Source organism: Diabrotica virgifera, chromosome 6, assembly GCF_917563875.1.
Source record: "Diabrotica virgifera virgifera chromosome 6, PGI_DIABVI_V3a".
In the NCBI taxonomy this organism is placed as follows: Eukaryota; Metazoa; Arthropoda; class Insecta; order Coleoptera; family Chrysomelidae; genus Diabrotica; species Diabrotica virgifera.
In genome coordinates this window covers 124,933,536-125,063,907 of record NC_065448.1, presented here as the reverse complement: position 1 = coordinate 125,063,907, position 130,372 = coordinate 124,933,536, and the positions used below count along the sequence as shown (strand labels likewise).

Below are 130,372 nucleotides of genomic sequence, written 5' to 3'. Positions count from 1 at the left end.
TAACTTTAGAACCACCTTGTATATTTTTTTGATATTTGGTACACACATATCTCCTGCAAAACCCAAACGACTGACATACTAACCATAAGAAAAATCCAGGCCCGGATTAACAAAAAATTATAAAGTAATTGTGACCTTAAAACAACACCCTGTATATTCAAATTTTGAAAATTTGTTTGCATATTTGAAAAGAGCACAAAAAAGTAAGTTTAATGGTTCGCTTCAATTTTTCGGCCAGACAATTTTATGACTTTAACTTTGAAATTATATTGAATTTTTTAAGAACTCTGACATTAAAAGCAGACATTATTAACTTTTAGTTATAAATTATTAAAGATAATAAATAAATACTCATTTTAAAAATGATCAATACTTATTTACCACGTTGAAACGACCCAAAAATCTAGGTCCGGATTAACCAAAAAAATATAAAGTAATTGTGCCCTTGAAACAACACCCTGTATATTGAAATTTTGAAAATTTGTTTCCGTATTTTAAAAGAGCATAAAAACTGCGTTAAAATGTGCATGTCCAATTTTTGCGCAGATTATTTAATTACGGCAATTTTGGAATCAAATTGATTAATTCTGTCAAGGTGACACGAAGCTGCCAGAAAAATTAAGAACAATCCCAATGTAATAAGAAAATCGATTCGAAATCTTTTAAATCGAGCAAGGAAATGCATCGAACAAAATGGCGGACATTTTGAGCAACTGTTATAGTTTAAATATTTTTAATTTATGTTAAATTGTTGAATTGTTTAAACGAATTTTTTTTACTAAATCATTAAAATTTCCCAATTCTAATTTTTAATGATATGCATACAGCTACAAATCCAGAGAATCCATCAAGCCAGCGTAGTAAATAAGCATTAAGTATTTTTAAAGTAAGTATTGATTCATTAACATTAAATTATTAAAAGTTAATAACACCTAGTTTTTAATCTCAGACTTCTTTAAAATTTCAATATAATTTCAAAATTGATGAAATTAAATCAACGACGCAAAAAATTAAAATAAATCTTTAATCACAGTGTTTTATGCTCTTTAAGGTCACAATTATTTTATATTTTTTTGTTAATCCGGGCCTGGATTTTTCTTGTCATTAGTAATTGGGTCGTTCCAATGTGGTAAATAAGTATTGATTATTTTTAAAATGAATATTTATTCATTAACTTTAATAATTTATAACTAAAAGTTAATAATATCTGCTTTTTAATGACAGAGTTCTTAAAAAATTCGATATAATTTCAAAATTAAAGTCATAAAATTGTCTGGCCGAAAAATTGAAGCGAACCATTAAACTTACTTTTTTGTGCTCTTTTCAAATATGCAAACAGATTTTCAAAAGTTGAATATACAGGGTGTTGTTTTAAGGTCACAATTACTTTATTATTTTTTGTTAATCCGGACCTGGATTTTTCTTATGGTTAGTATGTCGGTCGTTTGGGTTTTGAATGAGACATTTGTGTACCAAATATCAAAAAAATATACAGGGTGGTTCTAAAGTTATGGCTTAGGAAAAAATGGGCAAAATCGATTAAACACACTGTAACTCGGTTATAAAAATCGGTAGGGCAAAAAATGTAGTATATCTAAAACCGGCTCGGTGACCTCTATTCACCGTTAAAGTATTTCCGTTTCCCAATGAAACACCCTGTATAATAAGTAGAATCTGGATTATACCGTAATGGTCAAAATATGCATGCAACATGTACTTAAAACTAACCAAATATTTCTTTATTACATATATGCAATATATTCATTCATGCATATATATACGCATTTATACAGGGTGTCCCGAAAAGATTGGTCATAAATTATACCACACATTCTGGAATAAAACATAGTTCGACTGAACCTAAATTACCATAGTACAAATGTGCTCATAAAAAAGTTACAGCCTTTTGAAGTTACAAAATGAAAATGGATTTTTTTCAATATATCGAAAACTATTAAAGATTTTTATTGTAAATGGACACGTATCATTCTTATGGCAGGATCGTCTTAAAACAATATTATAGCGAGATTTGTCCACCCCATAAAAATTTTATGGGGTTTTGGTCCCTTAATCCCCCTCCCCAAACTTTTGTTTACGTTCCAATTAATTCATTATTGTGGTACTATTAGTTAAACACAACGTATTTAAAACTTTTTTGCCTCTTGTATTTTTTGATAAAAGAGTTTTTATAAAGATGCGGCTTCATTTTTAATATATTTACATAAAAATTTTATGGGAGTTTTATTCCTTTAAACCCCCCAAATGTTTGTGTACGTTCCAATTAAACTATTATTGTGGTACCATTAGCTAAACACAGTATTTTTAAAACTTTTTTACCTCTTAGTCTTTTTTTTGATAAGTCACCTTTTATCGAGATGTGGCTTCTTTTTTAAAATATACCTAAAAATGTAAATTATAATGGTTATTTATGATATATAAGTGTTACGTTTAAGTCACACATGTGAAAGTTTGCAGAATGAGCGATAGCGAGTTCTGCAATTCACATGAGTGCCTTAAAAATGTACCTTTTAACACGCATATTATACAATATTTTTTCTACAAACGTAATTACAGGACAATATCTACAAAAACTTTTACTTGTACTTGACTGACATTCCATTTTTATATTTTTTTTGACATTACATCAAAATTGCATATACGGTCAATACGAACTGCAGTGCCTTAAAAATATTTTAAAGCACTAGTGCCTTAAAGTAGCATTTTTAAGGCTCGTATGGAGTGCTAAAAATTGCATTTTTAACACGGTTGTAGAAAAATACATTTTCAGATTATCAACAGGTCTCTATCTCTAGAATCGTACTTAGACATATACAAATATGTGGTGGATTCGATAAATATCCAAAATATCTCGATAAACACTGGCTTATCGAAAAAGTCCTAAGAGGCAAAATGTTTTAAAAACAGTGTGTTTAACTAATGGTACCTACCACGCTAATAATTAAATTGGACGTACACAAAAGTTTGGGGGGTGGGTTTAAGGGAACAAAACCCATATAAAATTTTTACGGGGTACACAAAGTTCACTGTATTTTTATTTAGGATGCTGCTGTCATCAGAATGCCACATGTCCATTTTCAATGAAAAATCTCCAAAAGTTTTCGATATAATATGAAAAAAAAATTGATTTTCATTTTGTAAATTCAAGGGGCTGTAACTTTTTTTGTGTGCACTATTGTATATATGTAAGTCAGGTTCGATCAACCTATTTTTGACCCCAGAATCTGTGGTATAATTTATGACCAATATTTTCGGGACACCCTGTAGAATATGCATCTTAGGAAAAATATTTTGCAATTTTCAAAGCTAAGAATTGGTGAGAAATAAAATTATAGTATAAGTTAGAGAGAGAGTGTTTATTCATTACTACATTTTAATAATAAAATATAAATGAAAATTCACAAGAAAATGTCATCGTTTCTGCTGTTACAGTATATATGTAGATAATCATAAAATGTTAAATATTTTCCAAAGTAATGCTATGCCTCCTATCAGTAAATATGTGTTTATATTAATTCTAAAGCAATTCTAAAGTTTAACAACTTCGTCAAAGCTTCCATTTATTATGTTATTTATTGATCGCAATAAAGAAAAGTCTTCATTTCTGTTTAAAACTTTACTATCTTAAATTTTCTTTCAATTGTTACCTAAGAGGTTTATTACGCTTCCTTTAACAAAATCAACAATGAAAATGCTATTAAAGATCATTTTTACTCTCTAACTGGTTAATTCCAAGAACCTATTAAGTTAATATGTATATAAAACTATTTTATTTATGTTATATCTTCAAATACATCAAAATATGCAGCAATATAATCTTAATCTTAATCTCTTAATCAAGTAAATATGAATAGCCTATGCATTTATAAAGAAACCCAAAAATATACTGTATGTCGTATTATGCACATGCATTTGGATATAATCCAGGCTCTAGCTCGAAGTCATAAAATTCGTGCACCTGGCTACTTGCTCCGAATGAGCAATGAAAGAATTAACAAAAATATTACCGATTGGAGTCCTGCTGAAAATAGACCACGAGGCCGCCCCAAAAAGCTTTGGCTAGAGAGTTCATTAAATTGAGGAAGAGTCATTAAGGGCGGAAGGGATTTAAATGTAATTGTTCAACAGGCCAAAACCCATAAAGGATTGTAGCGCTAGAGAAAACGGATATTTCCAAAAAGTTAGCTTCTGTCTTAGACTAAAGGTATTGGGATATCCTTTTCTCTTTACTATAAAAAAGAAACTCGATTCATCCTTGTGGTAGGTTTTAGGTGTTGCGGTTTCTTCTATTTTTTTTTTCTTCGCGTTTTTCCCATTATGAGTTTTTTCGTCCCCCACAGCGCTCTATTCTCCGAATCACCTTCTCTGGGGTCTCAGTATATATCATGGCATATCTTGTGTAAGTTTCCCGTCTCATAGCAGGTCTTCCTCTTGGTCTTTTTCCCGGCGTGGCGACTACCAGTCCAATACTCTTTTCGGTCACCTGTGCTCCGACATTCTTTGTACATGCCCGTACCACTGTAGGGCTGTGCTTCCCAACTTTCTTGTAATTGAGCGTTTTAATTCCATTCTGTTCCATATTTTCTCTGACCATATTCTATTCTCTCTGGTGATTTATAAACATCTTATCATAATGTCCAATTGAATTGTTCGTATTTTATTTCGTGTTTTAGTTTTCATTGGCCATACTTTCGCTCTATTTAGGGTAATAATCAGCACTATACTCTGAAAAATACTTTTTTTTTGTTTCCTTTGGTTAGTGTTGTTCCGTATCAAGCCATGAAGTGCTTTCGTGGTTTGTTTGTCCCGTGCTATTTTAAGTCCTATATCTTTGATACAAGTACTATCTCGGCTTATCATTGACCCTAAAAACTTAATAAAAGTCTTACAATCCTTAATATGTAGTCTCTTCTGATCTTAAGTTCAAATCTGCAACCTCGGATCCAATACAAATATTTTTCTTGAGTCCTCATAGTGCATATTCTTTCTTTAATTTCCTTATCATTTACTCCACGTCCTCCCTGTCTTATGCAAAAATTACTTGGTCATCGAAGAAGAGTAGTAAATGTACTATATTCGGTATTCCGGTTGATCCGTCTCCTAATAGTTTTGTTAATTTTGTTTTTCGATTTTATTTTACGATGTAAATTTATATGAGTAATTCTTAAAGTTTGGGTAAATTAGTATCCAAAAATCTCTTAAAAGATTAAAATACATTCATTTTTACCTATATTTCTGGGTAACATTTGTTATTTGTATCATAATCCTTCTTTAGAAAGTAGGTATTTGTAAATTAACAGTTAGGCGCGTCAAGCGTTTATTGTCAGCTTCTGAGAAGGACAGTGATGACGATTTTGTAATTACATTTTTTCCAAGGTGAAATTGTGTAGGACATTTTTGTGTTCCCAACATGAGGGATTTCTGGTGGGGAGTCGTTTTGTAATTTTAGTAGTATTCAGTAGCCAGCGAAAATTAGATCTGTAAACACGTATAGTACTCAATAAATAGTTATATCCAAATTTGTCGTCGAGTACTATTTTAATTTGCTAAAGCAATATTTTATAGCACATATACTTACGGTAAACTAATCGTGGATCAAGATATCGATTTTAAGTAAATTTGTAGTATGACCATTGATCATAGATAAAAAATATCACTTTATAATCACATAAAAAATCATGTAAGGGAAGAATCTAAAGAGATATACATTTGTTATTTTGGTATGCTTTCTTGAAAAAATTATGCAGACACACAAAGACTATCTAGACTATATTTTTTTAGCAAGTACCTACTAGATGTGTTATTGAACATAAAACCTCTACCCATTTTCAATAAACACAGCATCCTATTCGAGTAGCACATTTATAGTAGCACATATTTCAAGAACTTTCTTTTAAAGCAAAAATAGTAAAAAAATTCTCCATTATACATATTTTAAATAAAATTATTTTTTAATTTATCTTTCAGCAAATTAAATAAAAAATGTTTAATTTGTTTTTTGTAGCATATTTTAAACTGCACCTTAAAAATTCAATAATGATATCTTTATAAATTTTACTTTAATATATTTTTTATAGTCTATAATTTGGTAGATAGTGTAATAAAATTGTGAAATACGAACCAAATTATTGATATAATTCTAATTATTGATAAACTGGACTATAGTTCAAATAGTGTATGACTGTAGATTATGGTGTTATTTATTACATTATAAAGATTTGATATTTCACTTTTTCATTATCAATTTTTTAAAAGATAAGTTATTTTATTTTAATTTACAAATAAACAATTTCAGTTTTTGTGAGGAATTAGAATTTACTACGCATCTATTGCAATTATTAGACTAAGAGCCGGTATAGGTGAAATTTGCTAATAATGTTAGGCACGATAAGATCCTATAACTCAGTGGCGTACTGATAGATCAGCAGGCCCTGGTTCCAGTTGGGATGCGGACCCTCGCCCAAAACATTAAATATAAATCATTATATTATAGCATAAAATATATCATAAAATCTCAAGCTAATTTACTCATGGTTGTTGCTGTAAATTTTAAAGAACTGCTCGAATTGAGATGAAATTTGGCATAGGTACACGTAGCTAACATATCAAACAAAAAAGTGATACCTATTGTGCTGAACGTGCGCCTCTGCCCTAGGGGTGTTTCGCCCCTTCTCGGGTGAAAAACATACGTTCAAAATAAGTCCGGAATTGGATAAACTGACTAATTCTAAGCAACCTTTAAGTTCTAATAAAATCTGAACAATATGTTCATTTTTCAAAAAATATGTTCATTTTTCAGAAATTATCATGAACAATATGTTCATTTTTCAAAAACAAACATGTTTTGAGACGGTTTCTAGCAAATATCTAAAATAGTAAGTATGTTATCGAAAAAAATATTCTTAATAAAAATATAACTTAAAAAAAAGTGAAAATTATGGTGTATACACGAAGTCTTCAAACCCAGTAGGTCATGAAATGTAGTTCTTATTCGTCAAATTCTAACTCGAATATTTCAACGTGAAATAACCAAAAATAAAGCACTTTTCGAGAAAAAGTCATCATAACTTTTTTATAGTTTTTAAAAAGCTATATTTTGGTTATTTTTTAGTTTATAGCATCAATATTAACTATGTAACGCTCAAAATAAAGTTGGACACTTTTTTTTGGTAAAAAAGTCGTAAAAATCACCCCCTAATCTGCATCCCAAATAATAAATAAAATCAATCGTTACCGCTTCACAAGTTACTTGACGTATGTATTGCTTATATAATCTGTAAGTTTTACCGCTTCAAAGTGCTCATTTTTGAAAGCAATTTGGTTTTAAATTAAATAAAAATTAAAATTTTGAAATTTTTTTTTAAAGAACTTATTAATTATTGGTGATACTAAAAATCTCAACTAGTACCTCTAACAACTATAGGTTTTTCTATTGTGAATATTTTGGACTTTTTGTTTTCCTGAAGACAAAAATTGGTTATAAGATATATCTGTTCAAAATTTGCATACACTCGTGATTACTGACTCGTTTAAGCCCATTTGATTACAGCCTTTTCAAAAATAAGCACTTTGAACCAACGAATCTTACATATCTTATAAACAATAAGTAAAGTAATTTGTGAAGAGGTAACGATTAATATCTTTTCGGATGCTAATATAAAATACCAACCAAAAAAAAAAGATCTTGCTAATATAAAAAAATACAAGTGTTTGAGTTATCACGTGTAGGCAGGCCCTGGCGGTTAGTCTTTACAAGTGTTGAAACATGGGCTTTGAAAAGTCGGTAAAACGAGTAAGGAACCTTACAACAGTGTTCACTGTATTTCAATAAATTTTATTTTCAAATTTTTTGAGGAATAAGTATTCTTCGTTTTTATTTATAAGTACCTACACAAAAGTTAAAATCTATTAAGCAGTTACATTTCCAATGAGTGTACTTGTGTAGTTAAAAATGTCCCCATCAAATTAGAAACAAATGAAGCAAAAAGCGCGTTAAAGCGGGCCCCTGCGGGGCCCGGGCCCTGGTTCCGCGGAACCCGCGGAACCATGCTCAGTACGCCACTGCTATAACTTAAATAGTAGAACCTAAAAGAAAACGTATGAACACTGTGTCGTCAGTTTTAGTGGCACATGCAACGACAGTGGTGCATCAAACTTTCCACTTATAGACGGGATAAATAAATTAAAATGTCGTCCCTCACTACCAGAATTCATTTTTTTTTTCATTTTTTTTTAAGTTCTATGTGATTAACAAATACGAAAGCCTAATTTTAACCCACCACCCCTTTTTCCTATCCCCCACCATCAAAAATTTCATTTTTCGTTTTTTTTTATGGAGAATGCAATCAATTTTAAAATTTCACAAAATTTCACAAAATTTACACTCATAATTGGGGCTTTTACAAAACATGTCTAATTTTTTTGGCACCATAAGTTCAGTGTACTTAACCTCAAAAACAAAATAAAGTACAAAAACTCAAAGAAGTACCACAAAGTTTTATATTAAAGGGTCATAAAAGGACACGTTTCGGCTCAGCACGAGCCATCATCAGCTTAAAATACAGGAGCACAAACAACAAAGGACTGACCAGAAACAGGAAGGAGGAAGCATCAACTAGTTTACATTATATCTATAGTGCTAAAAACTTCATTATTAGGTGTTAAGTTATTTTTAGAATTTTTGTTACAATTTGATTGTAAAAATTGTGTAAAATTTCTACATGGGGAGGAAACATATTTTCGACTGTCCACAATCAAATCAATGTTTCTTTATAGGTTATATGAAAATAGAAAATAACTGAGTCCTTTAGAACAGTGCTTCTCAACCTGTGGGGCGCGCCCCCCTAGGGGGGCGCGCTTTTAGCAATGAGGGGGCGTGAAAATATAAAAAAAAACACCTAAAACATTGACTAATGTACTAAAATGGCCTCTTTTCTTCTTCTAGAAAAATGGCGATTCCATGTCTTAATTCAAAACACGTTGTAAAAATTTCCCACGTAATAACCAGCTTGCCTTACAATAAAATAATAATGCTGAATGTACCGCATCCATGTCTTTGCAAAGTACAGAAAAGATTCTAGTTTTCAAAGGTCTCATTTTTATGTAGATAATTAGCTATTTTTACAACCGTAGTTTGCACAATATTCAAGCCAGAGCTTCTCTGTTGATCATACAGTCTCTCTATTTTTGCTTCATCTATATAATCATTTACTTACTTACTATAATCATTTAACATAGCAAATAATGCAAGCGACTTTGCTATCAATTATATTGGTTTGCAGAAAAGTAGTTCTGCTACTGATCTGCCATCACAAAATCGAACGTAGGCAATAAAATGAGCATATTTATTGCTACTGTTGCCTCATCAAGCTGAATCGAAAACGGCTTTCCACGCAACTTCCTGATTAGCTGATCCTGTACATATTCAGCTATATCACCAATTCGGCGGGCAACAGTATCATTTGATAGAGGTATAAACTCCAATTTTTTAGCAAAATTATCTCCAAACACAGTTTCTACAATTTTGATTGCAGTTGGTAATATAAGATCTTCACCAATAGTGTTAGGCTTTTTGGATCTGGCTATTTAATATCAGACTTTATAAGAGGCAAGTAAAGCTATTTCATTCACAGTCAAAGTTTTTATTAAACCTAATTTTTGCTTTTCACGCCATTTTAATTTTAACTCGAAGAATTCTCGGGGTTTGTTAATGAACTCACTATGAAGCGTTTCCCAATGTCTTTTTAGTTTATTAGGTTTCATGCTGCTCAAGGTATATTATTATTGCACAGATATATTGTTATTGAACGAGGGGGGCGCGGTGAAAATAATTATGGAATATTGGGGCGCAAATAGTAAAACGTTGAGAAACGCTGCTTTAGAACATTTAAAAATGGGATAAAAACGTTCAATCCTCAAAAAATCTCATAAATAACAGTTGTTTAAATTTTTGAAGGTGGCGAACGTTACGAAAATATCTGAAAAAAATTAGAAATATATTATTTAATAAAATACATTTTAAAAAAATTAGAGCTGCAGCCATTTCCAAAAAAAAGGTATAGGATTTTTTCCGAAAAAAAAATTTAAAAAATAAAAAATTAATAACCATTTTCAATTTCGTTGCAACACTAAACTACAGCCGCATCATTATTCCAGTTCAATCAGAGAGTGCAGCAAGCACCTCTACCGGTCTCGAAACTTATTAGTCTATCATCAGGAGGCACATATTCTGCTCTCTCTGACCCAACTAGGACAAACCCCAGCGTGCAGTCACGGATTAAAACGAACGAAATGGCAGGGATACCCTAGCGGCAACTGCTATCAAAAAACTAAGTTTTTAATCTAATAGCACATAAAACAACACCCAAAAATGTTATTCTACATTATACCACACTGAAAACAATTGGAACCTTCTCTGGTAACACCTCCGAGGCTTCTACAATTTGCAAGCAATAACGGATGCTGAGACTAAGGAAGATGAGGCAATTTTACAATTTTTAATTCACGTCCTGCTCAGCGCGGTAAAGTTCCAACGAGAATGGTTCCGTTCGTATCCCAATCGGAGTAAACATGTAAATCAAAAATGAATAACCATTTTCAATTTCATTGCAACACGAAACTACAGCCGCATCATTATTCCAGTTCAATCAGAGAGTGCAGCAAGCACCTCTACCGGTTTCGAAACTTATTAGTCTCTCATCAGGAGGCACATATGCTGCTCTCTCTGACCCAACTACGAATTGCAACGAACGAAATGGCAGGGATGCCCTAGCAGCAACTGCTATAAAAAAACTAAGTTTTCAATCTAATAGCACATAAAACAACAACCAAAAATGTTATTATACATCCTATCAGACTGAAAACAATGGGAACCTTCTCTGGTAACACCTCCGAGGCTTCTACAATTTGCAAGCCATAACGGATGCTGAGACTAAGAACGATGAGTAAATTTTACAATTTTTAATTCACGTCCCATCTGCTCAGCGCGGTAAAGTTCCAACGAGAATGGTTCCGTTCGTATCCCAATCGGAGTAAACATGTAAATCAAAAATGAATAACCATTTTCAATTTCATTGCAACACGAAACTACAGCCGCATCATTATTCCAGTTCAATCAGAGAGTGCAGCAAGCACCTCTACCGGTTTCGAAACTTATTAGTCTCTCATCAGGAGGCACATATGCTGCTCTCTCTGACCCAACTACGAATTGCAACGAACGAAATGGCAGGGATGCCCTAGCAGCAACTGCTATAAAAAAACTAAGTTTTCAATCTAATAGCACATAAAACAACAACCAAAAATGTTATTATACATCCTATCAGACTGAAAACAATGGGAACCTTCTCTGGTAACACCTCCGAGGCTTCTACAATTTGCAAGCCATAACGGATGCTGAGACTAAGAACGATGAGTAAATTTTACAATTTTTAATTCACGTCCCATCTGCTCAGCGCGGTAAAGTTCCAACGAGAATGGTTCCCTTCGTACTCCAATCGTAGTAAACATGTAAATCATAAATAACATTTTTGGGTGTTGTCTTATGTGCTAATATATTGGAAACTTAGTTTTTTGATAGCATTTTCCGCTGGGGCATCCCTGCCATTTCGTTCGTTGCAATCTGTGACTGCACGCCGGGGTTTGTCCTAGTTGGGTCAGGGAGAGCAGCATATGTGTCTCCTGATGAGAGACTAATAAGTTTCGAAACCGGTAGAGGTGCTTGCTGCACTCTCTGATTGAACTGGAATAATTATGCGGCTGTAGTTTCGTGTTGCAACGAAATTGAAAATGGTTGTTCATTTTTTATTTACATGCTTACTCCGATTGCAGTACGAATGGAACCATTCTCGTTGGAACTTTTCCGCGCTAAGCAGATGGGACATGAATTAAAAATTGTAAAATTCCCTCATCTTCCTTAGTCTCAGCATCCGTTATGTCTTGCAAATTGTAAAAGCTTCGTAGGTGTTACCAGAGAAAGTTCCCATTGTTTTCAGTCTGGTAGGATGTAGAATAACATTTTTGGGTGTTGTTTTATGTGCTATTAGATTGAAAACTTAGTTTTTTGATAGCAGTTACCACTAGGGAATCCCTGCCATTTCGTTCGTGGCAATCCGTGGCTGCACGACGGGGTTTGTCCTAGTTGGGTCAGAGAGAGCAGCATATGTGCCTCCTGATGAGAGACTAAGAAGTTTTGAAACCGGTAGAGGTGCTTGCTGCACTCTCTGATTGAACTGGAATTATAATGCGGCTGTAGTTTCGTGTTGTAATGAAATTGAAAATGGTTATTCATTTTTGATTTACATGTTTACTCCAATTGGAGTACGAAGGGAACCATTCTCGTTGGAACTTAACCGCGCTGAGCAGGTGGGACGTGAATTAAAAATTGTAAAATTCCCTCAGATTGCTTAGTCTCAGCATCCGTTTTGGCTTGCAAATTGTAGAAGCCTCTGAGGTGTTACCAGAGAAGGTTCCCGTTTTTTTTTTCAGTCTGGTAGGATGTAGAATAACATTTTTGGGTGTTGTTCTATGTGCTATTAGATTGAAAACTTAGTTTTTTTTATTAAAAAAATTATTTGAGGTTGTGTACACTCAATCCACGGATCCATAAAAATAAACATGTTTTATAAAGGCCTCAACTATACGTGTAAATTTTTGAAATTTTAAAATTGATTGAATCTTACCTAAAAAAATAAAAACGAAATATTAAGTTATTGAATGTGGGGGAAGGTGAAAGGGGTTGGTGGGTTAAAATTGCGCTGTGACTTATTTGTTAATTACATAGACCTTAAAAAATCAAAAAAATGGAATTCTGGTAGTGAGGGAGGCTACCTTTTAATTTATTTATCCCGTCCATAAGTGGAAAGTTTGATGCGCCACTGTCGATGCATGTGCCACTAAAAATTGACGGCTCAGTGTTAATACATTTGCTTTTAGGTTCTGCCATTTAAGTTATAGACTCTTATCGTGCCTAAAATGATTAGTAAATTTCACCTATACCTACCGACTATTAGTGTTATAAGTTATAATTATATTATGTACTAGAATATCATACTGGCCGGCACTACATGTTTAGTTAATTTATTTCCGAATTATCATCTGGTGCAGAATATACAAATGGCAAGAGGAACGATGTTGTGATCGCAATATTTCTGCAAGTCAGTATTCGACGGATTGCGTCAAGTTGTTTGTAGTGCCGCGCTGGATTAACCATAAGGCGGTGGTCTCCAATACACGCTGTACGCAGCTTACGGCGTCTATTGGATATGGATAGCACCGGCTAAGTCGGTGGTCACTACAATTCACTCCATAATTTGAATTTGTTTTAGAATTACTCTTTTTTAACTATTTTCGGTTGTAAGATGGTTTTTGTCCTTCAAAGTTTATTAAAAGTATCGAAAATGAACAATTTTCCTACGGTGTGACGCTGTACGCAGCCTACAGCGTCTATTGGAAACATTCGCCTTAGGAAGACTAGGCGGCAGCCTAGGGCCCGCGCGTTTGATGTGGCCCGCGCCCCGCGCTAGTACATAAATTAATCTTGAATTATTTAAGTAGTAATATGAAAAAATATCAAATGTTAAATGAATCAAATAATTTATCACAAACATTAACATTTAATAATATGTGAATGAAATCTTAGACTTAACACATTAAGCTGTTAAGCTGTATTTGTGGCCACATTTTACTGATTCAGAGTACAATGACCTTATAATTTATAATTCTACCGCGATCTATGATCAGTCAGTTTTTTTTTAGATATAATATTATTTTCAAGGATCAAAATCTATATGATTTGGAAAGGCGCTTTTACGATGGGGGTGGTTGCCACCCCATCTTGGAGGTGGAAATTTTTTATTATATTTTGACCACAAAAGTTGATAAAAACGTTCATTCTAAGCAAAAAATGTCATATACATTTTTTTTATAAAATTGACAGTTTTCGATTTATTCACTATCGAAAGTGTTAGTTTTGTATACAAAAAATCAATATTTTTCGATATACTTACTCATTTACGATTCACTCAATTTTTGCCGTAGAAATAATATTTTTAGACCAAGTTCTTGGGAACTAAATAATCTACAATTTTATATTTAAACATTTTTTCGTATTTCTGATGCTAATCTTTCTATTCTGAAGAAAATGGCATTTTTTACAAAACTAGAAAAATTCGTTATTCGTTTTAACTTCAGTTTTTTAAAAACTAATCATTCTAAGCCAGCCAAATTTCTAGAATCTATTAATAATACATATAGGTCTGGATCCAGCGTATGAAAAAAAAGTTGATTAATAGCAAGCTGAAAATTTGTTAATAGCTTAAGGGTGTCTAGTCGGAGAAACTTTGATATATGGGAACACTGGAACAGGGGAAGTTTTAATTGTGGAACAGGTCAAAAATTTGGAAAAGTCAGACCACGAAAACGGCATATGTATTTTGTCCGACAGAACAGACTTAAACTCTCCGAACAGAGATTAAACTCTCATGCAAAAATCAGACTGCTATGTATCACCAAATGGGCGTTTTAACGAGTGGAACATGTAGAATATGTCAAATGACAGGAATTATGACCGGTGATAAATAGCAGTCTGATTTTTGCATGAGAGTTTAATATCTGTTCGGAGAGTTTAAGTCTGTTCTGTGGGACAAAATAAATGTGCCGTTTTCGTGGTCTGACCGTTCCAAATTTTTAACCTGTTCCACAATTAAAACTTCCCCTGTTCCAGTGTTCCCATATATCAAAGTTTCTCCGACTAGACACCTTTAAGCTATTAACAAATTTTCAGCTTGCTATTTATCAACTTTTTTTCATACGCGGGATCCAGACCTAATAAGTTTAGTAAATACGAATGAATAAGGCCAATGACTAAAAACACCGCTAATTTACATTATTATGCTTCCAATTGGATTTCTCCTTTTTTTTTTTCAAAAAAATATATTTATTTTTTTAACGTAACTTTTTTATTTTTTATCTTAGAAAGTTTGGTAAAAAATAATTTTGTAGGTTTTTACAAGATCTATAAGCCAATTAGTATTAAATCTTTTTAAAATCCTTAGTTGCAAAAAGAGGTGACTTTGAAAGGGTTGGTAAAGGTGGTTTTTGCATGTTATTACAAGTTTTAATTGTCAATAGTTCACACAATTTTTGCCGTACAAAAAATTTTTGCAAACCAAGTTATTGGGAATTAAATAAGCTACAATTTCATATTGAACTATTTTTTCGTATCTCTGATGCTAATCTTGCTATTCTGAAGAAAAAGCCATTTTTTTTAAATACAAAAATTCGTTATTTATTAACTCCATTTTTTTTTAAACTAATCATTCGCCGGTCAAACTTCTAGAACCTATTAATAATTCATAAATAAAAAAGACCAAATAAAGTCAATGCCTAATTTTAATTAGGGTGGTGATTAGGGGGTTGCTTTACATCATTTTTACGCTGAAAGAAAAATAAGGACTGACATTCTTTTCATTATAAATCACTTAAATTTTGAGCTAGATAATTTTTTTTTATTCTGGAGATAGATATTTTTAAGTACTTTAAATTAGTTTGAACAAGTTATCCTCGAAAAATGCACAGTTATCCCGTCTTTTGACTTTGAAACTACAATATTTAGCATTTGACGAAGAAGAGCCAACATATAATACAGTATAGCTCGATTACTATTAGTCTTAGAGACAATTTAAAAAAAACGGTTTTGTTTATTTTTTCAAAAGGTACATTTTTGTTAAGTAAAGTTGTTTTGATAATACGAATACTTTTGGAGTTATTAAAGAAAACTTATTAAAAACATTGATTTTTTCGATATAAAATTAATACTTTCGATAGCGAATAAATCGAAAACTATCAATTTTATCAAAAAAATGTATGAAACGTTTTTTGTTTAGAATGAACGTTTTTACCAACTTTTGTGATTAAAATATAAGAAAAGATTTGCACCCTCGAGATGGGGTGGCAACAACCCTCGTGGTAAAAGCGCCTTTTGGAATGATATAGATTTTGATCTTTGGACTATCCACGACTTATTCTCAAATTTTCAAGCAAATCGATCCATTCTGTAAAAATTGCGAGGTTTTTTCCTATTTTAATCTTCATTACTTGGACTACAAGTTTATTAAACTAATTTTATTCTACTACTACTACTACACTACATGTCGGTTTATAACGTTCTCCGCCTTTTTTCGACTTCCAATGGGAACTTCGTCCGATTGTTGAATAGGTCCTCTTATTTGTTTCTTTCTCTCAGTTGTTTGTCTATTCCTTCGCTCCAACTTTTTCTCGGTCTACCTCGTTTTCTTTTTCCTTCTGGTTGCTATTTTAGTATTACCTTTGGTGTTCGTTGTTCATCAATTATTTGTATATGTCCGAACTAAATAAGTTGATTTGGTGACAAATTTTATTTTATTTTTCTTTTCAATTTTCTAAATATTATTTAACTTTTCTAAAAGCGATAATCTTAAGAAGAATCAAAAAATATATTATAAAGATAATAAACAAATCTATAGTCGGAGAGATAGAAGCGGATTTTGTGCGTGATAAGTAATATGGAAAAACTATACGGGGATATGTTGAATTAGTTGTGTACATGACTTTCACCAACTACCGGAAACCAGAGTTGGGGCCGAGGGTAGTTGTAAGGGGTCAAAGTCGCGGATTTTATAATTTTTTTTATGACGCTCATGATCGAGATAGTGCACCAAAATTTGGGAATAAGTAGGTCATGACATAACTAAGTAAAATCTCTAGGGGCGGAACGCTGCGTGGCCGACAAAGGGTGGGGGTAGGAGGGGTGGATATAAAAAATATAAAGGGTTTTTTGCGACGTTCGTGAGCACGCGGAATAATGAGTAGGTCTAGTGCCGACCACTGGACTGGTAACACGCGTGCGAGCGGAGCGGAGCAGAGAAGCAGCGAAGAGAAGCCAACGAGTAGTGGGGATTGCTCGGCTGGGGACTTATTAGTCCTACCTTGAATGTAAGCGAGGTAACAGTTGAGCGTTTTCACTCTCCGAGGCGAGAAGACGCGGACGACAAGAAGCCAGACGGTGAAAAGGTTGTTTTCAGCTAGCAGGAATTCTCATTCCATCACGAATGTAAGCGTGATAGCGAAACCGTAACACTTTTTCGCCTTAGGCAAGAAGGTGAGGCAAAAGCCGTTCGTCTGGATGTGGTGAAACTTAGGGAATTTCTATTGAGTTCTCTGAGACGCCACAGCTAGAGATCGGCTAGCGGAAAAAGAAATAGCGGGCTCGACGAGAGCCCGCTACGGGATATCTACTGTGCCTCCGTAAGGGAAGGGTGTAGTTTAAAACACTGCACCTCGACACTGCAGGGTGTAGCTTTTGAGAATCTACATTGATGCAGCCCCGGCCCCTAGGTCAGTAGATCGAGAAACTCAAGTGGAACCCGTACTCAGTTCTGTCTGGGTACGTGAACAACCGCGCTTGGTGCAGGGAGCCAACCCTGAAGTCGAGCTGGCGTCGGGCCAGTCGGCAGAAAAAAAGGCTTCATCAAAAATTAGGACCGTTCGCCCCCAACCCAAGACGATTGATCGAGCTAGGTCTCGATCACGCCCCCGATCCATGGCGCAATCCCCGCCAATCTATGAGGGCTCACGCAAAGTGGGCCCAAACCTGTTTCAGGAATTAAGTTCCGACACCGACGACTGCTCATCCATGGATGAAAATGGGTTCAAGAAACCTAGAAGCGAGAGGAAGAAGGAGAAATCCAAAAAGAAGAAAGAGGAGAAATCGAAGAACGACGCAGAAGCGAAGAAGGACGGAGAAAATCCAATAACAGAGCCCATGGATGATGAGGCAGAGCAGGCAGTCAGAGGCACCACCAAACAAGCGAAACCGAAAGAGAGTGAAGCCGACGAAAACAAGAAAGAGAAGGTACTCAAGACGAATGAGCAAGAAGAGATGAGGAAGATGCTAGAGGCGATGACGGCAGAGAGAGACCAACAAAGAGCCGAAAACGAGAAACTAAGGATCGTAATCCAAGAACAAAAGGAACAGATGAAGGAAATGTCAACCCGATTGAATGATCTGATAGATCAACAAAGAACAATGACAGAACAACAAATAAAGATGAACGGACTCTTACAGAATCTCCAACAGAAGCCAGTCTCTGAAGTCGAGAAAACGCAGCCAATCCCTGAAGCCAAAAAGTCACCCGCAGAGGAGAGACTAAGGAAAATCCGAGAGACACCAAAAAATAAAGAAGATTTCCCAAAACTGAAGACACCCATCTCAAAAGACGAGACATCATGGGAAAACCAAGCAAGAAACGCCATGAGAGCTGCTTCACCCCCACCAGAAGAATCCTACAACCTACCCCGAGGAAAAGCCCCACCAATGCATCCATCTACGAGCACGGGTGGAGATACGCCTGCCGCACGGCATCCCAAGGATTCAGAGTCGAACCAAATGGAGACGAACCAACAAGAAGAAGCTGCCGCGTTACCTGAACAACAGGTAACCCGTCAACGAAAGCCGCCTGTAATTAAATTACAGAGCGTGAGCGAGACAGGGGCTCTCCTCAGTATAGCCCAGAAACAAGGCGTAATCACGACAAATAAGATCTCCAGAAGCGGAAGGGAAACCCTCATCCAGGCGAAAAGCCCGGAAGATTATCGAAAGATGACCCACATTATTGAGGATTACGCAAAGAACATGACCCTAAAAGATCCCAAGAAGAGACTACAATGGATAGCCTTCCCATTCGAGGAAGAAGTAAAACCTAAAATGGTAATAAGAGGGCTACCAACGAATACCAAAGAGGAAGAGATCAAGAATGACATGGCAGATCAATATAACATTGACTGCCAAGCAGCAAAGAACATGTCAACAAGAGCCGGCCCAAGAAGACAGCTACCTATGTTCGTCATAACTCTGGATCAGGGGGACATCGAGGCGGCGAGGCGCATAACCAACCTGTGCCACATGAAGGTCGTGGTAGAGGATCTCCGAAAAGCGACAGGACCCACGCAGTGTTTCAACTGCCAAGGCTACCACCACGCCCAGAACGCGTGCCACAAGGACCCCAGGTGTGTCAAATGCGGTGAGGATCACCCCACTAAGATGTGCAAAAGGGCCAAAGAAGTTAAAGCTACATGTGCCAACTGTAAAGGCAGCCATCCAGCCAGCTACAGAGGATGCCCTAGATGCCCTACGTGGGGAAGACCCCCACCAAGGAGGCCGCAACAACAACAACCACAGGCAAGAAGACCACAAGCCACCGGCACCACCTACGCCCAGGCCACGCAAAACAACCAACACCAAACAGCGATCCCTGATGAAGACTACATAGTCAGAATAGTGACTAGGGTAGTTAGAGAAGTTATACAAGGCACCAGGGAGCGCAGAAGTAATGCTGACAGATAGGGGATATTTGAGGATAGGCTCCTGGAATCCGGGCGGTATATCAACGAACCAAAACATCATGGATGAAATCGCCAATAGATATGAGATGGACATCGTAGCAATCCAGGAAACCAAGCTAACAAACAACTTCAACCTAAAGTTCCCTGGGTACGATGAATATAGGAACGACCTCAATAGAAGATCAGGAGGAACGGCCATCCTAGTTAAGAAGGGAATCACTCACACCAGATTCACGACTACACCACTAGTTAACATGGAGGCAACAACAGTCGAAGTGAAAATGAGTCAAGGCGCAGTCAGAATAACATCAGCCTCTGTAAGACCGCAACACCCATTAATGGACGATGACCTAGACGCGTTCCTTAACATCGCTGAAACATCCATCATAATAGGAGACCTGAATGCAAGATCCCCCAACTGGAACGATAGAGCTACGAACAGAAATGGAAGACTACTAAATAGCTATATAGAAAATAATGAAGATACAGTGGCGATGGGCCCAGAAGAACCAACACACTTCCCAGGAAATGGACTTCCCACCCATATCGACATAGTTGTGGCCAAAAACCTAGGACTACAATCAGAACTAATCACGCTGGACGAAGGATCAACAGACCACAACCCCATTCTTCTAGAAATTGGAACATGGGAAGAGACAAACCCACCGAAAAGAACAAAAAAGAAAACAAAGTGGACGAATTATAAAAGATTAGTGAGTGAAAGAATAAACATAGTGCCAGTTATAAATAACCCTGAAGAAATAGAAGTAAAAGTCCTAGAGCTTGAAAACATCATCCAAGAGGCAATCAGAAACAGCACAACAGAGGAAGAAGTCGAGATCCACACGGGAAGGTTCAAAGACATACCACAAGAAACTCAAGAGCTGATAAGGGAAAAAAATAGAGCGAAAAAAATAGCCAGAAGAAAAAGAAATCGAGTAGACAAAACCTGCGCAAATACATTAAACAGAGAGGTCAAAACGGCCCTACAACTCCACCGCAGCAAAAAATGGGACAACTTTGTACAAGAGATGGAAGAACTAGACTCAAACATGAAAAACGTTTGGAAGCTCCAAAAAATGTTGAGAAGCGACAGAAAACCCATCCCCCCATTACATGGAAGAGACGGCATGGTATACACCATAGAGGATAAAGTAGAGGCGATGAGGGCTACACTCGAAAGAGAATGCGACCTAAACTACCACCAAGACGAAGACGACGACTTCCTGGAAGAAGTCGAAGAACAAGAAGAAGGACCAGAAGACCCAGAGGACATCATTCCCCCAACATCACCGGAAGAAATCAACGAACACATCCGAAACAGTTCACCGAGGAAAGCACCTGGTCCAGACGAAATAACAAACAGAGCCCTAAAGTATTTGCCCAGAAAAGCTATAGTGTACTTCACAAACATAGTGAACGCGATACTAAGATTCAAGATATTCCCGAACAGGTGGAAAATGGCCCACGTCATTATGATCCCAAAACCTGGTAAGAACCACACATTCCCGCAGAACTACAGGCCAATCAGCTTACTTCCAGCGATCAGCAAGATAGTGGAAAGAATCATTCTTAGCAGACTGCAAGCGGAAACAAATAGACTAAACATTATCCCAGAAGCTCAATTCGGATTCAGAGCAGAGCACTCCAGCGAGCTACAAGTACTCAGACTAACCGAGTACATAGCAGCTTGATTCAACGACAGGCAGTACACTGGAGCAGCGTTCCTGGACGTAAGCAAAGCATTCGACAGAGTATGGCATAAGGGGCTTCTATACAAAATGAGGGGCTACGGGTACAGCGGGGCTATGACGAGGCTAATCTCATCGTACTTGGGCGGCCGGAGTTTCAGGGTTCCGATAGGACAAGTCCTGTCCAAACTCGGGAACCCGGAGGCTGGAGTACCCCAGGGAGCGGTCCTGTCACCCCTGCTGTACACGATATACACCGCTGACGTACCTAGAACACCAGGTACCCTTATGAGCCTATACGCCGACGATACAGCGATAGCGGCCAAACACAGAAATGTAGATATAGCAGTGACCAACCTGCAAACAGTACTACAAGAAGTAGAGGAATGGAGTATAAAATGGAAGATAGCCATCAACTCGGAAAAAACACAAGCGGTTCTATACAAGAAAGGAAGACAACAACCAGAGGAACAGCTGACGGTACAGAACACCCCCATCGAGTGGAAAAACGAAGCTAAATACCTAGGAGTCATCATGGACAAAGGATTAACCTTCCAAAAACATGTAGAAGCCACAGTCCATAAGGCCAACATAGCAAAAGCAACACTAAGAGGACTTACAGGCAGAAAAAGCAAACTAAGACTAAAAACAAGGTTAAGATTGATAAACAGTATTATACTACCGGTATTAACATACGCATCTCTCGCATGGGGACAAGCATGTAACACCCACAAAAAGAAGATCCAAGCGGTCCACAACAGCAGCTTGAGAGAAGCCGCCAGAGTCCCAAGATACGTCGCAGAAAGATTCCTGTTCAGAGAACTCCAACAGGTGAGAGTCACCGAAATCATGACAGACAAAGCAAGGGTCAAATTCGCGGAACTGGAGCACCACCCAAGTCATATACTGCGAGAGATGCTAAGATATGATGAGTTCCACCGATGGAAGCATAGAAGACCGAAACAGCAAATAGTGGAATAAAGTGATCAAAAGTGAAAAGTGATAGTAGACTGTTCGTAGCTCAAAACAAGTGCCGAAGATAGCGTTACATACGGAGATCCAACACCACGATCACCTCCAAGGTAAGACAATTTTAGAAAATTATAGAAGGGCGCAGGCCCCCAAAAAAATATATATAAAAAAATAAAAAGGCGTAAGCCCCCAAAAAAATATAAAAAACCATAAAAAACATAAAAACTCGAGCAACAAGTCATTGGGCGGAGCCCAATAGGGCTCAGCACGATGACTTGGGGCCCAAGCAAGCAATTTTTAGTACCGCGGTTAAGTAAGTAAGACGATAAAGGCATAGAGCGCATCACGCTGAGCCTAAGATTTTTGCATTCGATTAGGGTACCACATGGAATCTTATTACCCAGGATTCCATTGTGAAGAGCATTTGGCTACGATAGTTGTGCCCTCATCGCGCATCAGCGTGCTATGGGGGGGAAAGGGATGGCCTGGGGCATTGGAGCGAGGTGGGGTGATCCCTGTTTACACTCGGGTCAAAACACCTCGCCCCAATGAATTGTTACATCCGAATGTACTCTTTCGGGAGGGTGGACATTCCCACAGGTCGGGTTAAATCAAATTGCTTGCTTGCTTGCTTGCGACGTTCGTGATTGAGATAGTGGACCAAAATTTGGGAATAAGTAGACCATGACATTACTAAGTAAAATCCTCAGAGCCGGAAACCAGAGTTGGGGGTGAGGGTAGTTATAAGGGGTCAAATTCGCCGTTTTTATTATTTTTTTTGTGACGCTCATGATCGAGAGAGTGCACCAAAATTTGGGAATAAGTAGGGCATGACGTAACTAAGTAAAATCTCCAGGCGTGGCACGCTGCGTGGCCGAAAAAGGGGTGGGGCAGGGGTGAATACAAAAAATATAAGGGGTTTTTTGCGACGTTCGTGATTGAGAGAGTGTACCAAAATTTGGGAATAAGTAGACCATGACATAACTAAGTAAAATCCTCAGAGCCGGAAACCAGAGTTAGGCATGAGCGTATTTATAAGGGGTCAAAATCGCCGTTTTTATTATTTTTTTTTTTGTGACGCTCATGATCGAGATAGTACACCAAAATTTGGGAATAAGTAGGTCATGAGGTAACTAAATACAATCTCCAGGGGTGGAACGCTGCGTGGCCGATAAAGGGGTGGGGGTAGGTGTGAATATAAAAAATATTAGGGGTTTTTGCGACGTGCTAGATTGTGATAGTGCACCAAAATTTGGGAATAAGTAGACCATGACTTAGCTAAGTAAAATCCTCAGAGCCGGAAACCAGAGTTGGGGATGAGGGTAGTTTTAAGGGGTCAAAGTCGCAGTGTGTATTATTTTTTATGACCCGGCACAACATTTGTCCCCCACGCAGTGTTCCGCCCCTGGAGATTTTACTTAGTAATGTCATGATCTACTTATTCCCAAATTTTGGTGCACTATCTCGATGACGAACGGCAAAAAAAACCCCATATATTTTTATACTCACCCCTGCCTACCACCCCTTTGTACCCCAAGCAGCGTTCAGCCCCTGAAGATTTTACTTAGTTACGTCATAACCTACTTACTCCCAAATTTTGGTGCACTATCTTCATCATAAGCGCCACAAAAAAAAATAATAAAAACCGCGATTTTACCTCTTATAACTACCCTCGTCAGCCACTCTGGTTTCCGCCTCTGGGAATATTACTTACTTATGCCATGGTCTGCTTATTCCCAAATTTTGGTGCACTATCTCAATCACGAACGTCGCAAAAAACCCCTTATATTTTTTTAAATTCACCCCTGCCCCACCCCTTTGTCGGCCACGCAGCGTTCCACTCCTGGAGATTTTACTTAGTTACGTCATGACCTACTTATTCCCAAATTTTGGCGCGCCATCTCGATCTAGAGCGTCACAAAAAACATAATAAAAACGGAATTTTGACCCCTTATAACTACCTTCCTTCCCCACTCTGGTTTCCAGCTCTAGGGATTTTATTCATTTATATCATGGCCTACTTATACCCAAATTTTGGTGCACTATCTCAATCACGAACGTCGCAAAAAACCCCTTATATTTTTTATATTCACCCCTACCCCCACCCCTTTGTCGGCCACGCAGCGTTGAGCCCCTAGAGATTTTACTTAGGTAAGTCATGACCTACTTATTCCCGAATTTTGCTGCACTATCTCGATCATGAGCGTCATAAAAAAAATAATAAAATCCGCGACTTTGACCCCTTAAAACTACCCTCGGCCCCAACTCTGGTTTCCGGCCGTTGGTGAAAGTCATGTACACAACTAATTCAACATATCCCCGTATAGTTTTTCCATATTACTTATCACGCACAAAGTCCGCTCCCAGCTCTTAGACTACTATAATCGATTAAAAGTCTTGGCTATTAAAAATTGCCGGGTCAACTATAAGATAGCGCGTCAGATACCTATGTCAGGAAAATTCAACGGATTTCAAGCCAAAATTAAGCAGTTATGCTCAAAGGGGGGATAGGCTCAAAATTTCAGCTTCTATTTAAATTATTGGTTTTTTCCAATCCTGAGAAAACTAATAAGTATTTTTCAAAAATTTAAACGCAGAATGAAAGATTACTTCGTTACCGATCGAAAAAAGTCCCTGAAAATTTCTATAATGTTTATTTTAATAAGTTACAGCGGTGACAAAAGGAGAAAATTGAAAGTGATTTTTAATTTCAAATATCTCATTAAAAAAACTTTTTGTCTATTATAGTGAACTTTTTACCCTCGGCAATGCTGTAATATTTCATTCTGCGTTTAAATTTTTCAAAAAATTTTATTAGTTTTTTCAGTATTCTAAAAAAAAATGAGCACCATGTCCGTGGTATTCGCTTTTTCTTCATATTCGGCACGGCTTCAGGAATATTTTGAGAGGTTATTATGAAAATAATATTGATATTGTATTTGATAAATAATTTATTTAAGACGTAAAATTAATAAAACATTTTTATTATTTATTATTTATGGAAGATCCATGTAGATAATACACCAGAATATAGACATTCTCTTATCCTAGTATTTTATTGTTAATACTTTTAAAATTTATCTAAGCGTTTCATAGTAAAAATATATTATTAAAAAAATCATTTTTCTCTTTTGTCGATTACATATTAGTTTTTATTGTATAGTATATACATGATTGTAATCACTGAATGCATAGTTATTGAAAAATATTGCCTGGTTGCACCAACAGATGTTAGGCTGAAGACGTGCCTTTAGCTCAGCTTACGAAACATACGCGTTGTACCGTTGAGTCTTAGCTTAATTTTCAGATTTCCACAACGGATTGTTGCGTGGGCTGTATCATAAGAGTAAACAGTAGCGCGTCATCAATATTTTTGTTTTTCGAAAGTTCTGCGAACTTTTAACAGTGAGACAACAGTGCAAGAATTCGACACTAACCGTGACATTATACTATCAAATACAATAATTTTTGTACTCATAGGCGCGCTAAATGTTGCCGAGTCAGTCACGTTCGATTTCTTAGTCAGTCACGTTCGATTTCTTGTTATAGAAAATCGATTTTTAGTAGATCCAATTTGACACAAAATCTAGGCATGGGATAAAAAGTTTATTTGAAGAAAGTGTATTTTTTTAAACAAACTGGAACATGAAGTAAAAACCACTTCTACAGGGTGGGGCATTAGTGTGACAAAGTCCAATTACTCGTTTGTCGTAAGAGATACAAAAAAAAATTATTTAGGTAAAAGTTGGGGCACACATAGTACCATAATTTAAAAATATTTTCAAATATATAAGGTCGTCCGTATTGACAGGGTGACACAAACTTATGTTTTTTTTAATGGAACACCCTGTATATTTTTACATTTTTGGATTCTCCTCGATGTTTCCTTTCTTAAAATATATGGTTTTGTAATATTATACGAGGTAGTTTAAAAGTTAATTACGTTTTTTTGCTAATTTCGTAGCAAAATCTACACCCTGTAGAATTTTAGTGATTGGACATCAAATTTTTATTTTATGTTCAAACGATTTTTAATATAGTCTACTATTGTTAAACATTAACAGTATAGCGAAATGTTTAATTTTAGTATACAGGGTGGGTCGAAACTCGGAATGAGTATTTTCTGAGTTTTCTTAAATGGAACGCCCTGTATTTAAGTATTGTAATGAAATGATATTTTATGGTACTTTTTTATTTCTTAAGCATTCCCTATACCTAAGTGCTTTAATATGTAAGTTATTCGTGATTCTTTAAGCCACACATTAATTGTAAGAAAAATTACGTGAAATTTTATTAGGTGGCTGTGAAAATATTTAATCAGAAATAATTTTTGGAAAAGAAAATACATCATAATCTAGTCTGATCCTTAATTTATTACTATTGGATGAAATATCCAAATAAATTCGTGGTTAAGTTTGTTGGTGTACAAAATATTAATAAAAACATACAATATTCTACCTTGTCGGCTATGACAATAAATTTCCTTAAAAATTTGACATTATACTATTTTTATAGATCCAGTTGCTTTGTTACCATTAATAATATTTATTTTTCTTATGAGAAACTGACTAATAAGATTTTGGTGCTAGTGGAATATAACAAAAATGTGCTACTAGCAATAAGAATTTTTCATTAGAAATTCCCTGATAGACGACAACTAAGAAGAGAAACGTTTAAAAATATACTAGAACGGTTTCAACGGACTGATCACTTAGATTATGATAAATCTGCTCGAATAAAAACTATTGTAAGTGAAGAAAACAGCAATTATATGTAATCCTTAGTGTCACTGAGGATCTGCATATTAGTACAATCGTTCTTACAATCTAAGTATCTAGTCTGTTGAAACCGTTTTAGTATACTTTCAAAGGTTTCTCTTTTTGGTTATCGTCTATCAGGGAACTGCTGATGATAAATTTTTATTGCTAGTAGCTCATTTTTGTTATACTCTCCTAGCACAGAGCAATTTTAATCCGTTCCTCATCAGAAAAATTAATATTTGTAATGGTATCAAATCAACTGAAACTATATAAATAGTATAATGTCAAATGTTTAAGCAAATTTTGTGTCATAGCCAACTAGGCAGAATTTTGTATGTTTGATTCATATTTTAAGCACCAACAACCTTAACTACGAACGTATTTGGACATCTCATCCAATATTAATAAATTAAGGATCAGGCTAGATTATTATGTATTTTTTTTTTTTTCGAAAAATTACTTTTGATTGGATATTTTCACGGCTACCTAATGAAATTTTACGTAATTTTTGTTGCAATATATGTTTGCTTAAAGAATGACGAATAACTTACAAACTAAAGCACTTAGGTATAGGGAATGCTTAGGAAATAAAAAAGTACCATAAAATATAATTTCAGTACAATACTAAAATACAGGGTGTTCCGTTTAAGAAAACTCAGAAAATACTCATTCCGAGTTTCGACCCACCCTGTATACTAAAATTGAACATTTAGCTATACTATTAATGATTAACAGTAGTAGACTATACTAAAAATCGTTTGAACATAATATAAAAATTTGATGTCAAATCACTAAAATTCTACAGGGTGTAGATTTTGCTACGAAATTAACAAAAAAACGTAATTAACTTTTAAACTACCTCGTATAATATTACAAAACCATATATTTTAAGAAAGGAAACATCGAGGAGAATCCAAACATGTAAAAATATACAGGGTGTTTCATTAAAAAAAAACATAAGTTTGTGTCACCCTGTCAATAAGGACGACCCTGTATATTTGAAAATATTTTTAGATTATGGTACTATGTGTGCCCCAACTTTTACCTTAATAATTTTTTTTTTTCGTATCTCTTACGACAAACGAGTAATTGGACTTTGTCACACTAATGCCCCACCCTGTATGTAAAAGGTATATTTACTAAAAATTTTTAGAATCCCAATGGATTCAATAAAATGAGTTCATCAGAACGTTTTCAAACCTATCGGTCCATCATCAGTGAATTTGAATACTTGCAAAATAGCCCCAGAACCAAACAATGGTTGTGATTATAAATAAATCTACATTATGTTAAAATAAATTTAAAATGGCTAAACGCCGATGTTCAGGGATTAAACCTCTGGGAACATGGTGAAACTCTACCCGAGGACCCAATCAACCATCTTCGGTCAACGATGACTACTAAGTGAGTCACTTCGGTCTTGAGTATTTGCTTTCATTTTTTATGAAATCATATATGTACATGTTTACAACTCTATCTATTGATTTATTACTTGAATGGTTGATAACATAAAGTAAAAATATTGTTATAAATATTTAAATTAGACAAAAACTACATTTGAATGATAGTGGTTTTGTATAGTTAAACTGCAAGTCTAATTACTAGATTGATAAAACTAGAAATATTTTTGTCTGATATAGTCATCATATTACTGGTTGCTGAAAAATATTCGGTCACTTAGTAGTCATCGTTGACCGAAGATGGTTGATTGGGTCCTCGGGTAGAGTTTCACCATGTTCCCAGAGGTTTAATCCCTGAACATCGGCGTTTACCCATTTTAAATTTATTTTAACATAATGTAGATTTATTTATAATCACAACCATTGTTTGGTTCTGGGGCTATTTTGCAAGTATTCAAACTCACTGATGATGGACCGATAGGTTTGAAAACGTTCTGATGAACTCATTGTATTGAATCCATTGGGATTCTAAAAATTTTTAGTAAATATACCTTTTACATAGAAGTGGTTTTTACTTCATGTTCCAGTTTGTTTAACTATAAGGTATACAGCCAACCCAGGGAACTACCCCTTTTTAGTGCATTTTTTGTTCTTCTCAATGGCGGTACAGGCTCCTTTTTGCAATATTTTATTTAGTTAGATATAAAGTAATTTCCACATACTAACATATTTCTCAAATTGGGCTCTGTGCCGCCATTCTTTATTATATTACGAATATGTGTGCCAAATATCTCGACAAAATATTCAAAATTACAGCCGCAATCTTGCACCGCGTTTGTTTCTACCTGTTGATCGCTACTGTTGCCTCTTAAACTTATCACTAACTATTCTAATTGGGACATAAGCCAGAATTTTACTTGACAAAATAATTTTTATTAACGTTTTGATATCCACTTCAAACGTTGTTGTCAAAATACAAAATATTAATGGTTTTTATTTAATATTTAAATACACGTTTGTACATTAATATTTTGTATTTTGACAACGACGTCCGAAGTGGATATCGATAAATGGTTTGTATTTAATATTTAAATACACGTTTGTGCATTAATATTTTGTATTTTGACAACGACGTCACAAGTGGATGTCGAAACGTTAATAAAAAAATTTTTTTCAAGTTAAATTGTGGTTTATTTTCCAATTAGAATAGTTAATTACAAAAATGCCGCAAAGAAATAGCTTCAGAACAATATTAAACTTATCAGTTAAGACGTGCTAAGATAGACGAGCTCTATAAATATATGCTGAGCTGGCTAAGTAGAAGCTTAAGATTTGTTGGTGCAACCAAGCATAACTGAATTAATCATTTAAGCGATTGTACAAATAACGGTTATCCAAGAGCATTTAAAAGCCATCTCTAAGTTAATGATGACAATGTCATTGTCAACTAATGAATACATCTCGATACCAGTGAGAATTTTACTACACGTAATTTGCAGTGTAAAAAAAGAAAAAGTGGGTATAGCCGTAAAATATTTGCGCCTACGCTCTTAAGAGAATCTTGTTTAGAAGCTGTTTGTTATTTTGGTAAAGTTCAAGACATATCGTTTTTGATTAAGTTCTTCCCTCCGATCGATGGAACTTAATGACAACTTGCTGCAAAATATCGGTTAAAAGACGTGTACATACTATATGTTCAGCTAGATTTGATGCTGTTTCGCTACAAATTAATTATAATTGTCTCATTGTCATTATTACTAAATATTTCAGGTGATAACCATGAAAATGTAGGAACTCGAACTGAAGCTTTATCATTAGGTATTTAGGAATATTAATAAGTATGAAATAGCTCTTTTAACAATTTTGTGGTCCAAAATTTTAGAACCTTGTAATCCAAACAGTAAAACATAAAATTCAACACTAAATAGGGAACTTGCACATTTTTTATTACATAAAAATTTTCAGTTTTGTTTAAAAGTAAGATTTCCAAAATATCACGCCTCAAAAATTCATAATAGCTTGAAGTAAAAATTTAATATCTTCTGTGTATTTAAACCATTTAAAACGACCCAAAAAGCGCGCGAATACTTGTGACGTCTCATCATTATATTTGATCTTTATCATGTGTCATTGTAATAGGTGGTATATACCAGTTTGTTGAGATTGGAGTTTGATACAGTTTTTGAAGGAAAGGAAAGAACTATCAAAATATTTATAAAACTGAATGTCAGAAATAATTCCAAACCTAATGAATTAATGGCGAGGAATTCAAATACTACAATGATATTATGTCACTAAAAATGAGAGCGCATTTAGGGCTGCCTGCTATAATTTGAATCTTCTCTCTATTTTAGTCGTGTTTAGGGGCCAAACGAAAGACAAAAAAACCTTTTTTTTTTCTTTGTTATAATATGTTTTAAATTATATTGCGTTGTGATTTATATAGGGCAGTCAATGAGGGTATTTGGCTCCGAATTCAATCCTACTACATCGATTTACTTGATATTTTCACAGTAAGTAGGGAATAGCTCAAGAAACAAAGTCTACCCTGTGCCGATGTGCGCTTTTATCTTAGGGGTGGTTCCCACCCTTTCTCGGGGGTGAAAAATGTTTTGGTTAAAATAGCCACGGAGAAGGCTAGACAACCTAATTTTAAGCAAAAACTGTTCTATGATTATTTTTTGAAAAATCAATGCTTTTTGAGTTATTCGTGGTTGAAAAGTGGCCATTTTCATTGAAAAATGACACCTTTTCGGACGGATTTTTGCGAATACCTTAAAAACTATGCATCTAACAAAAAATTATATAAAATATTTCTGAAGTTTATAAAAAAACAAAGAGATTCGTTCCTTCATAAATCTACTAGTTAAAATACAAAGACGGATATGGTAGGTAAGAAGAGTTTGTTTTTTTGCTGCATGCTCAAATCGGTGTATTCAACTTGAAATAACAGAGAAACTGTCGATTTTAGGTGTATAATGATACTAATAACTTTTGTATTGCTTAAAAAGTCCTTTAAGACGAGCAATACTAATTGTCGATTACATGCAAACTAAGCGAGATATTCTGCAAAAAAGTTAATGACTAATGTATTTTAAAAAGAAATATATAATATATAAGTATATTTAACCCCTCATCAATCAGAATTTAAATACATCGTTTTCCTTCTACAATATTTTTTAATACAGTTATTTCTATGTTCAAAAAGTTGGGCTGGATTTAAATGAATGGTTTTTGAAAAAAAAACAGGATCAAATTATATAGCGCATTTTTAAATTTGCTTAAGAATCTTTTTTTCTCCATGTAACTCGAAAAAGATAACGAGATACGAAAAAAAAACATACCACACAAAAATGTAGGGCTTTTTTAAATAAAAATTTCGTTTTTATTTTTCATTACTGTATCTCATCATTTTCAAGTTACATGGAGAAAAAGGAAGATTTTTAAGAAAATTTAAAAATGCGCTCTATAATTTGATCTTTTTTTTTCAAAAACCATTCATTTTAAACCGGTCCAACTTTTTGAACATAGAAATAACACTATAATAAAAGGTATTGTAGAAAGAAAACCATGCATTTACATTTTGGCGGATGGGGGTTAAAATTACTTCTCATTTTTTCTTAAAATACATTAGTTATCAATTTGGTTTGCAGCATATCTCGCTTAGGTTTAATATAATGGACCTTTAATATAGCTCATTTTAAACGTATTTTCAAGCACTACGAAAGGTATTGGTAGCATTATACACCTAAAATCAACCGTTTCTCTGTTATTTCAAGTTGAATACACCAATTTGAGAATGTACCAAAAAACAAACTATTTTCAGCTACCATATCTCGTTTTGTATTTTTTAACTAAAAGATTTATGAAGGCAAGAGTCTCTTTGTTTTTTTTTTATAACCTACAAAAATGTTTAATAGAGTTTTTTTAGTTACATGCATAGTTTTTAAGGTATTCGCAAAAAACCGTTCGAAAAGGTATGTTTCAATGAAAATGGTCAATTTTCAACCACGAATATCTCAAAAAGTATTAAGTTTTAAAAAAAAATTATAGAACAGTTTTTGCTTAGAATTAGGTTCTCTAGCGAATTACGTGGTAATTTTAACGAAAAAATTTTCCACCCCCAAGAAGGGATGAGAACCACCCCCCAAGATAGAAGCACACATCGGCATAGGATAGACTTTGAATTAGGAGATAAGTAGAGGTTCGGCCCAAAATTTCATTAAAATCCATGAAGTAGGATAGAATTCGGAGGTAATATCCTATTCTTGCTCCCTTTGCCTGGCGTAATAGCATTTTTTCAAATTTAAAATTTTATGCAAGTTGCCTAGTTATCAGAAGCAGTTATTAAGGTTTAGTAGTGATTTTCAAAATAATCAGTTTGTATCCATGGACAATGAAGCAGGTAACCTAATAAATATTGCCAATCCAAATGAGATTTATATCAAAAGTGAAAGAAATAAAAAAAGAAAATTGTTTTTGACAAGACTTTAACTAATGAAATCATATTTTTGTGAAGCTATTTCCTTGTGACATTTTATGAAATTTACTATTTTATTTGAGAAATATATAATTGCACAATTTAAGTATAAATTAAATTTATATGACATTTCGACTTACACCTCGGAAATCGTTATTAAAATCAAATTTTGTATAATGATAATGATAAGTTTAAAATCTTGAATGTTGTTCATGACTCCGTTATACAAAATTTAAATCTCAGTCTGGAGTCGTATGAAATATTTAAAAATCGATTTAACGGTTTTTTTTTAAAGAATCCTTAGAGTCCGATACCTCAATATCAGTTAAAAAATATCTATAAAGACGACAGTGTGATCCTCATAGCTTAAAAAAAATCTTCAAAATTTAACCAGATAAAACATTTTACCGAAGGTTCAAATTATACCAGTAAAAGTTTTTTTTCTGCAACCGTGTTAAAATTGCAATTTTTAGCACTCCGTGCGATCGTTAAAAATGCTACTTTTAGGCACTAGTGCTTTAAAAATTTTAAGGCACTGCAGTTCGTATTGACCGTATAGGCAATTTGTATGTAGTGTCAAAAAAATATAAAATGGAATGTCAGTCAAGTTCAAGTAAAAGTTTTTGTAGATATTGTCCTGTAATTACGTGTGCAGAAAAATATTGTATGATATGCGTATTAAAAAGTACATTTTTAAGGCACTCATGTGAATTGCAGAACTCGCTATCGCTCATTCTGCAAACTTTCATATGCGTGCCTTAAACGTGTACTTTTAACACTTATATCATAAAATAACTATTATCCTCATTTCAAGTGCAGAATCCAATTTAAAAAAATATAATGTAGGTACAGAGTGTTGCTTTTGGGTCGAAGTCGGAATATGTTTCCAATATCATTTATTCCGGACCTGGATTTCTTATTATAAATCAATTCATCGACTGGACACCTTAAGGAATATTCGCGTGCCAAAAATAATGAAAATAAAAGTTATGGACCAAATAATATAATAAGCTTGCAAAATAAATACCCAATATCCTTATTATTGATTAAGTAAGACCCATTAAGAGGAAACAGTAGCGATCAACAGGTAGCAAAAACGCGTTCCAAGATTGCGGCTGTAATTTTGAATATTTTGTCGAGATATTTGGCACACATATTCGTATTATAATAAAGAATGGCCCAATTTGAGAAATATGTTAGTATGTGGAAATTACTCTACAACTAAATAAAATATTGCAAAAAGGAGCCTGTACTGCCATTAAGAAAAACAAAAAAAGAAACTTTCTTCAAATAAACTTTTTTATCCGATTCCTAGATTTTGTGTCATTTTGGAACTACTAAAATTTTTTATTTCATTAGTAGTTCCAAAATGACACAATATCTAGGCATTGGATAAAAAAGTTTATTTGAAGAAAGTAAATTTTTTTGTTCTTCTTAATGGCGGTACAGGCTCGTTTTTTTAATATTGTATTTAATTATAAAGTAATTTCCACATATTAATATATTTTTAAAATTGGGCTCTGTACCGCCATTCTTTATTATATTACGAATACGTGTGCCAAATATCTCGAAAAAATATTCAAAATTACAGCCGCAATCTTGGAACGCGTTTTCGCTACCTGTTGATCGCTACTGTTTCACCATAAGTACATATTATGTGATTTTTGAGATCGTCAGTTAACGTATGTTACTTTGTATATTTCTTACTACCGATATATACAGTGAGCAAGTAAAGATTGGAATAAATTCATTTTCTCGAGAATGGACAATTTTGGAAAAAAATCCGAGAACAGGTCAATTTTTATTTTAAAATTACGACTTATTAGCATATATATCATACTAGTGACGTCACCCATCTGGGCGTGATGACGTCATCGATGATTTTTTTTAATAAGAATAGGGGTCGTGTGATAGTTTATTTGAAAGGTAATTCAATTCTCTATTCAGTAATATAAACATTAACATAATAATTTATACAGGGTGTCCAAAAAAATTTGGATTAAATTTATTAACATAAAAAGAAGAATGTATGTAATTTATTTAATTCAAAATACATTTTACTGCTATCAGAAAACAGGAAAAAATGATTATTTGGCAAATAAATATTGTTTTTTGCTTAAATTCAATTCTAAACCTGCCACCCACCAGTCGTGACAATTTGAACATTTAATTTAAGCGAAAAGCAATGATTATTTTTCAAATAAATATTTTTTTTTTCAGTTTTCTGAGAGCAGTAAAATGTATTTTGAACTAAATAAATTACACACATTCTTCTTTTTATGTCAATAAATTTAATCCAAAAAAATTTTTTTGGACACCCTGTGTAAATAATTATGTTAATGTTTATATTACTGAATAGAGAATTGAATTACCTTTCAAATGAGCTATCATACGATTCCTATCCTTATTGAAAAAAATCATCGATGACGTCATCACGCCCAAATGGGTAACGTCACTAGTATGATATATATACCAAAAAGTCGTAATTTAAAAATAAAAATTGGCCTGTTTCGGGATTTTTTTCCAAAATCACCTATTCTCGAGAAAATGAATTTATACCAACCTGTACGTGCTCACTGTATTATATGTATATACAGGGCGTCCAGAAACTTTACCGACAAACGAAGACAGGAGATTCCTCAGACAATTTTAAGACAATTTAACCCAATTCACCTAGTCCGAAAATGCTTCTTAAGGGAGCTAGAGCTCTTTGAAGATGGCGTCATGAAATTAGTTTTTCTTAAATACCTCCAGAACGCTTCTATTTAGAAAAACGAAAATTGGTATGCATATTTACTTTTCAGAGATGAATCGATTCCATCCATTGCAATTTTCTAGTACCGGTCACAGGCGTGCGTTTTAGGTAGAGCAACGGGTATTTTATCGCATAACTTTTTTGTCCTTAACTTTTAGACCGGGAGATATTATATCTACAGAAGTTCAGCCACGATTTTCTAAGTCCTGCCTTTTGCAATACTGGAAGGGTAGACAATGTACTTACAATCTGTGGAAACATCCACAAATTTCCTGTGACATTTTCCTGTAAAAATTAGATTTTCCCAAAAAATAAAAATAGGGTTTTGCGATGAATTTCTAAGTCCTGCCATATCCGTAGATAGACAGGATGCTATCGATTTTATGAAGAAAATTTTTTGGGCAGGAGGGTTGCAAACGGGATAACGGAGTATATATGTATACAAACATGTAAGGAAAATAATGAAATTTTCATGATTTTCTAGGTCCTGCCAACTAAATAAACTAAACATATTTATTTCAAAATGATCAAAAAAAATATTGGCATGACGTCTCCTAATGTTTAAGTATACTTGTCCCTTGGAAAATTCTGCGGAAAATTTTCACCCTGATTCCATGATTTTCTTAGTCCTGCCTTTAAAAAGTTATAATACTCAAATACAATCAATACCTTTTCGGTACTCGGCAGGAAGGTTAAACGGTTCTTGTAAGACGGCAGGAGTCCTAGATTTGTAAGAAAATTCGTGAAAAAGTCAACGATTTTCTGAGTCATGCCATTTTGCACATGTTTCAAGAATCTTAATATAAGTCTATTTACAAAGAGGCAGGATGGTTTTATGGTTATTTTGTATACAGGGTGGGGCATTAGTGGGACAAAGTCCAATTACTCGTTTGTCATAAGATATACGAAAAAAGTTATTTAGGTAAAACATGGGCCACAGATAGGACTATGATTTAACAGTATTTTCTAATATACAGGGCTACCCGTTTTCACAGGGTGACACAAATTTATGTTTTTTTAAATGGAATACCCTGTATATTTTTACATGTTTGGATTCTACTTGATGTTCTCTTTAATAAAATATAGTGTTTTGAAATATTATACGAGGTAGTTTAAAATATAATTACGTTTTTTTGTTAATTTTGTAGGAACATTCACACCCATACATATTGTTAGTGATTTGATATCCAAACTTCTATTATTTTATGTTTAAACGATTTTTAATATAGTCTACTATTGTCAGTTATTAATAGTATACCAAAATGTTTAGTTTTAGTATACGAAGTTGGTTGAAACTCGGAATGAGTTTTCTTAAATGGGACACCCTGTATTTTAGTATTATAATAAAATGATATTTTATGATACCTTTTCATTTGTTAAGCATTTTCTATACCATATTTATATATTAATTTCGGCAGTAAATTGATACAGACAGATTACTCAGGTGGTTTTTGGGGTTTCTGAACAAGAATGTCACATTAGAACAGATCTTTACCTAGTGCTCGGGGTGACTAATATACACGCCATATTCTTAAATTTCGAGGCTTTCAGACACTAAAGTGATGCAAGTAGATTACTCGAGGAGTTTTGTGGTTGCTGAACATGAATACGCCATCAGAATTGACCTCCAAAAACTCTCTAAATTCGAGATCAGTCACCCTGGGCACCAGGTGCTCCGAGGGTCGGTTGTAATGTCATATTCGTGTTCGGCCATCCCAAAACCCTCGAATAATCTGTTTTCTTTCATTTATTGCCGATATCCCACGAAACTCCAGGTGACGTGCCTTAGCAGCAACTCTGGGCACTAGGTGATTCAGAGGTCGGTTCTGCTTGCGTATTCGTAACTCCATAAACCTCCCAAATAACAAAAATTTGCCCTTAATACACTGATTTTGACAGGTTTATGTTTTCGTTTGTTATGAGAGCTTCTGGACACCTCGTATAATATAATGGGTAGGTAAATTCCCTACTATAACCAATAAATTGTAAAAATTGTTTATTTACTTTTATTGTGTTTACTTAGATAAAAATATGACCTAATCACTTAAAATAAAGATGTTACAGTTTGCTATTAGATTTGAAAAGTGTGTAAAAATTCCTAGACATTATATTTAATAGGATACGATTGTTTGAATGATATACAAATTAATTTTTTGTATTATTCATCTTTGCGGTTATCCTGCCAAGTTGTAAAAGTCCTGCCTCTTTGAAAATAGATTTATATTATCCTTCTTGAGATACGTGCGAAATGGCATGACTTAGAAAATCGTGTAATTTTCCACGAATTTTCTTACAAATTTTTTAACTATATATAGTAAAAAAGGTGTAACTAAACATCCTGCCATTTTGACTAATGTCTACTGAAATTATTTATTATATAACAAAATTTATTTTATGACTTAGAAAATCACGGAACCAGAGTGAAAATTTTATACAGAATTTTCCAAGAAACAAGTACAGTTAAACATTAGGTGACGTCATGCCAACATTTTTTTTGGTCATTTTGAAATAAATATGATTAATTTATTAAGTTGGCAGGACTTAGAAAATTATGAAAATTTCATTATTTTCCTTACATGTTTGTACATCTGTATACTCCCTTAGTCCTTTTGCAACCGTCCTGCCCAAAAAATTTTCTTCATAAAATAGATAGTATCCTGTTATTCTATGGATATGTCAGGACTTAAAAATTCATCGCAACTCCCATTTTTTTTTTCGTGGAAAATCTAATTTTCACAAGAAAATGTCACAGGAAACCCGTGGATTTTTCCACAAATTGTAAGTACCTTCTCTAACCTTCCAGTATTGCAAAGGGCAAGACTTAGAAAATCGTGGTTGAACTTCTGTTAATATCTCCTGGTTTATTTTATGCATTTTTGATACCGGATTATTAAATTGTGAGGTATTGTAGTACTAAAAGTTACTCTTGATTTAAGTCAGTAGGACACACCGTTTTCTAGAAAAATCGATTTGAAAGTTTTTCGTATTTGGAATTTGATAAAAAATTGAAAGTACTTTTCAACAAAAAACGAAGTATTTTACCAACATAAAGTAAGAGTAACTTTTAGCACTCGAATACCTCATAATTTAATAATCTAGTGTCAAAAATGCTCAAAAATTCAAGACAAAAAAGTTATGCTATAAAATAACTGTTGACCTACCCAAAACGGACCCCTATGATCAGTACTAGAAATTCGCAATTAATGAAATCGATTTAACTCTGGAGTATAAATAAATGTTCCAGTTTTTGTCTTTATAAACAGTTTTTTTTTATGAATTTTTTTTTAATTCAAAAAGCGAAAAGTTTTTAAATCGATTTTTCTAGAAAACGGTGTGTCCTACCGATTTAAAACAAGAGTACCTTTTAGGACTAAAATACTTCCCAATTTAATAATCCAGTATCAGAAATGCATAAAAGTTAAAGAGAAAAAACTTATGCGATAAAATAACCGTTGCCCTACCCAAAACGGACGCCTATGATCGGTATTAGAAATTTGCAATGGATAGATTAGATTTATATCTTGAAGATTTCTATTTTTGTTTTTCTAAATAGAAGCGTTCTGGAGGTATTTAAGAAAAACTAATTACAAGACGCCCTCTTCAAAGAGCTCTAGCTCCCTTAGGAAGCATTTTCGTACTAAGTGAATTGGGTTAAATTATCTTTAAATTACCTGAAGAATCTCCTGTCTTCGTTTGTCGGTAGAGTTTCTGGACACCCTGTATATACAGGGTGGTTCATCTTATCCTCCTCGGTCTCTGTACGGAAAACCACTTGATATTTTAAAAAAATTTCTTCACAGAAATATACACGGCCTTTAATACTACAACCTAAAAATAATGTGAATTATACAGGGTGTTCCAAAAAAGAGTGGTATGTCAAAGTTATATTTTTTCTTATGGAATGCCCTATATCTGATGACATTATTGAATTGACCTTAAAAAATAAGCTATACTTTCATAAGGGTTCCCTATACCTAAATACAGAGTGTTTTGATTTATTTCGATTTTTATAAAAATGTAAGGTTTAAGAAAAAAATAAATATCTACGAATCTAAGAAGCAGTAACAAATTCTTTCTTGGATCTTAATAATAGACTATTTAGCATACTTAAACAGATGCTTATTGCAACAAAATTTCTTACAGGGTGGTCAAAATATGAGATTGTTCTATTAACAAATTCAAGCTGTAATAACTTACTTATTTTAAATGGAACACCCTGTATCTTACTAGTCTATCGCGTAGAAAATTTGCTTAGCTTTCAATTTGTATTAGGGTTTCCTATACCTATCTTTTTACAGGGTGGTCAAAATATTAGATTGTTCTATTAACAAATTCAAGCTGTAATAACTTACTTATTTTAAATGGAACACCCTGTAGCTTACTAGTCTATCGAGTAGAAAGTTTACTTAGCTTTCAATTCTTATTAGGGTTTCCTATACCTATCTCCCTTCATTTTTTAAATATTTAAAGATTTCCTAATTTGTAAGCTTTAAAAATTAGAATTACATAAGTACCTATGTCGTGTTTATGTACAACATATCACCAACACCGGCAATGTACTTAAACAAGATACTGTCATTAATAAAAAAATTTTCATTGTTATCATGTAATCATACAGAGTGTTGTATTATTTTAGTTAATTTTGGCCTACATGTGAAATTGAATAATATGTTTATTTTAAACTGCATACCCTATATTAGATGCCGTATTCTGGAAGATATTTAAATTATATTTCATTCCGTATAAGTATTCTCCATATCTTAACCCAACGGTTATTAAGTAAATTTAAGAACGCCACTTTTTGTTTGAATCTTAAATCGCAATTACAAACAATTAAATGCAATGGCTACTTTGACGAAAACGAGCCTATTGTACAAAAATATGTAAAAATGGGTATTTACAGAATAACATGGGAATTTATATTTACAGAATAACATGTGTATTGAGAATGTTAACATGGAATTGAAGAGATTTTAAATATCTTCCATTATAAAGAATAGAATATCGAGTATGTCATTTAAAATAAGAACACTCTGTGTGATTAAATGATAAAAATGTGAATTTTATTAATGAAACTATCTTGACTAAGATATTTAAGTATATTGCCGGTGTTGGTGATGTGTTTTACATAACCACGACATAGGTACTTAATTCTAATTTTTAAAGCTTACAAATTAGGAAATCTTTAAATATTTAAAAAATGAAGCTAGATAGGTATAGGAAACCCTAATAAGAATTAAAAGCTAAGTAAATTTTCTACTCGATAGACTAGTAAGATACAGGGTGTTCCATTTAAAATAAGTAAGTTATTACAGCTTGAAATTGTTAATAGAAAAATCTAATATTTTGACCACCCTGTAAAAAGATAGGTATAGGAAACCCTAATACAAATTGAAAGCTAAGTAAATTTTCTACGCGATAGACTAGTAAGATACAGGGTGTTCCATTTAAAATAAGTAAGTTATTACAGCTTGAATTTGTTAATAGAACAATCTCATATTTTGACCACCCTGTAAGAAATTTTGTTGCAATAAGCATCTGTTTAAGTTTGCTAAACAGTATGTTATTAAGATCCAAGAAAGAATTTGTTACTGCTTCTTAGATCCGTAGATATTTATTTTTTTCTAAAACCTTACATTTTTATAAAAATCGAAATAAATCAAAACACCCTGTATTTAGGTATAGGGAACCCTTATGAAAGTATAGTTTATTTTTTAAGGTCAATTCAATAATGTCATCAGATATAGGGCATTCCATAAGAAAAAATAAAACTTTGATATACCACTCTTTTTTGGAACACCCTGTATAATTCACATTATTTTTAGGTTGTAGTATTAAAGGCCCTGTATATTTCTGTGAAGAAATTTTTTTAAAATATCAAGTGGTTTTCCGTACAGAGACCGAGGCGAATAAGATGAACCACCCTGTATATATACAAGCTACACGCTCCCGAGGAAGCTGAAGCTGTTTTCACTTGAAGATTCTTTTTGTGGGGGATCATCCCATTCTGAGTTTGGTTTTACAGTTGCTGCTGTAACTTCGCTGTTTCCACTACCTTTCGCCATTCTTCGCTCTCTTTGATTTTCCACTACCATAAATAAAATAACAGACAAAATTTTGGAACAACTTTATTTTTTCTAAAAAATTTTATGAAATAAAAAAAACTAGGGGCTAAATGACATAATATTATGTGCCTATGTATCACAAAATTATATTTGTTGTTTGTTTGGGTTTATATGACTGCGGACGCTAAATCCATTCGCCAAAAAAATATATAGGTAGCTATTAAAAAAAATTTAAGTTACATTGATTTATACATATTTTCAATAAACTGAAAATATTTTCGTAGTATCTTCTCGTGTCACTAAACAGTTACATACACATATTATTTGGTTTTATGTATATGGTTTTTAAAATGCTTTCCTACTATTTTAAATTTGATTTGTCCCAAAAATTAATCATTAATTTGTACATATTATACAAAAATACAGGGTGTAACAAAAATACAGGTCATAAATTAAACCACATATTTTGGGACCAAAAATAGTTCGAATGAACCTAACTTACCTTAGTACAAATATGCACACAAAAAAAAGTTACAGCCCTTTGAAGTTACAAAATGAAAATCGATTTTTTCGAATATGTCGAAAACTATTAGAGATTTTTTGTTGAAAATGGACATGTGGCATTCTTATGGCAAGAACATCTTAAAGAAAAATTATAGTGAAATTTGTGCACCCCATAAAAATTTTATGGGGGTTTTGTTCCCTTAAACCCCCCAAACTTTTGTGTCGGTTTCAAATAAATTATTATTCTGGTGCCATTAGTTCAATTATATATTTTTAAAACTTTTTCGCCTCTTAGTATTTTTTGATAAGGCAGCTTTTATCAAGTTGCGGCTTCTTTTTTAACATGTTTACATAAAAATTTTATGGGGTTTTGTTCCTTTAAACCCCCCAAATGTTTGTATACGTTCCAATTAAACTATCACTGCGGTACCATTAGGTAAACACAGTGTTTTTAAAATTTTTTGCCTCTTTTTATTTTTTTGATGAAGCATCTTTTATCGAGATGTGGCTTCTTTTTTAATATGGTTCAAAATATACCTAAAAATGTAAATCATAAATACATTTTCATATTACATATTACAAAGTCTCCATAATCGTACTTTACCATATACAAATATGTGGTGGATTTGACAAATATTCAAATATCTCGATAAAAACTGACTTTTGGAAAAAGTACTAAGAGACAAAAAAGTTTTTAATTACTTGTGTTTAACTAATGGCGCTACAATAATAATTAAATTGAAACGTACACAAAAGTTTGGGGGGTTTAAAGGAAACAAACCCCCATAAATTTTTTATGGGGTGTCCAAAATTAATTCTAATTTTTTCCTAAAATAATACTGCCATAACAATACCACATGTCCATTTTTAATAGAAAATCTCTAATAGTTTTTGATATATTGGAAAAAATCAATTTTCATTTTGTAATTTCAAAGGGCTGTAACTTTTTTTCCGTGCACATTTGTACTAAGGTAAGTTAGGTTCAATCGAACTATTTTTGGTCCCATAATACGCAATTAAATTTATGACCTGTATTTTTGTTACACCCTGTATTTTGCATTTTACTTGCAAGGATTGTACCTACAAATTTTGTTCTGCAAATCGTACAAAGTTGCATCTTAGGTTGAAACTACTATACACTTGTAGTAACTTAATGTATCTATGCATTTTACTTTGTTAAGTACTTAAATTAAGTTTACATGTTTTTAAATATCTCACTCCAACTTCTCAATTAGTTTACTGAAAGTAGTAGCGCAGGATTAGTTAAGGTTAAGTAACCTCAATAAGTGATTTAAAGAATCTATTTTATCTTTCTTTTATGTAAAATTCTAATAACATCTTATATTAAGTCAGTATAATTATTTTATGGATGTATGGATGTTTTTTTATCAGAGTACAGTTGTTTAATTTGTGAAGGAACTCTTATCATACTTGGTATTATATAATATCAACTTAAAAATATTTGTTAACAATAAAACTAAATAAAATAAATAATTATTGTAATATCACCTCTGTTCAATGTTTTTATATAACGTAATTTTTATATTCTTAACATGAATATTTTTGAGACGTGCCTTATATATTATTATATAGTCCATTCTTTCACGGTTTTTGCTCTAAATTTTAAAGAACCGCTTGGATTGACATGAAATTTGGCATAGGTATAGCTTACGTGTCAAAGAAAAAAAGTGATATTGTGCCGATGTGTGCTTTTGCCCTGGGGGTGACTTTCACCCCCTCTCGGGGGTGAAAAAATATGTCTAAAATAAGTCCGGAAATGGGTAAACTGACTAATTTTAAGTAACTTTTGTTCTATAGAGCTTTTTCGCTAAGTCAACACTTCGAGTTATTTGCGAGTGAATATGTCTATTTTTCCACAAAATAACCACATTTTTAGACGGTTTTTCGCAAATAACTCAAAAAGTAAGTATTTTGTCGAAAAAAAGTTCTTAGCAAAAATATAGACTATAAAAAAGTAAAAAAATGGTGTACGCGTTAGGTCTCTGGATCTCGTAGAACCAGAGTTATAGCCAATGAAAAATAGAGTCATATTCACCAAATTTCAAATAGAATATTTCGACGTGAAATATCCAAAAAATTAAGCACTTTTTGGGGAAAACCCGTTTTAACTTTTTTAAAGTGTTTAAAAAAAGCTTTATTTCTGTTTTTACAAAAAGTTTCTAGCATTAAATTTATGCAAGTTACGCTCAAAATAAATATGGTCCCTTTTGTTTTTGCAAAAAAAAAAAATCGGGAAACCACCCTCTAATTAGCAACTTAAATGAGATTAATCGTTACCGCTCCACAAATTATTTTACTTATGTTGTGTTTATATGATCTGTAAGTTTCATCGGTTCAAAGTGCTTATTTTTGAAAAAATTTGGTTTCAAAGTAAAATTTTTAAAAATTTTAATTTTGAAAAATATGCTTTTTTTCAAAATAACTTAAAAATTGTTAGAGATACCAAAAATCTCGAAAAACAAAAAAAGTCACATTTGCTTTTCTGAATATCATGTATTTTTGTTTTTCTGTTAGACAAAAATTGATTAAGATTTGGTGTTTCTAAATTTGCATACATTCGTAATCAGTGATTCGTTCAACCCCTTTTAAGTACAGCCCTTTCAATAATAAGGACTTTGAACCGATGAAACTTACAGATCATATAAACAATACATACATGAGTCAAGAAACTTGTGAAGTAGTAACGATTAAGTTCATCTAAGATACTAATTAGGGGGTGATTTTCTCGATTGTTTTACCAAAAAAAAAGGACTAGCTTTATTTTGAGCATAACTTGTTTAATTTTGATGCTAGAAATTTTTTTTATAAAACAGAATGAAGCTTTCTTTTAAACACTTTAAATAAGTTGTAATGAGTTTTCCCCGAAATGTGCTTCACTTTTGGTTATTTCACGTTAAAGTATTCCATTTGGAATTTGACGAATATGAACCTATTTTTCATTAGCAATAACTCTGCTTCTACCAGGTGTAGAGACGTGATATATACACCATTTTTTTTAAATTTTTTACAGGCTATATTTTTACTACGAATATTTTTTCGACAAAATACTTACTATTAGAGTTATTTGCGAAAAACCGTCTAAAAGCGTGGTTATTTTGTTGAAAAAATGAACATATTCACTGCCAAATAACCCGAAAAGTATTGACTTAGTCAAAAAACACTATAGAACAAAAGTTACTTAAAATTAGCCAGTTTATCCATTTCCTGACTTTCTTTGGACGAATATTTTTTCACCCCCAAGAGGGGGTGAAAACCACCCCAGGGCAAAAGCACATATCGGCACAATATCAATTTTTTTCTTTGACTTGTTAGCTATGTGTATGCCAAATTTCATGTCAATCCAAGCGGTTCTTTAAAATTTAGAGGTTTTGCAATATTTTACCGTTAAAGAACGGACTAATAGGAATATATCGTTTTATGATTCTTTGCATATTTTAAGATATCCCTTAATCACTTGACATACAGTATGTCATACCTTGCGGAGAATATATTTTGTTGTAAACCGTGTTTTATAAAAGATTTCTAAAACACCATCTGTGTACCTTCAAGTGGTGTGTAATTGTACCTGCTCTCAACTGCTGCAGTTTTAGTATGGCTTTGAGCTACGACAAGTTTTCTTGCGGTATCACGTACCGCATATCAGTGTTTACGTTTCTACAGTTACAGTCAGACCAGTGAAAGCACTATTTTACTATTTTTGAGTTACCAATAAGTACTCAGTTGTTTGTAATTCGGTTGATAAAAGATTTTGTAAGAACCTTCACCACTTTTTTTGATATAAGACAAATTTATATCGAAAACAAATAAAAATAGGCAACGGTATGACATACCACAGGTCAGAGTCTACGTCTCGAAACATCCGTGTCAGTAGTTAAGAGAAATTAAAAAAAAAACAAGAAAAATTACCTATGAAATTGTTTCAATTTCTTTATTTAATTTTTTATTTAATTTCTCTACTGGTTCGCCTTTTAGAATACTTTGAATTTCTTCCAAAGACCTACCTTTAGTTTCAGGAATACAAAAGTACGTAAATACCGCTACAAAGAAAGCATAACCACCAAAAACATAAAATGGTACGAAAATATTTATAAGTCTTGATAAAATCTGGTATATTTGAAGAGCAATAATACCACCCAGTATAAACATACCATCAGCTATAGTCATACCAATAGCTTTCATATTGCTGGGGAATATTTCTGCCGTTAATATAATAGGTACTAACCCTGCACCAGCTTTAAAGAAAGCGGCATATACCATTACCGATACTAAGGGAATCCAACTGAAACTTGACACATCGATTTGTAAATATTTTAAATGAAAATAGACGGCCAGTGCTACAAGACATAATCCGGAAACGATTGCTGATACCATTATTAACATTCTTCTTCCATACTTATCTACTTGAAGTGATGCGAAAGTAACCGAAACCAACATTATAGCCGCAAATACTATAGCTGTTTGTGCAGAATCCATATAAATTGATCCAGCAGACGCCAAAATTAAATGTAAGTTCATTAAAATTACAGTATAGGCACATAGATGTTGACCGGTGTTAAGTACTGTCATAATAGTGATTGCTTTTCTATTACTTTTGACCAAAATTAAATCCTGTGGATTTGCTTTTGTAACATTTTGTTTAGCTAACGTTTCTGTTATATGAGCTACTTCTTTTTCAGTGTCTTGGTAAGGTTTGAAAAATTTTAACGCTTTTTTCGCTTCTTCCTGTTTTCCTTTAGATATTAAAAAGTAAGGGGACTCTGGCATAAAACTGAAGACCAATAATTCTGTAGTGACAAGGATTATACCAACGATTGGTGTTACGTAATGTGGTGTGTAAGGGCCAATAATGTAAACAATGAATGTTCCAGTGTGGACCATCATGTAAATTATTCCAGATAAAAATCCTCTTATTTTCTGATCAGATATTTCAGCCATATACATTGGACATGCTACAAATGCCATATCTCCCGCCATACCAAGAAAAAATCTGAAACAGATTGAATTAATTAAGTATATGTTATAAAACTATTCATAAATAATTAAAAATTTAATCATTTCACAATTTGTGCAAATATTAAGACATAACTTGGTATAAAATACAAATTGTTATATTCATATATTGTCTTAATTTTTTTTAGTCCAGAAAGCCACTGCGCATCCGCTAGGAAAAATATTCTAATTCGGATTTTTTGCACAATCTTACTCAAAAAGGGCTCCTTTTAACAAATTGGCATGTTGCCAGGACCAAAAGGTGGTCAAACATTTTTTAAACGTTTTTTTTTGTTTTTTTTTCCTAAAATTATTCTTTTTGCATGGAACAAAGTTTTTTTAGGTTTTTTGGATCATTCCAAAGAGGAAAGGTCTTTAGTGACTTTTCTCTAAAAATAATAGTTTCTGACATATAAGCGATTAAAAATTGAAAAATTGCGAAATCGGCAATTTTTAACCCTCAAAAACTATGTGAAAAACTGAAAATTTGAATGTTGCCAAGGTAGGTAGATATTCTTTAAACATCGATTGATGAAATTCCGAAGAGTTTTTTGCAATATAATATTCAAAACTCCTTTGTTTTTTAATTGATATTTAAGCGTGCGCGATACTATTTTCCACCGACAGTATGGTGCAAATGAAAGGAATAAATTCGTTATTTCGTAAACCGGCGACTTTAAGGAAAAATCCCGAAACAGGTCGATTTGTATTTTTAAGTTACGATATTATGGCATATATTATGGTATACTAGTGACGTCATCCATCTGGGCGTGATGACGTAATCGATGATTTTTTTAAATGGGAATAGGGGTCGTGTGCTAGCTTATTTGAAAGGTTCTTCAATTCTCTATTCAGTAATATATACAATTATATAATTATTTATACAGGGTGTCCTTCTACTTCTTTTTTTGTCAAATAATTTAATTTAATAAAAAATTTTTAAACACCCTGTATAAATAATTATGTAAATATTCACATTACTGAGTAGAGAATTGAAGAACCTTTCAAATGAGCTACCACACGACCCCTATTCTCATTTAAAAAAATAATCTATTAAGTCATCACTCCCAGACGGATGACGTCACTAGTATACCATACATGCCACAATATCATAACTTAAAAATAAAGATCGACCTGTTTCGGGTTTTTTTCTTAAAGTAGCCGGTTTACGAAATAACGAATTTATTCCTTTCATTTGCACCATACTCTGTATACACATGCAACAGTGGAAAATAGTGTCGCGCACGCGTGATTAGAAATTAGAAACAAAGGAGTTTTCAATATTATATTGCAAAAAACTCTTCGGGATTTCATCAACCGATGTTTAAAGAATATCTACCTACCTTGGCAACATTCAAGCTTTCCGTTTTTCACATAGTTTTTGCGGATTAAAAATGGCCGATTTCGCAACTTTTCAATTTTTAATCGCTTATATGTCAAAAACTATCATTTTTAGAGAAAAGTCACTAAAGACCTTTTCTGTTTAGAATGATCCAAAAAACCTAAAAAAAACTTTGCTCCATGCAAAAAAAATAATTTTAGGAAAAAAACAAAAAAAAAAACGTTTAAAAAATTTTTGACCACCTTTTGGTCCTGGCAACATGCAAATTTGTTAAAAGGAGTCCTTTTTGAGTAGGATTGTGCAAAAAATCCGAATTAGAATATTTTTCCTAGCGGATGCGCAGTGGCTTTCTGGACTATTTATTTCTCCTGAATCCCGTACGCCTTATGAATTGAACAAATATATTGTTACTATATTTAGTCAATATCATTATTTTTACAGTTAACTTGAAAAAATAAAACCTTTTTCAGGGTGACTATTAAAACAATTTTAGTCATTAACTTTTTATTTTTAGATGTTATTGTTTTGAAGGTATTTTCTTTATTTTTTGTTTGCAATTTACTTGAAAAAAAAACGTATTTCAGGGTGAATATCATTGAACTAATTTTAGTCTTTTTAGTATTTTAGACTAAATACCTATATAATATTTTTTTAACTTGCAAAAATATTTTAAAATTTTTATTTTGAAATATTGTAAAGTGTAAAAATTATTAATTCTGATCTTACGATTTAATGACATTATGGATCAAGTTAAATACCAACACAATAATATGATTTATTAAGATGATCCAGACTGATACTAATGAGCGCGCTAATAATAGGCAAAATTACGCAGAAGATCGAAAACATTGTCAAATAAAAAGATTGAAGCTAGTAGAGGTGGAAATTATCGATAAAAACGTATAGATTGATTAGTTTACATAGTTTCCTACCTTTAGACGTCTGTGACAGGAATATTTCTAAAATTCTAAAAATGAAGTACAACTGGATTCCCAGGATGCCCTATCAGTCATCAGAGGAAAAATTACAAAATAGTACCAAGAAAAATGGAAATCTTTAGCCCAGAAGAAGACTTCGCAATACAAAACAATTCAAGACTTTTTCCCACAAAACCTTGGTATTAAAATTTTCCATATAGAAATAGAAGACACACTACCACCATCATTAGAATGCGCACAGGCCATTGTTTAACAAAACAACATCTGTATAAAATGAATATAAAAGATAATCCTTTTTGTGAATGTGGTCGTCTCGAGGATCTAAACCACTTTTTTGTGATTCCTAATTTTGATATATACACAAAATTCATTTCCATGAACTTCAAAACACCGCTCTCTATATACAATATTCTAAGTTCCTTAACGGAAGAATCAGTCAATGTAATTATGCGTTTTCTTGCAATTAACCAAATAAGCTTATAAACTGCAATGCTTTTTCTAGCAATTAATAAAATAAGCTTACAAATTGCAAGGCTCAACTGTTTATATGTATTCGTGTTATATGTTGCTATTGGTCATTTCATTTATGTTTTAATTTTTAATCATACTTAACCTGACCCAATTAATCTCATTTAATTATAATCTTTTGAGGACAGGTTCCTCCAGGTTGTAACTGGCTGTGTGGGTTTTACCTTAAAGTTTTTTTAAAAAAAAAAAAAAACTCGTTCGTGAAATAACAAGGAAAATGGAGAAAATGATGGAGGAAATAATGAAAAAACTGGAAAGCATGGAAGACAGAGACATCAGGATGGAAAAGAAAATAGATAGCCTACAGTCGGAAGTAGAAAATATTAAGAAAGAATACCGGGTAATCAAAGAAGAAAATAGAGAACTAAAGAAAGAACTGAAAATGAAAGAAAGCAGGATAAATGACCTAGAAAGAGAAATAAGAAAAAAGAAAATAGTAATCTTCGGGATTGGGGAAACAGAAAATGAGGATACATCCATTATGAAAAATGAAAGCCAGAAAGTTATTGAAAAACTGGATATCGAATTTGATGATAAAAAGGATATAAGTGAAATTAGAAGAATTGGAAAGAAAACGGCAAATAAAACAAGACCGATGCTAATAGAGCTAACAGATTGGAATAAAAAAAAGGGAGATAATCAAGGCAACTCATAAATTAAAGGGAACTAACATATTCATAGATGAAGACTACCCCAAAGAAATTCAGATTCAGAGAGGAATATTACGAAAGCAGATGAAAGAAGCGAGAGAAAAAGGTTATAAGGCAAATATAGTATACAACAAATTGTACATAAATGATGAAATTTATACAACAGAGAGCTTAGGTTGTGAGCAAGAGGAGCAACAAGTCGTAACAGATGGCGATAAGGAGTATAATGCAAGATCAAAAGCAGGAAGAACATACAGCGAAAGGTCTCCTGAGATGGGAAAAACGGAAATGTCTCCTGAGATACGCAACAAATACCCAAGAACAATCCATACAAAAAACTAACTGGCAAATCGGACGGAGAGACGTTGATGACGACCAAGCAAGGACATGGAACATCCAATACTACGAAGGAATAAATAAAGAGGTCAACCAATAACAAGGAAAATTATAGAGAGAAGAACAAGACAAGAGTGACAAAAGCTATTAAACTAGGAACCTGGAACATCAAAACTTTGTATAACAAAGAGAAGGAACTAGAAATGGAATTTGAAAAGGCAAATTTAGATTTTCTTGCATTGACAGAAACTAAGAAGAAAGGTAAAGGAGAAATAGAGCTAGAAAATGGACATTTGTTATTATACAGTGGGGTCGACACAATTGAAAGAGCTGCATCAGGAGTAGGATGTATAATACACTCCAGAAACAGAAAGTTCGTAAAAAAGTGGGAGGCCATATCCGACAGAATAATGGTAATTGAATTTAAATGCAATGAACAACACAAAAGTATAATAGTGGCGTATGGGCCGAATGAAGACGAAAGAGCAGAACGAAAAGATGTTTTCTGGGAAGAACTATCAATAACGACCGAAGGAAGTGAAGGATCCATATTAGTAGCGGGAGATTTTAATGGGAGAGTAGGACAAAGAGATCATGAGTACAAAGCAGTAATTGGAATACATGGGGAAAAAAGAGAAATAATAATGGCAAGAGACTACTCGACTACTGTCAAATACACAATTTAATCGTCACAAATACCTTCTATGAACACAAAGATATTCATAAGTATACAAGGGAAGAACCTAGCAGAGGTGAAAAATCCATAATAGACTATGTGCTCATATAAAAAGAAAACAGAAGGAAAATCACTGATGTAAGAGTAAGACGCGGTCCAGAGATAGGTAGTGATCATTATTTACTCGTGGCAACAATAAAAGACGAAGTAACAGAGGATCACAACCAAAGAGCAGTAACAAAAGAATTTAAAACAATCAAGTCATACAGATTAAGACACAAAACTTTAGCGAACAAATATGTAAATGTTTTGAACGAAGAATTAGGAAGGAAAAATTGGGCAAACTTACAAGTGGAACAAATGTGGCAAACATTTAAAGACACAATTATTAAAACAGCAGAGAGAGTTTGTGGAATACACAAAAGCAACAGTAAACAGAAATTAACAGCATGGTGGACAGAGGAAATCAGAAGACACACGCGCAAGAAAAAGGAGATGTGGAGAAAATATCTAGGTAACCGAACAGAAGAAAATTATAAACAGTATAGAGAGCAGCGGAAAAGAGTTAAAAATATAGTAGTAGCAGCAAAACAAAAGTCCTGGAAAGATTTTGGAGACAAATTAGAACGCGATAGTAGAAGTAATCAGAAATTATTTTATAAGGTCATAAAAGGAATAAGAGGTAATAAACATAAAGAAGTAACATCAATAAAAGATCAGAATGGAGATCTACTGACTGATGAAGTTAGCATTATGGAAAGGTGGAAAGAATATTTTCAGAAACTACTACAACACGAACCTCACAACACAAATGAAGAAGATGAAGAAAGAACTGGCGAACAAGAAGTTGAATCTATACCAAACATTACAATGAATGAATTAACTGACGCGATTAGGAAGATAAAAAATGGAAAGGCACCAGGTCATTACCAAATTACGGCAGAAATGATCAAAAACATGGGTGATATTGGACTACAAAAGTTATTAGAACTATTTCAAATGATTTGGAGAGACGAACAAATACCTATAGACTGGGAGATTGGTCTGATTGTACCTATATATATAAAAAGGGAGACAACAAGAATTGCAACAACTATAGAGGAATAACTCTGCTAAGTACAGTGATGAAAGTTTATGAGCTAATAGTAGAGAGTAGACTGAGAAAAATAATAGAACCAACTTTAGAAGAATCGCAAAGTGGTTTTAGACCTGGTAGAAGTACACAAGATCACATTTTTACGTTAAACGATATACTAAATAAAAGATTATCTAGGAAGAAAAAAACGTACATCAGTTTCCTCGATATGGAGAAAGCATTCGACAAAGTACCTAGATCAAAAGTATGGAAAAGTCTGAAGAACAGAAACATACCAGAGAAACTTATACGGGTAACTAAATCAATATACAGAGACACTAGAAACCGTGTGATAAGTAAAAATATGATATCTGACCAGTTCAGAACAACTGAAGGTGTAAGACAAGGGGGAAGCTTGAGCCCGTTACTATTTATTACTTTTATGGACGAAATAATAAAAGAAACAAAAACAAAAGTCAGACCATTACACATAGGGTATAGAAATCTGAAAAGCACGGAGAGAAGCACGCTTTTAGCAGCGACTGAAGACGAGCTACAAAGAAGCGTAAAAACATGGAACACAGTTTTAAAAAAGTATGGTATGACTATGAACAAAGAGAAATCGAAGGTAATGGTAATAGCTAAAGAAAGAGAGGATGTGCATGTCCAGGTAGATGATACAGAGATTAGACAGGTACAATCATTCGAGTACTTGGGAGTAACCATTGAAGAAACAGGTAGACAGGGAGCTGAGATCAACAAAAGAATTGATAAAGTGAATAGACTGTACCACGCAATAGGAAAAACAATTATTAACAAGAAAGAAGTATCGAAACATACGAAAATCAAGGTATTTAAGGCTATATACAGACCAGTACTTACATACGGATGTGAATCCTGGGTACTAAATAGACAACAGAAAAGTAAGATACAGGCAGCAGAAATGAGGTATCTACGCAGAGTTCAAGGAGTCACTAGAAGGGATAGGGTAAGAAATAACTACATAAGAGAAGAACTGAAAATCGAGACAATGATGGAGTATGTTGAAAAAAGACAATTAAGTTGGTGGGGGCATCTACAACGACTACAGAAAGAAGTACCAGTTAAAAAGATGTGGGAAACGAAGGTGCAGGGAAAAAGAAGTAGAGGAAGACCGAGAGAGACATGGAACGAAGTGATGGCAAGGATTCTGGACAAAAAAGGAATAGCATGGAACGAAGCAAAGGCGATGGCACAGGACAGGAAACAATGGAAGAGATTTGTGCACTGTTAACAGAGCACACGTTAATACCTACACCCGAGAGGGTAGAAGGTCTAAAGATTATATATATATATATATATATATATATATATATATATATATATATATATATATATATATATATATATATATTGTTATATTTCTATTTGATATGAAAATTAAATTTTGATAATTATAAACAGAATTCAATTTAATATAAAATATTTTCAATTTTCTCAACCACGGGCATATAAATTTAGAACAACCTGTATACAGCAAATTGTTATATTTAATTTTAAGAAGTGATTAGAAAAAGCTTACGGAACTCGGGACAATGCGCCGAGAATAAACAAAGTGAATGGCGCGTACCATTATCGTTGTTCGCGGAAGGTTCGATCATTAGCCTATGCTAAATAAGACTCAGTTGAAAGAGATAATAGGTCATTATCGTTGTTCGCGGAAGGTTCGATCATTAGCCTATGCTAAATAAGACTCAGTTGAAGTAGATAATAGGTCATTAAATTTTGTAAATAGTAGAAAGTAATTTTAGAATGGGAATTAACTTTTTTTTTTGAAATCCATTAAGCATATTTAGAAAGATTAAAAATTGGTTTTGAGGAAGACTGCGAATGAGAGTTGGTGGTGGAAGGTTGATTTGTGAATTTGGAAGGGATATTTAGAAAGTAGGGGAATGGATGAAAAAGATAGAGGAATGTTTTGAGCTGTCGAGAAGTGAAGTCCAGTAGTAGACGGTAGTGTACGGAGAGTGAGAAAGCCGGTGTAGTTCCGTGAGTGTGGAGTATCTATCGTGGAACGAGAGGTAGGCCAGGTCGAGAGTAAAGAACCTCCTTGAGCCAAGAGTGTCCCGGTAGCTGATTGAAGTTTCGAAAAAGGTAGAAACACGGCATCACGACAGAAGCAGGAACGGGAGCTATACGAGCTAGTTTTCAAAGGAGAACATTACTGGAAGCCAGGACGAGGTTTTGATCGCAGCCAAGGATAGCAGGAAACGGGTCTTGTGTGAAGACATTCTCAGTTCACCAGAAAAAGGTCAGTCTCATTTGTTTGGACATGAATGTATGAGTTTTTCGTATTAAATACCACATTTAAAATTGAAGAACATAATCAATAATATCAGAAAAGCTTCATCAAACTTAAATAGAATTGTTGCTAATAAATCCTAATAGTTAAATGTTAATAAAAACTTTCAATTGGAAACCAAAAGGAAGTAAGATTCCCATGTGTAAATGTTATGTTTAGGAATAATAAGATATAGCACATATTAAGCAGTGATTGCCATTTAAATAAAATAAACAATATTTTGATTATAATTGTAACCCATATGTGTGTATTATTTTACTCTTTTCTTTCCTATCCCGATTAGGAACCATTGACAAAAACTGAGAAGCCACGTAAGTAAGTAATTAATTTTATAATTCGCCCTGAGATTGAAAACATATTGATATGTGATCTGGTTAATTAATTAAATTATTATTAATGCATTGATTAAATTAAATGACAAATAAGAATATTATCTCATATCAATAATCAAGATCACATCAACTGTCGTCCAACGTGGAAAGCATTGTAAAGTATTTCTAGTGGCAAATTTGAAGGATAGAAAGAGTAAAGCCGGTATTTGAAAATTTATATGCCTGTGGTAGAAAGTGAGATACTTACATTTGATAACATAAAATTTTAGATCTCTTTAGGTACAAATTTTACATAACTGATTTAATATTTTATTTTTACGATATTTACATTTGATATATTTATTGACAATTTATAATATTTGGGTGAGAAAAAGTCGTCTTGGGAACATACTAGTAAAATTTCATATTTGGCGGGGACAGTACTTCTTGAAAACAAATGTCTGTGACAAGAAGCCAAAGCAAAGACAACAAAAAACAAAAAGAACATTCAAATCAAGAGAATAATTCAGACCAAGAAGATATTTTAGACACGACAATCATGGCATCAGAACAGCAAGAATTATCAGGTATAGATAAATTATTACAAATGATGCAACTCCAGTCACAAAGAATGGAACAGAAAATGGATGAAACACAACAAAAATTGGATCAAAAAATGGATGAAACACAACAAAAAATGGATGAAACACAACAAAAAGTGGATCAAAAAATGGATGAAACACAACAAAAATTGGATCAAAAAATGGATGAAACACAACAAAAAATGAAACAAGCAATAGAAGAGAACAACAAGAAAATGGAGGAACGCATAGGAAAGTATGAAAAGGAAGTAAAAGGATGTTTGACAATGATCAAGAACGAAATGGGACAACAAGAGACAGAGATTAAAGAAATCAAAAGCAAAATAAAGGAAATAACGAATTGCCAGAAAAAGGAAATAGAAAATTTGGAAAATAAGTTGGAAAATGCTATTCAAGTAGACAGAGAAGAAGTGGAAAAAAGAATCACAGAAATAGAAAAACAAGTCACCGAAAACCGGACGCAACAAAATGTAGGAGAAAGAAGAGAAATGGTTATACATAGCACAGATTACGTGAAGATAAGGTTTGGCGGGGATGTAAGAAGATTACACCCAGTGCCGTTCATAAATAGCCTGAAAAAGAAAATACAACACATCGGAAATTTCGAAACAGCAAAAGAAACTATCAGAAACCATCTCAAATATGAAGCAAGCCTATGGTTCGATAGTAAAGAAGAAGAATTCGGCAATTGGCAACAATTTGAACAAAAATTTTTGAATTATTTCTGGGGAAAGGTCCAACAATTGGAAATTAACAAGGAATTGCAGAATGGGAAATACAATGATATGATGGGTGTATCAGAAAGGACATATGCTTTGCAGATTTACAATAATGCAAAACATTTACAATATAATTACTCATCGGAACAATTAGTCGAACTGATTGCAAGACATTTCGAGGAAACGCTGGAAGACCATATCACATTGCAAAATTACAAAGACATAGATAGTTTATGCCAATTCCTACAAATAAGAGAATCACGTCTAAGAGAAAGAAAATCAAGAAGGTCGCGAGAAGATTACAGGCCCCGAGAAACACAAGATTACAGAGATAGAAATCAAAATAGGAGGGACTATACAAGACGAGATTTTAATCCCAGAAGGGAAAACGAAAATAGAGACAACGGAAGAGGAAATTATGAACAAAGAAATAGGCAATGGAATGAGGACAGAAATCGAGAATACCAGAATAGAAACATCACACGCTCAAATCAAGAAAACAGAAATAATGGTAGACAAAATGAACAGGGATATCGAGAAAACCGAAACAGATCCGACAGACCAAGAGAAAATAGAAGAGAAGTAAATAATACCCAGGCAGATGAATATGACGGAGAGAGACATTATGACGAAAATATAAACAACGATGAGCAACCGGCGTCTTTTCACGACGGCGCTCACTAAAAACCAAAAATCAAACAGGAATCTTTTGTCACCCCAAGGAGTTTATTAAATTGGCAGGAAACAACGAAAAGAAAAATGGAGTTAATTTAAAATTTGTGGATGGATTTATCAACGAGAAACCAATTACCAACCAAAACCAACAGAAAACTAATAGAAGAAGTTAACTTAACAAATTTAATTTACAAAATACCTAGGGTAAATTTAGTGGGCGCAAACAAACGGACATTGGCAACTATAAATGAAGGCATAAGAGTAATGGTACGACTGGGTAAGAATATGTATGCACTACAATGTGTAATAATGCCAAACATGTCACATGACATGATAGTAGGAGTTGACGAATTGGCAGAAAAACATGTAGTGATAGATTTTAAAAATAATACGATGAAACTAACAGAAGAAAAAGAAAAAGAACAGGACAAGGAACATGAGAAACAAAATACGGACGAATCAGGTAAAGAACAAACAGTGGAAATGAATTTGGCAGCGAAGCAAGGACAAAGAAAAAAAAGGAGAAAAGGTCAGAAAAAGATAAAAGAAAATGAAACCTGTGGCTCCTCAAAAGAAGAGTTGAGCCCAGAAGAAGAAAATTTGAGAGTATCAGAAACAAAGGAAACCTGGGATTCCTCAAAAGAAGAGACGAGCTCAGGAGAAGAAGAAATAAAGCTAAAAAATGAAAGTGAAAAGAATATGATTGAAACAGTGGTATTTGAAGAGGAGGTATATGCAAACGAGGATGCAGAATGCACGGTAAACATGTGTGAAGAATCTGAGAAAGAAGAGAGAAAATTAATATGTGGAGAAGGGAAAGAAAAAGAATTGCGGTTGATGTTAAGAAACTACGAAAATTTGATCAATGAGGAAAACAGAGTGGCTAAAAAGTACGAACATTCATTTGAGGTGAAAAACTTGGGAAATTTTCTATCAAAGACTTACCCGATTCCATACAAGTATCGACAAGAGGTGAAAGAAGAAATAAATAAAATGTTGGAAGATCAAATCATCGAAAGATGTGATTCACCATATGTTAACCCGATTGTGATAGTAAAGAAAAGCAATGGAGAATTGAGATTATGTTTAGATGCCAGGAATATCAACCAGCACACTGTATCACAATATGAATCACCTCTAAACATCGAGGCCATTTTTGGAAGAATCACCGGGTCACACATATTTTCGAAAATTGACTTAAAACACAGTTTTTGGTTGATACCGTTAGCTGAAAAGTGTAGAAACTACACCGCTTTTTCTATTGATGGTATTGTCTACCGGTTTAAGGTAGTGCCATTTGGATTGCAGAGTGCTTGTGCTGCACTCGTCCGAGCTCTACATACCATTTTGAATCGCCATGAAGATTTCATAGTTCATTATATCGATGATTTATTAATTTTTTCACAAGATACTCAGAGTCATCTGGAACACATAGAAATAATTCTGGAAGAATTGGACACAGCGGGATTGAAATTAAACATTGAAAAATGTCAATTTTTTCAAAAAGAAGTCATTTATTTGGGTTTTCAATTGGACACCAAAACAGTGAGATTAGCCGAAGACAGAGTCAAGCTCATAGATGAATACCCAAGACCAACGAATTTGAAAACATTGAGAGGTTTTCTTGGCACGATTAATTATTTTAAAAAGCTGATTCCCGATTTGAGCCAAAAGGAAATCCCTCTGATAAAATTGCTTAAAAAAGGAATAAAATGGAATTGGAAAGAAGAACAGGAGGAAGCTTTCGAAACATTAAAACGAGAATTCGCAAAAGGAACGAAAATATACCACCCCATTTACAATTTACCTTTTATACTCCGAACTGATGCGTCCATACAAAAATTTGCAGGAGTTCTGTCTCAAATACAAAACGACCAAGAAGTGCCGATATGTTTTATATCTCGAGTGACTAAAACACATGAGAGAAAATATAGTGTTACAGAATTGGAGTTTGCCAGTGTACTATATTGCGTAAACAGATTGAGGTTTTACTTATTGGGAGCAAAATTCACAATCGAAACAGACCATGCAGCTTTAGTACATATCATGAAGAATAGATTAGTAAATAATAGAATACATAGAGGCATTCTATTATTACAGGAGTATGATTTTGAGTTCCGATATATAAAAGGAAAAGACAACATAATAGCCGACGCTTTAACACGGGATGAGGATACCGGAAAAAAGGAAACAATTACTCTACAGGTGGGACTAAATAGATTAATACAAGAAGAAGGGATATATTCGTTAAATGAGATAAGGACAAACCAGGAAGACCTAGAGGAAAGAGAGAAAAGAAGAGCGGAAGTAGAAAATAACATATATTTTAAGAGAATAGACGGAAAGGAACTATATTTAGTGACACAGACATTGGCCGAAAAGATAATAAAGAAATTACATGAGGACAATGGGCATATCGGTAGCAGAAAATTTGGCTCGTTTTTAGGGAAAATTACATCAGCCGACAGGATTACCGCATTGCAAAGGAAATTACCCAGAAGTGCGATGTATGTCAAAAATATAAGAGTCGGAATTTCAAAAACGAAAATGTTGCCAAAAATATTGAAGCCCGAAACAAACTAGACATTGTAGCAATAGATATGTTAAGCGATCTAATTATGACCACTAAAAGGAACAAACATATTCTGGTAATGGTGGATGTGTTTTCAAAATACGTAAAATTATATAGTTGCCGCACAACAAAGGGGGAAGAAATATTAAGAAAAATCGACAATTTTATAGCCATAGTAGGAACACCAAAAAAGATTCTACTGGACAATGCAACGTATTTCCGAAATGATCGTTTCAAGGGACAACTTCGAGAACGAGGAATAGAGACAAATTTTGTCAGCATCAGGCATCCACAGAGTAATCCTTCGGAACGATTCATACAGGAAGTGACGAAATTTCTTCGCATTGCAACAGATGGTCAACATCGCCACTGGGACAGGAAAATGGCGGAAATAGAAAGGTATCTAAATACAATTCCGAGCACAGTAACAAAAGAGACCCCAGAATACATCATGAAGGGTGTACTGCCGATAAGGCCATGGGAAGACCAAGAGCCAAAAGAATATCAACAGGTGATTGAAACCGTACAGAGAAGATTACGGCGAAGCAACGAAAAATATATCCAAAGACAGGAACACAATAGAAAAAGAAGACCAGTGACTTTCCAAAAGGGTGAAAAAGTACTCGTGAGGGCATTACGAGTATCAAATCTTCCTGGGGGCATTTGCGCAAAGTTGATGCCTGTTTTCGAAGGCCCGTACATCGTGAATAATGAAAATGGGATAAATAGTTATGAGTTGAGGCACAGGAACTCGGAAAAGATCCGAGGAATTTATAATATTCACGATGTATACAAATATCACGAATAAAAGACAGATACATGAAGTAGATAGTAAGTTAGGATATAAGACGTAGATTAAAGTAAGGAAATATACAGGGAGTTGGTTTTGCCTCGAGAAAATTTATTTAAAAATGCAGATAAATTTTATCGAATACAAGGCGGGAATTTGTTATATTTCTATTTGATATGAAAATTAAATGTTGATAATTATAAACAGAATTCAATTTAATATAAAATATTTTCAATTTTCTCAACCACGGGCATATAAATTTAGAACAACCTGTATACAACAAATTGTTATATTTAATTTTAAGAAGTGATTAGAAAAAGCTTACGGAACTCGGGACAATGCGCCGAGAATAAACAAAGTGAATGGCGCGTACCATTATCGTTGTTCGCGGAAGGTTCGATCATTAGCCTATGCTAAATAAGACTCAGTTGAAAGAGATAATAGGTCATAATCGTTGTTCGCGGATGGTTCGATCATTAGCCTATGCTAAATAAGACTCAGTTGAAGTAGATAATAGGTCATTAAATTTTGTAAATAGTAGAAAGTAATTTTAGAATGGGAATTAACTACTTTTTTTTGAAATCCATTAAGCATATTTAGAAAGATTAAAAATTGGTTTTGAGGAAGACTGCGAATGAGAGTTGGTGGTGGAAGGTTGATTTGTGAATTTGGAAGGGATATTTAGAAAGTAGGGGATTGGATGAAAAAGATAGAGGAATGTTTTGAGCTGTCGAGAAGTGAAGTCCAGTAGTAGACGGTAGTGTACGGAGAGTGAGAAAGCCGGTGTAGTTCCGTGAGTGTGGAGTATCTATCGTGGAACGAGAGGTAGGCCAGGTCGAGAGTAAAGAACCTCCTTGAGCCAAGAGTGTCCCGGTAGCTGATTGAAGTTTCGAAAAAGGTAGAAACACGGCATCACGACAGAAGCAGGAACGGGAGCTATACGAGCTAGTTTTCAAAGGAGAACATTACTGGAAGCCAGGACGAGGTTTTGATCGCAGCCAAGGATAGCAGGAAACGGGTCTTGTGTGAAGACATTCTCAGTTCACCAGAAAAAGGTCAGTCTCATTTGTTTGGACATGAATGAATGTATGGGTTTTTCGTATTAAATACCACATTTAAAATTGAAGAACATAATCAATAATATCAGAAAAGCTTCATCAAACTTAAATAGAATTGTTGCTAATAAATCCTAATAGTTAAATGTTAATAAAAACTTTCAATTGGAAACCAAAAGGAAATAAGATTCCCATGTGTAAATGTTATGTTTAGGAATAATAAGATATAGCAAATATTAAGCAGTGATTGCCATTTAAATAAAATAAACAATATTTTGATTATAATTGTAACCCATATGTGTGTATTATTTTACTCTTTTCTTTCCTATCCCGATTAGGAACCATTGAGAAATACTGAGAAGCCACGTAAGTAAGTAATTAATTTTATAATTCGCCCTGAGATTGAAAACATATTGTTATGTGATCTGGTTAATTAATTAAATTATTATTAATGCATTGATTAAATTAAATGACAAATAAGAATATTATCTCATATCAATAATCAAGATCACATCAACCATATATATATATATATATATATATATATATATATATATATATATATATATATATATATATATATATATATATATATTTAATTATAATCATCACACGTCATCAAAAGCTTCCTTCTTCCTTACAAGAACATAGTCAGCGATTTTGGTATGGCTTAGAGCCAGACTACGTCAAGATCGCCTATAAATCGTGCTGGTAATCGTCTTGCAGCGAAACCAAAAACAAAAAGAAGAAGAAGAAGAAGAATTCTTCTGTCACAGTGACATTCGTCATACTCCTCCGATACTTCTAAAGGGGCGAATTTATGTAATGTTTATGTATTTAATGTTTATGAATTTATGTATAATTTATACGTTTATATCGATAATTTCCACCTATACGAATTTCTTCTCTTTTTACTTCACAATGTATTATGTTTTCTTTCTTTCTTTATACCGGTTATTAGTGCGCTCATCCTGTATATGGAGTATGTAGACCTACTTCGTACTTAGCAAGAGTTAGAACCGTAATTATATGGCAGAAGCTCAGAATGTAATATTATTGTCGAGAGCTTAGTAAGTAGTAGGTATACACATGGCAAGATGTATATTGGACGGACATGTGCTAGTAGGGCTGAGTTACTGCTGAAAACAAGCAGGAATCAGCTCAGAATCATAACAGGTTTTCTCACTGTACATGCGCCAGTTAAGGGTCACCTGCATACAATGGAACTGGTTCATGGGAACTTGAGCTACAGACTCTGTAACAGAGAACCTGAAACAGTTAACCATATTTTGCATGACTGTGAGGCATTGGATCGGAGGCGGCAAACACTTTTCGGGAACATCGAAGTGACTCCAAATATATATGGCACCTACCCAATAGACCTGTACAAGCTGGGACAGGGTTCCAGAATTCTGGAATGGGTTTCATAAACGAATGGAAGATGTACAATAAGCCAAGTGGCTGCATCAGTACAACCGGTTCACAACAGACGGCTTCCAGGAAAAAAAAGTAGTCGGTAAACAGGGTGGTTGGACAAAAACAATACAGGGCATTATCAGGAAACCCATATTTTTTTTGATCAAATCGGCATTTTGTCGGTATTTGTAATTAATATACTTTGACTCATAAGCCAAGATAAGAATCACCTCAACTTTTTTTATCGCAATTGTGGTCAGATAATATATCGTGTATAAGCCCTTGTCTACAGTCTCCTACATAGTCTTTATATTTTTCAATTAAAAGCAACTAAATAAAAGCAACCAACGGCACAAGTCCAACTTTGAAGTGGAGGGTAAATAGAACCAAAATTTTTTAGTAATATTACTTATAATAATATTTTATTTTTCACCTGCATATTTATTTTTTAATTTTACCTTGGATACAGTGACCATAAATTCACTTGTTAACGAAGTTTTTTTATTGTAATCATTTTGCAAAGGACTAAATATTATAGAGCTAACATTGTTTAACCTTAACACTATATATATTGAAAGTACAATTTTCGAACTTAACTGAAAACTTTCGATATTCAAAAATTTATATCAATTTAAATCCAACTGACAACTACATAATATAATCAATAAACGTCAAAATATTAACAACAGTCATGTAGGTGCAGTAAAATAAAAAGTGAAAACGTCTCAATTTTAGTTTTTATATTATGTGAAGTGAAAAATAAAATCTGGAATATACATACCACTGATGTTACCATATTTATGACTACGCCCATCTAGCAACATCCATCCCTCGGGCCAGAGGTCCTCGGGCTGGATTATGTTGCTCTCCGGGCGTAATCATCTTAGAAACACCCTTGGTGCATAAATAACTATTATATATTGATTCGTACCTTCCAACAAATAGATACACCATTGTGTTCCCTAGTGCGATCAACAACCATCCAATTAATATTGTAAAAGAGGCGAAAATGAGCGACATTTTTCTACCAAATTTATCCACACCATATATTGTTAGTGGCAAACCACACAGTGCTCCACATAGCAATGCTGTTTCTAACCATTCCGCTTCATAATGTGTGGTTTGGATATGACTATCTTCGCTTACAAGGTATGGGATCATAGGCGACGTCCAGCCATATGTCATTCCATCGGAAACGGCAAACAATGTAGCTAAAAAAGTGCATATATTATGTAAATACAACAAGAAAAGCTGATGTTGATTAAAAAAAAATGTGTAGGTAGATTAATACAAGAATAAAAAACCGCTAAACGCCGTAAAAATGAGTGGCGCATACAATATTCCAACTACAAAAGATCTGATATGAATATTATGTGGCGCGGAAATGTATTTTCATTTTGATGCAAAAACAAAATTCTAGTTTTATTTTAAAAGATCTTTCCATAATATTTGCTAAATTTGAAGTAAAACGCGCCACAAAAGAGTAACTTTGATACAGTTTGAATTTTGAAACTCTTTTGTGGCGCGTTTACTTTAGCAAATATTATGGAAAAATATTTTAAAATAAAACTATAATTTTGTTTTGCATCAAAATGAAAATACATTTTCGCGCCACGTAATATTCATATCAGATCTTTTGTAGCTGGAATATTGTATGAGCAACTCATTTTTACGGCGTTTAGCGGTTTTTTATTCTTGTATCAGGAGTTTTTCAAAGTTATTTATAAATTAAATATATGAAGTTGAATGCAATGTTTCTCGATTACACGTTAAGCTTTATAAATGGTCACCTTTGTCGCATTATCTCCCAAATGATCTAGTGTCGATCGAATGTACACTAGATTTTTTTCTATTCGAAATAGATTTAAAAAAATATTGGGGTAGTCGGTAAATTACTCGAATTGCCCGTTACCAGATCAAATTTAGCGTCGTAACCACTACAACTACATAAACCATTTCGGGAATAATCGGAAATTCGGTTGATTGGATTATACTTTTATAGCTTAATAACTTCTAAGCGGCTTAACCGATTTTGATCACTAAACATGAGTTTGAAACGTATTGACAAGTAGAATCTGATGCATCTAACGTCAAGTATGATAATTAAAGCTATTACAGGAATTATTGAGCTTGAAAAACCGTTTTTTTCCATAGGAAATAGATTTAATCATACATATTTATGAAGCCTATAACGTAAAAATTACAATTTTCCCGGATATGAGGTATACACCGTTAGATTTGTCTAGAGTCCTTTCACTAAACTCTCAGTTATTGGCGCAATTCGTAGGTTGAAATTTTGAGAAATTGTCGAAAAACCAAAATTTTCAAAGTTTGTTTTTCAGTTTTTCGGCTATACTGAGCCGTGTATATTATGTATGATCCTGACGGCTTAAACACCTTTTGAAAGCATAACTCGACACTATTGATTTGGTGTATCTGCGATTCTCCTGTATCTTTGTGAACCGAACATATATACCCCCAAAAATATGCCATTTTGTACCTACCAAGTCCTATAGCTGGCTTATGGTTAGTCAAAATTTAAAAACTACACCGGTTTTGAATCAGCCGTGACCTCCTCTTCAAACACAGAAAAAAAAATTCATATCCACAAACATTTTCCCTTTTTTAAATAGAAATTTAGTCATATTTCTGAGCTCGGTAACTTTTGAATGGTATAACCGATTTTCAAAATTAGACATGTGTTGGAAAGGTAATGATCAGGACTATTGGAAGCCGTAAAGTTTGGACTTAAATTTTCGAAGTTTTGGGGATGAGAACGAAAAACAGACTCTAAATAGGAAGGGCCGTAAAATCCACACCCTTGGACCAAAATGGATGGTTGATATATGAATAGGTGAGGCTTTTCCTGAAGTTTAAGATAGGAGTTGGCCCAATTTTCAATTCAGTCAGATTTACAAAATCGAAAATTTCGTGTATACAGGGTGTCCAGAAACTCTACCGACAAACGAAGACAGAAGATTCCTCAGATAATTTTAAGTCAATTTAACCCAATTTACCTAGTCCGAAAATGCTTCCTAAGGGAGCTAGAGCTCTTTGAAGATGGCGTCTTTGAACTAGTTTTTCTTAAATACCTCCAGAACGCTTCTAGTTAGAAAAACAAAAATTGGTACACATATTTATCTTCCAGAGTTAAATCGATTTCATCTATTGTGAATTTCTAGTACCAGTCATAGGCGTCCGTTTTGGGTGGGGCAACGGTTACTTTATCGCATAACTTTTTTGTCTTTTACTTTTAAGCATTTCTGATACTGGATTATTAAATTGTGAGGTATTCTAGTACTAAAAGGTACTCTCGCTTTAAGTCGGTAGGACACACCGTTTTGTAGAAAAATCGATTTGAAAACTTTTTGTTTTGTGAATATCAAAAAAAAATAAAAAAAAAACTATTTAGAAAAACGAAAACTGGTACGTTTATTTATATTCCAGAGATGAATCGATTTCATTAATTGCGAATTTCTAATACCGGTCATATGCGCCCGTTTTGGGTAGGCCAACGGTTATTTTATCGCATAACTTTTTGTCTTTAATACTTAAGAATTTTTGACACTAAATTATTAAATTATGAGGTATTCTAGCTCTAAAAGTTACTCTTGCTTTAAATTGGTAAAATACACCGTTATTTTTTGAAAAGATTTTTCAATTTTTTTTATCAAATTCAGGAAACGAAAAATTTAAAATTGATTTTTCTAGAAAACGGTGTGTCCTACCGATTTAAAGCAAGAGTACCTTTTAGTACTAGAATACCTCACAATTTAATAATCCAGTATCAAAAATGCTTTAAAGTTAAAGACAAAAAAGTTATGCGATAAAATATCCGTTGCCCCACCAAAAACGGACGCCTATGACTGGTACTAGAAATTCACAATAGATGGAATCGATTTAGCTCTGGAAGATAAATATGTGTACCAATTTTCGTTTTTCTAACTAGAAGCGTTCTGGAGGAATTTAAGAAAAACTAGTTCAAAGACGCCATCTTCAAAAAGCTCTAGCTCCTTTAGGAAGCATTTTCGGACTAGGTGAATTTGGTTAAATTGTCTTAAAATTATCTAAGGAAACTCCTGTCTTCGTTTGTCGGTAGAGTTTCTGGACACCCTGTATATAGTGTCGCATGTAGGGGGGGGGATGTGCGCCACTGACGAGAACTGCAGTTCTCTGGTAATGTAAAAGCTATTTTTGTAAGTATTAATATTTCAAGCAATTAATTAATTTTCTAATTATTTTTATATTCAACAATGTTTTATATGCTTAATGCTCTTTAAATGGGATTCATTTTTTCCGAATCCTGAGAAAACTAATAAATATTTTTGAAAAATTTAAACTCAAAATATAAGATTACGTTCTTACCGAGGATCGAAAGTCCTCCATTTCGTTCAAATGAAACTTTCCATTTATTCTAAGGGACTTTCTGCCCTCGATAGTAATTTAGTCTTTCATTCTGCGTTTAAATTTTTTAAAAATACTAATTAGTTTTTTCATGATTCGAAAAAAAATGGACACCATGTCCGTGGTGATATTTTCCAGATCGAACATTCGCCATCTTTGTCATACAATGAACTGAGTCAAATAGAATATGGTGACAAGATAGTGACAATTTTAAATATTTGACATGGCATTGGGAATATTTGGAGTTGCTGATTAAATAAGAGTTGATTACGTAAGAGTAGTTTTGAGTTGTTAATATAGTGTATTTGAAAAGTAATTGATGTAAGAAGTGAACCTAATAAAACGTTATTTATTGTTTATTATTTATGGAAGATCCGAGCAGAGAATACACCAGGTTATATTCTGTGATCCAAGTATTTTGTTGTTAAAGATGTTCAATATTGTAAGCATAGTAACAATATATTATTAAAAAATCACTTTATCACCTTTCCTCTTTTCTCGATTTAGTATTAGTTTTTGTTGTACAGTATATAAATTATTACAATCACTGAATACATAGTTAGTGAAAAAATTATCATATGAATTAACTGAATTAATAATTTATCTATAGTAACAGTTATCCAAGAATATTCAAAAGCAATCTCTTTAAATTTCATGATGACATTGTCAAGTAATGTTTACATATCCATACCAGTGAGAATTTTACTACACGTAATTATCCACACGTAAAGACAGAAAAAGTAGGGATAGCCGTAAAATATTTGCGCCTACACTTTAAATAACCAGTTAAATACTGTAAAGTTGACAAATAATAACAACCAGTAAAACTATGGTTACTTATTTGAAAACTAATTAATTCAAAATCCTTTTAAATTTTTTGCATACAAAGAATATTTAGTCGGACGATAAACGTTGAAGGCACCACGGGTATTATTGACTAATTATTTTGATACCTCATAAAACTTTCTTTCAGAACTTTCAGAAACCAAGAAACCAAGAGGATACTGAGAACATCAGAAATGAGAACGCTGAGGTCAATAACTGGGAAAACACTGAGAGACAGTATACCGAACGACAGAATAAGAGATCTCTGTAACATACAAGATATAGTACGGTGGGGAAGACAGAGACGACGAGAGTGGAATCAGCATGTGACGAGAATGGACAACGAGAGAATAGCCCGTATAGCCAGGGATTCGAAGCCAACAGGCAAAAGACCAATAGGAAGGCCCTTTAAAAGGTGGCGAGATAGCTGGCAGTCAACATCACAGCTACGAATACAAGCTCAAAATCGGTAAGGAAGAGGCCAAGAGGCCTATTATAAGAAGAAGAAGAACAACAAGAAGAAGAAAATAAAACTTTCTCATGTGCTCATAAGTCTCTTATAGGCTTGTACTGCCTCATTTATTATCCTATTGGTATTTTTTGGCAGTGTTTTGGAAAGTATTGTGTAATCCATATTTGGAAAGGCAAGGTCTCTGTAGTTTTTTCAAATCATGGCATCTATTTTTTTTTAAATATGCGTTAACGTAACTTTTTTCAACATTCTTCGACCATGTTTTCTTTCCTCTAAACGTTTTTATCGATTCACATGTTTTCCCGGTTAATATTTTTCCTTCGTATTAAAATAGTATCGGTGAAATAACGTCAGTTCTTTGCAGGAAGTATTTCGTTGTTTATGCCCAGTAGACTGCTTTCACTTAATTAAGTATTTTTTAAAATTATATTTTACAATAATTTAAAATAAAATTTAAAGATTCTCTAGAACATTTTAATAAATTACACAAAGCATCTCGACATTTTACTTGTCTAAAAGTGGTTTCAGTTAAATTGGCTAAAGCTTTGTAAATAACTAGCTTTCGGCATGCTGATCAAAAATTCTCATTGCACCAAGACTCATAAATCAATTGGGTCTGAGTTACAGCCATACAAAATGTTTTTTATCGCCAACCGTCACTAAAGTCATTCATTATTGTACTCATTTGCCCTCATTTACGGCAGTAAAGTAACACTTTATTGTACTGAAAGAAAAATTTTACTTTACCTGCCGCGATTAATCAAATTAACCCAGATTGAATGTAAGTGGTCGATGGCAGTACTCGAATGGCTAGAATTTGAGTGAACTTAAAATTTATTTACTTTATTTATTAAAAATATTGTACATAATTTGCGGTATTATCAATTAAATTTATGTGAAAAAGTGAAACTGTAAATATATTCATATAAAATAAATTAAAAGTTTACCGATTTAGTAATTATTTAATATTGATAACTATCGATTAAAAATCGAAAGCGGCCATCTTGCAAAAGTTATCGTCATCACTGTAATGAAATTATTATGACGTCTAAAATTTAAAAAGTTCTTAAATTGTAAATTGCAACTTGCAAGTAGGTAAGTGTTAAAACCAATATCAAATTATTGTAGAAAATGAAATTGTAGATAAAATATATTTTGCATTATCCAAGCTGTCAGGCTTTCAGTACATACTTCATTTTCCAGTTTTCCATTTAGGGATTATTAAAATTAAAGATGATTAATTTTATGAAATAATGAACATAAACAAATTTAAAAAAATGTGTAGTGTTATAATGAGATTTTAAAGAAGTTAAATAAATGACAGATTTTTATTCAATTTATTTTATAAAATTTATAATATTTTTAAATAATTAATGAGCTCAACGTCGTACGTAGACAACTTTAAGGTGCAAATCATTGGAATGCAAATTCCAAGTTGATTTCCAATCAAATTATGTTGGCGATAAAATTTTGTATGCACCACGTCAGTAAAGACTCTTTATCGAACTCGTCTGTTACTCGCCTCGTTCGCTACGCTCACTTTTCTCGTAATATCAAGACTCGTTCGATAAAGTCACTTTACTGACTTGGTACATAAATAACTATTGTCTATTTGAATGATACATACTTGTATAATAATATAGGTACAGGTTGTTAGTATCCAACAAGTGCAATCAACTTCAGGCAGTGATATGAAAAATAATGACTGTTTACTATATAAACGTATGTCCGCAAATGCGTCATTTTCCGAGATGCGGGGCATTGAAGAAAATTCAAAAATTATTTTTAATTTGAAAAAATATGTTAGCGGCGTAAGGTAAAAAATGCGGAATAAGTACCTCTTAAAACCCAACAAATTTGATTTGCACATCTGAATCAGTACCACGGCACTAAATAAATCGTCATCCACGAGGCATCTCATTTGAAAGGTCTTCTAATCGGCTTTTCAATGACGTATTAATTAAATATTTATTTCGATAGGATTAAGCAAAATTACTTTAACAAATTACAGAAACAGACGATTGAAAAAAAATCTAAAACCATGATTTTAATTTTTAAATGACCATCAATTGCTATTATGTATATGTGTTGGATATTAGGTCCTCAGTGTTGGCGTAAGGACGTAGTCGACGCTACTTTTTAAATACAAGCCGAATTCAAGGGACATATCATTTGAAATGTCTCCTAGTGTAATGTATTAGAATAGTATATTGTACAACAAGAGAGAAAAAAGACATATTTCTCACGAGCGCAGAAGTTTGTTGGCACGAGCCGTGGTACGAGGCGAGTGCCGCAAATCAAACGAGGGAGAAATATGTCGTTTTCTCACGTGTTGTACACTGTACTTTTTCTATGGATGCGTTTTTGTCAAGAGTTCAAATTTCAAAATTAAATAATTTAGGTGCTTTTATGTAGATTATGTGCCAAAATTGAAATAAAATACATATTATACACATATGTAAGTATTTAATATTCTTAATATTTATATACTTTTATTTATTTAAAATTATAGTTACCAGTTATATTTGAACAGTTTTGAAAGATAATTCCTGGTAAGTTTTGATTTGACACATTTTATTTGACAAAAATATTTGTCTGTGTATTTTACATGTTACCATGGAAACCACAATTCTACGTATGGAACCCGTGAGAAAAAATATTTCTCACTGCAATGGTCGACTTTTCTCACAGCCTGAGAAATTGTTCGTTTTGAATGTATGTAAGTAGTGTAGTTGCACATTGTATAGCATCCATGGAAAAATGTATTATTCGAATATCTATGGCTACAGAGTTAAACAACATTATGTACATAACTAAGTAAAGTGAAATTACAAAAAATACTCAGTCTTTGTCTCGCATAGCGCTACAGCCCAAGTCGGTCCCTGGCCTTTCCCATCTGTTCTTACTTCGTCTCTTCATCTTTTTCTTGGCCTTCCTACTGGCCGACATATGTATTACCATAATTCCACTAAGCATTCTACTAGGTGTTCTGTCATTATTCATTCTTATTAGGTGACCTGCCCAGCGCAATCTTTGTATTTTTAAATAATTTGCTACAGAGGGTGCTTTGTAATTGATGCAACTAGTGGTTGAACCTTATTCCCACATATCATTGTCGCATATGGGCCATATACTTCTCCATATATTTCTTTCAAAAGTATTGATAAGGTGTATTGTTTGTTCTTCCTTGATCCACGTTTCTACGCCATATGTTGCTATTGGTCTTATGATAGGTTATAGAAGAAAGTTTGAACTTGAATTTAGGTACTTGATGATTACAAAATGATATCTTTTACTTGTGTTTTTGAGCCTTGAAAATGGTCATCTGTCATTATTTTTTCAGTTTTAAATTGTTTATAACTCAAAAACGATCAACTTTGAGAAAAACTACAACAAAACTTTTTTGTTTAGAATGATCCAAAAAATCTGAAATAATATCTGTCCGGTCGAAAAATTTTTATAAAATTAGAAAAAAAGGTCATTTTTTAATTATTAACTATAGTTATAACCCTTGTTTTTTGTAATTGTTAACATGCTAAGTTACATATTCAATAATTTTTATCCGATAAACAGCTAGGTGAAGTTTTAATAAATTTATCTGGGGTATACACTTCATCTTTTTTTTTCTCAAAACCAAATATAAGGTAATCGCAATAAATTTAGAAGTTTGGGTTTTTTGATCGCGCAGTGTGCATTGTAGAATAACTAATTTAATCAACATATAAACAATATTCAAATGTATAGTTGCATTCTGCGAAATTATAATAAAGTAAAACTATTATTACTAATTGCGTTCTGTGTTAAATTTTTTATTTACTGCAGTACATACCTTTATCACACCCATGGATATAATTTATGGAGTACAATTATAACAATAGCTCCTCCGACAGCTTTTGTATTTTTTTTAATTGCTGCATATTATTTCTAAGCGGATATCTCAAATACAGGACGAAACTAGGGAAAATGCAAAAATTAAGAATTTATGACCTCAATATCATAAGTTACACTTGACTTACACTTTACCTTTAACATAGCAGCTGTTAATCCAGTAGAATTATTCAAAACACTGATACAAATTTATGGTAACTCTTAACAGATTGCGTTACAATTTTTTTTATTGATTTATACATGAATTAAATGAGAATTATGTCTTCCAGTTTTAATAAATTTATCTGTGGTATACACTTCATCTTTCTTTTTTCTCAAAACCAAATTTATCTAATAGTACGAGACTCCACTGCAAAACCACTATGTACTACGTTCATGACGTAGTTATTTGAAATCACATTTTTATAATATATTTAAAAACAGGAGGGAAATAAGCCACAATAAAATTGAAAAAATAATTTTATTAACGTTTCGACGCCCAAATCGGGTGCCGTTGTCAAAATACAAAATACGACTAGTAAAAAATACTACTAGAAAAAGTAGTATTTTGTATTTTGACAACGGCACCCGATTTGGGCGTCGAAACGTTAATAAAATTATTTTTTCAATTTAATTGTGCCTTATTTCCCATTAGTACGTTCTTTAACGGTAAAATATTGCAAAACCTCTAAATTTTAAAGAACCGCTTGGAATGACATGAAATTTGGCACACACATAGCTAACAAGTCAAAGAAAAAAAGTGATATTGTGCCGATGTGTGATTTTGACATGGGGGTGGCTTTCACCCCTTCTGTAGGGTGAAAAAATATACGTCCAAAGTAAGTCCGCAAATGGATAAATTGACTAATTTGAAGTAGGTAACTTTTGTTTTATAGAGTTTTTTCATTAAGTCAATACTTTTCGAGTTAATTGCGAGTGAATATGTTCATTTTTCAACAAAATAACCGCGCTTTTAGACGGTTTTTCGCAAATAACTCAAAAAGTAAGTATTTTCTCGAAAAAAACATTATTAGCAAAAATATAGCCCGCAAAAAATGTAAAAAAAATGTGTATATTTTGGGGCTCTATACCTGGTAAAGGCAGAGTTATAGCTAATGAAAAATAGGTTCATGTTCGTTCAATTCCAATTGGAACCCTTTAACGTGAAATAACCAAAAAATAAAGCACTTTTTAAGGAAAACTCATTACAAATTATTTAAAGTATTTAAAAAAGGTTTTGTTTTTGTTTTATATAAAAAATGTCTAGCATAAAAAGTAAACCAGTTACGCTCAAAATAAAGTTAGTCTCTTTATTTTGGTAAAAAATCGGGAAAATCACCTCCTAATTAGTATCTCAGATGAACCTAATAGTTACCACTTCACAAGTTTCTTTACTCGTGTATGTATTGTTGATATGATCTGTAAGTTTCATCGGTTCAAAGTCCTTATTTTTGCAAGAGCTGTAGTTAAAAGGGCCTGAACGAGTCACTGACCACGAGTGTATGCAAATTTAGAAACACCAAATCTTAATCAATTTTGGTCTTATAGAAAAACAAAAAAAAACAAGTTATTCAGTAAAGTAATACTGACTTTTTGTTTTTTGGGATTTTTGGTATCTCTAACAATTTTTAAGTTATTTTGAAAAAAAGCATATTTTTCAAAATTGAAAATTTTATAAATTTTATTTTAAAACCAAATTTTTTCAAAAATAAGCACTTTAAGTCAATTAAACTTACATATCATATAAACACAACTTAAGTTAAATAATTTGTGGAGCGTTAATATTAATTTCAGTTAGGTTGATAATCAGGGGGTGATCTTCCCGATTTTTTTTGCCAGAACAAAAGAAAGCAACTTTATTTTGAGCGTCACTTGCTTAAATTTGATGTTAGAAACTTTTTATGAAAACAGAAATAAAGCTTTTTTTAAACACTTGTAGTAATAGGTTTTCCCCAAAAAATACTTTATTTTTTGGATATTTCACGTTGAAATAGCCTATTTGAAATTTGGCAAATATGAACCTATTCTTCATTGGCTATAACTTCTACGAGGTCCAGATACCTCAAGCGTACACCATTTTTTTTTTATTTTTTCACAGGTTATATTTTTTCTCAGAAGGTTTTTTCGACGAAATACTTACTTTTTGAGTTATTCGCGAAAAAACATCTAAAAACGTGTTATTTTGTTGAAAAATGAACATATTCACTCGCAAATAACTCGAAAAGTGTTGACTTGGCGAAAAAACTCTATAGAACAAAAGTTACTTAAAATAAGTCAGTTTATCTATTTCCGGACTTATTTTTGACATATATTATTCACCCCCAAAAGGGGGTGAAAGTCACCCCCAGGGCAAAAGCACATATCGGCACAATATCACTTTTTTCTTTGACATGTTAGCTATACGTATTCCAAATTTCATCTCAATCCAAGCGGTTCTTTAAAATTTACCGCAAAAACCGTGAAATAATGTACTACATCTAAATAGTTAATCATAAAAATGCCACAAGGAAATAGCTTCAGAACAACATTAAGAATAGGAGAATATGTACAGCTGGTTCCTAAAATAACTGATACGACTCTTAGTAAGATTTGATCATTTTGAGCAGTGTATTGGATTGGTCTGATATTATATTATATTTATTATGATAGCCAAATAATAAAATAAACAAAAACCCAACAAACAACTGACTACATAAAATATGTTAATTCATAAATTGTAATAATTATTAAGGTCTAAATTTTGATATTATTTTGAATTCCTGCATTTTATAAAGAGTATATAAATGATAGTTTTTACATAAATTAGAATAAAATTTATTTTTGCTAAATAAAATATTAAAGCCGCCATTTTCAGGTTTAACAGAAAAAGTTATCAGACAAATTTTAAGATTTGGCAGTGACAGTGACAGTATGTAAATAATAAGTATATATCCTTCAAAATACACTGTTTAATTTTCTATAAAATACGCTTTAAGGGTCGTATCAGTTTTTTAGGAACCAGCTGTACATTGGCAACAGGTTGCTAGTCAAAAAGTAGCCGCAAATAGATTTTATTAAATTACTAGTAGGTATAGCGATACGCTTTAATTACTATTTTTGCTAATTTTATTTTCTTAATTTTTAATAACTTTTCTCAACACGAAACAACATTAGTCATTTAAAATTCACATGTAACACACAAATCATATGCCAACAAGGGCCGTTGTTGGCCTTTGATTGTATAAAACTAATGTGTTTTTCAAGGAAACGCTAATTGATTACGATGCCAGATTGCCACACTCTTCATGTCAACTTCTTAAAATACAAAAAGGTTCTCATCTTTTAAAAGGCAGATGCAGTAATTTATGGCCCTTCTGTCTATTATCGCAAAACCGCAAACCAGTTGACATAATAGTTGGTGGTCCGGCCAGTCAATCTCTACACAGCATGCGAACGATTCAGACACACTCTCGCTCTCGCTAACAATACCCCTTCGAGATATAAGCAAAACACCACGCTTGTTTACCCAAAATAAATAAATATATTACTGTTCGTTGTTACACTTATTTTTAATTAATTCCGTCAACACACACCACCGGAATATAGGTAATTAAATTTTGAAAAAAAAAATTCGTTCATGAAGTATCATGTTTTTTATATATCAAGTTAAAGTTAATTTTTTTGATATCATCATATTATAAAGTTGCCTGTGAAAAATTGCCGCAACTTTGGACTGTTAAAAACGCAAGGAATCCGAGATAAAGTGGAAGAAAGCTAGAGCGCAACGCCACTGGTTTCACAAAATAACTACTTTAGCAACGCGCATTCGCTGTCAAACTTTTTTATCCTTGTCAAACCGTTGGCGTTGCACGCTAGTTCTCGTTTACTTTATCTCTGATACCTCGAGTTTTTAACAGCTGGCAACCCTACTTTGCGGACATTTTTTCACAGGGTACCTTTCATCGCCGTATTAGAAAGATAATAGCTTTAACTTGATATAAGAAAGATGCGTCTACGTCATGAATGAAATTTGTTTTTCAAAACTGAATTATTGTTAATTTGAGGGTGTAGGCGCAAAATTTCGCGTCAATATATATAATCTTTTTAGAGTCCGGAGAAAACTAATTTTGAAAAAGTATTTTTGAAAAATGTAAACGCAGAATGAAAGATTACATTATTACCGAGGTCCAAAAGTCACTTAGAATAACCAAAAAGTTTCTTTTAAATGAGATATTTGAAATTAAAAATCACACTAAATTTTCTTTTTTTTTTCACCCCTCTAATTTATTTTATTAAAATAAACATTATATATGTTTTCAGGGACTTTCGGCCCTCGGTAATAATTCAATCTTATGCATATTGTGCGCAATAAAACTGACAAATGTCATAAAACTTCCAAATATAAATCAGCTCAAAGGAAATCCTATTATGTTGGATGAGCCCCAAAAAACTATCATCCACAGAACGAGTGTTAACAGAGAGAAGAGGATAATATCATGGGGATGTTATTATCTACACTTAATTCGGAAATATAGTGCGGCAAAAAGTTTCTTCGAAATTATAGTTTGGCTAACCATAAAAAATAGAATAATATGTGTTTGATATCGTCAACATGTCACTTTTATTTATATATTCTAGTTTCTTAGAGTAAAACGTGTCGTCTGTTGAAAATAGGTTTAAATGACAAAAATTACCTTTCGACGGCAACGACAGCGATTAGTGCATATTTAAACGATGTTTGGAATCAAGTGAAAATATAATTTGAATCATAAATTGTCCCACTTATCATCAAATATATATATCAAAATTTTTAATATAACATCGGAATTACCCAATATTACTGTCTAAGACAATACTGATATTAGTGATATTATTGCAAAAGATCACAATAGAAGGCGTAAAAATGTAATAAAAATAATAGTATATTATTCGGGCATAGGTAAATTGAGTCCCATATACCTAAATTAAGAAGGGTCAAAATATTTAGATGGTCGAATTGAGTCCCTGGCATCGTAATTCTTCTAATAACGTTTTAATAGCTTTTTAATTTGAAGTAGTTGTACTTAAGCATATTTAGAAATGTTGTCTGGAATGGAGGAATGAAATGATTTTATTGGTTATGAATTCATGGTATAGTCAATATTTAGTATAGTGCGACCTATCTGTTTACGATAAAAAAAACTGGTAAATGCAATAAAACAACTCGCTTAAGGAGAAAGGCGCAAAATGTTGCCTGTCAAAACTGTCAATGTGTTTTGAATGTATTCATTTTTTTTTCGATTCCTGAGAAAACTAATAAGTATTTTTGAAATATTTAAAAGCAGAATGAAAGATTACGTTATTACCGAAGGCCGAAAGTCTCTTAGAATAAATAAAAAGTTTCTTTTGAATAAAACATTTTCAATTAAAATCACACTAAATTTTCTCTTTTATTTTCACCCCTGTAACTTATTAAAATAAACATTATAGAAGCTTTCAGGGACTTTTGGCCCTCAGTAATAATGTAATGTTTCATTCTGCGTTTAAATTTTTCAAAAATATTTATTAATTTTCGAAAATGGATTCGAAAAAAATGAATGCATTTAAAACACATTGAAAATTTTGACAGGCGACATTTTGCGCCTTTCCCCTTAAAAACACTATTTGCAGATTTTGAAGAAGCAATTCAGCAAAGTGTCACTGAGGTTTGGAATAATGGGTGCGTTCAGACGACCACAGCGGCTGGACAGCTGAGCCAGCAGTAGCTGTCAGACGTCACCGCTGGAAGCCAGCCGCTGAGAGATTTACTAAGCTTTCCCTATCACGGCTGGATACAACCACTCAGCCGATTTCTGCTGGCAGTCAGCCGCTGTGGTCGTCCGAACGCACCCAATGTTTCATAGAAGGGCTGCCGATTTCATTTAGGACAGTCCTAGTAAATAGTCATATTTGACATATTTGAATCTTTTTTTATGATAATGATGTATATGTGTGTTTTTGTTTTTGGTGTTTTTACTGATTTCCAATATGCCACACTGTTGTAATTTTAATGATTTTTTTCTTTGTCCAGAAGATGTAGGAGATTGTTTTGTTAGTTAAAGATTTGTCATCAATACAGCTACAAAATCATAGGATAGTGGAATTTGCGGACTATCTGGTCGATAATTATGTATCAAAATCGGCTAAGTTTCTGCCAGAGATATGGGTGAATGAGTCCATCAGTTTACAGCGGAGGACGAACGCATGTGAGAGTTTTTATTCCAGGCTCATCCTCATATTTTTCAACTTTTAGCAGTTCTAATAGACTTTCAAAGTGAAACGTATGTTAAAATTATATGCGTACAAAAAATGTAAAAAAAATTATTCTGCAAAAATTCTTAAGTACATCCAAAAAAATGCAGGTGTACTTTTAGATGTAAATTTTCAAATTAAATAATAGATTAATATCAAAATTTGATTTCCACAAAATGGTAGATGAAAAATTTAGAATAGTTAACTAAATGATTTAGCATGTAATTGTAGGTTATATTGACTGTAAATATTTTAGGTATACATTTTCGTAATAAAATTATATGTTATAAACCAAAATTATTGCTTTCTAATTCCTAGAAATAATTACGTACACCGACTTGTGTACCTACTAGTCCAAGTAATGAAGCTTGAAATAGGACAAAACCTCGCAATTTTTACAGAATGGATCGATTTGCTTGAAAATTTGAAAATAAGTAGTGGATAGTCCAAGGATCAAAATCTATATGATGCCGAAAGGCGCTTTTACCATGGGGGTGGTTGCCACCCTCTATCGGGGGTGGAAATTTTTAATTATATTTTGACCACAAAAGTTGGTAAAACGTTCATTCTAAGCAAAACATGTTCTATACATTTTTTTGATAAAATTAATAGTTTTCGATTTATTCGCTATCGAAAGTGTTGGTATTATATCGAAAAATCAATGTTTTTAATCAGGTTTGTGCTAATAACTCCAAAAGTTTTCGTTTTATCAAAACAACCTTACTTAACAAAAATGTACTATTTGAAAAAATAAACAAAATCGTCTTTTTTAATTTTCTTTAAGACCAACAGTAATCAAGATATACTTTATTATATGTTAGCTCTCCTTTGTCAAATGTTAAATATTGTAGTTTCAAAGTCAAAAGACGGGAAAAATATGCATTTTTCGAGAATAACTTGTTAAAACTAATTTAAAGAATTTAAAAATATAATATGTATCTCTAGAAATAAAAAAATGTCTTTAGCTCAAAAATTAAGTGACTTATAATGAAAAGAATGTCAGTCCCTATTTTTTCAGCGCAAAAGTGGTCGGAAGCAACCCCGTAATCACCACCCTAATTACAACTAGTCAGTGACCTTATTTGGTCTTATTTATTTATGTATTATTAATAAGTTCAAGAAGTTTGACCGACTTAGAATGATTCGTTTTAAAAAAAATGAAGTTAACAGCGATTAACGAATTTTTGTAGTTCGGAAAAAATGGCCTTTTCTTCTGAATAGAAAGATTAGCATCAGAGATGTGAAAAAATGTGCAAATATTAAATTGTAGCTAATTTAATTCCCAAGAATTTGGTATGAAAAAAATTTTTCTATGACAAAAATTAAGTGAGCTATTGACAATTAAAACTTGTAATAGCATGCAAAAACCACCTTTACCAACCCTTTCAAAGTCACCTCTTTTTGTGACTAAGCATTTTACTAATATCTAATATTAACAGGCTTGTATATCTTGTAAAAACCTAGAAAATTCTTTTATAGCAAACTTTCTAAGATACAAAATAAAAAAGTTACGGTTAAAAAATCAACATATTTTTTTGAGAAAAAAAAGAAGAAATCCAATTGTAAGCATAATAATGCAAGTTAGCGGTGTTTTTAGGCATTGGTCTTATTCAGTCTTCTTTATTTGTGTATTATTAATAGATTCTAGAAGTTTGACTGGCTTAAAATGATTAGTTTTTAAAAAACAAGTTAAAAGCGGATAAAGAATTTTTTTAGTTTTGTAAAAAATGCCATTTTCTTCAGAATAGAAAGATTAGCATCAAAGATAAGAAGAAATGTTTAAGAATGAAATTGTAGGTTATTTAATTCTTAAGAACTTGGTGTAAAAAATTTTTTTCTACGACAAAAATTGAGTGAATAGTAAATGAGTATACTATAGAAGAACATTGATTTTTTCCATACAAAACTAACACTTTCGATAGCGAATAAATCGAAAACTATTAGTTTTATCAAAAAAATGTATACCACATTTTTTGCTTAGAATGAATGTTTGTATCAACTTTTGCTGTCAAAATATAATAAAAAATTTCCACCCCCGAGATGGGGTGGCAACCACCCCCATAATAAAAGCGCCTTTCGGTATCATATAGATTTTGATCCTTGGACTATCCACTATTTATTCTCAAATTTTCAAGCAAATCGATCCATTCTGTAAAAATTGCGGGGTGAAAAGCTTCGGTTCCTGGACTAGGCATGAAGCTCCAGGTAGGCACGGGACTCAATGTACCCATCTTCGGGACTCAACTCGGCCATTGGAAAGACGGATTAAAAATTCTGGGACTTAACTAGGTTACTCCGTATTATTCAACGAGCATCTAATGATGGCTATTAATCACGATGATGAAGTTTGCGTAATTCATGAGAGTGGGTAATAGCCATTAGATGCGAAGAGAATACTTTACTTTTTCTACGACCTTTTTTATTTAATTAGTAAAAATATAATTATCAACTACTCAAGATTCTTTCTTTCTTTCTTCCCTTCCTTATACCCTTTCAGGTGTCGGATTTGGGTTTATTTAGCTACATATTTACCCATCTCTTCCATTCTTTTCTGTCTTGTACTATTAGTTATTTCTTAAAGCGTTTTCTGTTTAATTTTTCCCGAATCTACTATTAGCTGTATCCATTTTTCCCTCGGTCTGCCTTTTTTCTTTTTTGTTATATTCCTTGTTTCGTGAATTTTCCTTGTTAGTCTACTAGGTTTCATTATCATCAGATGTCCATACCAGTTTAATTGTCTCTTTATTATTTTATTCATTATTGGTTCCTGTTTAGTTATGCCTCCTATTGCCTCATTTCTTATTCTATCCCATTTGGTATTTCCGGCCATAGCTCGTAGAAGTCTCATGTCAATTACATTTATCCTACTATTATGCTTTTTCTGTAAAGTCCAATTTTCGCTCGTACACAGTATCGTCGGTATCACAATCGTATTATATAATATTTTAATTTTTGTTTCGTGGGACAATTCTTTTTTCCTCAGAACTAGTGCTAGTGCGTAGTACAGTTTTTTGATTTTTTAGTTCTGTTAGTTATTTCTAGGTCTATTTTCCCATCATTGGTAATTATACTTCCAAGATAATCACATGAGGTAACTATTTCCAGTTAAGTGTTTTTGCATTTTATATTTATTTTATTTTCTTTCTTTTCGCCGGTGACCATTATTTTACTTTCCTCAATGTTTATTTCCATTTTTAATTTGTCTATTTCTTCTGTCCATACGGTTATAAGTTTTTGCATTTTTGTCACGGAATCTGCTATAAGGATTATGTCATCCTCATACAATAAGGCTTCTATTTTTATTGGCTGTAATCTTTGGTAACCTATTATTGTCTGTATTTGGTTCGTTCTTTCTCCAGCATTTCTAGTCAATTCGTTCATGACTATTATGAATACGGTATGCAGCAAAATAAACAGTACTGAAATTCGTATGCATCAAATTTGTATGTGTCATTTGCCGAAACGTATTGAGTGGTTTCTGAACGTTGTTATAATGTTTGTCAATATCATGTCAATGTTAGATACTTCAGGATGGTTCTCAGTTTTGCAGTAAAAATTTTTATAGTGGAGTACTATTTTCGGCCATACGGAAAAGGTAACGAAAATTGTCCAAGCTTAAAATCAACAATGGTTTCAGCAGGACGAGATAATTTGTCACACTGCCAGGGAGTCTTTTCGAATACTGTGCGATCATTTTTGGAGCTGCCACTCACCAGAACTAACACCACCAGATGCGTACATATGAGGAATTCTGAAGGGGTCACCGTCTACCATTTACGATTTGAGGACTAGAATTAAAGATTTTTTCGTGCCAGAGGCAGTGGTGGATCTAGAAATTTGCCTTGGGAGGGAAAAGTTGCCATAGGGGGAACTTTCAATGAAAAACCAACCAAAAGACATAAAAAAGATAAACTTAGGTTACATAAAAGACATAAATAATAACTTGTTCTTCTTCTTCTTCTTTTTGTATAGACATGACTCTGTCTGTTTTTTCAATGTGCCTCTACTAAGTTTTCGTTCCATCGTTTTCGTGGTCTTCCCACTGATCGTCTTCCTATTGGGGAGCCGTCTCTCGCTGTCCTGACTGCCCTATTTGTTGTCATTCGGCTTATGTGGTCATTCCATTCTATTCTTCTGTTTCTTACCCAGTTATTAATGTTATCCTTGCATCTCCGTCGTATATCTGTACTTCTAGCTCTGTCCCATAGAGTCTTACCATCGATTTTTCGAAGGGTTTTCATCTCCACTGTTTCGAGCAATCTTTTTGTCCTCTCTGTGTCGGGTCGTGTTTCTGCCGCGTATGTCATTATTGGTCTGATGACTGTTTTGTAAATTCTGCCTTTCATTTCTTTTCCGATATTTTTATTTCTCCATATTGTGTCATTCAGGCAACCTGCGGCTCTGTTTGCTCTATTTACGTGAGCTTCCATTTCTGTTTCGAGCCTTCCGTAGCTAGATAGTGTGATGCCTAGATATTTAAACTCCATCACTTGTTCTATTATCTGACCTTCAAGCTCCAATTTACATCTTATTGGATCTGCTGTTATAACCATGTATTTTGTCTTTTTTTTTTGAGGAAATTAACATGTTAAATTTTCTGGCGATTATGTTGAATTGGTGCAGCATACGTTGTGAGTCATCTTCACTTCGAGAGATTAGTATTGCATCGTCCGCATAGCAGATTATTTTAAGTTGTTTTTCTCCCATTTGATATCCTTTTTTAGTTCTTACTTTTTCTATTATTTCATCCATGATCAGGTTGAACAATAAAGGACTCAAGGAGTCTTATCCCATTGCCGGCATCAATTGGGTCAGTTAGTTCATCTTCCACTTTTACTTTTATTGTGTTGTTCTGGTAGATTTTTTCTATCGTTTTAATCATTCTCAGAGGTACCTCTCGAGAGATTAACAAGTAAATAACGTCCTTTAATGTGACCCTGTCAAATGCTTTCTTAAGGTCCGCGAAACATAAATATGCCGGTTTGTTGTATTCCAACGATTTCTCTTGAACTTGCCTCATTATAAATATAGCGTCAGTGCATGACCTTCCCGACCTAAAACCTTGTTGTTCTTCTGCTAATGTTATAATTTCATTCAATGTGTTTTTTATCACTTTTGTTGTTAATTTTAGTGTTGCGTTTAATAAGTTAATCCCTCTGTAATTCTCCGGGTCTGATTTGTCTCCTTTTTTGAAGAGAGTTATTAGGATGCTTAATCTCCATTCTTGTGATATTCTGATTTGTTCTATTATATTTTGTATTAGTTTTAATAGTTGTTTAGTTAGATCTTGTTCTCCGTACTTTAGGAGTTCGTTCGATATTCTGTCCTCTCCTGGAGATTTCCTATTTTTTAATTTTCTTAATGCTTCCTTTACATATCCTTCCTCGATGTTTATTTCTTCGTTTGTCGTAACTTCAGGTGTTGGTGGTTCATTATCGTCGCCTTTAGTAAATAGAGATCGGAAGTAGTCTGCCCATGTTTCCTTCTGAATGTGTTTCGCTTTTATTAATTCGTTCATCTCCTTTCTTTGCCCTCTGATCATTCTCCATACTTCTTTTTGTGTTCTGTAGAAGACGTGTTCCGTGTGTTTTGCTCTGCCAGTGCAGAAACTCTGCCAGTGCTCCCTTTTTATTTGTCTCACTAAAGTATTCGTTTCGTTTCTGATTCGTTTGTAGTAGTTGTATGATGCCTGTTGTGTTTGTTTTGTTCTGTATTGTAAAAAGGCTTTCTTCTTTTCTTCGCATTTTATCTTAACTTTCTCTCTATACCACGGGGTTTTCTTCTTTAATATGTGAGTATTCGTTAGTTTTCTCTCTCCAAGTGATTCTGTTGCAGCGTCGATTCTGTTATTTTTGAGTTTTTGCCAGCTTTCATCGATGTTATCGTTTTCTAATATTCCATTCTCAGCAATCTTCTCTGATATTCTTTTCCTGTATAAGTATTCCGTGGATTCCGTATGTAGTCCTTCGACTTTGATTTTTGTTTGTGTTGGTGCTGCCCTCTTAGGTGTGAAATATTTCATAATGATTCCTATTTTACATAATACTAGGCTATGGTCGCTACCTACATCTGCTGAGTTGAGGCATCTTACGTCGATTAGTTTTGATGGATGTATAACTCTGTTGGTTACAACATAATCTATCATAGATCTTTGTCCACGGGTGTTATTGAATTTATATTTGTGTTGGTCTTTGTGGTCAAAAAATGTGTTGTTTATTCTAAGTTCGTTATTTGTGCAGAAGTTTATCATCAGTTCTCCATTTTCGTTTTTAACATTTTCATTGTGTTTTTTGCTTAATTCCGGGTATTACTTGGTTACCTATTCGAGCGTTAAAATCCCCCAGTATTATCATCTTCCCTCTAACTTGATCTACTACTTGTTCTAATTCGTCATAAAAGATTTACCTTTTTGTTTGAGGCTTGTTATTTTCTGGGTCGTATACTCCGATGATGTTCAGGTCTCTCCTTTTCCATTCTAATTTTTGATGTGACCATTCTTTCCGATATATATTGACACTCTTTGATGTGATTTTGGTATTTTTGATATATTAGTAATGCTACACCTTCTTTGGCCCTGTTTTCTTTTGCTGCTCCACTGTAAATAATAGAAATAATAATAATATTCCACTAGAAATAATAACTTATAGGCATTAATTTCCCTTAATTTTCCTAACTAGCGTGTTTATTGGGTTGAGTTTGTCTTTCTGTGGTTTCGGTTTCATCTGAGCTTATAAGTATATTTTTATGTTTGAACAATTTTTTTCTTTAATTTTGAACATTGTTAGGGTGGAAATTTACTCATTTTCCCTCCCCGTAGATCCGCCACTGGCATCTTTAACATCTGTTTTATCGGGAACGTGCGTCGTCATGAATGATGTTTACAAGGCTATAACATGTATTATATGTAGATATATAAATAATCATAAACATTTCAATATTCATTTCAGTACTGTTTATTTTGCCGCATACTGTATTACCGGACTAAGACTGTCTCCTTGTTTGATACCTCCTTCTAAATTGAATTCTTCAGATTTTTCTCCTGCTATCTGTATACGTCCTTTTACTACTCTGTATATATCGCCAGTCCGGAATAAGAATGACAAGACTGCAAAATTTGTCAATTCATGTTTATTGCGTAATTAACTTCTAAAATACTATCTACAGATGATACAAAAGCGACAGAACTGTAACTATGTGCTAAGCCACTATAAACGCCATACTAACTATGTATTTAAAAATAGTTTTTTTACAGCAAAATTTTAAGAACAAGAATGACGCAACTGTAGATATGGTTGAAAATGTGGGGATTATATTAAGATAATGAAATGCGAACTAATAGGGATGAAACTAAAGGCCATCATTGTAAGAATAAACGCCATACCGATACTCCGGACGGTTACTCTTTATTTAATCACTATTTTAAATATTTAAAAAATTTTAGATGAAGAATGACGTAACTGTAAAAAGGGTTGAAAATGGGAGGATTTAATTAAGATAATGAAATTTGGACCAATAGGTATAAAAATAATAAAAGTCTTCATTGTGAGAATAAACGCCATACCGATGCTCAGGACGAGTAGTCCTCATTTAATTCCTATTTTAAATATTTAAAAATCGTTTTTTTGCTCTCCCGAACAATTTGGACATTTGCAGTTACGTCATTCTTATTCCGGACCGGCTAAATTTTCAATTATTTATCAGTGTAATTGGTACTTTCATGTTCTGCAAGCATTTTCATATAATTTTTCTTTCTATAAAGTCGAATGCTGCCCTTAGATCTATGAATGCCAGAATGAGCTTTCCCTCCGAGTCCATACTTCTTTCTATGATATTTCCAATGATGTAAATGTTTTCGGTTGTCATTCTTTCTGGTCTAAACGCTGCTTGTTCTTCTCCCAGTTCTTTTTCTACGTCTTGTCTTAGCCTCTTCTCTACTATTTTCGTGTATATTTTAAAACATACAGATGATAAACATATTGCTATATAATTTTCGTAGTTGACGTGTTCTCCCTTTTTGTATATTAGCACTTTAAGGTTTCTTTGCACTCTTTTGGGATTTGCTCCTTTTCCCATGCCTCTTTGTATATTTTCAACAACCAGTTTATCTCTTCTTCTCTCATGTACTTGACCATTTCCGGGTCTAGGTCATCATCCCCTCCAGCTTTACCTATTTTTACGTTTGATACTTACTGTATTACTTCTTCCCTACTTATTTTCTCTAATTCTTTGTTCTCGTTATCTTGATATATTTCATTTCTGTCATCTATTGTTTCATTTCTAAATTTGTTTTCATAGTATTCTTTCCATACTTTAGCTATCTGTGCTGGATTTGTCTGGATTTGGTTTGTTGTATTTCTTACGGCTGTTATTTCTTTATATTTTCCTTTCTTCATATGTTTGATTGTTTTCCAAAAGCTTCTATTATTTGTTACATAGTTTTCCTGTGATTCTTCTTTTTAGAATAACCAAAAAGTAAAAATATTCTTTTGAATGAGATATTTGAAATTAAAATCACACTAAATTTTCTTAGTTTTTCACCCCTGTAACTTATTAAAATAAATTTTGTATGTAGATGTTTTAAGGGACTTTCGGCCCTCGGTAATAATTCACTCTTGTGCATATTGTGTGCAATATATCTGACAAATATCTTAAAGCTTCCAAATATAGATCAGCGCGGAAGAAATCCTTTTTTTAATTGTTTTAAAATACAATAAGTAACATCACTTAATAACACTAAGCATTTTTGTTAAACGAACTAAATGTGAGAGGAGTTTTAGTCCAATGACTATCAACTCCTAGTGGGTTTATTACTAATAACTAACCTAAGTCGCTTATTTTCACTTAAAACTTTAAACAATTTAAAACACTTATTTTCTAAATAGCAAGTCAAGAGGAGTTCTAATGTTGAGTCTATTTAGTTGTGTAGAGTTGTCCAATAAATTCACTGCTAATTCGTTGGGGTGCTTTTCCAGTAGTTTAAAATATTTATCACTGCATTTGACGATCATCTGCTTCACTGTCTTGATCTTCAAGTCCATGTAACTTTCTGCATTTGGAATGAACCACGGTGCATTTGTGATAGTACGAAGAATCTTGGATTGAAATCGCTCGAGTATTGCTAGGTTGCTGTATGCTGCAGTTCCCCACAGTTCAATCTCGTAGGTCCAGATAGGACGGATGATTGCTTTATACACTAATATTTTGTTAGTTTTTAGTTTTAAAAACTAAGAGTAGCGCAGAGAAGAATGGAGCGATCAATGATAGGGGCCACTCTGCAAGACAGGATTAGAAACGAAGATCTACGAGCTAAGACCAAAGTCATAGACGTCATTGAAAGAAGCTGTAACTTAAAATGGAAATGGGCTGGACACGTTGCCAGAATGAAGGACGGAAGATGGACTCGCAAACTAGTTGAATGGAGACCAAGAGCCGATAAACGTAGCAGAGGAAGACCACCAATACGATGGCAAGACGACTTACGAAAGACAACAAAAAACTGGATACAAAAAGCACAAGATAGAACACTTTGGAGACAAACAGGGGAGGCCTATGTCCAGCAGTGAATTGAGAGAGGCTGATGATGATGATGATTTTGTTAGTTAAAGATAAGGTGGATTTTCAGCCGAGTAACCAATAGTGCTTTTAAATTTTATTCCTAATTGCTTCCTCTTGATCCAGATGTGTGTTATCTATGTTAGCCCCTTGTCAATGTGTAATCCAAAATATTTTTCAGTATCATTTTTAGGAAAGTTCCTGTTATGGATTAGGATAGTCGGTGTTTCTTTGTGACATTTAGTGAATACTACGTTAACTCATTTTGCTTCATTGATTTTTATCTTCCATTTCTTAGCCCATATTTCAATTAGATGTATGTTTTGTTGCAATATTTCAGCTACCTGTATGGGATCTGGATTTTTTACCAGAATTGCAGTGTCATCTGCGAATTTGCGATTGTAGATTCTTGTGCAGTTTGGAAATCAGCTGTAAAGATTGTGTAGAGAATTGGTCCCAAGACGCTGCCTTGCGGGACCCCAGCATTTATGAGGGTTTGTTCACTACGGAGACCATCGCATCGTATCCTAGCCTAGAGCTTAGTATCCTACTCTTCATTTTGGTGAACGCTCGCATTTAAAATAATGCATCTGGCGATCGATAATATGGTACGAGCAGTACGAGGGATACCAGGGAGCGAGGGTCGGCGCCTCGTCGTGAGCACAACTTTAGACACACTTTCTTCGTACCTTGTGTAAAATATCCTTTCTACGAGATATGATTTTAGTATTGTATATAGCGGCTGAGAGATTTCTTTCTTCAGTTTGAATAACAATCATGGATGCCAGACCTTGTCAAATGCTTGACTTACATCCAGGAAAATGGCATTGCAATAGCTCTTTTCCTGGAAAGCTGATTGTATCTTTTCTACCACTCTATGCACTTATTCAGTTGTGCCGTGGTTTTGGCGAAAACCAAACTGATGATTTAGTATAATATTGTTTTTATGTATATCAATAATTAGTCTACTTGCAATGGGAGGAAATCCTATTATGTTGGATGAGCCCCAAAAAACTATCATCCACAGAACTGTTTTAACAGCGGTGAGCGCATATTTAAACGACGCCAGGTTTTTAGGCCTGGATCCCGTGCACAAAAAAAAGGTTGATTAATATCAAGATGAAAATTTGTTAATAGCTTAACGGTGTCTAGTCGGAAAAACTTTGATGTACGGAAACACTGGAACAGGAAAAGTTTTAATCGTGGAATAGGTTAAAGATTTGGAACGTCGGACTATGAAAACGTTCCATGTATTTTGTCGGACAGAACTTCCAATTGATTTGTTGCCATTTCATTAAACTGTCATGCAAAAATCATACTGGTATTTATCACCAACTGGGCATTTTCACGAAGAACATGTCAAGAGACAGGTAATAAATAGCAGTCTGATTTTTGCATGAGAGTTTATTGAACCGGTAACAAATCAATTGGAAGTTCTGTCCGACAAAATACATGGGCCTTTTTCGCAATCTGACGCTCCAAATTTTTAAGCTGTTCCACAATTAAAACTTCCCGTGTTCTAGTGTTCCCGTTCATCAAAGTTTGTCCGACTAGACACCGTTAATCTATTAACAAATTTTCAGCTTACTATTAATCAACTTTTTTTGGAATAAAGAAAAAATATGATTTGAATCACGAACTGTCCCACCTAAAGACACAATTTTTGATATTTCGCTTACTATTTGAAAACATTGAATGCCAAAAATTATTAAAAAAAACCTCATTTCTTGTTGTAAGACTAAAATGTATACAATCCTCGATACAAAATTTTTAAAAACATTGGAATTACCCAATATTGCTTTCTAAGACAATACTGATATTTTTGAAAATCTCACAACGGAAGGCGTAGAAATGTAATAAATAATAGGATATTATTCAATGAGCATGTAATGATGGCTATTAATCACGATGATGAAGAAGCGACAGGAGCCGAAGTCGAGTGTGGTAATTTATCAGAGTGAATAATAGCTATTACATGCGAGTAGTATACTATACTTTCTCTACGACCTTTTCATTTTAATTAGTAAAAAATATAATCAGGGGCGTAACAGAGGCCCCCGCAGCGTGAAGCTTGCGGGGGGCCCCAATCGATCAGTGGCCCCATCTTGTCGTCTGATATTATGTAAAAATCTGTTATAGGTATATGATTTTTTTTGTGTGTTTAAATTTATAACTTAAATTTCTAAATAGGCGTATTCGGCAAGTGTATCATCTCATATCTAGAAACTTAATCTTTTCCGGTATCACGAACTTTTATGGTGACGACCATAAACTATAATGCTTTGTAGGTGACTATTGAAAGATTTGAGAATTGCAATTTGCCGAATTTTAGAATAATATTTCTATAGCTAGAAATGAGTTTTCTCTTTAATCTTTACCTACGCTTAGTATTTCGATACAATTATCCAGAGGCGTAACAGACGCCTCCACAGCATGAAGCTTACGGGGGGCCCCAATATGTCAAGGGCCCCATCTTGTCGTCTAATATATTATGTAAAAATGTGTTGTTATATTATTTGCATACATACGTTTTATAAGCAGTGCAGTATTGAAAATGAAGTTGTCCATCCAAATTAATAAAATTTTAGATATATTCGCTGATAGCACATAGCGCACGAAGAAAATTGTTCATCTCACAGAATAATACTATGTACTAATATAATCATTTAGTAAATTGTGTTCTATTTTATTCTATAGGTACCAGTAAAGATAAAAATGTAAGTCGTCATAAACAAAGCATAATACACCAAATAGTCAGTAAATGGCAGTTTTGGAGTGAAAGCATCAGGTCACGACGGACGTATTTGCTTGACAATTTGGATTTAGGTTCTAGTTACAATCCACTTCCGACACTTCCGATAAGTTGGACTTATGCCGTTGGTTGCTTTTACTTAGGGGGGTGACACCCCTCCTTGGGTTGAAAAACATACGTTTAAAATATAAAATACGTTTAAAATTATAAGCAACTTTTGTTCTAGAGTTTCTTTATCAATGTTAATACTTTTCAAGTCATTTGCGAATGAAAATGTTTATTTTTTAACAAAAAAATCAACGTTTTCAGACGGGCTTTTCGCAAATAACTCAAAAATAGGTATTTATCGAATTAAATATCAGATATCGAAAAAATATTTGTAGCAAAAATGTAGTTTATAAGATACAAAAAATGGTGTACTTATTCATGTAGTCTATCGACACAGTTAAAGCAGAGTTGAAGCTCATGAAAAATTATTCTTATTCGTCCAATTACAAATGAAGCACTTTTCGGGAAAAACTCATTAAAACTCATTAAATGTTTCCAAAAAAAGTTTATTTTTATTTTTTATAAAAGTTTCTTGCACCAAAACTGTACGAGCTACGCTTAAATAAAGTTGGCCCCTTTTTTTGGTAAAAAAAATCGTGAAACTATGCCCCTATTTCGTACCCCAAATAAAATTTATCGTTAGCGCTTTACCATTTACTTTAAATATTTATTGTTTACATGATCTGTAAGTGTGACCGGCTCGAAGTTCTTAGGTCTGGATCCCGCGTATGAAAAAAAAGTTGATTAATAGCAAGCTGAAAATTTGTTTATAGCTTAAGGGTGTCTAGTCGGACAAACTTTGATATATGGGAACACTGGAACAGGGGAAGTTTTAATTGTGGAACAGGTTAAAAATTTGGAACGGTCAGACCACGAAAACGGCACATGTATTTTGTCCGACAGAACAGACTTAAACTCTCTGAACATAGATTAAACTCTCATGCAAAAATCAGACTGCTATTTGTCACAAAATGGACGTTTTAATGAGTGGAACATGTAGAATATGTCAAATGACAGGAATTATGACAGGTGATAAATAGCAGTCCGATTTTTGCATGAGAGTTTAATCTCTGTTCGGAGAGTTTAAGTCTGTTCTGTCGGACAAAATAAATGTACCGTTTTCGTGGTGTGACCGTTCCAAATTTTTAACCTGTTCCACAATTAAAACTGCCCCTGTTCCAGTGTTCCCATATATCAAAGTTTATCCGACTAAACACCCTTAAGCTATTAACAAATTTTCAGCTAGCTATTAATCAACTTCTTTTTCATACGCGAGATCCAGACCTATCTTATTTTTGAAAAAATTTGGGTTCAAGTAAAAAAAGTTTTTTGATTGGACTAGAATATGGTTCGGCTGTGTTTTCGTTTTGCAACGAAATTGAAAATGGTTATTCATTTTTGATTTACATTTACTCTGTGTGGAGTATGAAGGGAACCATTCTCGTTGGAACTTTACCGCGCTGAGCAGATGGGACGTGAATTGTAAATTGTAGAATTCCCTCATCTTCCTTAGTCTCAGCATCCGTATGGCTTGCAAATTGTAGAAGCCTCGGAGGTGTAAACAGAGAAGGTTCCCATTGTTTTCATTCTGGTGGGGTGTAGAATAGCATTATGTTGTTTTATATGCCATTAGAGTGAAAACTTAGTCTTTTTGCTAGCAGTTGCCGCTAGGGCATCTATGCCATTTCGTTCGTTGCAATCCAGGACTGCACGCTGGGGTTTGTTTTGGTTGGATCGGGGAGAGCAGCATATGTGCCTCCTGATGAGAGACTGATAAGTTTCGAAACCGGTAGGGGTGCTTGCAGCACTCTCTGATTGGACTAGAATATGGTTCGGCTGTGTTTTCGTTTTGCAACGAAATTGAAAATGGTTATTCATTTTTGATTTACATTTACTCTGTGTGGAGTATGAAGGGAACCATTCTCATTGGAACTTTACCGCGCTGAGCAGATGGGACGTGAATTGTAAATTGTAGAATTCCCTCATCTTCCTTAGTCTCAGCATCCGTATGGCTTGCAAATTGTAGAAGCCTCGGAGGTGTAACCAGAGAAGGTTCCCATTGTTTTCATTCTGGTGGGGTGTAGAATAGCATTATGTTGTTTTATATGCCATTAGAGTGAAAACTTAGTCTTTTTGCTAGCAGTTGCCGCTAGGGCATCTATGCCATTTCGTTCGTTGCAATCCAGAACTGCACGCTGGGGTTTGTTTTGGTTGGATCGGGGAGAGCAGCATATGTGCCTCCTGATGAGAGACTAATAAGTTTCGAAACCGGTAGGGGTGCTTGCAGCACTCTCTGATTGGACTAGAATATGGTTCGGCTGTGTTTTCGTTTTGCAACGAATGAAAATGGTCATTCATTTTTGATTTACATTTACTCTGTGTGGAGTATGAAGGGAACCATTCTCGTTGGAACTTTACCGCGCTGAGCAGATGGGACGTGAATTGTAAATTGTAGAATTCCCTCATCTTCCTTAGTCTCAGCATCCGTATGGCTTGCAAATTGTAGAAGCCTCGGAGGTGTAACCAGAGAAGGTTCCCATTGTTTTCATTCTGGTGGGGTGTAGAATAGCATTATGTTGTTTTATATGCCATTAGAGTGAAAACTTGGTCTTTTTGCTAACAGTTGCCGCTAGGGCATCTATGCCATTTCGTTCGTTGCAATCCGGGACTGCACGCTGGGATTTGTTTTGGTTGGATCGGGGAGAGCAGCATATGTGCCTCCTGATGAGAGACTAATAAGTTTCGAAACCGGTAGGGGTGCTTGCAGCACTCTCTGATTGGACTAGAATATGGTTCGGCTGTGTTTTCATTTTGCAACGAAATTGAAAATGGTTATTCATTTTTGATTTACATTTACTCTGTGTATGAAGGGAACCATTCTCGTTGGAACTTTACCGCGCTGAGCAGATGGGACGTGAATTGTAAATTGTAGAATTCCCTCATCTTCCTTAGTCTCAGCATCCGTATGGCTTGCAAATTGTAGAAGCCTCGGAGGTGTAACCAGAGAAGGTTCCCATTGTTTCCATTCTGGTGGGGTGTAGAATAGCATTATGTTGTTTTATATGCCATTAGAGTGAAAACTTAGTCTTTTTAATTAAATAACCTTTCCAATGAGCTGTCACACAACCCCTACTCTTATTTAAAAAAATCATCGATTACGTCATCACGCCCAGATGGATGACGTCCGTAGTATTATATATATATATATATATATATATATATATATATATATATATATATATATATATATATATATATATATATATATATATATATATATATATATATATATATATATGCCAAAAAGTCCTAATTTAAGAATAAAAATCGACCTGTCTGAGGATTTCCCTTCAAATTTGTCCTTTCTCGAGATAATGAATTTATGCAAACTCAAACGTCCTCACTTATACTACAGTGTCGCGCCCGCTTGATTAGCAATTAAAAAACAAACGGGTTTTCGATATTGTATTGCAAAAAACTAATCGGGATTTCATCAATCATTGTTTAAAGAATATCTACCTACCTTAGCAACATTGAAATTTTTAGATAAATGACCGATTTATGGTTAAAAATGGCCGGTTTCGCAATTTCCAAATTTTTAATCGCTTATATAACAAAAATTATTAACCTAAGAGAAAAATCACTAGAGACCTTTTCTGTGTGGAATGATTCAAAAAATCCAAAAAACTTTTTTCGATGCAAAAAAGCGTTTCCCCTCGCCTGGAAAGGTCTTGTGCTCTTCAGAATCGCCTCTCATTGTACACATTTCTTCTAAATGACTTACTCAAACACATACTTAAATTTAAACTTTACAGGAGAAAGTTTATTTTTCCCCTAAACTATGCTCTTTTCGATTCACCTAGTAGATACACGTGCACGGCTGATGCCTGCCAGGTCATGGTTTTTAGCCTTGGTGTGCTATGAATTATCACTATACAAATTTTTAGCCTTACAGGACGACCGCTAGTCGGAGGGTTCACTAGCTCTTAGACTAATTCATGACTTATTTTACATGTTTTAAATTTTTTATTGGGTAATATAGAATTATTAACATAAAATATTCACGTTTCAATAAAAGTTGGCCTCGATGTTGAATATAAAATTTGTAAAAAAATGTAAAAATAAATAATGAACATTACCTACCTACTTGTTTCAAATGCATGTGCGCTCAGCATTTGACATTGAAAACACCCTCAAAGCTAGTTCATCTGAAATCCACGAGAGGTCGTCGTTGTGACTTAACATCGCGAATATAAGTTATAAATAAGTATATTCTATGGAAAATAAGCCACAATTTTACTAAAAAATGAATTTATTAACGTTTCGAAGCCCAAATCGGGTTTCGTTGTCAAAATACTATTAAAATAAACAAAAATGTTGCTAAGTAAAAAAAAATTCTTCTAATAATTTATTTAATCTGACTCATTTATATTGGCAATTCAGACGTATATTATACATTTTAAAGTAGAAGACTTTAAAATGATATCGCCAATATTTATGAGTTGCGTTCCTGGGATGACTTTACTAAAAGATAGTTCATTCGATTACATGAAATCAATCCCAACTCAAGAATATCCGTCGCAAAAAAAAATCATAGCATGTGATCTGTCTTTAAAAAGACAACCAAATGCAACGATGACAGTAAAATTCTCGCGTTAAAGATTCCATAGTAAATCACGAGGGAAAAACCAGGAAAAAACCTCGTGATACTATCCCGACATCGTAAGTATTTGGTCTTACATTTAAATTACCTTCAAAAAACTAATACCAAATTCTGACTTTAATATGTTTAAATCATAAATAATATTAATAATACATAGATATACAATAAGTAATACTAAAATATAAAATTTGTACTAACTCGATATGTTATTGACTTACTAATCGTGGTATTTTCTTTCTATTGACTTCCTCTTTTAGTATGGGTAACCACATCCTACTGCATTCTACCGAGGAATTTGCGACACAGTTGGTTTCATTTAGCATAATTAGAGCCGCTTCTTTGATTTTTCTCTTTTTACTATCTGATTCTTTCAGGACTATACTTGAATCTCTCCACTGAACTCTATGTTAATTATCCCATGCGTGTTGACATATTTGAGATCTATCAAATTCTCTATTTTTAATATAAGACTGATGTTCACTTATTCTAACGTTTAATGGTCTTGATGTTTCACCCAAATAAAATTGTTCGCATTCACAAGGTATTTTATAAATGCAATTCTTTGTTCTTTCTTGTTCATTGTTAGGTTTAGTTTTAGATAGAATAGATCTCAATGTGTTTGTTGTTTTGAATGTTGTTGAAATGTTGCGATGTCGGGATAGTATCACGAGGTTTTTTCCTGGTTTTTCCCTCGTGATTTACTATGGAATCTCTAACGCGAGAATTTTACTGCCATCGTTGCATTTGGTTGTCTTTTTAAAGACAGATCACATGCTATGATTTTTTTTGCGACGGATATTCTTGAGTTGGGATTGATTTCATGTAATCGAATGAACTATCTTTTAGTAAAGTCGTCCCAGGAACGCAACTCATAAATAATGGCGATATCATTTTAAAGTCTTCTACTTTAAAATGTATAGTATACGTCTGAATTGCCAATATAAATGAGTCAGATTAAATAAATTATTAGAAGAATTTTTTTTTACTTAGCAACAACATTTTTGTTTATTTTAATAGTATTTTGACAACGAAACCCGATTTAGGCTTCGAAACGTTAATAAATTCATTTTTTAGTAAAATTGTGGCTTATTTCCCATAGAAAATACTTAATTATAAAAATGCCACAAGGAAATAGCTTCAGAACAACAATAAGTTATAAATTCCAATAAACATAACAAAAATGCGCTAACGTCACTGTCATTGAAAATGATCAACGTCAAAATTGATAGTAAACAAGCTATAAACCTAAATAATATACTGACCCATTGTTACAGTTAAAAACCCTTAGAAAATTTTCCGAAGCTAATTATTTATTAAGTAATTTTATTTGCAGTTTATATACGACTAAAATAATAAATTGGCATGCACCACTTGAACCTAACTTCAACCTGTGAGTAATATACTATTACTCACGAGTAAAGTAATGGGTGTTATCATCTATTTAAACATAGTGAATAATGAGCATGTTATTAAACGGTCGTAGAAAAATAAACTTTCCCTTTCGATGTAAAGTTACCAACTGAGATTAAGCAGCAAAATTATATTGTTCTGAAGCTATTTTTTGGATCTTAATTTACTATTTGGGGGGAGGGAATAAGCCAGAATTTTAATTTATAATAAGTATATTTTGACGTTTAATAAAAAATATTGACATTACAATAGAAACCATTACTAAATTTATTAATAATAACAGAAGCTAAAAAGAAGGCTACTATCTACTCTTGAAACCCTATCTTGAAAATGAAGCTATCTAGGTACTCTTGAAACCCGAATAATCGCATCGGATTATGAATTACAATTATCTGCCTTTAAATTAATTCTGTGTAATTAATTAATTAATAATCTGCCCGTGTGGTAATAGAAGACTTCGAAGTTGAATAATATTTGTTTCAGTATTAATATACCTTTAATAATAAGTGATAATGATATTAGTGTAGGAAACAAAGGTTGAACCTTGCAAAATGGACACAAGTCAGGTTTTATTTTTTTTTTCTGGTATATCAAGTGGTGCTTATTATAAAACTAACTTTTTCTGAAAAAATTTCGCCCCGGAACCTCCCTTTTCACCCCTTTAAAAGAGGTAATTTCTGGATTTTGCGGAACGTAGCCCTTCCTGTAACTTTTACAAAAAATTTCTTTTATAGCATCTGTCTATCATCCACCGTTTAGCGGGGTTGGCGCCCCAATGTTGACAAGTTTTTAAAAAAGATGTGTTAAAAAATATATATTTTTCCCTAACTGTAATGGAAATGAAGAAGAAATTCTACGGAGTTTATTCACAATTAATTGATTGATTTTTTGGTGTAGGTTTCACTTAAAAGTAATTGCCCGTTTTTTAATTACAGGGTGTTACATTTTAAAAAACCCCTTTTTATACCATCTGAACCGTTTATGCTAGAGTAAAAAAACTTTCAGCAATTACCCATGTGCTGGTGCTATTTACAAATTTGTATAATGCACCCCCATTTTTTCCCCGGAACCGCCCCAAAAAAAAGAAGAAATAATAAATAAAGTGATTTTCTTGGAATCCTTCACACACAATGCCCTTTATTAATATGCTTCATATATCATTTTGTGCACGGTATTATTACCCATGCATGGACACTAAAAACGATTTCCTAGGGCAACCCCTGTAGCCAAAAAAATAAATAAAATGGGGGGTTGAATTTTTTTTGTTTTTTGCTTTTTGATCCATAAGGGCATATGCTTCATCAATAGTGCTTTTCAAAAATGTATATGGTTATTGCAACATCCCTACGGAAACCACCCTTATCCTTGAAAATATACTGCAGGAACTACCCCTATCCCTTGGCGAGCGTATTTTTACGATTTTCTCATTATCTATGTAATATTTTTAAACAAAACTTATACATGGTTAAAGACCACTATTTACTCTAAAAATTAGGTCCTATTCATTTTTTTCGTATAAGCTACCGTTACGGCACAGTGGCGCCATAAACCTCATATATGCTTTGGCGTAGGGATGGGAAAAACCTACCGGTTTTTTTACTTCTCAATAACCGGTTTTACCGGTTGTTTTTTTGTCCCGGTTGTAACCGGTTTTTCTTTTTAAAGTAAAAACCGGTTATTAGGTTTTTACGCTGATTAGGATTAGGTTAGGTATTATTTTGGATCGCAATCATAATTATTATTCTCAAGAAAGTATTCCAAACAAAACCATAATTCAAATTTTATTTTATAAAATACAGAAGCAAACTGAAAGTGTAATCTCACGTCAGCCAGAAAAAATTATTAAGTTTTATTATAATATTTCCTTGAAAAGGTATTTCTAATCATAATATTTACATAAGAAGTGATCGGACTGAATTAGACGCAAACATCATCTATTTTTCACACTTAATTCTTGACATTGAAAGTGGGCGAATGACTTTTTCTGATTACTAAAAATAATGCTCTGATTATGAATATCGAATTACTGATTACGAATATGAATCTTCAAGAATTTCGCTACGTTTTCAAAACGATACACTCATACAGATGAGTTAAAATTCTACACTTCTGTGTATATTGTGCTATTAAGTTAGCATTAATGCAATAAAATGCGTGTAGGTGGCGAAAATATGCAAAAATTGATTTTGGACCACCACTGTGGCTTTGGGGAGCAAAGATTGTAAAATGTGCATAGGTCATAATTTGTAGGTTACACTGTGTTGTTTTATTTTACATAAGTACTTAATCAATAACACGAACACATGACGAAAAAAAAACAAAAACTGGAGCTTGCCAAAGCATATATGAGGTTTACGGCGCCACTGTGCCGTAACGGTTGCTTATGCGAAAAAAATGAATAGGGCTAATTTTTAGAGTAAATAGTGTTCTTTAACCTTGTATAAGTTTTGTTTAAAAAGAATGCATAGGTAATGATAAAATCGTAAAAACATCCTCGCCAAGGGATAGGGGTAGTTTCTGCAGTATATTTTCAAGGATAGGGGTGGTTTCCGCAGAAATGTTGCAATAACCATATATATTTTTGAAAAGCACTATTGATGAAGCATATGTCCATATGGATCAAAAAGCAAAAAACAAAAAAAAAATTTCAACCCCCCATTTTATTTATTTTTTTGGCTACAGGGGCTGCACTAGGAAATCGCTTTTGGTGTCCATGCATGGGTAATAACGAGCACAAAATGATATACGAAGCATAGTAATAAAGGGCATTGTGTGTGAAGTATTCCAAGAAAACCACTTTATTGATTAATTCTTCTTTTTTTGTGGTGGTTCCGGGGAAAAAATGGGGGTGCATTATACAAATTTGTAAATATCACCAGTACATGGGTAATCGCTGAATGTCTTTTTTACTCTATCATAGACGATTCAGATGGTATAAAAAGGGGTTTTTTAAAATGTAACATCCTGTAATTAAAAATAGGGCAATTACCCTTAAGTGAAACCTATACCCAAAAATCAGTCACTTATTTGTGAATAGTAGCCACAGGATTTCTTCTTAATTTCCATTACAGTTAGGGAAAAATATATTTTTTTAAAAAACATCTTTTTTAAAAACTTGTCAACTTTGGGGCGCCACCCCCGCTAAACGGTGGATGATAGACATATGCTGTCGGGAAAAAAACCGTAGAAAATATAGTGCTCTTCATATTTCTATAAAAAAAATTTTTGTAAAAGGTACAGGAAGGGCTACGTTCCCCAAAAACCACAAATTACCCCCTTTACAGGGGTGAAAAGGGGGTTCCGGGGCGAAATTTTTTCAGAAAAAGTTAGTCTTATAATAAGCACCCCTTGATATAACGGAAAAAAATAAAACCGGACTTGTGTCCATTTTGCAAGGTTCAACCTCTGTTTCCTACACTATTTAGTTAAAATAAAAATTATATAGTCTTAAAATACAAATAACTTAATTATGTGGTAACAGTAATAAAATAAAATCCATTATATCATAAAAAAATTAAGATAAAAAAGCAATTATTTACTACACGCACACTTTTAAAAACCAAATTACCTATATGTTTTGCATTATTATTCATTTTTAGCAAATACATTGTGTAAATAGCTAATATTTAGAAGTACTTTCATTCAATAATATAGCAACTGATAAATTTTGAAGACATTATAAACGTCATATACCTATGTATTTTGATAACGATTTCCAAGTGGAAAGCCAAACGTCAAAAATAAACTTAATTCTGGAGTAAAATTCTGGCTTATTCCCATCAAAAATAGTAAATTGACATAATATGTGTATAAAATTATCAGAAAATGATTTTTGTGTTTTAATTATAAATATGTCGTCATGCACCAATGGTCATTTAAAAAACCAGAGTAAATATATAAATAGCTCTTTGTTTGCAGCAGCCAACTCTACAGGGTGATTGATTAGTGGGGTAAAGCTCAATAGATCCGCTATAGTAATAGATAGCAATAAAAGTTATAAACAAAAAATGTAGACAACTTTGGGATTCATATTACAAAATTAGTTAGAATGTTACAGGGTGTTCGATAACCTAGTGACAGACCAAACTTTTGTTTTTTTAAATGGAATACTAAACTGTCCCATCACAAACAAATAAAGGTTTGTTATATTATACAGGGTATTTACGAAGTTATAACCAATTTTATAAGAAAATAGTAACAATTTTAACTCCCTGTATAAATAAAAATAAGCAAAACAGCAATGGTTTATTGATAACTTACTTACTTACTTAAGCCGTCCTCTTGTACCTTACGGTGTCGAGGTAAGTGGAGAAATCAGACGTCTCCATGCCTTTCGGTCAGTAGCTAGTCTTTCTGCTTCTCTCCACCCAATATTCCTTTTTACGCAAGCCTTTCCAATATCTGCGTTCCACGTTCTTGCTGGCCTGCCTCTTCTTCGTTTGTTGTCGGATCCCGCTTTCCATACCCTCTTTACAGTTCTACCTTCACCCATTCTCGTCATATGTCCGAACCACGATAACTGTTTCGTTTCAAGTCTGTCTAAGGTCCTTCCAATACCGCACCTTTCACGTATGTCTTCATTTCTTATACGATCACGTCTGCTCACCCCGGATACCGCACGTAAATATCGCATTTCGCGTGCTTGAATTTTACTACGGATGTTGTCATTCATTGTCCACGTTTCAGTACCGTAGAGTAGCACCGGCTCGTATACAGTTTGGAACACTTTCATTTTTGTTTTCAGGCTTACTTCTTTCTTCCTAATAAAACTTTTATTTAGCGCATAGTACAATTTTGTTGCACTCATTACCCTGCTGTTTATTTCTGGTTCTATATTTCCTTGTCCATTCATTGTTGATCCTAAATACTTGAAGTCCTCTACTTGTGTAATGGTCTCATTATTCAGCTTTACATTTATATTTTCTTGAGTTTTCGATATTACTAAAGCTTCTGTTTTGTCAATATTTATTTTCATCCCAAATTTCTTAAATACTTCATTCCAGACATTTACATTCACTTGCAAGTCTTTTTCTGATTTTGCCACAATTACCAGGTCATCGGCATATATCAACTCTGACACGTGAACTTGTTGAAGCTTATACACCCCTACCCTAGTTCTTTTTACCTTACCCCTGCATTCTTTTGCAATTTCGTCCATTAGAGTGATGAATAACAAAGGACTCAGAACACCACCTTGTCTTACACCTGTCCTTATGTAGAATTCTAGAGATGAGCGATTTTTCGTTCTTACATTATTACGTGTACATTTATATATACTCTTTATTGCTTGGATTAACTTCGGTTTCACATTTCTACGGTTTAATATATTGATACCATATTTTTTATTTATTGTCAAAATTTTCAAACATGATTGATAATGCTATTTTTATTTATCTCAAATACAGGGTGAGTCAAAACGCAAATACATTATTTTCTCAATAATTTTAAATGGAACACTCTATATTTTATAGCACTATTAAAAAGTACTATTACTGTTCTTAAATTTTTATATAACATTCCCTATGTCTAAATTGATCAGTTTTCGAGATATTTTCATTTTTCAGAGCAATATTAATTAGGTGTCTAAATTTTTCCAAATTTTAAGTAAGCCATGACTGAACCGTTTTTATGAAACGTAGCTTCATCTCCAAATAGTACATTATCCAAGAAATCTGTCGGTTGATAGATTTTATCTGAGGCCCATTCACAAAATAATATTCTCTTTTCAAAATATTCCTGAATTAATTCTTGGTGCATTTGAATGCGGTAAGGGCGCATTCTGTTTTTTGCAAAAATTTTTTGCACAGAGTCGTAAGTTTGTTCTTTTTCTTTGGAAATATTTCTTATTCTTGTATGTGGATTTTCAGCAACTGCCAGCAACACATTCATTTCGTTTTCCTCTGTTACAGTAGGTACTTTTTTACGTTTTTTTTTTATACGTAACTAAACCAGGGCGGTTAAACTGATCCTTTAATCTTTCAAAGCTTGCTATTGTAGGTTGTCGTCTTTCAGGGAACCGTTCCTGTTCATGATAAATTATTACTGATAATAAGGCATTTTTATTGCACTCCCCCAATATCCAGCCAGATCAACCATTTCCTTAACAGTAAAATTTATCTCAACTATTTAATAACACAATAACAGTTTTATCATGATGAACTGTTTGTTTTCGACAATTCGGTTATGGCTTACTTAAAATTTGGAAGAATTTAGACACCTATTAATAATTTGCTCTGAAAAATGAAAATATCTGGAAAACTAATAAATTTAGGCATAGGGAATGTTATATAAAAATTAAACTACTGTAATGGCACTTTTTAATAGTGATATAAAATACAGGGTGTTCCATTTAAAATAACAGAAAATAATGTACTTGCGTTTTGACTCACTCTGTATTCGGTATAAAGAAAATTAGCAATATTAATTATTTCTGAAAATTTTGACAATCAACAAAAAAATATGGCACCAATAAACCATTTCTTTTGTGCTTATTTTTATTTATACAGGATGTTGTTGAACTTGTTACGATTTTCATATAAAATTGGTTATAACTTTGTAAATACCGTACATAACATAACAAACCTTTATATTTTGGTGATCGGATAGTTAAGGAGATTTCGAATATAAAATAGAATACAGGGTGTTCCATTTAAAAAAAAATAAGTTTGGTCTGCCACTCGGTTATCGTAAAATTCTAACTATTTTTATAATGTGAATCTCAAAGTTTTCTACAATTTTTGTTATTAACTTTTATTTCTATCTATTACTATAGCAGATATATTGAGCTTTACCCTACTAATCAATCACCCTGTATAATATGGCCAATATAATAAATGTAAACAAACTTTTAACATATGCTTTGATAATATTGTTTGATAAAAATATTTAAAATTAACTGGTATAACATTGTCTGAGAATTTTTTAAGGGTACTCCAGTTGCCGAACGCAGTTTATAAACCTCTATATTTACGAAATGCCCCCTCCCCTCCCGAAAAGTTTCCGACATAGAAAAGTTGTCCGACTCGACATGAATAACTAAAGAAAAAATGTCTCATGAGGGAGGTGATATCTTTTTTAACTGTGGGCCCAAGACCTATTATTTATAAGGACCAATTTATTACATGGCATAAATCAATAATGGTCCCATTTAGGGAAACAGGAAGAATCATGACCTACAGTGTATGATCGAATTGTATTTTTTCTACGAGCGTGCAAAAATGTCTACTTTCGCGCACGCATTTTAGTTTAGAAAGCTTTACTTTTCCGCACGCGTTTTACTTTTCCGCACGCGTTTAGATATTTTAATATGGCCTTAAAATAATTATAATACATGCAATAAACTAATATTTAGATATTATTTACTATTTTATTTCAAATTTATCTTATTGTGTTCCTGTTTTAATGAAATTAACACGAGTATTTCATTCATAGGAGATTCTGACCAATAGAAAGCTACAGAAATCTGAATTAAATCGATAATTTTTGATAATCTCCCGTCGTTAAGTATATTACATCAGATGCCCTTCGTTGCTACGAAAAAATACATTCAGTGACATTAATGACAATTAATGTTTTAAAAATTGTAAAAGTGATGACTTTCAATCGTCAAATATTTATAAAAACTGTGTGTTTAATGGTACTTACATAAATAAATTACAATAAAATTTTCGTTTTGAACAGTTTTATTTATGAAATAATCGCAACAAATTGCACTCGACCTCTGAAATTAATATAGAATTTTTGCTCTCGTGACACTTTGACATAATTTCACTCGCCTTAATTAAAACTGTCAAAGTGTCACTCGGGAAAAATTCAATAATTTCAGAGCTCTTGTGCAATTACTACTGACAATTCGACGAAATAAAATTATTTTGACATAATATTCGAATGTCAAATCGGTAGACAATAACAGTGGTTTTGAATCATCTTCATGGAAACCAAGATCGTCGTCATGCTAACTAATTATGAAAGTTTGGTTTTGACAACCTTGCCAAAGAATTAATTTGTGTATGTATTTTCATATTAATTAAATTAATTGATTAACATTTGGTCATTTTTAAAGACTCGTAGAAAAAATATTGTTCCTAACTCTTACAGAAAGTCTCTTTTCGCGATAGCGGAGTTCGGGCAAGCAGTCGAGTGCGGGGAAGACACTTTCCGCATAAGTTAGGAACAATATTTTTTCTAGGGCCGTACGTTTGGAAAAAAGCCACAAAAATAGATATTAATTTTTATGTAGAAGTGAAAAAATACAAATTAATTCTTTGACAAGGTTGTCAAAACCAAACTTTCAATATAATGGGTTACCACGACGACAATATTGGTTTCTATGACGACTATTCAAAACCATTGTAATTGTCTACCGATCTGACTTTTAAATATTATAGTCGGAGAGATAGAAGCGGATTTCGTGCGTGATAAGTAATATGGAAAAACTATATGGGGATATGTTGAACAAGTTGTGTACATTACTTTCCACAACGGCCGGAAACCAGAGTGGGGGCCGAGGGTAGATATAAGGGGTCAAAATCGCGGATTTTATTATTTTTTTGTGACGCTCTTGATAGAGATAGTGCACCAAAATTTGGAAATAAGTAGGTCATGACGTAACTAATTAAAATCTCCAAGGGCGGAACGCTGGGTGGCTGACAAATGGGTGGGGGAAGGGGTGAATATAAAAGTTATAATTGGGTTTTTTGTGACGTATCTGATCGAGATAGTGCACCAAAATTTAGAATAAGTAGACCATGACTTAACTAAGTAAAATACCCAGAGCCGGAAACCAGAGTGGGGGACGAGGGTAGTTATAAGGGATTAAAGTCGCGGTTTTTACTATTTTTTCTGACGCTCATAATCGAGATACTGCACCAAAATTTGGGAATAACAAAATCTCTAGGGGCGGAACGCTGTGTGGGGAACAAAGGGATAAGGGCATAGGTGTATATAAAAATTATAAGAGGTTTTTGTGTCGTTCGTGATCGGGATCGTGCACCAAAATTTGGGAATACTTAAATCATGACGTAACTCAGCAAAATCTCTAGGGACGTAATGGTGTGTGGGGGAACAAAGAGGTGGCGGACAGGGGTCAATATGCAAAACTTTTGGGTGATGATCGTCGTCGAAAATATGTCCGCAAAAATTTCGAGAACAATAATTATAATTATTTGCATAATTCAATGTTATAAAATTTTTTTGAAAAATATAAGAAATTTTAATTTTTTCTCTACATTTTTTATGAAAATATTGTGACACCGTTTTTAAAAAAGCTATCTGAGCCCACCTAGCTGTCCGCCCTTTTGGATTTTGATTCTACAATGAATCAATTTTGCAAGTTACGGACATATTCTCGATGACGAGCATAACCCAAAAATTTTGCGTAATCACCCTTGTCCGCCCCTGGGGATTTTATTTAGTTTTTCATGATCTACATATTCCCAAATTTTGGTACACTATCTCGTTAACGAAGGTCACAAAAACCCTTATATTTGTATATTCAACCCTACCCACCACCACTTTATACAAAAGCAGCGCACAGCCCCTGGAGATTTTAGTTAGTTATATCATGACCTACTTATTGCCAAATTTTCGTGAATCTCGATCACGAACGTCACAAAAAACCCTTATAATTTTTATATTCACCTCTGCCCCCACCCATTTGTCTCCCACGCAGCGTTTCGCCCCTGGAGATTTTACTTAGTTATGCCATAATCTACTTATTCCCAAATTTTGGGGCACTATCTCGATCACGAACGTGACAAAAAACCACTTATAATTTATATATTCACTCCTGCCCCCACCCATTTGTCGGATACTCAGCGTTCGCTCTTAGAGATTTTACTTAGTTACGTCATGAACTAGTTATTCCCAAATTTTGGTGCACTATGTCGATCATGAGCGTCAGAAAAAAATAGTAAAAACCGCGACTTTGACCCCTTATAACTACCGTCGTTTCCCACTCTGGTTTCTGGCTCTGGGGATTTAACTTAGTTATGTCATGGTCTACTTATTCCCAAATTTTGGTGCATTATCTCGATCAGGAACATCACAAAAACCCAACTAAAATTTTTATTTTCACCCCTTCCCCACCCCTATGTCGACTACGCAGGTTTCCGCCACTGAAGATTTTAATTAGTTACGTCATGAACTAGTTATTCCCAAATTTTGGTGCACTATCTAGATCATGAGCGCCACAGAAAAAATAATAAAAACCGCGACTTTAACCCCTTATAACTACCCTCGTCCCCCAATCTGGTTTCCGGCTCTGGGGATTTTACTTAGTTATGTCATGGTCTACTTATTCCCAAATATTGGTGCACTATCTCGATCAGGAACGTCACAAAAAACCCAATTATAATTTTTATATTCACCCCTTCCCCCACCCCTTTGTCGGCCACGCAGGTTTCCGCCTCTGGAGATTTTAATTAGTTACGTCATGACCTACTTATTCCCAAATTTTGGTGCACTATCTCTATCAAGAGCCTCACAAAAAAAAATAATAAAAACCGCGACTTTGACCCCTTATATCTACCCTCGGCCCCCACTCTGGTTTCCGGCCGTTGGGGAAAGTAATGTACACAACTAGTTCAACATATCCCCATATAGTTTTTCCATATTACTTATCACTCACAAAATCCGCTCCCAGCTCTTAGACTATTATGTTAAAATAATTTTATTTCATCGAATTATCAGTAGTAATTGCACAAGAGCTCTGAAATTATTGAATTTTTCCCGAGTGACACTTTGACAGTTTTCAGAATCTCAAAATGTCCCGAGAGCAAAAATTCTATATTAATTTCAGAGGTCGAGTGAAATTTGTTGCGATTATTTCATGAATAAATCTGTTCAAAACCAAAATTTTATTGTAATTTATTTATGTAAGTACCATTAAACACACAGTTTTTATAAATATTTGACGATTGAAAGTCATCACTTTTATAATTTTTAAAACATTAATTGTCATTAGTGTCACTGAATGTATTTTTTTGTAGCAACGAAGGGCATCTGACGTAATATACTTAACGACGGGAGATTATCAAAAATTGTCGATTTAATTCAGATTTCTGTAGCTTTCTATTGGTCAGAATCTCCTATGAATGAAATAATCGCGCTAATTTCATTAAAACATGAACACAATAAGATAGATTTGAAATAAATTAGTAAATGATATCTAAATATTAGTTTATTGCATGTATTATATGTAGTATATTATAATGCCATATTACAAGGTATTTTACTTTCCCGCACGCCGAGCGGAAAAATTTCGTGAAACGAAATGCGTGCGTGAAAGTGGCTCTTTTGGCACGGCCGTAGAAAAATAACTATTTGATTTTATATTTTGATTTTTTCTTTATTTTATTAGGCTATTATTGAAACAATTATCTTAAAGTGTAAAACTTATTAAATGTATCTTGTGTAGTTAACAGATTTATGTATAATTATCATGGATATTTATAACCGTTATTATTGTACTACTTGTGTCTTGCGTTAGATTTCATAATTTCAACTTTTATTAGATTGCAAAATATATAGATATATAATAAAAACTCAAAAACAGCGAGAATAAATTTTACCAGATACTGCGTAGAAAACTAAATAGTCTCCCACAGCTGTTTTTAAAAGAGAAATTAGAAACAACTTTTTTTTCATATCTTGTAAATATTAGAGGCAGGAAGTATGCATCTGCAAACATAATGTAATAATTCTTATTTATATTAATGTGAACACAGAATGGTTCTGAGAAGACTATATTGTAAATAAATTAATTTATATACTAATCCATGAATTTGCTAAAATTGTTAGATATGATAATGAAGTAAACGTGTTTCAACATATCGAAGGTGTTTTTCTTATACAACTTTTTATGCTCTATGTGTTCTGGATGACGTCTGGAAAAAAGTCGATAATCGAAAAATGGGTGGATATACATAAATTGCATTTACAGTGCATAAAGTGCATCGAAAAGTGCATAGACATATCAAAAGCAGTATATTAAGGGACTTTGTTACTCAGTAGATTTTTGGGGTCATTGAACATTAATACACCATCCGAACCCACTTCCGGAGCACTTGGTGCCAGTGTTACTGTTAAGGCACGTTATCTGGACCGTCGAAGGGTTTCGGCACTAAATTGATTCAAACATATTACTCGGAGGTTTTTTGAGGTCGCTGAACACGAATACGTCATCAGAACTGACCCAGAACCGACCATCGGAGCGTGGTGACATATGCTCCGGGTGTTTTGACATTACCAGTCTTTTAACCAATGCATCACTGGAGAAAATATTAAAAACATTTAAGAGACAAACTAGAAAGGGATGATACATCGACAAAAAAAAACCAAACTGAATGTATTTTGGACACAACCATTTTGCGCAAATAATACTTATTTTCAACTAGACAATGACTTCTATAATCAAAATTTCTGATTAGCTAGGGGCCCTTCTTTGTCTCCATTACTCAGTTGTGTAATGGATGATCGAAGTTATCTTTAACGTTTGAGTTAAGTTAAGATTACTCTCAGGTATAACGATGCCCATAACTATTTAGGTAAAATTCGGTGTGATGTATCTTTCACAGTTATGATATAGTTATTTTTTCAACGTTATATTAGAAATAACATTTGATGAACAAAGTTTGACGTAACAAAGAGAACCTTATGTAGAAATAGTACAAGTTTGAGTGAGCGCGAGAGATATTTCGGAACATGCTCCAGGATGGGTAGATGACCGTAAAAGTAAATACCCATCGTCGGCCATCGTCGATGACCGACGATGGTCGAACAGCAAACAGCTGTTCGGGTTCGGTGGTGTTTTAAATAGTAAATAGAAACAGGGTTGCCAGATTGGTGTATTTTCCCACAATTTTGGGGTAATTTGAAAGCGTCTAGGGAAATGTTTCTAAGTAGAAATTGTAGTGGGATTTTTTGGGGGCGGAAAATTATGGAGGATTTTAAGGGGTCATGGTAAATTAAATTTGCGAATGTACATAGAACTGCATATTATACTCCCATATAATCGAAGACGATAGGAACTATTAATTATTTTCAGGGCCCTCGTTGATAAGTAGTATAATTTTGGTTTACTGTTCTCTTCATTTGACTACTAATATTTAAAAATGCGGCAAAACTTTAAATTTGGGGTATTTGAGCTTCAATTTGAGAAAATTTCAGTTTCTAAGTGGGAATTTATAAAATATCATCTGGCAACTCTGGATAGAAAACTCAGTAGGCACTTAAAATAAAATTTCAACTTATATCTCTCAATTTGATTTTTGTATAATTTTTAAAATTGTATTACCCTTCTATTCTTAATTATTAAATTATTAGCTTCTAAATTCACTTGATTTTTGTCTAAAAACAAATCAAAGGTGGAACCTACCCTTACATATCCTTACATAACTACAAAGTTATCTCATAACTTGAGGTTTAACGTCGCGTTATAAAGTGACAGTTGATATATCAGATAACTCAGGAACTGTCAAGAAATAACGCAAATAGTTAAATCTGATACATCACACCAATTCGAGGATTATAACTTAACTACAGGATAACTTTACGTTAAAGATAACTTCGGTCATCCATCACACGGTTGAATATCTGATATATTTATGTATGAACAATTTCGAACACAAAACAGTACACACACAAGACAAATTAATAACCAATAGTATGGTGGAGGTATAATATGTAGAGGATGTGTTCTTCATTTGGCGCCACGGACCAAAGATATTGATCAAATTTCTGATTAGCATTAACAATAAAGGAGAATCCATCAAATTCACCATGGAACAGGAAAACAATCAGTGGCGTCGGGCCGGGGGGGCACGTGCCCCCCCAACATTATGCAAAAAAAGAAAAAAATAATATAAATTATCTTTAAATTACGAATATGTATACACTAAAAGTTACGAATGAATAACTAATATAGATCCCCCGTTAGTCTATTTTTCTGTATGCATCTAATTTGATTCTGTGTGTGTAAAGTATGCCCGAGCTGGAGCAGCCGATCGAATGCACCCGAGCCCAGCCGACGCCTGGCGGAGGGATATCATACCAGCTCGGTGCGCGTGTGTTGTGTTGTGTAGGTGGTCGCCACGTTTTATTCGTTCAATAAGCTTATTGTTACTAGCTGAGCTGCTATTGTTTGTGTAATTTTTGCGGATGTTCGTTTGTTATCATGTCTAAGAAACAGTCCTCTGTACTAACATTCTTTAAAAAACTTGGAAATTCAAGTGAAAGTGTAAATGAAGATAGACATTTAGCGGGAAGTAGCACTGGAGGTAGCGTTGGTGATGAATCGCCATCTTGTTTACGCCCAGATCGTGATGCTACATTCCAGGGCGAAAGTAGAGATCCTTCATTGGGAGTACAAAGTGCAGATATTGCAAAAGGAGCATTTCAGCCTGTTGATTGTTTTAAGGTAAGCAAGATTCAATCCAAATCGAGGCAGTTCAAAGAATCCTGGTACAGTGAATTTAATTGGGTCGAATATAGCCCCATTACAGACGCTGCATTTTGTTACCCATGCCGACTATTTTGTCAACATAAGTCTGGTCGCGGGGAGGAGTCATTCACTAAACTGGGCATGAACAATTGGAAGAAAGCTTTGGAAAAATTCAGGAAACATGAGAAGAGTGAAATGCATCAAAAATCTAAACAGTTTCTCAATGAGTATAGAAAAGCAGGAAGCACGGTAGCAGATTCGTTGTCCCCGGCACATACTAAAATGGTTGAGATGAATAGGAGGTATTTAAAATTCATAATTGAAAACATCCTATTCCTTGGAAAACAGAATCTTGCCTTAAGAGGACATGATGAGAGTACTGCTTCATTTAACAGGGGGAACTTTATAGAACTGCTAGAACTGAGATCTACTGAAATGGAGGAAGGAATCCAAACATTAATGAAATCCCCAGTCCATTCATACAAAAGTGCCCAGGTACAAAATGAGATAATAGATTGCATAAAAAGTGAAATGCTTCAACAAATTGTCCAAGAGGTGAGTGAGGCTTTGGCCTACTCAATTATTTGTGATGAAACTACGGATATTTCAACCCGTGAACAGCTTAGCATTTGCATTCGATACATTATTAAAATAGATGGACACATTAAAATCAATGAAAGGTTTTTGGGCTTCGTTGATGTGTCAGACACTACTGGTGAAAATTTACATCACACTATTAAACAGTATCTGCAGCAGTTGGGTATAAGCTTAAATAAAATGCACGGCCAGGCATATGATGGAGCTAGTAACATGAGCGGCAAATTCAAAGGTGTTGCCTCAAGGTTCCAAGAAGAAGAGCCTAAAGCTTTGTACACACACTGCCATGCCCACTTGCTTGATCTGGCTGTTCAGAGATTTTGTGAAGAAATAAGACAGCTTCGGAATTGCTTATCCATAGTAAATAACCTGTATAACTTAATTAATGCATCAGCTAACAGGTTTTCAATATTTGAATCAATATGTAAGCAAAGCGGAGAAACAAAAATGAAAAGACTGGTGAGCTTGTCTCGAACTAGATGGACAGTTCGACACAAAGCAATCCATGTAATTCTAGAGCAGCTCCCTGAAGTGTACGAAACTTTGGAAGTTATTGCAAACGATGTATCAAATCGTAAAATTGCAGCCGAAGCTGATGGTCTAGCCAAACAAATCAGCACATTTGAATTTGTATTCAGTTTAAAACTATTGCACAGCGTTTTGAGTCAGACTGATATACTCTCCAAAGAACTGCAGAGTGAATCTCTTGACATTTCTAAGGTTTTTGCAAAAGTTGAATCAGTCATTGACGGTTTAAAACTGGACAGAAATGATGATGGCTTTATTCAGATGTGGAATGAGTCAGAAGAACAGTGTAACAAATATGGTATGAAAGGTTTGTCAGTTGAAAGGCCTTCACGCAAACGGAAGATTCCGAAAAAACTTGAAGCTAGTAGTAGCTCTTCAGATGCTGCATTTCATCAATCACCTGAACAGATGTTCAAGACTGACATTTACTTTGCTGCTTTAGACACAGTAATTGTAAACTTGCAATCTCGTTTTACCAAGAACGATTATGATAAAATCAACTGCATTGCCCAGTTACTATTTAATTGGCTGTTATGGCAATCCAAAAGTTTTATAACTTGTCTTTAAGTTTCTCTGCACATCTTAAGTTTTTTCACTGTTATGCAGAGAACAATTTTGTCAAAACAGACAAAGCAACCACAAGAGTAACGTTCCAAGAGTTGGCTGATTTTTTTATTGAGAATGATCTTCAAGCCAGTGCACCAGATGTTTGGCAGCTACTAGAAATATCACTTTCGTGGCCTATCACAACAGCAAGCGCAGAAAGATCGTTTTCTACACTACGAAGGCTAAAGACATTTCTTCGAAGCACCATGACAGAAGACCGCTTAAGTGGGCTTGCCCTGATGTCTATTGAGCAAGAATTGACGTCTGAATACATGAAAGATAAAAAACTAGATCTGTTAGTTGACAGATTTTCAAATCTAGCCGATAGGAGGCTAATGCTTCATTAGAACTAACGAAAATTGGTTCGTTGAAAACCATTACTGTAGTTCTGTTCACCTTAAAACTTTGTCTTGTACACAAATTTGTTTTTGTGTTATAAATGTCCATGCAGTTATGTCTAGAATAGAATAAACTTGTATATTTTGAAATTGAGTCTTTCTACAATCCATCAATATAGTAAAAATTGATTAAAACCAATGTTTAACAAAAATACACATATACTTTACTTTAGTTCTTAAGTGGTAGTTTTCAAAAAAGTTTCCACGGGACCACCACTCCCCCCCCCCCCCCGTAGACCCCGTGCCCCCCCCCCAAATTATTAGGTCACGCTACGCCTATGAAAACAATAATACACTTTCCGGATGTAATAATCACAAAACAAGATACAGGATGCAACCACAGAACTAGACTCTACAGAAAGCCAACCCACATCAACAGACTCGTAAATAGAATAGAATAGAATAGAATACTTTATTGGTATAGCTTTACAGCTGCCATCATAAAGATGGATATACACGTCAGATATACAACACAATATAGTCACAGACACATAATCAAATACCTATACATACACTTAAATTTTAGATTTAACATAATGTACATTGATAAATATGAAAATTATTAATATTAGACAGAACTCATAACAGCAATCTAGTTGCTAAGTATTCTTCTACACTGTAGAATGCATGTTTACATAGTATACTTTTCACAACTCTTTTGAATTTCACCGGATGCAAAGATCTAACTTCATTTGGAAGATGATTATATAGCCTGACCCCCATATAATCTGTGGACTTCTCAAATTTGGATAGTTTGTGACCAACAGTAACAAACTGATTGGCATTCCTAGTTGAGTATGCATGTAAATCAGAATTTCTCTTGAATGAATGTAAATTATGCTTAATATACAATATGGATTTCAAGACATATATGGAAGGCAACGGTAAGATATTGTTATTAATGAAAACTTGCTTACAAGTATGCCCAAAAGGAATATTGAAGATAAGTCTAATAATTCTCTTCTGTTTAATAAACACTGTGTCTGATTTTGTGGAATTACCCCATAACGTAACATTATAAGTAAGGTGACAATAAACCAAAGAATAATATACATTAATGAGAGTTTTAATACTGAGTGTTCTCTTCAACTGTACTAAAGCATAGAATGAACAATTTAGTTTCTTATTAACATATTCAACGTGAACATCCCAACTCATAAACTGGTCCAAGAATACACCTAAAAATTTTATGTTTGGAATATTTACAATTTCAGGAATAGACACAACTGGCATATTTCGTTTGCATCTAAAATGTATATACGATGTTTTATCAATATTCAGTTGTAGCAAGTTTTGTGTACACCATGTTTGGAATAATCTGATAACCCTTGACACTCTATTTTGAAGCTCTACGTATGTATGTGCTGATACAATCACAGATGAGTCATCTGCGTACATTACAATGTGGTCATGAGTAATATGATCGGGTAGGTCATTGACAAAAATAAGAAATAGCAGTGGTCCCAACACAGATCCCTGCGGCACTCCTACATCTACACTGAAGATGTCTGACCTTTCCTTGTTTAATTCAACATAGAATTTCCTCTCCAGAAGATATGAGTTCAATAAATTTAACATGTTACCTCTTATTCCGTGGACATACAATTTGTTAAGGACAAATTCAAATTTAAGACTGTCGAATGCTCTGGAAAGATCAAAGAAGATACCCACTACAAGAAGACCATCATCAAGATGCCTATAGACAGATTCCATAAATACTTCAGTAGCCCCCTCTGTTGATCTTCCAGATCGAAAGCCATGCTGTTCTGAACACAGTGCATTATTTTTGTCCAAAAACTGTATGATCCTAGTGTAGTAAGCTCGTTCAAAAATTTTTGAAATTACATTTAACAAAGAAATAGGTCTATAATTATCAATACAAGTGTGATCGGATTTTTTATATACTGGAACAATTTTACTTAATTTTAGGTTTTCAGGAAATTCACCTGTGTTGTATACTAGGTTAATTAAATATGCCAGCGGTTCTGATATAACATCCTTGATGTGTTTGATCATTCTTGTGTTTAATTCATCATTTCCAAAAGAATGTTTATTTTTAAGATCACAAATAATATCAAGAACTTCATCAGATGTTACTGGAAAATAAACAAAACTGTCTATAGTCCACCTATGTGATAAAGTACAGTTTTGAGGGTTATTGTCAAGCCTATTTTTTAGTGCATTATTTCTGTCATTGAAATGGCATGCAAAATATTGAGCTAAATTTTTATCATCTGATATTAGTTTGTCTTCAATTTTGAGTTTAATTTTATTAGTACTTTGCTTTCTCCCTATAGTTTTATTTACTATACTCCACATAGTTTTTTGTTTATTATTACTACTTATAATTTGAAGATAATTGAATTCCCTTTTCTTTTCAGCAATAAGATTATTGTATTCCTTCTTGGTAGCTTTATACTCATTCCAGATGTTACTATTATTAGAGTTTTTAGCTTCATTAAATAGGTTTTTTAATTGTTTACTCCTAGCATATATGTCATGATCAACCCAACCTTTACTTTTATGCACGTCCTTACCTATTTTACTTTTAAGGGGACAGTTTGAAGCAATAGCAAAGTTTAAAGTATCCATAAATTCGATAAAAGCGTTATTAATATTACTTTCATTGTATACCTCGCAAAAACCAATCCTCATTAAGTCTTGTTTTAGGATGTCTAAATTATTATCATTTAAACACCTAAAACACTGCTGTTTTATATTAGATTCCATCCTATCCTGATTACGACCTACAACAATGTCAAAAATAATGGCAAGATGGTCACCCATATTGGGTTGATTGACTTGACAAGTATGATTCATAGTGATATTATTAGTAGCAATGTAGTCAATTTTTGTTTTTGTTACTTTATTGTTATTCATGAAAATACGTGTTGGTATATTTGGGATATTAAGAGACAAACCAAACGATTGAAAAAGATCATCTAATCGAAGTTTTTCATTGCTCTGAATTAAGTAGTTGATATTAAAGTCTCCACAGAGATAAATTTTATCAACACGGTTGTGAAAATGACCTAAAATATTAAAACAATTATTTATAAAAGAATCTAGATTGCTGTTAGGCGTTCTGTACACATTAATGACTAGAAATTTACAGTTACTGATTAAAATAGTCACAGCACAACATTCAAAGCTTTCTTCCTCAGAGAATTTACGGCAATCAACGACTGAGACTGCATACTTGTCTGTCCCAGATTTAGATAAAATAAGAGTTCCACCATGTATTTTATTTTTTCTAGTAAAATGGGTTACTAAAGTGTACCCTGGGATATAAATAAGATTAATATTATCCTCATTACACCAGTGCTCCTGAATACATAGAATGTCAGGTTTTTCAGCATTAGAAAAAAGCTCAAGATTTAAAAGTTTGTTTGTTAAACATTGTACATTAACCGAGATTAACTTCAATTTAAAGTCATTTACTATACGTGAAATAGTTGTATTGCTTGAGGACCCACCTAATGCGACAGCGTCCTCCTCATCTTGAAAAACGAGACTAATGCTCCGCTGGGCCAGATTTCTCGCTTCCATGCATTCTTAATTAAGTCTCGTCTAATGGTCACTTTCATGGATGCATATATGTCAGGTTTTTTGGACTGATGGATTTCGCATTTTACGCCATCTAAATGATTTTCCAGGAACTTTTCTAATTGCTCCGGTTTTGTGTCAGGCTTTAGGCGAGTCACATGTAGGTTGATCATTTGTGGAACAGCCTCAATGTTGCAAGGTGACTCGGTACTTCCAACTAAGAACTTCCTCTTTTTTCTATGAGCTACCTGTGTCCACGCACCGTTGCTTGAAGACTCTGAAAGAACCGGAGCATTATTTTCAGTGTTCAACAGATTATGTAAAACAGTTTGAGTTTTGGCTTCTTGTATTGCGGCACTCATTTGTCTTGATGTAATGTATTTTTTTTCATTTGGCACTTCATTTCCAAAGTTTGTCGATGTTGAGGATCGCGCTAGCGTTCCGTCTGCAGGAATTTTAGTCACTACTAATTCAGTTTGTTTACTATTAGTAAGGTCATTAACATTTTGTAGTTGTTTATCATCTTTACCAGGGGAAGTCCAGTTTTTTCTTTTGTCAACGTTAATTACCTTGAATTCAGGTTCTTTAGTTTTTTGTTTTACTTTTTCTTCAAGGAGCTCGTTAGTTCTTTTTAACAATTGATTATTATCAAATAAAATTTTATATTTTTCCTCTTTTTCACTTAAAATTGTTTTTAGAAAATCAATTTCCAACTGTAGGATATGTGCATTTACCTCTTGAGTATGACTTACTGAGTTTCCTTTGGGATTTTCAGATTGTTCACATGTCTCACATACAATTCTAGTATCACATAACTTTATACATTTCTGCTTTTTTCTTGATGAACAAGATAAATGAAAAATACTTCCACATTTTATGCACACTATAACGTTAGTAGTTTTCTGGCAACATTTGAATGCTTTTTCCTTAAAATTCTCATCATTTACAGAGAGGAGTAATTTCACGTGCGCATCGTTCGGCGCCATCTTGAAACCTCCTGAAATTGCCACTCCTGCCACAACGTAAATATCAAGAAAGGAATAATCAAATCTCTATATTATAGAGCCCGACGTCCCTGCTCTAATTTTTGCAATATTGATGATAATTAATGCAATCCAGGAAGAAAAACCCTGCTAACAAAGGTTTTATCAAAATATGAATACGGGTTGTAATTTATGAACAATGAATTCTTCAAGATTGAAGAAAAGAGACAACAAAACATCACAAGCACTCCAGAGACACTCATAAAATCAGATTCAAATATGACAAAAATAGGTACCATATAATAAAGGGCTTATTAGAGAAATTGAAAAGGATAGGAAATAATTACAACATCACAACCTTCAAAACTACCAACACCTTGAGATTTATCCTGTCCAAACCGAACACGACAACACACAAGAAAGATCTAAAAACTGCATCTACAAAATACGCTGTGACTGCAAAAAGTTCTACTTGGGAGAAACTGCAAGACGTCAAGTGGGAAACTGAAAGTGTCAGGGTAAACGTGAGGATGAAATATGTAACAGATGAATGTTTTATTATAAAAAAAAATTATGCATTTAAAACTGTACAATATTTGACATTGAAAATAATAAGATTTTGCTGTAAGTGGGATGAAACTAAAGAAAAGGAAAGAGATAATGAAATAAGTATTAGTGAATATTGTCGTTGCAAATAAAGTTTCAAAAGGGTAAAAAACTTCATATTTGATAATGATAAGTGTAGAAATAAAACCCAAAACCGAATGATATATCCGATGTATTCTTTTGCAGTTTAAAAATTTGCTATATACATAACGAACAATAATTATTTGAGGTAAGACATCCCCAAAATGATGGAGATTCCATGCACGCCTTAATAGAGCAATGTAAATACAACCAAACACATTTTGTTCCCGAATAATGCATAAGCTTAGTAATATGTACAAAAACAACAGTAGGTAATCAAACCGTATTTGGTAAATGAATTGCATGAAGAAAATACATTTGATTTTAAAAAAAATTATGAACTTTTCGTAATGTTGTTCTGAAGCTATTTCCTTGTGGCATTTTGTAATTAACTATTCTAAATGGGAAATAAGCCACAATTTAACTTAAAAATGATTTTATTAACGTTTCGACGTCCAAGTTGGACGTCGTTGTCAAAATGCAAAATATTAATGAAACGTTAATAAAATCATTTTTTAGTTAAATTGTGGCTTATTTCCCATTTAGAATAGATAAGAGGATGGGTACGTATTTTCGGCTGCAATGCTATTCAAATGGGGATTAATTTTTTTCGAATCCTGAGAAAACTAATACGTATTTTTGAAAAATTTAAACGCAGAATGAAAGATTACGTTATTAGCGAGGGCCAAAAGTCCCTGAGAACTTCTAGAATGTTTATTTTAATAAGTTACAGGGGTGAAAAACTAAGAGAAAATTTAGTGTGATTTTTATTTCAAATATCTGATTAAAAATAAAATTTTTATTTATTCTAAGGAACTTTCGGCCCTCGGTAATAATTCATGTATTCATATTCATATTCATTCTTTCATTCTGCCTTTAAATTTTTCAAAAATATTTATTGGTTTTTTCAGGATACGAAAAAAATGAACACAATGTCCGTGGTAATATTTTCCAAATCTATCTTTGTCTTACAACGCAGACACTGACAATCAGTGACAATTTTAAATATTTGACATGGCATCGGGAATATTTTGAGTTGTTGATTAAATAATATTGGTATACTTGTAGTGTATTTGATAAATAATTGATTTAAGATGTGAACTTAATAAAAAGTTATTTATTGTGTATTATTTGTGGAAGATCCAAGCAGAGAATACATCAGGATAATATATTCTGTGATCCAAGTATTTTGTTGTTAAAGATGTTTAAAATTGTAAGCGTTCCATAGTAACAATATATTATTAAAAAATCATGTAAGCACTTTTCCTCTTTTCTCGATTAAGTATTCGTTTTTGTTGTACAAATAAATTATTACAATCACTGAATACATAGTTAGTGAAAAAATTATTACGTTTATTAACTGAATTAATAATTTGCAATTATACAAATAACAGTTATCCAAGAACATTCAAAAGCCATCTCTTTAAGTTAATCAAGACATTTTCAAGTAGAATGACATTCTAGTAATGTTTACATATCAATAACAGTGTGAATTTTACTACACGTAATTTGCCGTTTAAAGACAGAAAAATAAGGATAGCCGTAAAATATTTGCGAATTATGTACCAATGGCCTTAATGACATTTTATATTTTGGTTTGTAAATAAAGAAAATAAAAAAATTGTCTGGACCATGGTGAAAAAATAGAACAAAGCAAAATACCAAAAGAATGGAGACCAAGCATCCTAATACCTCTCTTCAAAAAATGAGACAAATCGGACCCAGATAATTACAGAGTATTTAACTTATTATTAAACACAGTATTATTTAAAATAATTTTAATGTTGTGTTTAATAAGTTAGTATTTTAATTATTAACAACAAAAGTGATAACAAACTAAATGAAATTATAGCATTAGCAGAAGAACAGCAAGCAAGGTTTTAGGGCGGGAAAATCATGCACCGATGCTATATTTAAAATGAGGCAAGGTCAAGAGAAATCAGTAGAATACAACAAACCGGCATATTTTTATTTTTTGTGGACCTTAAGAAAGCATTTAACAGGGTCAAATAATTAAAGGATTTATCCATTTGTTATACTCAAAAGATGCACCTCTAGGAATAATTAAAACGATCGAAAACATCTTCCAGAACAACACAATAAAAGTAAAAGTAGAAGATGTACTAACTGACCCAACTGAAGATGGCAATGGGATAGGACAGGGAGATTCCCTGACACCTTTGTTGTTCAGCATGACCATGGATGAAATAACAAAAATTAGTGAGAACTAAGAAAGGATACCAAATGGGAGAAAAACTTAAAATAATCTGTTATGCAGACGATGCTATACCAATGTCTCAAATTGAAGATAATTTACAACGTATGCTGCACCAATTTAATATAACAGCCAGAAAATTTAACAGGTTAATTTCCCTAAAGAAGACAAAATGCATGGTTATAACAGCAAGTCCAATAAGATGTAAATTGGAGCTGGAGGGTTAGATAATAGAACAAGTGATGGAGTTTAAATATCTAGGCGTCACACTATCTAGCTACGGAAAACTTGAAACACAAGTGGAAGATCAAGTGAATAGAGCAAACAGAGCCGCAGGTTGCCTGAATGACACAATATGGAGAACTAAAATATCGGACAAGAAATGAAAGGCAGAATTTACAAACCAGCATTCAGACCAAAAATGACATACACGGCAGAAACACGGCCTGACACAGAGAGGACAAAAATATTGCTCGAAAAGACGGAGATGAAAACACTTCTAAAAATCGATGGAAAGACACTATGGGACAGAGCTAGAAGTACAGATATACGATGGAGATATAAGATGGAGAATATTAATAACTGGGTAAGAAACAGAAGAGTAGAATGGAATGACCACATAAGCCGACTGACAACAAATAGAGTAGTAAAAACGCGAGAGGCGGTTCTCCAATAGGAGACGATCAGTGTATAGATCACGAAAACGATGGAATGACAACCTACTGGAGGCACATTGAAAAAACAGACAGATTCATGTCTATACAAAAAAAGATGTTCACTTTTAAATTTAATTCGAATCTTTATTTATTTTGTAATTTGTAATAAAACTTGCAGTTTAAAAACAATCTACTGTTATTATACCTTAACCTTCCACGAGCAATAATTTGCAATACATAGTAACTTTTCCGATAAGAATATGGTAAATGTAATTACAATATTATTTGGTGAAACATTTTATATTCATATCAAAAACTGACACAGTTCAAAAAGCTATCCTCTAATCAAAAATAGTAAGCCTTATTCTAAAAGAGAAGTTTGCCATTTACATAATTACTTGCTTACTTACAATGCAAAAATGTCACATGGATTTAAAAAGGAAAATCAAAGAAATCGGCATTTTTTTATTTTTTCTGGAGAATATTTTAACAGCAGTTACAATGTTATTCGTTGCAGAGGTTGATAATATCAATGTGTTCTAAACCTATTTTCTTGTGGCATCTTAATTTAATATTTTAGTTGGAATTAACCACAATTTTACTTTGACAATAAGTTTATTTAACGTTTCGATTTCCACTTCGGAAATCATTATTAAAATACAAAACCTGCAACTCTTTTACGATATTTTTCAGAAATGCTAAAGAAATACTAATTTCTTTTATTGACCTTTTTATATGCAAGTGATATTTTGCAGTTTAAGTAAGCAAGTGATAATCATATAAATGTTAAAGCCTCTTTTAGAATAAGGGATTCTATTTTGTATTTTAATACCGATTTCTGAAGTAGAAGTCGAAATGTCCAATATAGGTAATTAATTTCAAATTAAAATTGTGGCTTATTCCAAAATAAAATGGCAAATAGCATTAAAAATAAAAACTATGTTTCTTATTATATATACTTATTGATAAAATAAAAAAATATGAGTAAACTATAATCGTATATAATAAATAAAATATATATCTATTTATTATAATATTTTATAAAAAAACAAGAATTTTAAATATTAATTGAAAAATGTGTCACAGTCGGAAAATTTCTACTATCAAAGAAAAAAATGTATGAGAAGAATTCGATATTAGATCACATTTCATAAAAAAACATGAGGAAAATTATTAATATGTAAATAAAAAAGTAAACAAAAAAACGTGAAGAAAAATCTAGGGAGTGAAAATTTTGAAAGCTAAAAAATTAAATAATAACCTGAAATAAGGGGCCAAGAGACTACCTAAATAAGTTTAATTTAGTTAACATGTTAATCGAGAAATTGTTTTAGTTAATCCAAAAAATATTCGAGAAATTCAATATAAATTGCCCATTGCTACAGAATTTTTTCAGAGTTTAAGTTTCCAAGTTATAGCTCTGACAAAGAAGTCTCTTTAATGAAAAAATGTACAAAATTTATGTAAGTACAATGAATATTGTGATATATCTAACTGTACAATCAATATAAAAAAATGTGCAATAACATTACATTCGGCATTACCAACCTGTTACAGCAGCTAAAATTTGCCGAAAATAGATCTTGATGGAACTATTTAACACTTTATCACTGGACGAAGTCATATCTACAAATGAGTAGCAATGTCAGTTTGCTTACCGCCTCATTTCATATTGTAATTATGTAATCAAATGCTTTGATAATATTATTTTTGCACAAGTGAAAATTCAACATATTTTGGTTATTTCATAGACGTAATATGTTTACTTGATTGTAGATAATAGAAAAGCTAAAATCGTTTATAATATTATCTTCAAGACTTATATTCTTACGAATATTTGAAAACATTTCAGTTAGAAATGGATAACAAAAAGTTTTCTGTATGCATTTTATATTATTTTTGAATAAAAGTGTGTCAAAACAAAGGTTTGGATCTCTTCTGACATTTTAAGTCATCTGTATAATTTTACAATTAGGGTTGCATTTTTCCGAGGACACAATTTTATTTTTTTTTTATGTATAAGGGGTTAGTATAGGGTTATTATAATAGCGGGGTTATAAAGCACTTAAAATAAACGAAACAAACGAAACAAAAAACGAAGTATATGACCGTCAATAGAACACCTGACAATGAAAATATTATCGCTATATTCAACTATAACATTGAACATGTGGATGCCTTCACATATTATGTAGGTGCAGAAATCAATCAGGAGAATTCCGTAAGTAGCTACATTATTGCACGTATTCCCGTGGGAATAATGCACACTATGCTAATAATACATTGATGATATCGAAATTATTAGACATAAGAACCAAAAAAACCTGTAGAACATTGATTAGGTCCGTAGTAACCTATGGATGTGAAACCTGGGTAATGACAAAAAAGATGAAGCCCAACTCAGGACATTCGAGAGAAAGATACTGAGAAAAGCATATGGCCCGGTGCAACGGTGTGTTATTGGAAGTGAAAAAGAATACGATAAAAACAAACCATTAGGCTTTAGTTTCTATTAGATATTTTCTTATTTATATCACGTTTATAGCATTCCTAGGTTATTATTAATTTAAACTTAGAATATCATTGGTTTTTATATTTAATTTCTAATCAGTTTACATTTACGAGAATACTAATAGAAAATTTGTTAATTTTTCTTAGGAGTGGTGTAAGATAGTGATGTTGATTATAGTTACTTTCGAGTAATCGTTACAAATCGTTACTTTTGTATAAAGTAATCATTTACAGTAGTATTCGTTACTTTGATTATTTTGATTACTTTTATAAATACTTTTGTATTTGAGTACCGGTAATCATATTATGGAGAATCGCATTTCTCAGTATATATTTTGTATTAGTAGGATATTTTGATTACTATGATTACTTTTGTATTTGAGTACCGGTAATCATATCGAGGATCTCATTTTTTAGTATTTCGTATAAGATCCGATATAACAACGACCTTCACCGATCTATTGAATGGATAGAAATTAAATGATAATATGTAATCTATGAGTTTTTCGCCAACGCAAAAATTGGCGAAGGAATAAGCTACCCTAATGTAGGATCATATGGGCTTGGCGAACGAAACGACAGAGGAGATCGCCTAATAGAATTTTGCCAGGAGCATAATGTTATAGCCGCAAATACATTCTTTAAATTACCTAAGCGACGCCTGTATACATGGAAATCACCAGGTGACAAAGATTGACTACATCCTAATAAAGCACAGATATCGAAACTCAATTCAGGCAGTAAAGGCATATACAGGTGCAGACGTATCCTCTGATCACAGTCTTCTTATTGCTAGGTTTCAACTTCAACTAAAAAAGACGCAAAAAAGCCGCAACAACAATAAACTTAGCATACAGAAACTAAAGTCAGAAGAAGCAAAAGAAAATCTGAAACACGAAATCAACACAAATCTAGACAGAAACCCAGGAAATAATTGCAACGTAGAACAGCAGTGGCAATTCTTCAAAACCTCTATATTAGAACCAAGTAAGAAAGTACTTACTACAACCAAATGTAAGGAAGAAGAATGGATGACGGAGGAAATTCTAGAGTTGATGAATGAAAGAAGAAAAAACAAAACCATTAATAAGACCCGCTATAAACAGCTTCAAAACCAATTAAGAAGAAAAATTAGGGAGGCTAAAGAAACCTACTTCTAAAGACTAAGTTTTCACTCTAATGGCATATAACATATCCCACCAGAATGAAAACAATGGGAACCTTCTCTGGTTACACCTCCGAGGCTTCTACAATTTGCAAGCCATACGGATGCTGAGACTAAGGAAGATGAGGGAATTCTACAATTTACAATTCACGTCACATCTGCTCAGCGCGGTAAAGTTCCAACGAGACTGGTTCCCTTCATACTCCACACAGAGTAAATGTAAATCAAAAATGAATAACCATTTTCAATTTCGTTGCAAAACGAAAATACAGCCGAACCATATTCCAGTCCAATCAGAGAGTGCTGCAAGCACCTCTACCGGTTTCGAAACTTATTAGTCTCTCATCAGGAGGCACATATGCTGCTCTCCCTGATCCAACCAACACAAACCCCAGCGTGCAGTCCCGAATTGCAACGAACGAAATGGCATAGATGCCCTAGCGGCAACTGCTAGCAAAAGACTAAGTTTTCACTCTAATGGCATATAACATATCCCACCAGAATGAAAACAATGGGAACCTTCTCTGGTTACACCTCCGAGGCTTCTACAATTTGCAAGCCATACGGATGCTGAGACTAAGGAAGATGAGGGAATTCTACAATTTACAATTCACGTCACATCTGCTCAGCGCGGTAAAGTTCCAACGAGACTGGTTCCCTTCATACTCCACACAGAGTAAATGTAAATCAAAAATGAATAACCATTTTCAATTTCGTTGCAAAACGAAAATACAGCCGAACCATATTCCAGTCCAATCAGAGAGTGCTGCAAGTACCTCTACCGGTTTCGAAACTTATTAGTCTCTCATCAGGAGGCACATATGCTGCTCTCCCTGATCCAACCAAAACAAACCCCAGCGTGCAGTCCCGAATTGCAACGAACGAAATGGCATAGATGCCCTAGCGGCAACTGCTAGCAAAAGACTAAGTTTTCACTCTAATGGCATATAACATATCCCACCAGAATGAAAACAATGGGAACCTTCTCTGGTTACACCTCCGAGGCTTCTACAATTTGCAAGCCATACGGATGCTGAGACTAAGGAAGATGAGGGAATTCTACAATTTACAATTCACGTCACATCTGCTCAGCGCGGTAAAGTTCCAACGAGACTGGTTCCCTTCATACTCCACACAGAGTAAATGTAAATCAAAAATGAATAACCATTTTCAATTTCGTTGCAAAACGAAAATACAGCCGAACCATATTCCAGTCCAATCAGAGAGTGCTGCAAGCACCTCTACCGGTTTCGAAACTTATTAGTCTCTCATCAGGAGGCACATATGCTGCTCTCCCTGATCCAACCAAAACAAACCCCAGCGTGCAGTCCCGAATTGCAACGAACGAAATGGCATAGATGCCCTAGCGGCAACTGCTAGCAAAAGACTAAGTTTTCACTCTAATGGCATATAACATATCCCACCAGAATGAAAACAATGGGAACCTTCTCTGGTTACACCTCCGAGGCTTCTACAATTTGCAAGCCATACGGATGATGAGACTAAGGAAGATGAGTTGACTAATAAGTTTCGAATGCTGACTAATAAGTTTCGAAACCGGTAGAGGTGCTTGCAGCACTCTCTGATTGGACTGGAATATGGTTCGGCTGTATTTTCGTTTTGCAACGAAATTGAAAATGGTTATTCATTTTTGATTTACATTTACTCTGTGTGGAGTATGAAGGGAACCAGTCTCGTTGGAACTTTACCGCGCTGAGCAGATGTGACGTGAATTGTAAATTGTAGAATTCCCTCATCTTCCTTAGTCTCAGCATCCGTATGGCTTGCAAATTGTAGAAGCCTCGGAGGTGTAACCAGAGAAGGTTCCCATTGTTTTCATTCTGGTGGGATATGTTATATGCCATTAGAGTGAAAACTTAGTCTTTTGCTAGCAGTTGCCGCTAGGGCATCTATGCCATTTCGTTCGTTGCAATTCGGGACTGCACGCTGGGGTTTGTGTTGGTTGGATCAGGGAGAGCAGCATATGTGCCTCCTGATGAGAGACTAATAAGTTTCGAAACCGGTAGAGGTGCTTGCAGCACTCTCTGATTGGACTGGAATATGTTTCGGCTGTATTTTCGTTTTGCAACGAAATTGAAAATGGTTATTCATTTTTAAACCTACTTCTCTGAAAAATGTAAAGAAATAGAAGAACTGCAAAACACATATGACAACTTCAACCTACATAAAAAAGTCAAAGAACTAGCCGGAATAGGAAATAGAAGAACCTCGAATATATTGCTCGACAAAAATGGAAATATTATAATGGAGACAAAACGAAGACTACGACGATGGAAAGAGTATATCGAGGAACTATTTCATGACCAGAAAGAAGCTAGTACGTCCGTAGATAGCCAAACGGGAGATGTAGGCCCAGACATAACTAAATCAGAGGTTAGTCAGGCAATAAACTCTATGAAAACCAATAAATCTGCTGGTCCAGATGAATTTCCTAGCGAGCTGATAAAGTTGGTCAACGAGAAAAACCTGGACATAATAGTAGAACTGTTCAACGCTATCTATACTACAGGAATCATCCCTAGAGAAATGTTGACATCAGCCTTTGTGTGTTTGCCAAAGAAGGTGAATGCAAAAGAATGCAGTGACTACCGAACCATAAGCTTAATGTCACATACCTTGAAAATTCTATTGAAAATTATCCACGCCAGAATACACTCTAAACTGGAGCTGGATATTAGTGACACTCAATATGGGTTCCGCAATGGTATGGGTACCAGAGAGGCATTATTCTCCTTCAACGTGCTGACACAGAGATGTTTGGATGTTAACCATCCTCTTTACGTCTGTTTTATAGACTACAATAAGGCGTTTGATAAAGTAAAATATGATCGACTCATGGAAATCCTAAAAAATAAAAACCTAGATGAAAGAGATTTAAGACTAATAACACACCTCTATTAGAATCAGCGAGCAATAGTAAGAATTGAAAAAGAAACATCTGAAGAAATGGAAATAAAGAGAGGAGTCAGGCAAGGCTGCATACTATCACCTCCATTATTTAACGCTTATTCTGAAGAGGTAATGCGAGAAACTCTGGAAGATGAAACAGTCGGCAAAAGAGTAAATGGAGTCTTAGTTAACAACATCAGATATGCAGATGATACAGTAATAATAGCCGATAGTTTACAAGACCTGCAAAGACTCATGAGTAAAATAGTAAGGTGTAGTAGGGAGTACGGACTCTCTCTCAATATCAAAAAGACGAAGTTTATGAAAATTAGTAAAAACAACCATAATACTAACAAAATATTGATAGTAGAGGGCCAGCAGATCGAAAGAGTAAAAAAGTACACTTACCTAGGAACACTTATAACAGAAAATAATGACTACACTGCAGAAATAAAAGTCAGAATCGAAAAAGCACGTTCTAATTTTATAAAAATGAAAAAGGTCCTATGTAGCAAAGATTTAACATTAGCTCTTAAAGTACGCTTAACAAAATGTTACGTCTACAGTGTTCTATACTATGGAGTGGAATCATGGACGTTAAATGTAGAGACAATGAAACGACTTAACGCCTTTGAAATGTGGACCTATAGAAAAATTATGAGGGTTTCCTGGGTAGATAGAGTTACAAACAATGAAGTACTGAGAAGAATAGGTAAAGAAAAGGAAGTTGACCCTACAATTAAAGAAAAGAAGCTACAGTATCTCGGACATGTGATGCGGGGCGAGAAGTATGGCATCCTACGACTCATAATGCAGGGAAAGATAGATGGCAGAAGAAGCATCGGAAGAAGACGAATTTCATGGTTGAGGAACCTGAGAGAGTGGTTTGGATGCAGCTCAAAACAACTATTTAGATCTACTGCCTCAAAAATTAAAATAGCTACGATGATTGCCCACCTCCGTAGCGGAGATGGCACCTGAAGAAGAAGAATCTATTATGGTAAAATTATTAAAAACAAGGGGTGCCCGATATAATTTTGTCTAGACTAATTAATAATTAAAAATGATTTTTTTTATAAATTCTACTAATTTTTTGGCCCGGGCAGATATTATTTTAGATTTTTGGATCATTACAATAAAATATACATAGACCAAGTCATTTAGGAAAAAATAAATGATTTTTAGGGAAATAGTGAAACAGGAAAAAGTTTTAAATAGAAAAATGGGTGGAAATGTATAATTGCAGTATAAAATGCATTCAAAAGTATATAAACATTCCTCCATGATTAAATTAAAGAGCATAGGACTCAATGAGTCTCCCTGTCTTATTCCGCTGCCTATATCTATATATTCTGTTAATTTTTTATATATTCTGACTTCCATTTTGTTATTATGATAGATTTTTTCAATAGTTTTTATATTATCTAAGGGAAATTCTCTATTATACAGAAGATGGATTACATCTGTGAGTATTAACTCTACTCTGTCAAATGCTTTCTTCAAGTCAATCAGACATAGAAATGCTGGTCTATTATACTCTAGTGATTTTTAAGTAATTTGCTTTATGAAGAATATTGCATCGTTACACGATCTTCCAGTACAAAAACCCTGTTGTTCATCTGCTAAACTTATCCTCTAATTCATTAGGTCTTGTAAAAACTTAGTTGTAAGTTTTATGGTAGTATTTAACAAGTTAATACCTCTGTAGTTTTCTCGCTGCTTTTTATCTCCTTTTTGAATAGTAGAATTAGTTCACTTGTTCTCCATTCTTCCGGTATTTTATTGTGTTTTATGATTTTGTTAATTGATGTTGTTAATTGTTCTGTCATT

At 33.4% G+C, this 130,372-nt stretch overlaps 1 protein-coding gene across 1 annotated transcript; it reads right to left on the bottom strand.

Moving 5' to 3' along the window:
• Window positions 1-41,565: 41,565 nt before the first annotated feature.
• LOC114336488 (facilitated trehalose transporter Tret1) lies at window positions 41,566-123,668 on the bottom strand. Its single transcript, XM_028286863.2, has 3 exons — window positions 123,505-123,668; window positions 63,990-64,269; window positions 41,566-47,030 (listed from the first exon to the last, which is right to left on the bottom strand). Exons 1-3 carry the CDS (start codon window positions 123,578-123,580, stop codon window positions 45,950-45,952), a joined length of 1,437 nt encoding a protein of 478 aa, XP_028142664.1. The 5' UTR covers window positions 123,581-123,668; the 3' UTR covers window positions 41,566-45,949.
• Window positions 123,669-130,372: the final 6,704 nt, after the last annotated feature.

Coding starts and splice junctions, on each gene's coding strand:
- LOC114336488 (XM_028286863.2), bottom strand. CDS start 123,580: ATGACTTCGTCCAGTGATAAAGTGTTAAATAGTTCCATCAAGATCTAT. Junction 64,270..123,504: donor AATTTTAGCTGCTGTAACAG/GTTGGTAATGCC, acceptor GCACTTTTTTAG/CTACATTGTTTGCCGTTTCC. Junction 47,031..63,989: donor GTGTATCTATTTGTTGGAAG/GTACGAATCAAT, acceptor AATCTGTTTCAG/ATTTTTTCTTGGTATGGCGG.